This window comes from Hemitrygon akajei, chromosome 31, assembly GCF_048418815.1.
Source record: "Hemitrygon akajei chromosome 31, sHemAka1.3, whole genome shotgun sequence".
NCBI lineage: Eukaryota > Metazoa > Chordata > Chondrichthyes > Myliobatiformes > Dasyatidae > Hemitrygon > Hemitrygon akajei.
The window spans coordinates 4,253,936-4,398,114 of record NC_133154.1 but is presented as its reverse complement, the minus strand read 5'-3'; the positions used below and the strand labels follow the sequence as shown (position 1 = coordinate 4,398,114).

The following is a 144,179-nucleotide window of genomic DNA, read 5'->3' as shown; positions in this document are numbered from 1 at the left end:
AACAAGACCTGACTGACCCTTAATGGAGCAGTCACCCCCAAAAACAAGGATGAGGCACTGGAACACAGGAAGAACCACAGCTCTGTAGGCGGTAAGCACTCCTCGTCACAACACACCTGAAGCTCGGCAACCTCATCCAAATGTAACCACCAAACAGACATCGTAGGGGATGCAGGAATTAGCAACCAGGGTGGTGCAACAGTTCCCCTTGACTTGTGGCACGGAATAAGTTCATGTAATTTAACAGTTGGTAAGTCAAATACAGCCTCTCAACTTCCTCTACAGATCTATAGAAAACAGGTCGCGGGATGATACAGAGCTGGCCAGGACCAAACAGTGAAATAGAACCAGTCGGTACACTGAGAATTCTTTCTGAACTGTTCAAAGTGACCTCAGCTTCATATGTGCAGTCAAAGACCATATCTGGGGATTATGAGACCTTACCAGATTGGTCAGTCATGCTAACTGGAATAGTGTTGAAGAAGCGTGCCGAACACCCGCCCTACTCTGACTAACATTCGGAAGGGGTCCCGCCACCGACACCAGTCCATCTACTCCAATCAACGAGCAGCTCACTGATGGAGTAGCCCTGCAGTACCCGGTGTTCTTGGAGGAGAATTATCTTCGGATTGTAAAAAAAATACGTTTTACTAAGAAAAGAAGCACCTTTGGTTGACCCCTAAGAGGCCACTGTGTTTGTGCACGCTGCCATCTTACCAGAAGGGAATTTCAAGTCAGATCAAGATCCTTCTGTAACCAGAGCAAAGAAAGGCCTTGTTCCCAAGGCCCATCCCTCTGGATGTTCAGCAGTGTGGTCTCCCTCGGGATGAGCTTCCTGGAAACTCAGTGCTCACCACCAGGAAATCCTTCTCTTGATTATACTTTGTTGCAGAGACTTCCTGTTTATATAAAGGATATCAAAAGTTGTCTGCAATCTGTTCTGAACAAATTAGCCAAGTTCCCCCAGCGTCAACAGAAAAAACACATGATTATCATGTTCTACCGACAGTGGTTGAATGGAGCTTTGAGCTCCAATTGTATTGGTTGGGAAAAGCTTCAAAGTGCTAGCTTAATCTGGTGCAATTTTGTGGTTGGTTCAATTTGCTTGATAGTGTGGCTTACACAATTTGAAATTGAAATTGGATCACAATGCTGACTTTATTTTTGCCACTGAACAATCCAGTTTCTAGGCAACACACACAAGATGCCAGAGGGACACACTAAGTCAGGCAGCATCTGTGGAAGGGAGTATGCAGTTAACATTTCGGCCTGCGATCCTTCATCAGGACGGGGTCTGGCCCAAAGCGTTTACTGTATACTCCCCTCTGTGGATGTTGACCGAAATCTCGCGCATGTTACTCAGTATCTTTAGCACCTGCAGAGTCTCTTGTGTTTACAGTTTCTAGGCATGTGTCTTTCTCTAGGTAACCTTCAAGGCTTGAGGGTGAAGATAAAGGAGAGAGTGAAAAGATTATAAAGGACATGAGGGGGCAACCTTTTCACATGGTGGAACAAGCTGGCAGAAGGTGTTGTGAGACATTACAACGTTTACGAGCATTTAGACAGGTGAACGGATAGAAAAGATTTAGAGGACTACAGGCAAATGTGATTAACTCAGGTAAACAACGTGGTTGGCATGGAGGAGTTGGGTCAAAGGACCTGTTATAAACCACTGTTTCTTAAAATTCCTTTTATAAGATGAATTAATGTAAGACTAAAGTTGTATATTAATGATTTGTGCTTGTTACCTAACTCACATATTTTTCACCACATGTTCATACCCACTCACTGGCAGAAAGCGGTATTGCAGCTAAACTAACGGTTTATCACCTTTGTCAATTTTCATTGGCTAGGTATTAGCACATTACCGTGATGTAATTGTGCAATCATTGATTGGTTTGCTTTTTTAAGGAATTTCTTTTCTCTCAATTATAAAAGTGATGGATTTTTCAGAGGTGCCACCTTTTATCTTCAGCTTCTGTCTGTTTTTCGTTAATCTTAGCTTTGTTTCCCATCTCTTTATTTAGTTTACTTAGTATTTGTATGTTTGTTTGCATTTAAAAATAAACAATCATTAAGAATTTAAGATCGCCCTTCATTCTTGGCTCCTGGAAGAACCCCAAGCTACAGATTTAACTGGCCTGTTCCGATGACTCTAAAATGTCGTAAATGAAGATCAAGATAACTGTAGATGCCGGGGGCAGTCAGCAGATGAGACAATAAACACCAGAGATGCAGCAGATGCTGGAGGAACTCAGGAGGTCAGGGAGCATCTATGGAGGGGAATAGACAGTTGATGTTTCAGACCAAGATCCTTCGATTTGGGGTCAATGTTTCAGGTCTGAGATTTAATGTCTCTAGCGATGAAGCACCCAGGCCCTGAGGGGTTAACTAGAAAATTGACCAAGCTGTGCAGAAGTAAATCAGTTCCCACATCAGACTCATATGTAAGACCTGAAACCTTAACTGGCTTTCCTTCCACAGATGCTGCCTGACCTGCTGTGCTCTTCCAGTATTTTCTGTTTTTATTTTACATCCTGATCAGGATCAGAACCCGAATCAGATTCAGGTTTAATTTCACTGGCAAATGCTGTGAAATTTGTTGTCCTTGCAGCAGCAGTACAATACAATACCTGATAACAGAATAACACAGGATTACAGTAAGTAGATAGATAGATAGATAGATACTTTATTCATCCTCATGGGGAAATTCAACATTTTTTTCCAATGTCCCATACACTTGTTGTAGCAAAAACTCATTACATACAATACTTAACTCAGTAATAATATGATATGCATCTAAATCACTAACTCAAAAAGCATTAATAATAGCTTTAAAAAAAAAAGTTCTTAAGTCCTGGCAGTTGAATTGTAAAGCCTAATGGCATTGGGGAGTATTGACCTCTTCATCCTGTCTGAGGAGCATTGCATCGATAGTAACCTGTCGCTGAAACTGCTTCTCTGTCTCTGGATGGTGCTATGTAGAGGATGTTCAGGGTTTTCCATAATTGACCGTAGCCTACTCAGTGCCCTTCGCTCAGCTACCGATGTTAAACTCTCCAGTACTTTGCCCACGACAGAGCCCGCCTTCCTTACCAGCTTATTAAGACGTGAGGCGTCCCTCTTCTTAATGCTTCCTCCCCAACACGCCACCACAAAGAAGAGGGCGCTCTCCACAACTGACCTATAGAACATCTTCAGCATCTCACCACAGACATTGAATGACGCCAACCTTCTTAGGAAGTACAGTCGACTCTGTGCCTTCCTACACAAGGCATCTGTGTTGGCAGTCCAGTATATTAAATAGTATATTAAATAGTTAAATTAAATAAGTAATGAAAAAACAGAAATAAAAAAAGCAGTGAGGTAGAGTTCATGGGTTCAATGTTCATACAGGAATTGGATGGCAGAGGGGAAGAAGCTGTTCCTGAATCGCTGAGTGTGTTCCTTCAGACTTCTGTACCTCCTTCCTGATGGTAACAACGAGGACAAGGCATGTCCTGGGTGATGGGGGTCCTTAGTATGTGATGCACCATCAATAACTCTCTGAGACGTGAGGCGAGATAAAGGCTTTTATTGACTGGAAGAAAGAGCAAGCAGTAATTGACCACCATGCTACATCCTGGAGACTGAGGGCAGGGCTCAGGCCTCAATCGCCTTTATACCGGGGTCTGTGGGAGGAGCCACAGGAGCAGTCAGCAGTGGGTCTGTGGGAGGAGCCACAGGAGCTGTCAGCAGGGGTCAGTGGGAGGAGCCACAGGAGCAGTCAGCAGGGGGTCAGTGGGAGGAGCCACAGGAGCAGTCAGCAGGGGGTCAGTGGGAGGAGCCACAGGAGCAGTCAGCAGGGGGTCAGTGGGAGGAGCCACAGGAGCAGTCAGCAGGGGGTCAGTGGGAGGAGCCACAGGAGCAGTCAGCAGGGGTCTGTGGGAGGAGTCACAGGAGCAGTCAGCAGGGTCTGTGGGAGGAGTCAGCAGGGGTCTGTGGGAGGAGCCACAGGAGCAGTCAGCAGGGGGTCTGTGGGAGGAGCCACAGGAGCAGTCAGCAGGGGTCAGTGGGAGGAGCCACAGGAGCAGTCAGCAGGGGTCTGTGGGAGGAGCCACAGGAGCAGTCAGCAGGGGGTCAGTGGGAGGAGCCACAGGAGCAGTCAGCAGGGGGTCAGTGGGAGGAGCCACAGGAGCAGTCAGCAGGGGGTCAGTGGGAGGAGCCACAGGAGCAGTCAGCAGGGGGTCAGTGGGAGGAGCCACAGGAGCAGTCAGCAGGGGTCTGTGGGAGGAGTCACAGGAGCAGTCAGCAGGGTCTGTGGGAGGAGTCAGCAGGGGTCTGTGGGAGGAGCCACAGGAGCAGTCAGCAGGGGGTCTGTGGGAGGAGCCACAGGAGCAGTCAGCAGGGGTCAGTGGGAGGAGCCACAGGAGCAGTCAGCAGGGGTCTGTGGGAGGAGCCACAGGAGCAGTCAGCAGGGGGTCAGTGGGAGGAGCCACAGGAGCAGTCAGCAGGGGGTCAGTGGGAGGAGCCACAGGAGCAGTCAGCAGGGGGTCAGTGGGAGGAGCCACAGGAGCAGTCAGCAGGGGGTCAGTGGGAGGAGCCACAGGAGCAGTCAGCAGGGGGTCAGTGGGAGGAGCCACAGGAGCAGTCAGCAGGGGGTCAGTGGGAGGAGCCACAGGAGCAGTCAGCAGGGGGTCAGTGGGAGGAGCCACAGGAGCAGTCAGCAGGGGGTCAGTGGGAGGAGCCACAGGAGCAGTCAGCAGGGGTCTGTGGGAGGAGTCACAGGAGCAGTCAGCAGGGGGTCTGTGGGAGGAGCCACAGGAGCAGTCAGCGGGGGGTCTGTGGGAGGAGTCAGCAGGGGGTCTGTGGGAGGAGTCAGCAGGGGGTCTGTGGGAGGAGCCACAGGAGCAGTCAGCGGGGGGTCTGTGGGAGGAGTCAGCAGGGGGTCTGTGGGAGGAGTCAGCAGGGGGTCTGTGGGAGGAGCCACAGGAGCAGTCAGCGGGGGGTCTGTGGGAGGAGTCAGCAGGGGGTCTGTGGGAGGAGCCACAGGAGCAGTCAGCGGGGGGTCTGTGGGAGGAGTCAGCGGGGGGTCTGTGGGAGGAGCCACAGGAGCAGTCAGCGGGGGGTCTGTGGGAGGAGTCAGCAGGGGGTCTGTGGGAGGAGCCACAGGAGCAGTCAGCAGGGGGTCTGTGGGAGGAGCCACAGGAGCAGTCAGCAGGGGTCAGTGGGAGGAGCCACAGGAGCAGTCAGCAGGGGTCTGTGGGAGGAGCCACAGGAGCAGTCAGCAGGGTTCTGTGGGAGGAGCCACAGGAGCTGTCAGCGGGGGTCTGTGGGAGGAGCCACAGGAACAGTCAGCAGGGGTCTGTGGGAGGAGCCACAGGAGCAGTCAGCAGGGGTCAGTGGGAGGAGTCAGCAGGGGTCTGTGGGAGGAGCCACAGGAGCAGTCAGCAGGGGGTCAGTGGGAGGAGCCACAGGAGCAGTGGGTCTGTGGGAGGAGCCACAGGAGCAGTCAGCAAGGGGTCTGTGGGAGGAGCCTCAGGAGCAGTCAGCGGGGGGGTCAGTGGGAGGAGTCAGCAGGGGTCTGTGGGAGGAGCCACAGGAGCAGTCAGCAGGGGTCAGTGGGAGGAGCCACAGGAGCAGTCAGCAGGGGGTCTGTGGGAGGAGCCTCAGGAGCAGTCAGCAGGGGTCAGTGGGAGGAGTCAGCAGGGGTCTGTGGGCGGAGCCACAGGAGCAGTCAGCAGGGGTCTGTGGGAGGAGCCACAGGAGCAGTCAGCAGGGGGTCTGTGGGAGGAGCCACAGGAGCTGTCAGCGGGGGTCAGTGGGAGGAGCCACAGGAGCAGTCAGCAGGGGTCAGTGGGAGGAGCCACAGGAGCAGTCAGCAGGGTCTGTGGGAGGAGCCACAGGAGCAGTCAGCAGGGGGTCTGTGGGAGGAGCCTCAGGAGCAGTCAGCAGGGGTCAGTGGGAGGAGCCACAGGAGCAGTCAGCAGGGGTCAGTGGGAGGAGCCACAGGAGCTGTCAGCAGGGGTCAGTGGGAGGAGCCACAGGAGCTGTCAGCAGGGGTCAGTGGGAGGAGTCACAGGAGCAGTCAGCAGGGGTCAGTGGGAGGAGCCACAGGAGCAGTCAGCAGGGGGTCTGTGGGAGGAGCCACAGGAGCAGTCAGCAGGGGTCTGTGGGAGGAGTCACAGGAGCAGTCAGCAGGGGTCAGTGGGAGGAGCCACAGGAGCAGTCAGCAGGGGTCTGTGGGAGGAGTCACAGGAGCAGTCAGCAGGGGGTCTGTGGGAGGAGTCACAGGAGCAGTCAGCAGGGGTCTGTGGGAGGAGTCAGCAGGGGTCTGTGGGAGGAGCCACAGGAGCAGTCAGCAGGGGGTCTGTGGGAGGAGCCACAGGAGCAGTCAGCAGGGGTCTGTGGGAGGAGCCACAGGAGCAGTCAGCAGGGGGGTCAGTGGGAGGAGCCACAGGAGCAGTCAGCAGGGGTCAGTGGGAGGAGCCACAGGAGCAGTCAGCAGGGGTCTGTGGGAGGAGCCACAGGAGCAGTCAGCAGGGGGTCAGTGGGAGGAGCCACAGGAGCAGTCAGCAGGGGGGTCAGTGGGAGGAGCCACAGGAGCAGTCAGCAGGGGTCAGTGGGAGGAGCCACAGGAGCAGTCAGCAGGGGTCTGTGGGAGGAGCCACAGGAGCAGTCAGCAGGGGGTCAGTGGGAGGAGCCACAGGAGCTGTCAGCAGGGGTCTGTGGGAGGAGCCACAGGAGCAGTCAGCAGGGGTCTGTGGGAGGAGCCACAGGAGCAGTCAGCAGTGGTTCTGTGGGAGGAGCCACAGGAGCAGTCAGCAGGGGGTCTGTGGGAGGGGCCACAGGAGCAGTCAGCGGGGGGTCTGTGGGAGGAGCCACAGGAGCAGTCAGCAGGGGGTCAGTGGGAGGAGCCACAGGAGCTGTCAGCAGGGGTCTGTGGGAGGAGCCACAGGAGCAGTCAGCAGGGGTCTGTGGGAGGAGCCACAGGAGCAGTCAGCAGGGGTCTGTGGGAGGAGCCACAGGAGCTGTCAGCAGGGGTCAGTGGGAGGAGCCACAGTCAGCAGGGGTCTGTGGGAGGAGCCACAGGAGCTGTCAGCAGGGGGTCAGTGGGAGGAGCCACAGGAGCAGTCAGCGGGGGTCAGTGGGAGGAGCCACAGGAGCAGTCAGCAGGGGGTCTGTGGGAGGAGCCACAGGAGCAGTCTGCAGTGGGTCTGTGGGAGGAGCCACAGGAGCAGTCAGCAGGGGGTCTGTGGGAGGAGCCACAGGAGCAGTCAGCAGGGGTCTGTGGGAGGAGCCACAGGAGCAGTCAGCAGGGGTCAGTGGGAGGAGCCACAGGAGCTGTCAGCAGGGGTCTGTGGGAGGAGCCACAGGAGCTGTCAGCAGGGGTCAGTGGGAGGAGCCACAGTCAGCAGGGGTCTGTGGGAGGAGCCACAGGAGCTGTCAGCAGGGGTCTGTGGGAGGAGCCACAGGAGCAGTCAGCAGGGGTCTGTGGGAGGAGCCACAGGAGCAGTCAGCAGGGGGTCTGTGGGAGGAGCCACAGGAGCAGTCAGCAGGGGGTCTGTGGGAGGAGTCACAGGAGCAGTCAGCAGGGGGTCTGTGGGAGGAGCCACAGGAGCAGTCAGCAGGGGTCTGTGGGAGGAGTCACAGGAGCAGTCAGCAGGGGTCAGTGGGAGGAGCCACAGTCAGCAGGGGTCTGTGGGAGGAGCCACAGGAGCTGTCAGCAGGGGTCTGTGGGAGGAGCCACAGGAGCTGTCAGCAGGGGGTCAGTGGGAGGAGCCACAGGAGCAGTCAGCAGGGGGTCAGTGGGAGGAGCCACAGGAGCAGTCAGCAGGGGGTCTGTGGGAGGTGCCACAGGAGCAGTCAGCAGGGGGTCTGTGGGAGGAGTCACAGGAGCAGTCAGCAGGGGGTCTGTGGGAGGAGCCACAGGAGCAGTCAGCAGGGTCTGTGGGAGGAGCCACAGGAGCAGGGGGTCTGTGGGAGGAGCCACAGGAGCAGTCAGCAGGGGTCAGTGGGAGGAGCCACAGGAGCTGTCAGCAGGGTCAGTGGGAGGAGCCACAGGAACTGTCAGCAGGGGGTCTGTGGGAGGAGCCACAGGAGCAGTCAGCAGGGGTCAGTGGGAGGAGCCACAGGAGCAGTCAGCAGGGGTCAGTAAGGAGGAGCCACAGGAGCAGTCAGCAGGGGTCAGTGGGAGGAGCCACAGGAGCAGTCAGCAGGGGTCTGTGGGAGGAGCCACAGGAGCTGTCAGCAGGGGGTCTGTGGGAGGAGCCACAGGAGCAGTCAGCAGGGGGTCTGTGGGAGGAGTCACAGGAGCAGTCAGCAGGGGGTCTGTGGGAGGAGCCACAGGAGCAGTCAGCAGGGTCTGTGGGAGGAGCCACAGGAGCAGGGGGTCTGTGGGAGGAGCCACAGGAGCAGGGGGTCTGTGGGAGGAGCCACAGGAGGAGTCAGCAGGGGTCTGTGGGAGGAGCCACAGGAGCAGTCAGCAGGGGTCAGTGGGAGGAGCCACAGGAGCAGTCAGCAGGGGTCAGTGGGAGGAGCCACAGGAGCAGTCAGCAGGGGTCAGTGGGAGGAGCCACAGGAGCAGTCAGCAGGGGTCTGTGGGAGGAGCCACAGGAGCTGTCAGCAGGGGGTCTGTGGGAGGAGCCACAGGAGCAGTCAGCAGGGGTCAGTGGGAGGAGCCACAGGAGCAGTCAGCAGGGGGTCTGTGGGAGGAGCCACAGGAGCAGTCAGCAGGGGTCAGTGGGAGGAGCCACAGGAGCAGTCAGCAGGGGTCTGTGGGAGGAGCCACAGGAGCTGTCAGCAGGGGGTCTGTGGGAGGAGCCACAGGAGCAGTCAGCAGGGGTCTGTGGGAGGAGCCACAGGAGCAGTGGGTCTGTGGGAGGAGCCACAGGAGCAGTCAGCAGGGGGGCTGTGGGAGGAGCCACAGGAGCAGTCTGTGGGAGGAGTCAGCAGGGGGTCTGTGGGAGGAGCCACAGGAGCAGTGGGTCTGTGGGAGGAGCCACAGGAGCAGTCAGCAGGGGGTCTGTGGGAGGAGCCACAGGAGCAGTCTGTGGGAGGAGTCAGCAGGGGGTCTGTGGGAGGAGCCACAGGAGCAGTCAGCAGGGGGTCTGTGGGAGGAGCCACAGTCAGCAGGGGGTCTGTGGGAGGAGCCACAGGAGCAGTCAGCAGGGGGTCTGTGGGAGGAGCCACAGGAGCAGTCAGCAGGGGGTCTGTGGGAGGAGCCACAGTCAGCAGGGGGTCAGTGGGAGGAGCCACAGGAGCAGTCAGCAGGGGGTCTGTGGGAGGAGCCACAGGAGCAGTCTGTGGGAGGAGTCAGCAGGGGTCTGTGGGAGGAGCCACAGTCAGCAGGGGGTCTGTGGGAGGAGCCACAGGAGCAGTCAGCAGGGGGTCAGTGGGAGGAGCCACAGGAGCAGTCAGCGGGGGGTCAGTGGGAGGAGCCACAGGAGCAGTCAGCAGGGGGTCTGTGGGAGGAGCCACAGGAGCAGTCAGCAGGGGTCAGTGGGAGGAGCCACAGGAGCTGTCAGTGGGGGGTCTGTGGGAGGAGCCACAGGAGCTGTCAGCAGGGGTCAGTGGGAGGAGCCACAGGAGCAGTCAGCAGGGGGTCAGTGGGAGGAGCCACAGGAGCAGTCAGCAGGGGTCTGTGGGAGGAGCCACAGGAGCAGTGGGTCTGTGGGAGGAGCCACAGGAGCAGTCAGCAGGGGGTCAGTGGGAGGAGCCACAGGAGCAGTCAGCAGTGGGTCTGTGGGAGGAGCCACAGGAGCAGTCAGCAGGGGGTCAGTGGGAGGAGCCACAGGAGCAGTGGGTCTGTGGGAGGAGCCACAGGAGCAGTGGGTCTGTGGGAGGAGCCACAGGAGCAGTCAGCAGGGGGTCAGTGGGAGGAGCCACAGGAGCAGTCAGCAGTGGGTCTGTGGGAGGAGCCACAGGAGCAGTCAGCAGGGGTCTGTGGGAGGAGCCACAGGAGCAGTGGGTCTGTGGGAGGAGCCACAGGAGCAGTCAGCAGGGGGGGGGGGTCTGTGGGAGGAGCCACAGGAGCTGTCAGCAGGGGTCTGTGGGAGGAGCCACAGGAGCAGTCAGCAGGGGTCAGTGGGAGGAGCCACAGGAGCTGTCAGCAGGGGTCAGTGGGAGGAGCCACAGGAGCAGTCAGCAGGGGTCAGTGGGAGGAGCCACAGGAGCAGTCAGCAGGGGGTCTGTGGGAGGAGCCACAGGAGCTGTCAGCAGGGGTCAGTGGGAGGAGCCACAGGAGCTGTCAGCAGGGGTCAGTGGGAGGAGCCACAGAAGCTGTCAGCAGGGGGTCAGTGGGAGGAGCCACAGGAGCAGTCAGCAGGGGTCAGTGGGAGGAGCCACAGGAGCAGTCAGCAGGGGGTCTGTGGGAGGAGCCACAGGAGCAGTCAGCAGGGGTCAGTGGGAGGAGCCACAGGAGCAGTCAGCAGGGGGTCTGTGGGAGGAGCCACAGGAGCAGTCAGCAGGGGGTCAGTGGGAGGAGTCACAGGAGCAGTCAGCAGGGGTCTGTGGGAGGAGTCACAGGAGCAGTCAGCAGGGGTCTGTGGGAGGAGCCACAGGAGCAGTCAGCAGGGGGTCTGTGGGAGGAGCCACAGGAGCAGTCAGCAGGGGGTCTGTGGGAGGAGCCACAGGAGCAGTCAGCAGGGGGTCTGTGGGAGGAGCCACAGGAGCAGTCAGCAGGGGTCTGTGGGAGGAGCCACAGGAGCAGTCAGCAGGGGTCAGTGGGAGGAGCCACAGGAGCAGTCAGCAGGGGGTCTGTGGGAGGAGCCACAGGAGCAGTCAGCAGGGGGTCTGTGGGAGGAGCCACAGGAGCAGTCAGCAGGGGTCTGTGGGAGGAGCCACAGGAACAGTCAGCAGGGGGTCTGTGGGAGGAGCCACAGGAGCAGTCAGCAGGGGTCAGTGGGAGGAGCCACAGGAGCAGTCAGCAGGGGGTCAGTGGGAGGAGCCACAGGAGCAGTCAGTGGGGGGGGGGGGCGGCGTGTCCAGACAGGTATATGTAGTTCACCACAGTATGGATGCCTCTTTTTTGCGGCATTGCTCCCTGAAGATACTATGGATACCCTGGAGGTTGGTGCCCACGATAGAGCTGAGTTTACAACTCTCTGCAGCTTAATTCGATCCTGTGCAGTAGCTCCCCCCCCCCCCCGCTCCCCACCATACCAAACGGTGATGCAGTCAGTTAGAATGCTCTTCGTGGTACATCTGTAGAAATCTGCGAGTGTCTCTGGAGACATACCAAATCTCCTCAAACTCCTAATGAGATATAGCTGCTGTTGTGCCTTCTTTGGATCATCAGAGATATTGAGACCCAGGAACTTGAAATTACTCCCACTTTCTGCTTCTGATCCCTCTATGAGGACTGGTGTGTGTTCCCTCCTCTTACCCTTTCTGAAGTCCACATTCGGTTCTTTGGTCTTGTTGACGTTGAGTATGATTGGCAAATCGCAGTGGTTCCAGGTCCTTCCTGAGACTGGAGTGAATTCCAGCTGTAACCAACTTCATCCCCATAGATGTGAGTGCTACTGGATGATAGTCCTGCACTGGAATAATTGTTGCCTTTTTGAAGCCAGTGCTAACTTCCGACTGTAGTAATGAGGGATTAAAAATGTCTTTGAACGCCCCTGTCAGTTGGTTGTCACACAGGTTTTCAGAGTCTTACCAGATATTCCATCAGCCCTGGTGCCTTGAAAGGGTTCACCCTCTTGAAAGACAGCCTGACGTCAGCCTCCGAGACAGAGATCACAGGCTCACAGCTGTAGTTATATTCTCCCATACAAAACGTGCGTAAGGAGGCGTTGAGCTCGTCTGGGAGGGAAGCACTGCTGCCATTCACGACGCTGGGTTTTGCTTGGTAGGAAGTAATCACCTGCCAACCCTGCCAGAGTTGACGTGCATCTGATGTCACCTCCAACCTTGTTCAGATTTGTTCGTTTGATTTGAAATAGCCCTCCACAAGTTGTACCGGCTTTTGTTTTACAGACCTGGGTCGCCAGGCTTCAGTGTCACAGATCTAGCCCTCAGCAGACTACGAACCTCCTGGTTTATCCACAATTGTTGATTTGGTTATGTACAGTACGTTCTCATAGGCACGCACTCATCCTCACAAGTTTTAAAGAAGTCAGTGACAGCTGTGACGTACTCATTCAGACCCGAAGACGAATCCCTGAATATGTTCCAGTTCTCCGATTCAAAGCTGTCCTCCTGCAAATGCTCCTGAACTGTAATCGTCCATATCTTCTTGGTCCTCACTGCCGGTGTTGCAGTCTTCAGTCTCAGGGAGTAGAAGTACAGACAGGTGATCAGACTTTCCAAGGTGTGTCGGTGGGATAGCACGGTAGGTGCCCTGAATGGTGGTGTAACAGTGGTCAGTGTGTCAGTTCCTCGGGTACCACATTGGTAATAATCATTTAGAGACTTTTTCAAGCTGGCCTGGTTAAAATCCCCCAAAATGATGGGAAGGCATCAGGAGGGTCTGTTTCCTGCCTGTTGATTACGTCACTCAGTTCATCTGGAACCTGTTTGACACGGGCCTGAGGTGGGATCTACACCGATACCAAGGTGATGGCTGAAATCTCCCCCGGCAGTTAACACTTGATCGCGAGATGTTCCGGGTCGGGTGAGCAAGACAGAGACAGCACGCCAACATTTCTACACCAAATGAGTTGATCATAAAGCTTACGGCACCTCCTCTGCCTTTGAAAGGCTCAGCAATCCTATCTTGGCGGTGGATTGTGGAACTGTCGGGCTGTATCACAGAGTATGGAATAACGGGGGGTAACCAAGATTCTGTGAAACAAAACAATACAACAGTTTTAAATGTCCCTCTGGTACAGCAGTTTAGCTCTGAGATCTTCGATTTTATTTACCAGAGACAAGAAAGCTGGTATCTGGAGTCAGAATTCACGTTTTCTTAGACTAACTTTTATGTTCCTGATGAAGGGTCTCACCGAAAACATTGACTGTTCATTCCTCTCCATAGATGCTGCCTGACCTGCTGAGTTCCTCCAGCATTTTGTGTGTGTTATCTTAGAATTTCATAGCTGTATCAGCACAACATTGTGGGCCGACGGGCCTGTTCCACGTTCTGTTACTGACAGCATAATAGTTGTTTTGAAAGGAAGAGTTCTGCACTTAGAAGCTGTAGAAGTGAGGCACAACACCGGGAAGATAATCGCGACGTGACATGGAATCTGAGCAATTTAGATGATAGATGATGACAGAGGAATTTTTAATGACTGATGGAGATTGTGTGGGAACGTTGATTCATCCATTGACAGAGAAAAATCATCACTTTTGCGGACAGGATGTTAAACCAGTTTCACGGCCGCGGGCTTGTTTGGATGAAAACAAAGAAAGAAGGCAGGGAAGAAAAGGGAAGAAAAAGTAGCAATCAAGCATTTAGGATTGAAACAGTGTTTGAAGTTGTAGGAAGCCTCAAAACTTGGCAGGAGGCAAGTTAATTCCATTGAATCCACCCCTATGATGTGGGAAAAGAGACTGCCAGATGAAGTGATCTCTCTGGAATTTTCTGTTGTCTTGTGGCAGGTTGGGTCTTGCATCCTTCGTTTCTCAGTATCGCAAAGGGACAGGGATTGGTTTCCATGGAGACTTCTTTCCCCCTTTATGTAAATGGATTTCACAAGCTGGAAAACATCTATTTTTACAGTAAGAAAGATTAATCAGATAATGAGCTTTAGGAGGGTACAACAAAGAGACGTACACAGGGCCTTTGGCCCACTGAGTCAACACTGACATTAAAAACCCATTTACACAATCATCCACTAATCCTTTTCTATTCAAAGATTAAAGATCAGCCTTAATTGTTACATGTACATCAAAACATTGAAACACACGGTGAACTGTGTCATTTGCGTCAGCGATCACCGCAGTGCGAGGATAAACAAGAGCGCCAACGTAGCACGCCCACAACTTACTTAACCCTAACTCCTACAGTACGTCCTTGGACTGTAGGAGGAAACCGGAGCACCCGGAGGAAACCCAAGCGGTCACGGGGAGAACGGACAAACTCCCTACAGACACTGCTGTAAGACTCTCCCACATTCAGGCAGTGCTGTAGAGCAGCCAGAATTTAATTGCCTGTCCCCAATTGCCTCATATATACTGTATATTCTTACTGCAATTCATAATATTTTTTATACCTTGCACTGTACTCCAAGAGGACCACACCCTTGTCCTGGTTTGGAGGCTTGTGTGCCTCAACGACCCGGAGGGCTATGTTGGCTGGAGTCAGGGCTTTATGTTTTGGCTCTTGGTAGGGTTACCCAAGCCAAACAGGTCAAAGGGGAGAGGCCAGACTGAGAGTGGTCCACTGGTCCTCCATGTTCGGGGGTTCAGCTCAGGGCTAACACCCCTGACTGGTAAAACAAAATTGCTATGGAAACAGCAATGAAGAGCCTTTCTACATCTGAGTGCGACGGTGTTCCTGAGTCTCCACCCCGAGACTTGCAACACTGACAGTAGTGAAAACCGAGGGGAAGCTACTGACATGATGAAGGAAGCCCTGAACACCACCAGAGATGGAGGACCTTCATTGCTGCCCGAAACACGAGTGGTGTAATGGCCAGTAAGTGAGTAATTACCAAACTGCTGCCAAAAAAACAACAGATTCCACAACATATAACACCATGAGACATAGGAGCAGAATTAGGCCATTCAGCCCATCGAATCTCCTCCGCCATTTCATCATGGCTGATCCCTGATCCCACTCAACCCTACACACCTGCCCTCTCACTATATCCCTTGATGCCCCGACCAGTCAGGAATCTGTCAACTTCTGCTTTAAATATACCCATGGACTTGGCCACCGCAGTCTGTGGCAGAGCATTCCATAGATTCACCACTCTTTGCTAAAAAAGTTCTTCCTTACTTCTGTTCTAAAAGGTCACCCCTCAGTTTTGAGGATATTCCCTCTAATTCTTGATACCCTCACCAGAGGAAGCATCCTCTCCACATCACCCTCTCTAGTCCTTTCAACATTCGGTAGGTTTCAATGAGATGCCCTCGCATTCTTCTAAATTCCAGTGAGTACAGGCCCAAAGCTGCCAAATGTTCCTCATATGTTAACCCCTTCACTCCTGGAATCATCCTTGTGAACCTCCTCTGGAATCTCTCCCCTGACAATATATCCCTTCTGCGATATGGGGCCCAAAACTGTTGACAATATTCTAAGTGCTGCCTGACTAGTGTCTTATAAAGTTTCAGCATTATCTCCTTGTTTTTATATTCTATTCCCCTTGAGATAAATGCCAACATTACATTTGCCTTCTTTACTACAAACTTAACCTGTAAATTAACCTTCTGGGAGTCTTGCACGAGGATTCTTTGCACCTCTGATGTTTGCACCTTCTCCTATTTAGATAACAGTCCGCACTATTGTTCCTTTTACCACAATGCATTATCATACATTACCCAACACTGTATTCCATCTGCCACTTTTTTGCCCATTCTTCCAATTTGCCCAAGTCCTGCTGCAATTGCATTGCTTCCTCAGCACTACCTACCCCTCCACCTATCTTCATATCATCTGCAAACTCTGCCACACAGCCATCAATTCCTCTATCTAAATCACTGACAAACAATGTGAAAAGTAGTGGTCCCAATACTGACCCCTGAGGAACACCACTAGTCACTGGCAGCCAACCAGAAAAGGCCCCTTTTATTCCCACTCACTGCCTCCTGCCTGTCAGCCATTCCTCTTATCAAATGCCTTCTGAAATTCTAAGTAAGTGACATCCACTACCCCTCCTTTGTCCACCCTGCTTATTAGTTCTTCGAAGAATTCTAATAGACCTGTCAGGTAAGATTCCCTTTACAGAAACCATGCTGACTTTGAGTTATTTTATCATTAGTCTCCAAGTACCCCAAAATCTTGCCTAACTTGCCTATAATTTCCTCTCTTTTGTCTTCCTCCCTTCTTAAAGAGTGAAGTGACATTTGCAAATTTCCAGTCCTCCGGGACCATGCCACAATCAAGTGATTCTGGAAAGATCATGACCAATGCATCCGTTATCTCTTCAGCAACGTCCTTCAGGACTCTGGGATGTAGTCCGTCTGGCCCAGGCGACTTATCCACCTTAAGACCTTTCAGTTTTCCTTTGTAATAGCAATGGCCCTCACTCCTGCTCCCTGACTCTTATAGACCTATGGCATATAACTAGAATCTTCCGCAGTAAAGACTGAAGCAAAGTACTTATTGAGTTCATCTGCCATTTCTTTGTCCCCCATTACTACCTCACCAGCACCATTTTCCAGTGGTCCAATATCAATACTCACCTCCCTTTTACTCCTTATATAATCAAAAAAAGTTAGTATCCCGCTTTATATTATTGGCTAGTTTGTCCTCATATTTCATCTTTTCCCCTCTTGTAGTTTTTTTAGTTGCCTTTTGTTGGATTTTAAAAGCTTTCCAATCATCCAACCTCCCACTCACTTTTGCAACCTTATATGTCCTTTCCTTGGCTTTTAGGTGGTCCTGCCCTTCTCAGCTATGGTTGCCTACCCCTGCTATTTGAGAACTTCTTCTGTGGGACATATCTATCCTGCACCTCGTGAATAACTCCCAGAAACTTCAGCCACCTCTGTTCTGCCGTCATCCCACTCCAATCCAGTAATTCCCTTCATTCCATTATGATACTGATACACGTGGCTTAGCTTCTCCCTCTCAAGTTGCAACATGAATTCAATCATATCATTATTACGGCCTCCTAAGGGTTCCTTTACTTTAAGCTGACTAATTAGATCTGGATTATTACACAACACCCAATCTAAGACAGCCTTTCACCTAGCAGGCTCGAACACAAGCTGCTCTAAAAAGCCACCTCGTAGGCATTCAACAAATTCCCTTTCTTGTGATCCGACACCAAGCTGGTCTTCCCAATGCTCTTGCATATTGAAATCCCCCATTACAATTGTGTCGCTACCCTTATTACATGCCCTTTCTTTGGTATATGGTGACATACAGGTACTTTGATTTTAAATTTACTTTGAACTTCGATATTAAACCTGATTCTGGTAATGGTGCAGATTTTGGTCGTTTGGGTGTTGGTATCCCCGCTGGGGAGGAGGTGCCAAGATTTTGACCCAGCGACAATGACGATACGGTGATAGAGACTCCCCTCGAAGCGTTGACTGTTTATTCCTCTCCATAGATGCTGCCTGACTTGCTGAGTTCCTCCATCATTCTCTGTGTGTTACACCGGGTTTCCGGCACCTGCTCAATCTCTTGTGTCCAAGGCAAGATGGTGTATGGTTTGGAGGGTAACCTGGGGGTGGTGGGTTTGGAGTCTGGGTGCAGGGCGTCCTGAGACGGTACATACTGTGCTGCGAAGTCTATGTCAGTGGTGGAGAGGGTGAACACTTGTGGCTGGGGTGCCTCTCCAGCTGTCATGTCCAGCAACGTGCACAAAATGCTCGAGGAACTCAGCAAGTCAGGCGCAGCATCCATGGGAAACAGTAAACAGCCAACTTTTCAGGCCAGATGAAGGGTCTCGGCCCGAAATGTTGATTGTTTACTTCCCTCACAGATTCGAGAAAGTCTTCAGATGCTGAAAGTCCAACGCAACACACACAAAATGCCGGAGGAACTCAGCAGACCAGGCAGCATCGATGGAAAAGAGTAAGCAGTCAATGTTTCAGGCTGAGACCCTTCTTCGGGACTGAGAAGGATGAGGAGGAGTCAGGAAAAAGAAGGTGGGGGGAGGGGAGGGAGAGGTGCAAGGTGAAAGGTGAAACTGGGCAAGGAGGAGGGGTGAAGTAACGAGCTGGAAAGTTGATTGGAGAAAGAGACAGATGGCTGGAGAAGGGGGAATCCGATAGGAGAGGACAGAAGATCATAGAAGAAAGGGAAGGGGGAGGACCACCAGAAGGAGGTGATGGGCAGCTAAGGAGATAGGGAAACAAGAATGAGCAATGGTGAAGGAGAGGAAGTGGGCAATTACTGGAGGTTCGAGGAATTGATGCTTATGACATCGGGTTGGAGGCTACCCAGACGGAATATAAGGTGTTGCTCCTCTATCCCAAGTTTGGCCTCATCATGGCAGTAGAGGAGGCCATGGACTGACATGTCGGAATGGGAATGGGAAGTAGAATTGAGGTGGGTGGCCACTGGAAATCCCACTTTTTGTGGCAGATGGAGGGAAGATGCTCAGCAAAGCGTTCTCCCAATCTGTGTTGGGTCTCACCGATATACAGGAGGCCACATCAGGAGCAGCAGATGGCCCCAACAGGCTCAGAGGCACCATGTCGCCTCACCTCATGGACGCTGCCTGCCTTCTGGAATTTTGCGAGTGTCGCTCAAGATTCCAGCGTCTCGTGTGCTTGTGGGGCTTCCACGTCCTGGGTGGTGTCGAGCTTCCTGATGCTTTGGAGCCTGCATTCACCTCAGCAAGTGGAGAATTTTCCATCACTCACCTGAACTTGATCCTTGTAGATGGTGGAGAGGCCTAGGAGAGTTAGGTGGTGAGTGACTGGCCTCAGAATTCTTAGCCTCTGACCTGCCCTTGTACACGGCAGCTGCATTTCAGTTTCTGAACTGGACGTAAGATTCCGTGGGGATTAAACAATGGAGCTGAGAAGATGTATCCATGGGGGGGGGGGGGGGGGTTAGTTGAACTAGAGGTCAAAGTTCACAGCACATTTATTATCAAAGTCTGTACGGGCAGCCACAAAGCAAGAAACTCAAAAGAACCCTTAAAAAAGCCAAGGAACACCCAATGTGCAGAGAAAGAGAGGGGAGAAAATTAATTGTGCGTACAATCAAAGCAAGAAGAGAGCATCCAGAATGGAAGTGAGTCCAAAGGAATGAAGGCCAGATCGGATGGAGCAGGCCCACAGCCTCAGCCTCAGTTCACAGAGGGGCATAGTTTTCGAATGAAATGTTATGAGAGAAACAAAGAGGAATTTCTTCTTTCTGAGGATTGTGAATAAAATGTCACTCACTTAAGAGGGTAATGAAGAAATGTCTTACCTCAGAGGACTGAGAATGTTTGGAGTTCAAAACCCCAGAGGGCTATAAAGATGGACTCACTGAACGCACTCAAAGTGGAGAGTGACGAAATGGGAGTCGAGGGGAAAGGAGAAAGAGTGGGAAATGGTGCTGAGAGCAAGATTGGAGCAGCCTTAAAGGCCAATTCTCCTCGTTCTCATACTCTGCCGTGAGGATTTTCTGTCACGGGTTTACCCCGAAGGCCTGAAAATGTTGCTAGTACCCAGTGTGGTTCTGAGGGAATGCAGCTCTGCATTTCCAACAAGACTCTAAGCTGAGATCCATCTACGCTCCTGTGTGGACGCCAAAGATCCTGCAGCTTCTGAGGTGGAGCAGAGGGCTTCTTCACATTTACCCCATGTGGGGATGTGAGGGGTAAGTTCTTTTACTTAGAGAGTGGTGGACGCTTGGAATGTGCTGCCTGGTACAGCGGTAGAGACAAATATATTAGAGGATTTTAAGAGATGTTTGGATAGGCACGTGGATGTAAGGAAGATGGAGGAATACGGACATGGTGTAAGTAGGAGGAATTAGTGTTTGGGTGTTTTTGATTTGATTTTTAGCCGGTTCAGCACAACACTGTGGGCTGAATGACCTGCTCCTGTACAGCTCTATGTTCTATGAATCGTACTAAGCTGGGGACTAAGGTGCGCTCCGTCCGTACTGGGATCTGGTCCTTTCTGATGCATTACAATTCATGTTTATTTATCAGTACTGAACATTCCCTGGGGGCACGTGGGCGTCACCTGGACACACTGCACTCCTACCTAACGCTGAATGATCTATGAGCAGAAATATCTTTACACGTTGCGTACATTGCCCCGAAGCCAAGACTGTTAACCGATTAACTGACATATGATTGTATCAGACATGACAGGGCCTCATTATGGAAAGCTAAGCAACTAAAGAAGATGTGTTTGCCCAGAGTCTTTCACAGTTGGAATTGCTTCGGGTGGTTTATCTAAAGTCTTGCAAGCATTGCCACGTAATCCGTATGAAATTAGTTCGGGATAATGTTTGTCTTCCCTTCCCGGCAAGGGAGGAACGTAATGACAAAACTTTATCCCTGAATTCATCTAGAATTTGCAGGATCTGTAGCACATAGAACAGAGGACAGAGCCTTCTGACTCGATCTTCAGAATCAGGGGTTTAATATCACTGGCATATGTCGTGAAATCTGGTGTCCTTGTTGCAGCAGTACGATAATAGAGGAAAAAACTGTGAATTACAGTAAATATTAAAAAGCTAAATTAAGTAAGTAGTACAAAAATAGATATAAAATAGTGAGGGAGTGTTCATGGGTTCAATGTCCATTCAGAAATCGGATGGCAGAGGGGAAGAAGCCGTTCCTGATTCGCTGAGTGTGCGTCTTTAGGCTTCTGAATCTCCTCCCTGATGGTAGCAATATTCTGGGTGATGGGGGTTGATGGACCTGCTGTTTTGAGGCGTTGCTCCTTGAAGATGTCCTGGATACCACGGAGGCTGGTACCCATGATGGAGTTTACAACTCTCTGCAGCTTACTTTGTTCCTGCGCGGTAGCCCGCCCCCACCCTCCATACCAGGTGGTGATGCAGCCAGTTAGATGCTCTCCAGGGTACATCTAGTGCTTTTGGCGTCATTGCAAATCTCCTCAAACTCCTGATGAAGTATTGCTGCAGTTGTGCCTCCTTTGTAGCTGCACCGACATGTTGGGCCCAGGATAGATCCTCAGAGATGCTGACACGCAGGAACCTGAAACTGCTCACTCTTCCCACTTCTGATCCCTCAATGAGGATGGGTGTGTGTCCCCTCAACTTACCTTTTCTGAAGTCCACAATCAGTTCTTTGATCATAACACACAGAACAGTACAGCACCAGTGCAAAATTCATTAAACCTATGATCTTTCATTGATCTAAACTCTGTAATCCCCTTGACATTGACCACATCCGCCCCTTTCCTGCATATCCATGTGCCTGTCTAAGAGTCTCGGAAATTCTCCTATGCTACCTGCGTCAGTCGCTACTGTGGTGAACTACATATACCTGTCTGGACTGCTTCTGTGGCTCCTCCCGCAGACCCCTGTATAAAGGCGATTGAGGCCTGTGCCCGGCCTCATTCTCCAGGATATAGTGTTGTTCATTCTTCCAGTCAATAAAAGCCGATATCTCGCTTCTTACGTCTCAGAGTGAGTTATTGATGGTGCATCAGCTACCCTGGCAGTGCACACCTGCCCTGTATGATTTTCAGTATGACAACATGCCCCAGACATCTCCTTCGTACTTTCCCCCCTCACTAAATACACACCCTCTAGTACTAGACATTTCAATCCTGGGAAAAAGATGCCGGCTGGATGCTCTATCTACGCCTTGTAGAATTTTATAAGTCTACGTTAACTCTTCCCGCTTGACTAACCTCTCCTTGTTGTATGTGTCTCCAGGCCAGGCACCATCTCAGTAAACCTCCTCTGCACCCTCTCCGAAACCTTCACATCCTTTTTATACAGAGGCAACCCAAATTGAATGCGATACACTGAGAGAGAGAGAGAGGCCCTGTTCTGGACTGACAAACACGCAATGTGCAGAGAGAGAGAGAAAAAAAAACCAAATCGTGCAAACAGTAAAATAGCGTTCAGAATGGAAGTTATATGTGCTACATCAGGGTGCCTTGTGATGTGCTTTGCACCTTGGGCCCGAGAAGAACGCTGTTCTGTTTGGCTGGATAACTAGTAAACTTGATCTTGAAATGATCTATCGTTGTCGATCTGTTGCTGTCTGCACCAGGTGATCTACCCCAGTGCCATCATCAGATCTGGAAAGAAAGCTCTCTATTCCACCTGAGCTGTTTATCGTAAGTCTGATTGCTTAAGAGTAGTTGGAAGAGGAGTGCCAAGTCCTATTACAGCAGGGAGGATCCCACACATCCTGTTTGTTTTGAGAACTGCGCAGTTCCCAGATTTGTACGCAAATGAACCAGAAATGCATCATCAGAGATTCTGCAGATGCTGGAAATCCAGAGCAACACACACACACACACACACACACACACACACACACACACACACACACACACACACACACACACACACACACACACACACACACACACACACACACACACACACACACACACACAAAATGCTGGAGGAACTCAGCAGGTCAGGCGGCATCCACGATAAATGAATGAACAATCGGCGTTTCTGTCCGAGTTCCTGCTTCAGGACTGGAAAGGAAAAATAGAAAGGTGGCGGGAGGGGAAGGTTTCAGCTAGAAGGTGATAGGTGAAGCCAGGTGAGTGGGAAAGGAATCTGATAGGAGAGGAGACTGGGCCATAGGAGAAAGGGCAGGAAGAGAGGCACCAGAGGGAGGTGATAGGCAGGTGAGGAGAAGAGGTAAGAGGTCAGAGTGAGGAATAGATCAAGTCAAGTCAAGTCAACTTTTATTGTCATTTCGACCATAACTGCTGGTACAGTGCATAGTCAAAATGAGACAACGTTTTTCAGGATGAAGAGGGAAGAGGGAAAACTACTGGAAGGAGAAATCGATGCTCATGGCATCGATTGGAGGTTACCCAAATGGAATACGAGGTGTTGTTCCTTCACCCTGAGAGTGACCTCGTTGTGACAGAAGAGGAGGCCACGGGCTGACATGTTGGAATGGGAATGGGGATAGGTTTTAAAATGATATCCGACGACTGGGAAATTCACTTTCAATGAGTGGAGGAGTTATGCTTAACAAAATGGTTCCGCAATTTACCAGGAGTAAATTTCTTCCTATTGTCAATTCAAATATATACGTGACTAAGACGTCTGCACAGTGCTGATCGTGTACTCAAAGGGTGATGCCTCAAAAAGGCAGCATCCATCACCCAGGACATGCCCTCTTCTCATTGCTACCATCAGGGAGGAGGTACAGGATCCTGTAGGTTGCTGGCAGCTCATTCCACACTCTCACCACCCTCTGACAGAAGAAGTTTCCCCTCATGTTCTCCTTAAACTTTTTGCCTTTCACCCTTAACCTGTGACCTCTAGTTGCAGTCCCTCCCAACCTCACATTTTGAATTGTTCTGCTGCTGTGGAACAGCAAGTTTCACATCATTTAATGGAGCGCCAGTAAATCTGGCTCTGACTCTGCCATTAACTTAGTGACTGCTCCTGAGCCGACTTCAGCCACACGAAAGGGAATTGCAAAAACAAGTGTCGAGCTCAATTTCCTGATGGTTGTTAACCAACTGAAAAATGGTCTAATGAGCACCCAATGGGTGTCATTTGCAATTACTACGCAGAAGTGTACAACTTAATTAGGGCCTTTTGGCTCATCGAGTCTGCTCAGCCCTTTCATCATGCCTGATTTATTAACCCTCTCAACCCCATCCTCCTGCCTTCTCCCTGTAAACTTCAATGCCCTGACTAATCAAGAACCTATCAGCCTCCGCTTTAAATATACCCAGAATCAGAATCAGGGTTAATATCACCGACATACGTCGTGAAATCTGTTGTCTTTGCGTCAGCAGTACATTGCAATACAGAGTAATAAATACATAGGAATAACAGATTTTAGTCCTTTTCCTTAGCAAGATTAGGTACCGAAGTGGCCACTGAGTGTATGTCCATGGCCTTCTGCTTTTGTAGACCATTCACTTCAAGGTTTGATGCTCTTCTGCACACCACTGTGGTCAGTGAGCTATTGGCATCTTCTTGTCAGCTTGAACCAGTCTGGCCATTCGCCACTGATGTTTCCCACTAACAAGGCATTTTCACCCACAGGACTGCTACTCCTTTCCAGAGCAATCTTTATTCCTTTTCTTGCCCTCTCCTTTCACTCCTTTCATCGTCAAACCTCTTCCTGCCCTCCGTCCCACACCTGGACTTCCTCTCCTCTTCTCTGGATCTTAAAACCTGCTTTGCCTCCAGCTTCTCCAGTCTAACTTAGACACACAAACTCCGTTTCCCTCTCTGCAGAATCAGCTGGGACATTTCTTAATCTTCTTTCAGATTTCCAACATCTTTGGTCCTCTTCACCCTACCCCCTTGAACACATCAGATCACAGAGAAAAACTTTAGTGAACGTGGGCACGAGCCTCCCCAGAATCGAGGGCAACTTCAAGAGGAGATGCCACATCCATCATCCATCACTAAGTATTTAATATTTAAGTAACATTTGAGTAATCTTGTGTGATTAAACACACACACACACACACACACACACATATATATTCTGTTGGAATTCTTTTGAGAAAATAACAAGCAGGTAGACAAAGGAGAGTCAGTGGATGTTGTATACTTGGATTTTCAGAAAGCCTTTGACAAGATGCCGCACGTGAGGCTGAGCAACAAGATAAGAGCTCATGGTATTACAGGAAAGATACCAGCATGGATAGAAGGTTGGCTGACTGGCAGGAAGCAAAGGTGACCTCTTCTGGTTGGATGCCAGTGACTAGTGGTGTTCCACAGGGGTTGGCGCTCTTTTCGCGTAACAAGTCAACGATCCGGAAGGTGGAATCGATGACTTTGTGGTCAGATTTGTAGATGATACGAAAGTAGGTGGAAGGGCAGATAGTATTGAGGGAACAGGGTGTCTGCAGAAGGACGTAGATAGATTGGGGGAGTGGGCAAAGAAACGGTAGGTGGAATATAATGTGGGGAAGTGTATGGTCATGCACTTTGGTAGAAGGATTAAAGGTGTAGACTATTTTCCAAATGGGGAGAAATGCAAAGGCATTTGGGCGTCCTCATGCACGACTTCCTGAAGGTTAGTTTGCAGGTTTCATTAGTGGTACGGAAGGCAAATGCAATGTTAGCATTCATTTCAAAAGGACTAGAATACAACAACAAGGAAGTAATGCTAAGGCTTTATAAGGCATTGGTCAGACCGCACGGAGTACTATGAGCAAAACTGGGGCCCTTATCAAAGAAAAGATGTGCTGGCATTGGAGAGGGTCCAGGGCAGCTTCACGAGAATGATCCCAGGAATGGAAGGGTTAACATATGAGGAGCCTTTGGTGGCCCTGGGCCTGTACTCTCTGGAGTTTAGGAGAACGAAGGGGGACCTTACTGAAACCTATTGAATATTGAATGGCCTAGATACAGTGAATGTGGAGAGGATTTTTCCTATGGTGGGGGAATCGAAAACCTGAGGACACAGCCTCAGAACAGAATGACATCCATTTAGAACAGAGTTGAGGAGGAATTTCTTTAGCTGAAGAGTAGTGGATCTGTAGAATTCCTTCCCACAGACAGCTGTGGAGGTCAAGTCATTGGGTATATTTAAAGTAGAGGTTGGTAGTTTCTTGATTAGTCAGGGCATCAAAGGTTATGGGGGGGGGGGAAGGTAGGAGAATAGGATTGAGAGGGAAAATAAACAGCCATGATGGAATGGCAGAGTAGATTCGATGGGCCGAGTGGCCTAATTCTGCTCCGATGTCTTCTGAATTTACCCTCAGATGGGCGCTGCAGGCATCTTCTGTCGGCTGGGAATTCACTCCATGGCCGCAGTTCCGATTTGTGAGCTGTCCGTGTTACCAGCAGTCCAGAAGGAACAGACCCTGCTGTAACCTGGCGAGGGCCTGTTCTATGTTACTCAGAGGATATCGGTGTAAAATGCCTCAGTTTGTAACCATCTGCTAGAATGGAGAAAGAAGGCAGGAACTGCATTTATATGGCGTCGTTCCCAAGCTCTCGAGAGTCAAAGCACGAGGGTGTAGCCACCTCTTAAAACAGAAGACCGGAGGAATTAATTCGTGCAGTGCAAGATCCCACAACAGCATTGCCAAGTTCATCTGTGATAGTTAAGAAATGAATACCATAAAAGATTCAAAGTACATTTATGATCAAAGCATGTATAAATCATATGCCCTTGAGAAAGAAATCCGAAAGAACGCAGTTAATAAAAAATAAAAGCTAACACCCAATGTGCATAGAAAGAGAAAAAAAACAAATTATTTAAACAACAGAAGCAAAATGGAAAAGATTCTGAAGATGGAGCTTGAACTGGACACAGAGTCTTTTCTCTTCTTCTTCAGCTGTCCATTGATTTTTGATGATGATTGAAGCCTGGGCAGGTTTGTATGGACGACTGGCAGTCATCCAAGCTGCAAATCTCCCCTCTCCACGCCACCGATGTTGTCCAAGGGAAGGGCATTAGGACCCATACAGCTTTCCTCTTAGGCTTACCCAGCAGTCGTATTATTAACGCACATCAGAAAAAACTTTTTAAAACCCTGACTTTTTGTGCGAGGAAGAACATTTTACTTTGTTGGGTATCCGATAAGGCCCCTGGACTTTTTGGTTGGCGTAAATTAATAATGGAATACATTCCTTTGGACTTTTTGACGTGCATGGTACACTCAAAAACACATAGTTTTCATAAAATATGGCAACCTTTTCTGCAGTATGTTGATGTAAACCTGTAGGCTATACTAATAAGGGCTTTGTATGGGATGTTGTGATGATGTCTGTATTTTGATGGAAGTGTTCTGATTGCTGATATCTGTGAGGGGAAGAAACATGAATGTATCTGGAAATTGAAAGTTTTGTTATGCTGAGCAAAAAAAAAAAATTAAATTAACATATATAACAAATTAACATTAACAACATAAGTGAGCAACAACATTCCAAACCAAATTGAGTCCTTAGATCTGAATCCCTGGAGCTGCCGGAGTAGGCCCAAAGCCTCGGTCTCAGTTCATCTGTTAGCGGGGCAAATCATCCCAAAGCTTGCAGACACGAAGCACAGCAGCCGGGGCAGTCTCACAGCCTCAACGTGAAATTGGCCCGACCCCATCCCCAACACGTTACGCTTTGGCTTTGCAACACACCAGCGCGCCTCATCCCTCCAATCAGCTTCACCATCGTTAACCTCTTCATTGTTCGCGGTAATAGCTTACCACAATTTACCTCAGAAACGGTGTTATTAATTATGTTTTTAGTCGAAGTTATTGCCTTTCGAATTACCAGTAAACTGTCAGTTGCCTTCAGTAACACAATTTCAAACTGGAAAACTCCAGTAATCCACTGTTTGGTTAATGCTGAGTTGGCTCTGAGTGTGGGTGTAGTTTTTTCACAGTAATGCTTGTTTTGCACAGGCCTTTCCTTCCCACTCTTGTACAATTTATGTACGGTTTATTTCTGTGCCTATGATGCTCTGCAACCACATTTTCATCCTGCCTTTGCCTCAACGATAAAGAGGAGCTGTCCGGGGACCAGCACGTAAGTGCCTTCAGAAAGAAAGCACAGCAGCGCCTTTACTTTCTCAGAAGTTTGCGAAGTTTCGGCATCTAAACCATTGACAAACGTCTAGAGACGCGTGGCGGGGAGTATCTCGACTGGTTGCATCACAGCCTGGTCTGGCAACACCAGTGCCAGGACTGGAAAAGCCTACAAAAAGTGGTGGATACAGCCTGGTCCATCGCTGGAAAAACCCTCCCCACCACTGAGCACGTTGTGGTGAACTACACATACCTGTCTGGCCATGCCCCCTGCTGACTGCTCCTGTGGCTCCTCCCACTGACCCCTGCTGACTGCTCCTGTGGCTCCTCCCACAGACCCCTGCTGACTCCTCCCACTGACCCCTGCTGACTGCTCCTGTGGCTCCTCCCACAGACCCACTGCTCCTGTGGCTCCTCCCACAGACCCCCTACTGACTGCTCCTGTGGCCCCTCCCACAGACCCCCTGCTGACTGCTCCTGTGGCTCCTCCCACAGACCCCCTGCTGACTGCTCCTGTGACTCCTCCCACAGACCCCTGCTGACTGCTCCTGTGGCTCCTCCCACAGACCCCTGCTGACTGCTCCTGTGGCTCCTCCCACAGACCCCTGCTGACTGCTCCTGTGACTCCTCCCACAGACCCCCGCTGACTGCTCCTGTGGCTCCTCCCACAGACCCTGCTGACAGCTCCTGTGGCTCCTCCCACTGACCCCCTGCTGACTGCTCCTGTGGCTCCTCCCACTGACCCCTGCTGACTGCTCCTGTGACTCCTCCCACAGACCCCCTGCTGACTGCTCCTGTGGCTCCTCCCACAGACCCCCTGCTGACTGCTCCTGTGGCTCCTCCCACAGACCCCTGCTGACTGCTCCTGTGGCTCCTCCCACTGACCCCTGTCTGACTGCTCCTGTGGCTCCTCCCACTGACCCCTGCTGACTGCTCCTGTGGCTCCTCCCACTGACCCCTGCTGACTGCTCCTGTGGCTCCTCCCACTGACCCCTGCTGACTGCTCCTGTGGCTCCTCCCACTGACCCCCTGCTGACTGCTCCTGTGACTCCGCCCATTGACCCCCTGCTGACTGCTCCTGTGGCTCCTCCCACAGACCCCTGCTGACTGCTCCTGTGGCTCCTCCCACTGACCCCTGCTGACTGCTCCTGTGGCTCCTCCCACAGACCCCTGCTGACTGCTCCTGTGGCTCCTCCCACTGACCCCTGCTGACTGCTCCTGTGGCTCCTCCCACTGACCCCCTGCTGACTGCTCCTGTGGCTCCTCCCACAGACCCCTGCTGACTGCTCCTGTGGCTCCTCCCACAGACCCCTGCTGACTCCTCCCACTGACCCCCTGCTGACTGCTCCTGTGGCTCCTCCCACAGACCCCCTGCTGACTCACTCCTCCCACAGACCCCCTGCTGACTGCTCCTGTGGCTCCTCCCACAGACCCCTGCTGACAGCTCCTGTGGCTCCTCCCACATACCCCTGCTGACAGCTCCTGTGGCTCCTCCCACAGACCCCTGCTGACTGCTCCTGTGGCTCCTCCCACAGACCCCCTGCTGACTGCTCCTGTGGCTCCTCCCACAGACCCCTGCTGACTGCTCCTGTGACTCCTCCCACAGACCCCCTGCTGACTGCTCCTGTGGCTCCTCCCACAGACCCCTGCTGACTGCTCCTGTGGCTCCTCCCACAGACCCCCTGCTGACTGCTCCTGTGGCTCCTCCCACAGACCCCCCTGCTGACTGCTCCTGTGGCTCCTCCCACAGACCCCCTGCTGACTGCTCCTGTGGCTCCTCCCACTGACCCCTGCTGACTGCTCCTGTGGCTCCTCCCACAGACCCCTGCTGACTGCTCCTGTGGCTCCTCCCACAGACCCCCTGCTGACTGCTCCTGTGGCTCCTCCCACTGACCCCCCCTGCTGACTGCTCCTGTGGCTCCTCCCACAGACCCCCTGCTCCTGTGGCTCCTCCCACAGACCCCCTGCTGACTCCTCCCACAGACCCCCTGCTGACTGCTCCTGTGGCTCCTCCCACAGACCCCCTGCTGACTGCTCCTGTGGCTCCTCCCACAGACCCCCTGCTGACTGCTCCTGTGGCTCCTCCCACAGACCCCTGCTGACTGCTCCTGTGGCTCCTCCCACAGACCCCCTGCTGACTGCTCCTGTGGCTCCTCCCACAGACCCCCCGCTGACTGCTCCTGTGACTCCTCCCACAGACCCCTGTGGGATAACTGAGAGAGTTATTGATGGTGCATCACACGTATACGAGAGGCACAGCTGCTAGCAAGCAACACCCATCATCAAAGACCACACTCCCCCGCCATCCTGGCCAAATTCTCTTCTCACTGCTGCCGTTGGGGAGGAGGCCCACACCACCAGGCCTCAGGGACAGTTTTCACCTTCGACCATCAGGCTCCTGGTCTAGTGTGGATAACCTCACTTGCCTCAACTCCCTACTGTTCCCACAACCACTTTCAAAGACTCTACAACTCAGGTTCTCAATTTTATTTATTTTTTGTTTTTACTTTGTATTTTCACAGTTTGCTCATTTTACACGTTGTCTGCCAGTCTTTGTCTGTGTGTAGCTTTTCATTGATTCTGTTGTACTTCTTTTCTACTGTGAATGCCTGCGAGAAAATGGATCTCGGGGTTGTATATGATGACACTTTGATAACAAATTTACTTTGAACTTTGATCTTTGAAACTGGACCTGTCTTGAGAAATACTCGGTATGTGTCTGACCTCAGCTTCCTTGAAACTCCATTTTCCAAACTCCCTTTAGGCCTGGGCAGGCTCACTAGAAAACTTGTTACCACGTCTAAACAAAAAGTGAACTAGGATTCCTCTTCCTCTTTTTGAGCCCTTAGCCCCTAGTGTACAATAGGCCATTGATGACTTCTGTCTGTCTCCACCATCCAAAGTCAACGTTACGGGTGAAGGCAATTGTGTGCACTGTACAGGGGGTTGGCCAATACAGAGAATCAGGACTGTGTATTGTGTATTAATAGATCCCATTATCCGGAAAATCCACCAGCTATCATCAGGATGCTATAACTCCCATCTGTCCAACAATTTCCTTGACCCCCCCCCACCTTAAAATCAGGCTGGAGGTACCTCAGCATTAGGATAAGGACTGTTATGATGGCATCTCCCACCAAGCTGTGAGACTACTAAACCCCCGCCACCAGCCATATTGCATCATGTATGAAGTGCCAGTAGTGTTATACTGTTTACTTTTTAACTTGCGGATGCACCTTATGCTAAATGTCAGTCTTCTAGAATATATTTTCTAACCTGTTAGTTTATTTGTGGTCACATGACTTTTGGGTGGTGGGGTGGAGATACGTCTCTACCAAAAGAGGTGTAAGGTGCTCCTTCCCTCTGCTGACCTGCAGGTCACCCTTGGGCAAGGTGTAGCACCTGCTTAGCCCCCTGAACGGGGCAATGTGAAGCAATGGGAGCTGGTGCAAAGGTTACACAGGTCCTGGTTTTGTGACCACTGACGCCAGGCAGACAATCTCTGAAGAGATAATGGCTGGGGTCACCCATCTTGTAAGGACACTGCCCAGAAGAAGACCATAAGATATAGGAGCAGAATTTGGCCATTTGGCCCATCGAGTCTGCTCTGCCATTTCATCATGGCTGATCCATTATCCCTCTCAGCCCCAATCTCCTGCCTTCTCCTCATATTCCTTCATACACTGACTAATCAAAAATCTATCAAACTCTGCCTTAAGTATACCCAATGACTTGGTCTCCACAGCCGCCCACGCAGCAAATTCCACAAATTCACCACTCTCTGCCTAAAGAGATTGCTGCTCATCTCTGTTCCAAATGGACGTCCCTCTATTCTGAGGCTGTGCGCTTTGGACTAAGGCTTCCCCCACCATAGGAAACATCCGCTCCACATCCACTCTATCCAGACCTTTCAACATGCGATAGGAGAAAGGATTGGCAAACCGCTTCTGCAGAAATATATTCCAAGGAATATCACTCATGTCATACATGTCACATAAAGAACATACAAATGTTACTTTATGTGTTGTGTGTGTGTGTGTGTTATACTGAATGTGTCGTGCACCCTTGTCCGGAGGAATGTTGTTTCATTTGGCGGTATACCTGTGTATGGTTGGATGACAATAGACTTGAACTTAATGTTGTTTTGCTTAACAATAAACAGAATCTACTTTTATACAGCAATGGATTGATTTCACCCGGAATATGCAGCACCCCCTCATAGGGCTCAAACTCCACCCTACCGCTGGAGAACACAAAAGCACTGCACTGTCTGAGGTCCAGCCAGCTATTAAACTTCCCACCCTCCTCTGTCAGATGGATGGCAAAGATCTCCTGGGAAAATAAGAAGCAAAGAAAAACCCACCGAGAAATATCTTGTCGATCGACAACCCCTAACAAACAGTCCGGTGACCCGGTTCGATCCTGATCTCCAGTGCTGTCTTTACGGAGTTTGCAGGCTCTCCCTGCAACCATATGAGTTCTCTCAGGTGCTCCGATCTCCTCTCGCATCCTAAAGGCATGCATTAATTGTCCACTGTAAATTACCAGCTAGTGTCAATGGGTGGTTGATAATTGGCATTAACCTGATGAACCAAAGGACCTGTATTATTCTGTGACTCTTAAGTGCAATTTAATAGTCAATTGCCATTGATGTAATTATTCTATATAGAAATATTTATCCATTGTAAACATTAGGAGTGAAGCCCTTTGAGTATATATATCATCCAAACACCAACTCTTTCCATGTAAATTAGACATCAAACAACGCCTGAAGTAAATATCTCCAGTGTTTGCAGAGACATACATTATATCTCAAAGCGACTGTTGGCTCAAAGCCTCTTCAGTAGGTGACGTCACGGGACAGCAATAGGTTTCCTTGCGAAGGTAACTTCAAGATGAACACTTGGCAGATTTCTCTAAATAAGCAACGGCCACTTACTGAGGAGTTTGGAAGACAGTTGGCAAAGGGATTTGACTAGAAGAAAGTTCATTTAGAATCTTGGCAAAGAGACAGGGTTATCCGTGAAAAGCGTCTCTGGCTATTGAAGATCAATTAAGCCTCCAGTGTAATCCTCCCACCACATCGCTTCCCAATAACACAACAGCACGCCTCTCCCTCCAACTTGCCTCAACAAAACTTATACATTTACAGTATTTACATCATAAATAACGTCTTTTGCAATGAGCCTGCCTTGGAGAGACAGCTATAGTTCCAAAGCAGAATCTTGTTGAGTTATGAAAGTCCTGTTCTTGTTGACCTAGGGTCCTCGAGAAGTGGAGATTTCTTTCTTCAGAAGACACACAAGGTCAGAGGGAGGACACAGCACGCCCACTCCCATTTGAGAAATATTGGACCAAGTAACTTGAAGACCTGCAAAATAAAAAAGAAATTATTATTGTGACCCAAAGAGTCCACTCCATCCATGTGACCAGTTGTTACTATCCCGTACGCCTTTGGAATGTGAGCACCTGAGTCACGGGGAGAACGTGCAAACCCCTAACAGACTGCAGTAGAACCCAGCCCAGGCCACTGGCACTATAATAATGTTACGCTACCTTGGTGAACTCATCTACTCCTCAGCACTGGGAACAATAATAAACCAATAACAACATTAATAATAAGGAACCTGGAGACATGGCACAAGTCCACGATCGACCCTGTCTCTCGCTGATCTCACCGACTAAAGTGCTGAGGAAGATTGAAGTCACTGAGGAGTGAGCGGAAGGTGAGCGGGCGTTCGGCGCCCTCTACCAGCCTATCCCTCGCTGCTGCCGGAGGAAGGTGTCTGTGTGTGACGTTCTACCTCTCCCTCTCTCTCTGCTCCCGAAGGAAAGTCCCATTATTCTTATCGTCTCTCTTTCCCCCGACGCTGTCCAAAGATGCTGCTGGAGTCCTGGGTCTTGGGCAAGGTTTAATTGATGCGGTTTGTGAATTGGACTCCGTAGTTCGCATTATGTTGTATTTCTGGGTTCTATGGCTATTTTGGGGGAACTTGAATTGGGACAGCTTGAAGGTAGTGAACACTGAGCCGAACTGAACGTGCCTGGACTCTTTCGATTTTGCGGTTTATTGTCTGTGAGGTTTTTTTTTGCTCGTATTTTTGTTCCCGTTTACACAATTTATTTTTGATGTGTTTCTTTGAACAGGTTCCATGGTTTCTCTTTGTTTGGTGGCTGTCTGTGAGGAAGACAAATCACAGGGCTGTATACTTCGAAAAGAAATGTACTTGGAGCTTTGAAAACCAATATCCATTTCTTTCCTGACTTCCTCTCATTTCTCCTACCGCTCTGTTCCTCCTACAATCCACAGTGCTGAAGTTTCAAAGCTCAGAGTACGTATACATTATACAACCGTGAGATTTGTCCCCTCACAGGCGGCTACGAAACAGAGAAACCCAAAAGAACTCATTAAAGAAAGACTGTGGAACACCCAATGTGCAGAGAGAAGAAACATCCTCCCCCCCCCCAAAGCCCCTCAAACATCTCCCTTGCTCTTCCTCTTGAACCCTAACCCTTGCACCCTAACCTTCTGGCCAGGCTTTGGTCGGGTGACAGATTTCCGATTGACAATGCTCCTCATGACACCGCAGTGCACTGAACCACTGAACGCATTTGCACGGCCAGTAAAATCCCAATAATCTGCCGCCCTTGGATCCACGGTGCAACTGAGCCAACAGACTTCCCAGACAATTCAATACTATTCCTATTAAGGGTAGGAATATTGAGGATAGGTGGAGCGAGCTGGGGCTTTTCTCTCTGGAGCAAAGGAGAATAAGAGGTGAGGCGAGACCATAAGACATAGGAGCAGAATTAGGCCATTCAGCCCATCAAGTCTGCTCCACCATTCTATCATGACTGATTTATTTTCCCTCTCAACCACAATCTCCTGCCTTCTGCCCATAACCTTTTATGCCCTGACTAATCAAGAATCTATCAACCTCTGCCTTAAATATACGTAATGGCTTGGCCTGCACAGTTGTCTGTGGCAATGAATTCCACAGATTCACCACCCTCTGGCTAAAGAAATTCCTCCTTGTCTCTGTTCTAAAAGGCTGTCCCTCTATTCTGAGGCCGACAGAGGTGTAGAAGATGATAAGCCACGGTAACGTAGTGGTTAGCTATTACAGCTCGGTGTGTTGGAGTTTGGAGTTCAATCCCGGCCCCATCCATAAGGAGACTGTATGCCCTCCACGTGGAATGCTGGGCTTTCTCTGGACTCCGGTTCCGCCCCCCCCCCCACCCCCACAGCCCAAAGACACACTGGGGAGGAGGTTGATTGGACATTGTAAGTTGTCCTGTCATTAAGCTGGGGTTAAATTTGGGGTTACTGGGTGGCGTGGTTCGAAAGGCCGGTAGAACCTGTTCCAATCTCAGATCTGCTGTTGCTGGAAAGTGTGGGTTGCTTAGAGCCTGTTCTATGCTGTAGCTCAACAAACAAAAAAATAAACAAACAAGCAAATAAATAAGAAGCGGCGATAGAGAGGACAGCCAGAGACTTTTACCCAGAGCCCAAATGGCTAATATGGTTGCCATAATTTTACGGTGATTGGAGGAAAGTATGGGGATACATTAAAGGAAGGTTTTTTAGACAGAGAGTGACGTGTGTGTGGAAAGCACTGCTGGGGGGGGGGGGGGGGGGGGCAGATACATAAGGGACATTTAAGGGATTCTTAGAAAGGCACATGGATAAAAGAAAAATGGAGGGCTATGTGGGAGAAAAGGGCTAGATTGATTTTAGAGTAGTTTAGAAGGTTGGTCGAAGGGCCTATACTGTGCTGTGCGGTACTATGATGAATTTTCAGTGAATCCATTGAGTTTAAAGGGAACGGGAAATGTTCTGGACCCCGGCTCCGGTTGCAGGGTGACACAGGTTCCGTACCCCCAGCATTCCAATCCCAATCCGGATCCTGACCCTGGACACACTCCAGACCCCTGTCACCAGTCGGAGCATTGTCTCCGGCCCACAGTCCAGAGCCCTGCTCCTCCCCGTAGTCTCAAATGGAAAGAGAAAGAGCCTAACGGCAGGGTCAAATGACAGCAATCTTTCCCTCAGTGTCAGCAGTGACTTGACTTCAGGAAGGAAGTCGGTACACATGCTCTTGTTTACATCAGTAGAGCTGGGGGTAAGAGCTGAGAGCTTCGAACTCTCTGGAGTGAGTGGCCTGTCCTGGTCCAACTACAGAGACACCACGGCCTAGAAAGCTTACTGACGCCTCTACTTCCTCAGGAGGCATGTCCTCCTTGATCCTCACCAAACTTCCTGCACCACGGACAGAACCCTGGTTGGGTGGGACTACAACGAGAGGGCATGGGTGAAGGGTGAAAGGTGAAACTTCTTCACTCAGAGTGTGGAACGAGCTATCAGCACGAGTGGTGGATGTGATTTTGATTTCAATGTTTAGGAAAAGTTTGGATGGGTACACGGATGGGAAGGGAAAGGAGGGAAAGGATGGTGCAGGGCGATGGGACGAGCCAACTTAAATCATTCAGCATGGACTAGATGGGCCAAAGGGCCCTTTCCTGTGCTGTATTGTTCTATAACTCTATAAGTTGGTATGGCAACTGCTCTGCCCAGGACTACAAGAAACCCTAGGTTGGTAATGTCATAATTTTAAGGTAATTGGAGGAAAGTATAAGGGAATATAGTTGTACCATGGAGAGCATTCTGACAGGCTGCATCACTGTCTGGTATGGGGGGGCGGGGCTACTGCACAGGACCGAAAGAAGCTGCAGAAGGTTGTAAGTCTAGTCAGCTACATCTTGGGCACTAGCCTACAAAGTACCCAGGACATCTTCACTGAGCAGTGTCTCAGAAAGGCAGCGTCCAATATTAAGGACCTCCAGCACCTGGGACATGCCCTGTTCTCATTGCTACCATCAGGAAGGAGGTACAGAAGCCTGAAGGCACACACTCAGCGATTCAGGAACATCTTCTTCCCCTCTGCCATCCGATTTCTAAATGGACATTGAACCCTTGAACACTTTTTCAATACAGTATATATTATTTCTGTTTTTTGCATGATGTTTAATCTATTCAATACACGTATCTGTAAGTTATTTATTTATTATTATCTTAATTTGTTTATTTATTTTTTTCTCTTCTATATTATGTGTTGCATTGAACTACTGTTGCTAAGTTAACAAATTTCACGTCACAAGCCGGTGATAATAAACCTGATTCTGATTCTGATATCAGAGGTGGTTTTTTTTACACAGAGTGGTGGGTGCATGAAACTGCCAGGGATGGTGGTAGAGACAGATACATTAGGGGTATTTAACACTCTCAGATAGGCACAGGGATGAAAGAAAAATGGCAAGGGAAGGCTTAGATTGATTTTAGAGTAGGTTAAAGGGCCAGCAGAATATTGTGGGCAGAAGGGCCTGTACTGTGCTGTAACGTTCTACGTCATATGGTCTAGGTTGTGGACGTAGCCCATTACATCGTGGAAACTAGCTTCTCCTCCATGAACTCTGCCTACCGCAGAGTCAACATAACGAAAGGTCCCATCTATCACGGGCATTACCTCTTCTCCCTCCTTCCCACCAGGCAGCAGGTAGAAAAGCCCGAAAGCACTTATCACCAGGCCCAAGGACAGCTTCTACCCTGCTGTTATAAGACCAATGAACTTTTACAATAAGATTGACTCTTGACCTTGTTGTCTACCCGCGCTGCAGTTTCTCTGTAACTGCAACACCTTACTCTGCATTCTCAAAGTTCAAAGTAAATTTTATTATCAAAGAACACATGTCACGATATACAGCCCTGAGATTCATTTTCCTGTGGGCATACTCAGCAAATCGATAGAATAGTAACTATAACAGGATCAATGAAAGATCAACCAGAAGACAACAAACGGTGCAAATGCAGTTATAAATAAATAGCAATAAATATCGAGAATAAGTAAGATAAAGAATCCTTAAACTGAGATCACTGGTTGTGGGAACATCTCAATGGATGGGTAAGTGAGTGTAGTTATCCCTTTTTGTTCAAGAGCCTGACAGTTGAGGGTAGTAACTGTTCCTGAACCTGGTGGTGCGAGTCCTGAGGCTCCTGTACCTTCTACCTGATGGCAGCAGTGAGAAGAGACCGTGGCCTGGGTGGTAGGGATCTCTGATGATGGACGTTGCTTTCCTACGACAGCGTTTCATGCTCTACATAGAACATAGGAGAGTACAGCACAGGAAAGGCCATTCAGCCCATAATGCTCTGCCGAACCAGCTAAAAAGCAAATCAATAACAGCCAAACACTAATCCTTCCTACCTACATCACGTCCATATCCCTCCATCTTCCTTACATCCATGTGCCTATCTAAACGTCTCTTAAAAGCTTCTAATATATTTGCCTCTACCACACATTCCAGGCATCCACCACTATCTGAGTAAAAACTTACCCCTCACATTCCCCTGGAACCCACCCCCTCTCACCTTTAATGCAAGGCCACTGGTATTAGACATCTCTACCCTAGAAAAAAGTCACTCCCTGTCTCCTCTATCCATGCCTCTCGTAATCTTGTAAACCTCTGTCAGATCTCCCCTCAGCCTCCACTGCTCCAGAGTAAACAACCCAAGTTTGTCCAGCCTCTCGTGATAACACGTGCCCTCAAAACCAGGTAGAAACCTCTTCTGCACCCTCTCCAAAGCCTCCACATCCTTCCTATATTAGGGCGACCACAACTGTACACTATAGTCCAGATGTGGCCCAACCAGAATCTATGAAGCTGCAACATAACCTCACGACTTTTGAACTCAGTGCCTTGACTGATAAAAGCAAGCATTCCATAACCACCGTGTCGACCCGCGTAGCCGCTTTCATGTTCTACTTGTTCCTTTCCCTTTTATACTGTCTCAGTGGACTGACGCGAAGGGATTATCTGTACGGATGGCACACAAAACAAGGAGGACAATAATACCAGCTGCACACTCGAATTGTATTCCGAACCACCGGCTCACGGTCTGGATTAATGAGTGAGCCAGATGCCAGACCGCCAGTGTCTCTGAACAACTGGTTCCCAGATTGTCTGCGTTCTGTTCTAATTTGTTGCTTCTTAGCCTCACATTTGTTGGATCTTGCCTGCTTGTCGGCCGTGCAACTGTGCAAACAAAGTTTTCTCATGTGGTTTCATTTTGAAGCGAGCAAGAGGTTTCCTGAAATCATTACTGCGTGGCACAAGTCCAACCCTCAAGCTCGATCTTGCAGTTTTGAAGCCAGTGGGTTTCAATGGTTCTACGGTAGTGAAACTCCAGCTTTCAGTTTAATTGGTGAGAGTTCCCTTTAACCCTTGAGAATGAAGTTTTCAACAACACACGGTGTGCCGGAGGAACTGTGAGGAATGGATGGCTCAAGGGACTGGAGAAAGAGCTCCTATCTTCCTTCGCTCCAAAACGTCGACCCCCAGCTCGCTGAGAGACGAGGAAGACGACACTTTGGAGTGAAAGAAGATGAGAGGTGACTTGGTAGAAGTGTAGGAGATGATAAGAGGCATAGAACAAGTGATGGGTGTCGGGGTGGAGATACGTCTCTACCAAAGGAGATGTAAGGCGCTCTTTCCCTCCTCTAGCCTGCAGGTCACCCTTGGGCAAGGTGTGGCACCTACTTAGTCTCCGATCAGGGCCATGTGAAACCATGGGAGAAGGTGGTGGATGGTGGTATGAGCAGCTAATGCATATCACAGGTCCTGGTGCTCTGCCATTTTGTCATGGCTAGTCCATTTTTCCTCTCAGCCCCAATCTCCTGCCTTCCCCCCACCCCCCCACCATATCCCTTCACGCCCTGACTAATCAAGAATCTATCTGCCTCTGCCTTAACATGACTTGGCCTCCACAGCGGCCTGTGGCAAAGAATTCTCGAGATTTACCACTGTCTGGCTAAAGAAATTCCTCCTCATCTCCATTCTAAAAGGACGCCTCTCTATTCTAAGGCTGTGTCCTCTGGCCCGACTCCCCCACCAGAGGAGACACCCTCTCAGCATCCACTCTGTCGAGGCCGTTCAACACCCGATAGGTTTCGTTGAGGTCACCCATCTTGTAAAGACACTGCCCAGAAGAGGGCAATGGCAAACCACTTCCGTAGAAAGACTTGCCAAGAACAATCATGGTCATTGACTGCGATTGCCTACGTTGAATGGCACGGCACGTTGTATACCCTCTAAATTGATGATTTAGAAGGTATAGCTATCACCTTTATCCCTGGGTGGCAATAACTAATACCAGAGGACGTGCTTTAAGGTGAATGGAGGAAATTTTAGGGGAGATGTCAGAAGTAGGCTTTTTTACACAGACTCAGAGTCAGATTTAATATCACCAGCATATGTTGTGAAATTTGTTGTAATACATAGCAATAAAAGCTATAAACAGACAAACAGACAGACATACTTTATTGATCCTGAGGGAAACTGGGTTTCATTACAGCCGCACCAAGAATAGTGAAGAAATATAGCAATATAAAACCATAAATAATTAAATAATAATGTTAATCATGCCAAGTGGAAATAAGTCCAGGACCAGCCTATTGGCTCAGGGTGTCTGACACTCCGAGGGAGGAGTTGTAAAGTTTGATGGCCACAGGTAGGAATGACTTCCTATGCCGCTCAGAGTCCCTAACCCTAATCCTAAACACAACAAGAACAAAGGTAAGAGATTCTGCAGATGCTGGAAATCCAGAGCAACTCACACAAGATGCTGGAGGAACTCTGCAGGTCAGGCAGCATCTATGGGGAGGAATAAAGAGCGAATGTTTTAGGCCAAGACTCTTCTTCAGCGCTGAGAAAGAAGGGGGAAGAAGCCAGAATAGAAAGCTGGGAACAGGGGGAGGAGGCTAGCTGGATGGGTGAAGACAGATGGGTGGGAAAGGTTAAGGGCTGGAGAAGAAAGAGCTGACAGGAGAGAAGAGCGGAGTATAGGAGAAAGGGAAGGAGGAGGGGGCCCGGGGAAGTAATAGGTAGGTGAGAAGAAGTAAAAGGTCAGAATGGGTAATAGAGGTTGGGGGGGGGGGGGAGGTTTATTGTTTACTGGAAGGAGAAATCAATATTCATGCCATCAGGTTGGAGCCTACCCAGACAGAATACTAGGTTTTGCTCCTCCCCCATGAGGGTGGCCTCATCTTGGATCGACATGTCGGTATAGGAATGGGAATTGGAATTAAACTGTTTGGCCACCAGGAGGTCCCACTTGTGGAAGTACCGATGGCTGTGGCTGGGATTTCAACTGCAGTAGTCCGGAACAGGAATATTTGATGATTCTCATCGGAATTGCACACAACAGTTGCCATTTAATGGCCTATCCTACCAAAAGGAGCTTGGAAAGCACCGCCAGGGTTGGTGGCAGAGGACAGGCACATGGATGAAAGAAAAATGGAGGCTTATCGGCTGTGTAGGAACGAAGCGTTAGATCAGAAATGGAGAGAGTGGGCAATTTCAAGTCAGTATCTCTGAGGATCTACTCTGGACCCAACATATCGATGCCGCTACAAAGAAGGTTCAACAGTGGCTGTTTTTCATGAGCAGCTTGAGAAGATTTGGTATGTGCCCAAAAACGCTGGAAAATCCCTACAATTATACCATGGAGAGCAGTCTTCCTGGCAGCAACACCGGCTGGCATGGGGGGTGGGAGGGGTTCTACTGCACAGGGTCGAAGTAAGCTGCAGAGAGTTGTAAACTTAGTCCTCTCCACCCATAGGTACTCGCCTCCGTAGAATCCAGGACATCTTCAAGGAGCAATGCCTCAGAAAGATGGCATCCATTATTAAGGACCCCCATCACCCAGGACGTGCCCTCTTCTCGTTGCTACCATCAGGAAGGAGATTCAGAAGCCTAAACACACACACTCAGCAATTCAGGAACAGCTTCTTCCCCTCTGCCATCCAATTTCTTTTTTTAAAAATTTTTTTTATTAGTTTTTCAAAACATTTTACAAATTAAAAACCCCAAATCCCAATGAGGAACATTAATACAGTGCAAAATTAAGCATACAATAACAATATGCTACAAAGGAAGAGAATTTTACAAAAAAGCACCTGAATTAAAGACAAGTAAGCTTAGTATCTTCCCCAAGCCCCACAACACAAGAAAAAACAACAACAACTCCAGACCGACCACAACACAATATAAAGAGTATAGGTCAGGACAGTCAAACTCCCAGACTGTGAATACACTTAGCAACAGAGGATAATAATGCCTACTACCAGAAAAAAAAGGGAGCTGAAAGCAAGGGACCGAAAAGAAGAAGAAGGAAAAAAAAACCCTAGTCAAGAGGAAGGTTATGAAAGTACTCGATAAAAGGTCCCCAGACCTTATGGAACTTTAGATCTGAATTAAGAACTGAATAATGAATTTTTTCGAGGTCCAAGCAGGCCATAATGTCGTTAAGCCATTGCGCATGAGTGGGCGGGGCAGCATCTCTCCATCTAAGGAGGATCAAGCGTCTAGCCAGGAGAGAGGCAAAGGATAATATTCGGCATTTGGTCGGACCCAGACATAAATCTGTCTTGCCTCAAAAACCGAACAGAGCAATTAAGGGGTTTGGTTCTAGGTGCTGATTCAGAATACACGATAACGTAGTGAAGACATCTTTCCAGAATTTGCCATCCAGTTTCTGAATGGACATCGAACCTATGAACACTACCTCTCTACTTTTTTGTTTCTATTTTATACTACTTATTTAATGTATCTATTATATTATATATAGGTGTCCCCTGCTTTCCAAACGTAAATGTTCGCTTTACGCAACTTCGCTTTTACGAAAGACTTACATTAGTACCTGTTTTCGCCAACCGAAAGAGGATTTTCACTTTTACGGAAAAAGGCGCCCGCTTTAAACTTGTGTTTACCCCGAGAAAGACTACAACGACCGTGAAGCCTTGCGCGGGCAGGTGTGTGTGCACCTGTGTATGTGCCGATTTTTTTCTCTACAAATCGGTTCTAGCTCAATCTTTCTGATTCTGGTAAGTGAAATTACACTGTACATACAATATTTCTACTTTATATAGGCTGTATATTTATCATATCATTCCTGCTTTTACTATATGTTCGAGTTACTTTAGGTTTTATGTGCTATTTGGTATGATTTGGTAGGTTATTTTTTGGGTCTGGGAATGCTCAAAAATTTTTCCCATATAAATTAATGGTAGTTGCTTCTTCGCTTTATGCCATTTTGGCTTACAAACGGTTTCATAGGAACACTCTACCTTCGGATAGCGGGGGAAACCTGTATATATACTTACTGCATTCATGTTTTTCTCTCTGTTACCATGTACTGCATTGTGCTGCTGCTGTAAAATTTCGTGACATGTGCCAGTGATACTAAGCTTGATTCTGATTCCGATTGATCTTGGAGTAGACTTACATGGACTGGCACAACTTCATGAGCTGAAAGGTCTGGACTTTGGTACGTTCCATGTTTCTAAAGTGCCCACTGTTCACTTCCCTCCGTGGATCTGTCTGATCTGCTGAGTTCCTCCAGAGTGTTGTGTGTCGTTCCACATTCCAACATCTACTATCACTGGGATGGTGCCATCTTTGGATCCCTTGAGTGCATCTCAAGACTAGAATGAAGATAGACAATCATGGGAGTGTCTTCGCCTGGCGGTTACTTTGGAGGGAACCGCGTTATCCGTAGCCCAAGTTCAAAAGGGACTTGCGATACATGTAGGACCTGCCTGAGGAGAGTCACCCGCACTGCTGCGTTCTGAGGCCGCAGAGGGATATAGTCGGTCAGTTCCATCATCCTCCAAGAGGACCACAACTTTGTCGTGGTTTGGAGGCTGGCATCCCTCGATGACCCGGAGAGCCATGTTGGCTGGAGTCAGGGCTTTATGCTTTGGCTCTTGGTCGGGTCACCCATGCCAAACAGGTCAAAGGGTAGAGGACAGACCAAGAGTGGCCCACCGGTCCACCAGGGTTCAGCTGAGGGTTAACAACCCTGACTGACCAAAGAAAACTGTTACAGAAACAGCAGTGAAGATCCCTTTTGCATCTGAGTACAACAGGATCTGCATGACTGACAGTAAACCGAGAGGAAGCTACTGATATGAGGGAGGAAGCTGTGAACGCGGCCAGAGATGGAGGAACTTCACTGTTGCCCTAAACAAAAGAAGAAGAAGCCCCACCCTGGGCACTGCCCTCCCCACCACTGAGGTCATCAGATTGAAAAGGCAGTACATCAAAAAGACGGCATCCGTCATTAAGGACCCCTCACCATCTGGGACACACACGCAAAGTCCTTCCCCTCCGCCTTCAGATTCCTGGTCGGCCCACGACCCCATGACCACTATCTCACTATTCCGCTTTCAATTTATTTATCAGAATCAGGTTTAATATCACTGGCAGATGTCATGATATGCGTTGTTTTGTGATGGCAGTACATTGTAATACTTGATAATAAAAATGAGAAATTGCAATATGAAGTATATATTGTTTGTCGTTCCTCTCTGAGCATTGTGTGGCACTCCCTGCCGTTTCTTTAGTACTTGTCTGTTCCTTACGAGGCCGAGTTTCCAGCTCGACGCTCAACCCAGCACGGATGGAAAACATGAAAAGGGGTCGGCTGGATTCGAACCCGGGACCTCTTGCTTCAGAGTCCAGTGCAGATGCCACTACGCCACCGGCCAGCTAGAAGTATTTATAATATTAAATTCAATTATAATTAATAAATTAAACTAAACAAGCAGTGCAGAAAGAGAGTAAAAAAATAAGGAGAAGTATGCCGATGCAGTGTTCGTGGGTTCATTGTCCATTCCTAAATCTGACGGTAGAGGTTCCTGAAATGTTGGGTGTGTGTCGTCAGGCTCCTGTACCTTGATGGTAGCAATGAGTAGAATGCATGTTCCCTTCTCATGTCTGTTCACTTATCTATCTACTTATCCATTAATTAATTTCAATGCGCACAAAATGCCGGAGGAACTCAGCAGGTCAGGCAGCATCTATGGAAATGAATAAACAGTCTACAGGACTAATTAAGTAATGTTAACTTTTATCATTTATTTATTACTGTAACAGATCAGTAATCTTTTAAAATAAGTTTTACCACATACGTCTATGATAATAAACTTGATTGTGACTCTGTCCTGAGAGGACGCAGATCGAGAACCAGCGGCTGTAAATATGAGAGCGCCAGGAATGCATTTCCAATGCAGGGTTCAGAAGGAATGCCTTCAGCAGGAAAATGGGGTGAAGGTGGAAGTCTTTCCTGCTGGGAATATCTGAGACTAATGACAGAGCGGGATTCAAGGAAGGTCTAAGAGCGACCACGGGAGAAGGGCATATTGATGGGGTGCGATTTTCAGTGGTGGACGTAGGTCGGTAGATGGCTATTGGTTTACCGTTGTCACGTGCACCAAGATACAGGGAAAAGCTTTGCCTGTATAACACCCCGACAGATCATTTTGTACATAAGCAGAGTGAGGTAATAGAAAAGGGAAAAGACCCAGAGTGCAGAATATAGAGTTACTGTTCAGAGAAAGTGCAGTTCAGGTCACAGAGCCATGGAGCACAGAAACAGGCCATTCAGCCCATCTAGTTCATGCCAAACTGTTCACAATCAGGTTTAATATCATTGGCACATGTTGTGAAATTTGTTAACTTTGTGGCAGCAGTACAATGCAGTACATGATAATATAGACAAAAATCGTTAAGTCCATCAATTACAGCAAGTATATGCATGTATATTAAATAGTTAAATTAAAAATAGTGCAAAAAGAGAAAAAAGTAGTGAGGTAGTATTCATGGGTTCAATGTCCGTTCAGAAATCAGATGGCAGAGGGGAAGAAACTGTTCCTGAATCGCTGAGTGTGTGTCTTCAGGCTTCTGATGGTAACAGTGAGAAGAAGGCATGTCCTGGGTGATGACGATGCTGCCTTTCTGAGGTATGGCTCCTTGAAGATGCCTTGGATACAATGGAGGCTAGTACCCACGATGGAGCTGATTTCACAACTTCCGGTAGCTTCTTTCAATCCTGTGCAGTAGTGCCCCCCCCCCCCCCCCCCCCCATACCAGACAGCCAAATCCTAATGAAATAATGAAACTATTGTTCTGCCTAATCCCATCGATTTGCATCGGGACCATAACACAGTCGCAGAACACCACAGCATTACAACATAGAAATCTGAATATCTCCTCCCATTCCTGAGGCCTACTTTGGAGTATTGTGTGCCGTTTTGGTCACCTATCAAGATGTAACTAAGGTTGAAAGAGTACAGAGAAAATTTACAAAGGTTTTGCCAGGAGTGCAAGACCTGAGTTATGTGGAAAGATTGAATGCTTCATTCCTCAAAACATAGAAGATTGGGAGATTTGATAGAGATGTACAAAATTATGAGCATATAGATAGGGTAACTGCAAGCAGGCTTTTCCCACTGAGCTAGGGTGGGATTACAACCTGAGGTCATAGGTTAAGGGTGAAAGGTGAAAGGTTTAAGGGGAATATGAGGGAAAACTTCTTCACTCAGAGGGTTGTGAGAGTGTGGAACGAGCTGCCAGTGCACATGGTGCATGTGAGCTCGATTTCAATGTTCAAGAGAAGTTTGGATAGGTACATGGGTGGTAGGGGTATGGAGGGCTATGGTCCCGGTGCAGGTCGATGGGAGTAGGCAGTTTAAATGGTTCAGCATGGACTAGATGGGCTGACAGGCCTGTTTCTGCGCCGTACTTTTCTATGACTCTATCCTGTCTTAAGAGGCAATTCTACATCTGTGGAAAGCAGACTCGCTGCAGAACAGGTTCTGAAGCGATGAAAGACCAGCTGAGGCGTCATGGAGTCATCTAGAGAGGATGTAAGTTCATTGTGATTTGGATTATTTTCCCACATTGATGGTCCATTTTCCACACTGATCTCACACTGCTCACTATAGTCATACAACGTAGAATATGAAATCTTGAAAGCACAGCATGGAGTTAGGTCATCAGGCCCAGCGTGTGCGTACAGGCCATTCAGAGCTGCTGACTCGTTTCTCAAGAGGTCCGGGTATGACGTTGACCAACAATGACGCGTACACAGTTCTGGAAGAACTCTGCAGGTCGGGCGGTGTACATGGAGGGAAATGAACAGTCGACGTTTCAAGCTGAGACCCTTCATCCTGCATCTGCAGTCTCCCCTGTGTCTCCCTGACCTCCCGGGCTGTCTATGTGGAGATTGAACGTTCCCCTTCTCAACCTGTGGGTTTCCCCACACAACCCAATGCCTTGTGGTTTGGTAGGTCAGTGGACCACCATGAATTATTCCTGTGTAAGCATGAGAGGAGGATGTTGCTGGGAAGGTACGTGGGGGTGAATGAGGTGAGTGGAATGGGGAGTGATGGGGTTCATCTGTTCAGAGCAGGCATTCATATGATGGGACCAATGGTCTCATCCTGCGTTGTAATAAATTCACTCAGTAGCCACTTTATTAGGTACACCTGTACACCTGCTCGTTAATGCAAATATCTAATCAGCCAATCACGTGGCAGCAACTCAGTGCATAAAAGTGTAATGTTGAGGCTTTATAAGACATGGGTCAGACCGTATGGAGTATTGTGAGCAGTTTTGGGCTAGTTAACTATAAAGAGCTGTGCAGGCATTGGAGAGGATCCAGAGGAGGTTTATGAGTATGATCCCAAGAATGAAAGGGTTAACATATGAGGAGCGTTTGGTGACTGGAGTTTAAAGAATGAGGGGGGATCTCACTGGAACCCATCGAATATTGAAAGGCTATTGAAACATAGAGTGGATGCGGACGGATGTTTTCTATAGTGGGGGAGTCAAGGACCAGAGGACACAGATAGAGTGGATGTGGAGAGGATGTTTCCTATGGTGGGGGAGTCTAGGACCAGAGGACACAGATAGAGTGGATGTGGAGAGGATGTTTCCTATAGTGGGGGAGTCTAGGACCAGAGGACACAGATAGAGTGGATGTGGAGAGGATGTTTCCTATACTGGGGGAGTCTGGGACCAGAGGACACAGATAGAGTGGATGTGGAGAGGATGTTTCCAGTAGTGGGGGAGTCTAGGACCAGAGAACACAGATAGATTGGATGTGGAGAGGATGTTTTCTATAGTGGGGGAGTCAAGGACCAGAGGACACAGATAGAGTGGATGTGGAGAGGATGTTTCCTATGGTGGGGGAGTCTAGGACCAGAGGACACAGATAGAGTGGATGCGGACGGATGTTTTCTATAGTGGGGGAGTCAAGGACTAGAGGGCACCGCCCCAGAATAGATGGACGTCCACTTAGAACAGAAACCCAGAGGAGAGGTCTCTGTTACACAGAGGTGAGAGGACAGGGGCGGAGCAAGAGCTGGCAAGAGACTGGTGGATCTAGGCGAGGAGGGGTGACAGGCAGATGGACGAGGGGAGAGTGGAAACAGTGACTGAGGCTGGGTCACCTGGATCCACCCATCACCTGCCTGCTCTTGCCCTACTGCCTTCCTGCCACCTTTATTTACTGTTCCTACCTGTCCTTCAGTCCACACGAGGGGTCTCGAGCGGAAGCGTCAGCTGTCCATTTCCCTCCATAGACGCTGTTGAGTTCCCCAGCTGCTCCCGATTCCAGCATCTACAGTCTTATGTCAACAATTCTGAAGGCCACTTGCAGCTTCTCTTTTCAAGAAAACTAACCCAACCTGTTTAGCGTTTGGAACCCTGCATTTCAGGTTCTATCATGGCGAATTGTTTTTTGCAAAGGCTTCAGCTCCTTTAAACGTTTTCCCCAAGGTGATCGCGGAAGCTCTGAACTCTGCTCCTGGTGTGCTCTTCGGATAAAAGCTTAGCTAAAACCTTTCTCTACATTTTCACATCTCCCTTCTTGGCGATGAAATCTGATAACTTCATGTGAACCATGATCTACATGAATACCTTTAGAGATTTGCGTACTCACACTCTCAGATCCCTCTGCCACCCAATCTCATTCCAATTGATGAAATACACTCAGTGGTCACTTTATTAAATGCCGCCTGTGCCTAATAAAGTGGCCATGGAGTGTATGTTCATGGTCTTCTGCTTCTGTTGCCTGTCCACTTCAAATCAAGTCAAGTTTATTGTCATTTAACTATATACATGTATACCGCCAAATGAGACAATGTTTTTCCATACTAGGGTGTAGTACTCATCACACACAATAACTTAGGAAAGTAAGAGTTAAATCTACAAATTAATTATGCATAGATAAACAAAATAAAGTGCATAAATTAAATATTGTAGGGTACAGAATAAATTATCTGGTGACACTTTGAATGTGATGTGGTGGGGAGTTCAGAAGCCTAATGGCCTGAGGGAAGAAACTGTTTCCCATCCTGACCGTTCTTGTCTTTATGCATCGGAGTCTCCTGCCTGATGGTAGAAAGTCAAAGAGGATGCTGGATGGATGGGTGGGATCGTTGATAACACTAAGGGCCCTGTGTAAATGATAAAGGGCTCCTGATAAATGTCCCCGATGCATTCAGAGATGCTCTTCTGCACACCGCGGTTGAAACGCGTAGCTTTTTGAGTTGCTGTCACCTTCCTGTCAGCTTGAACCAGTCTGCCCGTTCTCCTCTGATCGCTCTCATATTTGCCCACAGAACTGCTGCTCACTGGATGTTTTTTGTTTCTGGCACCGTTCTCTGTAAACTCCAGAGACTGTTGTGTGTGAAAACCCCAGGTCAGCAATTTCTGAGATACTCAAGCCACCCCATCTGGCACCAACGATCACATTCCTTCCCCATTCTGAACAACTGAACCTCTACCTGCTTCCATGCATTGAGCTGCTGCCATGATTGCCTGATTAGACAATTGAAATAACTAGAAGATGTTCCCAATAAAGTAGCCACCTGGTGTATTTCATTAGGAGTTTTAAAAGATTGGAATGTCACCAAAGATTCTAGGAAATTTCCTCAGAGGTCACCAGATATAACAGTACCTGGTGATCTCCTTTAATCTTTTCTTCTCCCGGTTCCTAGGGATTCTTGGGCATGATTGCACAAACTGGAGAAAGTATCCACAAAGGTTCTGGGCACCTTAAATATCCACACTGGGAGCACAAGAAAGCAATGGGAAATAGCGGAAGGATATTTCTCTCTAACTTCATCTGCGAGTCTGCTGGAGTCGTCTATTGCATCCGGTGCGGCCTCCTCTACATCGGCGAGACCCGATGCAGATTGGGGGACCGCTTCGTCGAGCGCCTCCGCTCCGTCTGTCACAATAGACAGGATCTCCCGGTTGCCACCCACTTCAACTCTCCCTCTCATTCCCATCTAGATATGTCCATACATGGCTTCCTCTACTGCCATGATGAGGCCAAACTCAGGTTGGAGGAGCAACACCTCATCTACCGTCTGGGTAGTCTACAGCCTGGTGGTATGAACATTGAATTCTCCAATTTCCGGTAATTCCCTCCCCCTCCCCCTATCCCAAGTCCCTCTCTGCCTCTCTCCCCTTTCAACTTTCTGCTTCTTTATCTCTACAGTTCTTTCATGCTTATTCCCTCCCCTCCCCCCTTTATCTTTCCTCTGATTGGTTTTCCACCTGGTGCCTCTAGGCCCTACCCCCTCCCCTTTCTCTATTACTGGGCTTCGGCCCTCTCTTCCCCCCCCATTCCTGATGAAGGGTCTCGGCCCGAAACATTGGCTACTCTTTTCTCACGGATGCTGCCTGACCTGCTGAGTTCTTCCAGCGTTGTGTACGTATTCTTTGATCCACAGCATCTGCAGTTGTATTTTTGTGTTTTTCTCTCCCCCCCTCTCTCTCTCTCTCACTCTCTCTCTCTCTCTCACACTCTCCTTGTCTCCGTCTCTGTTTCTGTCTCCCTTATATTCCATCTTAGCACAACACCCCAACCATCCACCGATGGGTCCTGTCGAACACCGCTGACCCCGGGGGTGGAAGGAGCTGGGAGCCCTGCGCAGCGGCTTGACAACTCCCTCAGCGGAAGCAGGTCCTGAACCTTGAGGGTCTGCCCAGAAACAAGTGAAACACCTGCCCAATGTTCACAGTACAAACCAGAGACATTCATTGGCACCTTGAGTTGACGCAGCCACAAAAGGCACAACAGAGATGCAATCAATTTTCATTCTTTCTTTCTATCCCTTCTTTATGATCACCCTCTTGTTCTTCCTTTCATTTTCTTTCTCTCTCCCTTTTTATTCCTTCTTCGTCTCTTTTTTTCTCACATTCTCACACCATGTTCTTCCTCTCTCCCTCTTATCATTCTCCCTCTTCCTCTTTCTTTTGTCTTTTGTTTTTTATTTTCTCTGTCTCGTTCCTTGGTCGTTCTGGCTGCAATCTCAGAGAGTTATACAGGACCAAAACAGGCCCTGCAGCCCATCGAGCTGGTGCTGACCATCAACCACACATCCACAACTATCCCATTTTACTCTCCCTTCATTCCCCATCACCTCCCTTCGTCTCTTAACCCTCTTCCACAAACTAGGGGCAATTTGCAGCTAAGCAATCAACCTGCACGCCTTAGGGGTGTGGGATGAAACGGGGGCATCCCGGGAAAAGCAAGGCATTGGTGAGAACACATCTGGAGTATCATGAGCAGTTCTGGGCCCATTATCTAGGAATGGATGTGCTGGCATTGGAGAGGGTCCAGAGGAGGTTCACAAGAAAGATCCCAGGAATGAAAGGGTTAACGTACGAGGAGCATTTGATGGTTCTGGACCTGTACTCACTGAAATTCGGAAGAAGGGAAGTGAATTTCATTGAAACATATTGAATATTGAAAGAGCTAAATGGAGTTGATGTGGAGAGGGAGTTTAAGGCCTCAGAATGCCAGGACGTCCCTTTAGAACAGAGCTGAGGAGGAATTTCTTTAGCCAGAGGGAGATGAATCTGCGGAATTCATTGCCACAGACAGCTGTGGGGGCCAAGTCATTGGGTATGCTTAAAGAAGCGGCTGATACGCATCAAAGATTACAGGGAGAAGGCAAGACTATGGGATAATAGGTCAGCCATGATGGAATGGCATGGCAGACTTGACGGGCTGAATGGCCTAAAACATGGCCGTAGGGTCACATGGTCACAATGGGGGCACGCAAATTCAGCCGCAAAGTTCAGGATCGAACCAGCACGGTGGCGAAGTTGTTACCTCAGATCTGAAGGGTTTAAATCCTTAATAAATTAACCAGAGTCCCAATCCAATATCTACCCCATACCCAACGGACAACTCGGACATTGCTGATCATGGGATCTTGCTGCATCCTCGATAACAACAGGTAACCCAGAACCAAAGCCAACAAACTCCCCAATGCCATTAGGCTTTACAATTCTACCGCCAGGACTTAAGAACTTTTTAAAAGCTATTATTAATGCTTTTTGAGATAGTGATTTAGATGCATATCATATTTTTTACTGAGTTAAGTATTGTATGTAATTAGTTTTGCTACAACAAGTGTATGGGACATTGGAAAAAAAAGTTGAATTTCCCCATGGGGATGAATAAAGTATCTATCTATCTATCTATCTATCTAAATAATTATAACATTGCTGTCCATGGGATCTTGCTGAGACCTTGTCTGTGCAACACCCGTGGTCAAAGGGATGAGGAAGTTGCTATAGCAACACGGTATTTCACTGCGGTTTAGCCGTTGAGCCTTGGCAGGTAGAAGGGAAGAGCAAGGGTTTGGTTAGGAGAATTGGTGGGGTTAATCTTTCGATTCTGAGTTTCCATCTCCTTGGGAGAGAAGGAGAGAAGGAGAGAGCTTACCTCATCATTCTATGCCCAACCACGCCTTACAGGCTTCAAAGTCCTGCTCGGAGCAGATGGAGTCCCAAGAGGCATCCTCAGAGGAGTAGGTGGAGTTGGGGGAGCCGGTGGCTGAGCCCCCGTCGGTCGAGGGATCCCGGTCCTGCAGGAGCACCTCCAGCTTGCGGATGTAGTCGACGGCGGAGCGCAGTGTGTCCACCTTGCTCATCCGCTTGCCTGCCCCGCACTGCGGCACGTGCCGCCGCAGGTTGCTGAAGCCCAAGTTGACCAGCTTCACCCTGTTCCTCTCCCGCTCGTTGCGCCGCGAGTTTGTGCCCGCCGCCTCGGCGGGTCCCTGGCGCTGTGCCCGCCAACCGTGGGTGCCGGCTCTCCCCTTCCCCCTGCCCGGGGTCGCACGCGGGTGCTCCATGCGGGCCCCCTCCCCGCACGCCACCTCCTCCTCCGCCGCCGACAACACCGCCTCTGCCTGCTCACCGCGCGGCAGCTCCCTGCTGAACGCTTCCTGGATCGAGCTGTTGACTGATTCCACGCCCGCCTTGAGGCTAGTCAGGACCTGCCCAGCCCATTCAACTCTCCTCCTTCTCCTGCTCTCTCCCCGAAGCCTGACAAGCGCAGGTTGATTAATCAGCAACAGTTCTCCCTGCAGGTACAGTCCTTCTGTTAACCCTCGCCCTGCCGCCCCTCTTTGCCTTGCTGCCGACTGCGCGGCTCCCTTTCACTGAGTCGTGACCGCAAGCACGCATTTCACCGCGAGGTTCAACGTAGCCATGATGAAACGTGAAGACAGAAGCGGGTGAATTTATTATGGGGAACAAGGAAATGGCAGATGAGTTGAACAGGTACTTTGGATCTGTCTTCACGAGGGAAGACACAAACAATCTCCCAGATGTAATAGTGGCCAAAGGAACTAGGGTAAAGGATGAACTGAAGGAAATTTATATTAGGCAAGACACGGTGTTGGATAGACTGTTGAGTCTGAAGGCTGATAAGTTCCCGGACCTGATGGTCTGCATCCCAGGGTACTTAAAGAGGTGGCTTTAGAAATCGTGGACGCATTGGTAATCATTTTCCAATGTTCTATAGATTCAGGAATAGTTCCTGCTGACTGGAGGGTGGCTAATGTTGTCCCACTTTTCAAGAAAGGAGGGAGAGAGAAAACAGGGAATTATAGACCGGTTAGCCTGATGTCAGTGGTGGGAAAGATGCTGGAGTCAATTATAAAAGAGGAAATTACGACACATTTGGATAGCAGTAGAAGGATCAGTCTGAGTCAGCATGGATTTATGAAGGGAAAATCATGCTTGACTAATCTTCTGGAGTTTTTTGAGGATGTAACTATGAAAATGGACAAGGGAGAGCCAGTGGATGTAGTGTACCTGGACTTCCAGAAAGCTTTTGATAAAGTCCCACATAGGAGATTAGTGGACAAAATTAGGGCACATGGTATTGGGGGCAGAGTACTGACATGGATTGAAAATTGGCTGGCTGACAGGAAACAGAGTAGTGATTAACGGGTCCCTTTCGGAATGGCAGGCTGTGACCAGTGGGGTACCGCAAGGTTCGGTGCTGGGACCGCAGCTGTTTACAATATACACTAATGATTTAGACCAGTGGTTCCCAACCTTTTTTTGGCCATGCCCCACCTAATCACCTCTAAAATCCTGATGCCCCCTGTGGTGATATATAATTCTTATTATTCAAAAAGTGAACTCCTATTCACCTGGAGGAAGCCTAAAAGACCATTAACTTGGTTTAAACAAGCTTCCAAAGAACATGGCATTCATGAAAGAGAAAAATAAAAGAACCAAAGGACTGTTAAAGTTCTGAGGAAGAAATTACTAAGAAATTGTAAAAAAATGAACATTAAGTGATATTAAAATAATAATAATAAATAAATAAAACAATGCCGATTCGTTTCTACAGCATACAAAGACAGATACACCGTTTAAAAGAGATGACGCAATGTACACACCTTCACACCACCAAGAACCGAAAGCTACTGCAAAAAGCAGCATTGGCGTGACCTCGTACGAGTTTCTTACGCGTTTGGACTCGTTCATTCGTTCCTTCCTACATCAGTCAATTCATTAATTTAATTATGAAAACCATTTGATGGTTGTAATGATGGTGATACACTATATATACAGTACATACGCAATTACACATGTACATACACAAGTATTTTTATGTATGCATACTGTATATACACATATGTATTAACTCGCACACACACTCATACACAGACTTACTAGAAAAAATTCACTGTTAATAACTCATTCTTGAATTACCCCCCTTAAAAATCAAATTACCCCCCTGTGGGGCGTACGCCCCACGTTGGGAACCACTGATTTAGATGAAGGGATTAAAAGTAACATTAGCAAATTTGCTGATGACACAAAGCTGGGTGGCAGTGTGAAATGTCAGGAGGATGTTATGAGAATGCAGGGTGACTTGGACAGGTTGGCTGAGTGGGCAAATGTATGGCAGATGCAGTTTAATGTGGATAAATGTGAGGTTATCCACTTTGGTGGCAAGAACAGGAAGGCAGATTACTATCTAAATGGAGTCAAGTTAGGAAAAGGGGAAGTACAACGAGATCTAGGTGTTCTTGTACATCAGTCAATGAAAGCAAGCATGCAGGTACAGCAGGCAGTGAAGAAAGCTAATGGCATGTTGGCCTTTATAACAAGAGGAATTGAGTATAGGAGTAAAGAGGTCCTTCTGCAGCTGTACAGGGCCCTGGTGAGACCCCACTTGAAGTATTGTGTGCAGTTTTGGTCTCCAAATTTGAGGAAGGACATTCTTGCTATTGAGGGAGTGCAGCGTAGGTTCACAAGGTTAATTCCCGGAATGGCGGGACTGTCATATGTTGAAAGATTGGAGCGACTGGTCTTGTATACACTGGAATTTAGAAGAATGAGAGGGGATCTGATTGAAACATATAAGATTATTAAGGGATTGGACACACTGGAGGCAGGAAGCATGTTCCCGCTGATGGGTGAGTCCAGAACTAGAGGCCACAGTTTAAGAATAAGGGGTAGGCCATTTAGAACAGAGATGCGGAAAAACCTTTTCACCCAGAGAGTGGTGGATATGTGGAATGCTCTGCCCCAGAAGGCAGTGGAGGCCAAGTCTCTGGATGCATTCAAGAGAGAGTTAGATAGAGCTCTTATAGATAGCGGGGTCAAGGGGTATGGGGAGAGGGCAGGAACGGGGTACTGATTGTGTATGATCAGCCATGATCACAGTGAATGGCGGTGCTGGCTAGAAGGACCGAATGGCCTACTCCTGCACCTACTGTCTATTGTCTATTGTCTATTATTGAAATGCGTCTGAACCTGACTCTCACGAGCAGCAGTAGATGGGTCAGTTCAATCCACACTCTGCACACAAGCAATTGTTCAACTATTGTCACATGCAGAGGCAAAATATTTGTTTTGTATTCTGTTTGCACAGACCACATCAAGACACTGAGGTAGTACAAGGGGAAATCGGTAACAGAATGTAGAATATAGGGTCTCAGCCTGAAACGTCGACCGTTTACTCTTTTCCACAGATGCTGCCTGGCCTTCTGTTCCTCCAGTGTGTGTTGGTTGGAGGGAATGTAAAATTTAGTAAGACCATAAGACCATTAGATATAGGAGCAGAAGTAGACCATTTGGCCCATCGAGTCTGCTCCGCTATTCAGTCATGGGTTGATCCAATTCTTCCAGTCATCCCCACTCCCCTGCTTTCTCCCCACACCCTTTGATGTCCTGGCTGATCAACAACCTATCTATCTGCAAGAACCTATCTAATAGTGTTACAATTACAGTTACTGAGAGCATGCAGTGCAGATAGGTGATAAGGTTTGAGGATCATGGCGAGGTAAATTCTGAGAAGGATTATCTTTAATGTACAAGAATCCATTCAAGACCTCCAAGAGGACCACTGCCTCGTTGTAGGGTTTGGAGGTTTGCGTGCCTCAATGACCCAGAGAGCCATGTTGGCTGGAGTCAGGGCTTTATGCTTTGGCTCTTGGTAGGGTCACCCATGCCAAACAGGTCAAAGGGCAGAGGCCAGACTAAGAGTGGTCCGCCGGTCCTCCAGATACGGGGATTCTGTTCAGGGCTAACGACCCTGACTGGTCAAACAAAACCGTTATGGAAGCAGTGATGGTATTCCTGAGTCTCCACCCGGGACTTGCGTGACTGACAGTAGTGAAAACTGAGAGACTGACGTGATGAAAGAAGCTCTGAACTCCGCCAGAGAGGGAGGACCTTTTTGGGTGTCCTAAACGTTGGTGGCATAATGGTCAGTAGGTCCATTCAGAGGTGTGTAACAGTGACACAGAAGCTGCCCTAGAACTTGGTGATACACATAGTCAAGCTTTCGTGTTTCTATATGGTGGGAGGGGGGAAGCAGAGGGAATGTCCGGGTTGGAAAATGGCTGCTTTGCCGGGGTAGTGAGAAGTTCGTGGAGGGGAGACTGGTTTCCGTGACGTGCTGAGCTGTTCCCAAAACACTCTGCAATTTCTTACAGTCTTGGGCAGAGCCACTGCCATACTCTGTGATGGATCTGGGGAGACACAAGAGGTCCTGTAGAAGCTGGATAGGCTGTTTTATATGCTGAGTGGTGAGGACCTGCGATATCTCCCCAGCTTTCTGTGGAAGTGTGGTGTGAACGTGAAATGAGCTGTTGTGCACGTGGTGACGAGTCAGAATCAGGTTTAATATCACCGGCGTGTGTTGTGAAATTTGCAGCAGCCGTACGATGCAATAGACAATAAAACTGAATTACAGTGAGTATATACAGTATACATTAATAGATAAATAAAATAAATTAAACAAAAATAGAAATAAAGAAGTAGTGAAGTAGTGTTCGTGGGTTCAATGTCCATTCAGAAATTGGATGGCAGAGGGGAAGAAGCTGTTCCTGAAATATTGAGTGTGGGTCTCAGGCTCCTGTACCTTCTCCTTAAGGTAGCAATGAGAAGAGGGCATGTCCTGGGTGATGGGGCTCCTTGAAGATGTCTTGGGTACCACAGAGGCTATATTTTTTATTTATTAATTTACAGATGTGGATTTCACCAGCTAAGCCTGCATTTATAGGCCAGATGGCAGGATTCCCCCCTCCCAAAAGGACATTACGACAATCGACATGGTTTCGTGTTAGTCAGGCATTTTTTTATCTTGAATTCAAATTCACCCACCTGCCATGGTGGGATTTGAACTCTCGTCCCCAGCATATAACCGTCTCTCTGGATTACTGACCCAATGGTGATTACCATGACGCCACATCTCCCTAGTACCCATGATGGAGCTGGGTGACCGAGTTTACAACTCTCTGCAGCCTATTTCGATCCTGTGTAGTAGCCGCCACTACGCTCCCCCCCCACCCCGTACCAGACGGTGATGCAGCCAGTTAGAATGCTCTCCGTGTCACATCTGTAGGAATTTGTGAGTGCCTTTGGTGTCAGACCAAATCTCCTCAAACCCCTAATGAAATATAGCTATAGTCATGCATCAAAATGTTGAGCCCAGGTTAGATCCTCAGAGATATTGAGACCCAGGAACATGAAATTGCTCACTCTCTCCGCTTCCGATCCCTCTATGAGGACTGGTGTGTGCTCCCCCGTCTTACCCTTTCCGAAGTCCATAATCAGTTCTTTGGTCTTACTCACATTGAGTGCAAGACTGTTGCTGTGACACCACTCAACCAGCTGATATATCTTGATCCTGTACGCCCTCTCGTCACCATCTGAGATTCTGCCAACAATAGTCGTGTCATCAGCAAACTTACGGACAGCATTTGAGCTGCGCTTGGCCACACAGTCGTGGGTGGATGCAAGTTCAATTGTAACAAATGAAAATCAAAGAAACCACAAATGCTGGCAACCTGCTACTCTCTCCGCAGACGCTGTATGACCTGCTGAACGTTTCTTTTAGTTGAGCATCAAAGCAGACTTATTTTTATATACTTTATTTAGTTAAAGATACAGTGCAAAATAGATCCTTCCTATCCAACGAGCTGCCCTGCCCAGCCCAGTTCCAGGGTTTATTATCACTGATGTATGTCGAGAAATTTGTTATATGTGGCAGTGGTACAGTGGAAGATATAAAGAAAGTGACTATAAAATTTTTTTTTAAATTATTCAAAAAGAGAGGTTCAGGATGAAGCTACATTGAGTGCATGTCTTCAGGCTCCTGTACCTCCTCCCTAATAGTAGCATTATATGCAAACGTTCAAGATCCTGAGGGCATAACGCAGGGTAGATGTCAAGGTGTTTCCACAAGTGGGAGAGACTTGCAATTATAAGATTAAGAGGTATTAATATAAACTAAAATGCATGGGAGCTTCTTCTTGCAAAGAATGAGGGATCTCTGGAATTCTTCATCCCATGGCAGGGTAGAGCACGACTTTGCCCACCAACCCAATTTTAGGTGTCTCCCTCCCCCTCTGTCCCTTTTCTCCCTCCCCCGATCTACTCCAGACCTCTTACGCTCTGCACCCAGCCACCACCGCCCTGTTTCTTTCCCCTCCTCCATTACTATCTGCCCCTCACCCACAAACTCCTCCCACTGGGTCACCTACTCTTCGCAGCTGCCCACTATCCCTCTAAGCCAGGGGTCCCCAACCTTTTTTATACCATGGAGAGCAGTATCACTAAGCAAAGAGTGCGTGGAGCAGATCCTTCAAAACTTTTCTAGCCACCTAAAGGAAAATGGAGGACTACGTGGGGAAAAACAGTCGGATTAATCTTGAATTGGCACAACATCATGGTTTGATGTCACAGTCAAAGTAAATTTATTTTCAAAGTTCATATTACTTACTTACTCCCTGAAAACCCACTGGCATTTTGGGCAGCAACGAAGGTCCTCCTTCTCTGTCTGTATCGAAGGATTCTTCGTTGTTATTCCTGTAACAGTTTTGTTTGACCAGTCAGCTGAACCATCGAACCTGGAGGACCAGTGAATCCCTCTCAGTCTGGCCTCTACCCTTTGACCTGTCATGGCATGTCTACCAAGAGCCAAAGCACAAAGCCCTGACTCCAGCCAACATAGATCTCCGAGTCATTGCCTCCAAACCTTACGACAAGGTTGTGGTCCGCTTGGAGGAAAGTACCTATCTGACACCATATACTATTTCGAGATGCATCTTCTTGCTGGCGTTTACAAGAAAATAAAGGAATACAATAGAATTAATGAAAAACTATACATAAACAAAGACTGACATCAACCAATGTGCAAAAGAAGATAAAATCGTGCAAATAATTAAAAATAAATAATATTGAGAACATGACCTGTAGAGTACTTGAAAGGAGTCTATAGGCTGTGGAATCAGATCAGAGTTGAGGTGAGTGAAGTTATTGACTCCCAGTTCAGGAGCCTGATGGTTGAGGGGTAATAACTGCTCCTGAACCTCCTGCCCCCACGGTAGCATGTTCTATGTACCTGCCTAAATGTTTCTGAAATACGGTTATTGTACCCACATCTACAGCTTCCCCAACAGCTCATTCTATATACCCGTCACCCTCCGTGTGAAAAAATTGCCCCTAAGGACCCTTTAGATCTCTTCCCCTCACCTTAAACTTGACTGAGATTTCTGAGGAGGTGACAAAGCTGATGATTGGAAGAAAAGGTGAGGACATTGAGGAACTGTGTAGTTTAATAAGGCATTTGACAAGGTCCTTTGTTGTAGAAACATAGAAACATAGAAAATAGGTGCAGGAATAGGCCATTCGGCCCTTCGAGCCTGCACCGCCATTCAGTATGATCATGGCTGATCATCCAACTCAGAACCCTGTACCTGCTTTCTCTCCATACCCCCTGATCCCTTTAGCCACAAGGGCCATATCTAACTTCCTCTTAGATATAGCCAATGAACCGGCCTCAACTATTTCCTGTAGCAGAGAATTCCACAGATTCACCACTCTCTGTGTGAAGAAGTTTTTCCTCATCTCGGTCCTAAAAGGCTTCCCCTTTATCCTTAAACTGTGACCCCTCGTTCTGGACTTCCCCAACATCAGAAACAATCTTCCTGCATCTAGCCTGTCCAATCCCTTTAGAATTTTATACATTTCAATAAGATCCCCCCTCAATCTTCTAAATTCCAGTGAGTATAAGCCTAGTCGATCCAGTCTTTCTTCATATGAAAGTCCTGCCATCCCAGGAATCAATCTGGTGAACCTTCTCTGCACTCCCTCTATGGCAAGAATGTCTTTCCTCAGATTAGGGGACCAAAACTGCACACAATATTCTAGGTGCGGTCTCACCAAGGCCTTGTACAACTGCAGTAGAACCTCCCTGCTCCTGTACTCAAATCCTTTTGCTATGAATGTCAACATACCATTTGCCTTTGTCACCGCCTGCTGTACCTGCATGCCCACCTTCAATGACTGGTGTACAATGACACCCAGGTCTCGTTACATCTCCCCTTTTCCTAATCGGCCACCGTTCAGATAATAATCTGTTTTCCTGTTCTTGCAACCAAAGTGGATAACCTCACATTTATCCACATTAAATTGCATCTGCCATGAATTTGCCCACTCACCTGACCTATCCAAGTCACCCTGCATCCTCTTAGCATCCTCCTCACAGCTAACACCGCCGCCCAGCTTCGTGTCATACGACTCACCCAGAAGATTAAGGTGTTTGGGGTCCACAGTGACTTGGCTGAATGGATTCAAAATCCAACCTCCCTTATTTGGATCCTTGCTGCACTTCCCTTTCCTCACGGTTTCCATCGCCAAAAGCTCATTTGTTGGTTCCACCTACCCACTCCCAGCCTCTGTCACCAGTCTCATTCTCCCCACATCCGTTTGTCCATCACCCTTCCTCCAGCGGAACCACACATCGGGAGCGATTCGCGTAACGCTTTAGCAACGCCAGCAACCCGGGTTCAATTCCACCGCTGTCTGTAAGAAGTCTGAATGTTCTCCCCTTGACTGCCACCTCTGGTTTCCCCCCTCGTTCAAAAGACGTGCAGGTTAGGAGGTTAGTTGGTCACATGGGTGTAATTGGACGCCACCGGCTTGTTGAGCTGGAAGGACCTGTTACCATGCTGTATCTCTAAACAGTTAAATCGCTTGCCATCTCTGACACCACCCCTTCCCCCTACCTCTTTCTGCTGGCTGACTCCCCTCTATCTTGTCTATCTAGAGAACAAAGGGTCCCAAAATATCACCCCGGACGAGTTATTTCTCAGAATATTTTTGTTTATGATAGACAGCTTGGAAGTGAACACAAATATAATTCCGGACTACTTGTATCATGTAGGAATTTGGAGAAATAAGAGATTAAATTTTACTGAATATAATTAACTTTTATTGAATATAATGCATTTAATTGCATAACGTTGCTGACGCTTTGCAATAGTTCAACTAAGTTAAAAATGTTTTGTTGATGACTTTTGTTTGTGCTCAGTGACTGAGGCTTCTCGTTTAAGTGTCCAACAATAATCACCCGGCATTGATGGATTCCAGTTGCCCTGATAACATTTCTCCGTGACCCCAATGTCCCAGTGAAACCTTTCACCATGCTCGCCACTGACAGTGCCAAGATTTGCAGGGAAGAAGTCTAAATGGGAATGCAGAAAATGAATCTCTAGTGACATGTTGCACTTCATGGTTTTGTATGCTTGAAGCGTGTTGTCATAGTTGCATGTAGTTTGGTGCTCTGTAGTTGCCAAGAAAATTTTCAGCAACATGCCCTTGTACGATTTTCTCCATTCTCACTAGAAGTTCTTCGAATTGCCTGTCATTGGTGACCTGTTTGGTTAACAAAAATGCCTTTGTTAATCTTGTCATCAGTTACTCCGACTTGAATTATGAATTGAGATAAATATAAAAGATTTTAAAAGATGGTGCATGATAGGGAAATTTCGTGATGGGTCTCATGATCAGCAGGCCAAAGCCCGTCAGGGACACCCGAAAGGATTCAGGGAGCTATATCAGTGGCATTTGTCCATTTCGCTGGCGTGCTGGGCTCTCACTGGACACACTCATCCTGGTCAAGGCCCGGGCTCACCGCTCAGACACACGGACTGAGGCACGACGAAGCGAAGCTGACACCTGGTGGTCGGCAGAGGGAGTGCGGCAGCGTTGCTGCAAGCCGAGCCTTCGCAATCGTACATCAAAGGTTTTAAGTAAACATTATCAAAGTAAATATACATCACCATATACTACCCTGAGATTTATTTTCTTGGAGGCATTCGCAGTAGGACAAAGAAATGCAACAGAATTAATGGAAAACTACACCAAGACTGACAAGCTACCAATGTGCAATGTGTGGGCTTGTTATCATGTTGGATCTCTAACAGAAAGAAAGACCAACCTTTGTAGGAAAAGCTGCCTCTCAGGTTAAGTCATAGAGTTACACAGCAAGGAACCAGGCCCTTCGGCCCAACTTGTCTCTGCTGACCAAGATTTCTCTCCAAGCTAGTACAGTATTTGGCGCACGCCCCTCTAAACCATTTCAGAATCAGAATCAGGTTTATTATCACCGGCATGTGATGTGAAATTTGTTAACTTAGCGGCAGCAGTTCAATGCAATACATAATCTAGAAGAGAAAAAAAATAAAAATAAAATAATAATAAATAAGTAACTCAATTACGTTTATTGAATAGAATAAAAAAGCGTGCAAAAACAGAAATACCATACATTTTTTAAAAAGTGAGGTAGTGTCCAAAGATTCAATGTCTGTCTTGGAATCGGATGGCAGAGGGGAAGAAGCTGTTCCTGAATCGTTGAGTGTGTGCCTTCAGGCTCCTGTACCTCCTTCCTGATGGTAGCAGTGAGAAAAGGGCATGTCCTGGGTGCTGGAGGTCCTTAATAATGGACGCTGACTTTCTCAGACACCATTCCTTGAAGATGTCTTGGGTATTTTGTAGGTTAGTACCCAAGATGGAGCTGAGTAGATTTACAACCTTCTGAAGCTTCTTTCAGTCCTGTGCAGTACCCCCTCCATACCAGACAGTGATGCAGTCTGTCAGAAAGCTTTCCACGGTACAACTACAGAAGTTTTTGAGTGTATTTGTTGACACGCCAAATCACTTAAAACTCCTAATAAAGTATAGCCGCTGTCTTTCCTTCTTTATAACTACATCAGTATTTTGGGACCAGGTTAGATCCTCAGAGATCTTGACACCCAGGAACTTGAAGCTGCTCACTCTCTCCATTTCTGATCCCTCTATGAGGATTGATGTGTGTCCCTTCGTCTTACCCTTCCTGAAGTCCACAATCAGCTCTTTCGTCTTACTGACGAGTGCCAGGTTGTTGCTGTGGCACCATTCCACTAGTTGGCATATCTCACTCCTGTACGCCCTCTCGTCACCACCTGAGATTCTACCAACAATGGTTGTATTGTCAGCAAATTTGTAACTGATACTTGAGCTATGCCTAGCTACACAGTCAAGTGTATAGAGAGAGTAGAGCAGTGGGCTAAGCACACACCCCTGAGGTGCACCAGTGTTGATTGTCAGCGAGGAGGATATGTTATCACCAATCTGCACAGATCTATGTATGATGTTTAAAAACATCCCAGTTGTACTCACCTTTACAGTTTCCTCTGGCATGTCGTTCCAGAGGGGTTAACATAACACTATTGCAGTGTCTTCGTGGAAGTAGGTACAGGGGTAAGTTTTTTACGCAAGGGTGGTGAGTGTGTGGAATGGGCTGTTGGCGACGGTGGTGGAGGCAGATACGATAGGGTCTTTTAAGAGACTCCTGGACAGGTACATGGAGCTCAGAAAAACAGAGGGCTCTGGGTAACCCTGGGTAATTTCTAAGATAAGGACATGTACGTCACAGTTTGTATTGTGCAGTAGGTTTTCCATGTTTCTATGTGTCAGCTGACCCAGCTTCAGTAAGGAGTTCCCACCACTGTCAGTAAGGCGTTGTACGTCTTCCCCGTGACTGCATGGGTTTCCTCCCACCCACAGCTCCAGTTTCCACCCACATTCCGAAGACGTACCAGTCAGAAGGTTAATTGGTTAATTGGAGTAACTGGGCAACGCGGAATCTCTGGTCTGGAAGGGCCTGTTCCCGTGTCTATTTCTAAATCGGATATCCAGGATCCTCTCTGTGAAAAAGTTGCCCTTCAGATCCACTTTCAAATCTTTCCCATCGCACCTTCTTTATGTCCACAACCACTGGCTCTGCTGTGGGGTCTTCACGGCCTCGCAGGCGGGCAGCGCAGCACGTTCGGCAATCGCGCTCGTGAATAGGCACGTTCCCGCTAATTACTGTCTTATTATGGTGGTAAATCCCTCCTTTTCATTTTAGTCCCGTCGACGCTCGACCAAAAGCGCAGCAACATTTACGCTCCCTGCTTACCCTTGTCCTTGCCCAGGAAAGAGGACTATCGTTCTGATTGAAAGGAGCGGCGTTCGTTCAGTTTTTAGATATTGCATTCAGCTGCAGTTTTCAGATTCAGATTCAGTTTATGGTCATTTAGAAACCACAAATGCAATGCAGTTAAAAAATGAGACAAGGTTCCTCCAGAATGATATCACAAAAGCGTATGATGAAACAGACTACACTAGTTAAAGTTTTGGCTTTAACTTACAGTTTGAGAGATTTAGTTAACAGCCCCGTCGTTAGTTACTGCCTGTTAAACAGCTGGCATTTAGGGCAGTAATAAAGAACAGCCCTGTTGGCCTCATGTTTATTTCTTTCCTTTCCCTTTAAGTTTAGCAACAGTTCTCATTAAGGTCAATGAACAGTCAACCCGCTTCAGTACCTGCCTCTCTCTCTCCGCTCTTGGGCCATATCCAAATGCTCTGACAACAAGAGTTGGGAATTCACCCTTATATAGTGCTGCCAGCTGTCAACAACGCCGTCAAAATCTGACGTATGAACGATTGTCTTTGATAGTTAACACTGTCCATTGCAGGGAGAGATTCATGGAAGTAGGACCTTCAGCCCATCTACTCTGTGCTGACCCTCAACCACCCACTTCATTCTCCCCCGCACTCTTGTCAATTCGCCCCTGGATTCTGCCACTCATCCACTGACTCAGAGAGCTTCCCTGCTGAATGACTCTTTCATCAGTTCCCTTACAGTTAGTTCCCAGTCACTGGGAGATTGGTTCGTATCTGTTCCCCACCATGGTCTGGGTCAGTCCTAGTGAAATCATCCTGTCTAAGGGCGAATGTGGAAGGTAGCAAGTTTTGCAGATGATACCAAGGTTGGTGGAGTTGTGGATGGTGTAGAAGGTTGGCAAAGAATACATAATGATATAGATTAGTTGCGGATATGGGCAAAGAAATGGCAGATGCAGTTTAACCCAGTATTGTACCTTGGAAGGGCAATTGCAAAGAGACAATACACTATTAACTGCAAGATCCTTAACAGTGTTGCTGAGCAGAGAGATCTTGGGATCCAAGTTCATATCTCCTGGAAAGTGGCTACACAGGTCAATAGGGTGGTTAAGATCCCTTATGGAATGCTTGCTCTTATTAGTTGAGGCTTTGGGTTCAAAAGTCAAGAGGTTCTGTTGCAACTATATAGAACTTTGGTTAGGCCCCATCTGGAGCCTTGCGTACAGTTCTGGTGAGGATGTGGAGGCTCTGGAGAGGGTGCAGAAGAGGTTTACCAGGATGCTGCCTGGTTCAGAGGGCCTGTGCTGTCACTGGAGGCTGGACAGATTTCTCTGGAGCAGCAGAGGCTGAGGGGAGATCTGATAGAGGTTTATAAGATTATGAGAGGCAGAGATGGAGAGGACAGACTATCGGTTTCCCAGGGTAGAGATGTCTAATACCAGAGGGTAGGTTCAAGGGGGATGTGAGGGGTAAGTTTTTTACTCAGAGTGGTGGATGCCCGGAATGCACTGCCTGGTATGGTGGTGGAGGCAAATACATTAGAGGTTTGTAAGAGATGTTTAGATAGGCACATGAGGAAGATGGAGGGATTTGAACATTGTGTAGGAAGGGGAGATTAGTTTTTGGGTACTCTTGATTTAGCAAGTTTGGTACAACATTGTGGGCCGAAGGGCCTGTTCTTGCACTGTACTCTTCTACGCTCTTTGCTCTATGTCCCACGCTGGAATGAAATAAATCCCAGTGTGAATAAATTCTCAACCCAGAGAGGGGTGGGAATGTGGGGCCTCCTCCCACAGGAGAAGGAAAGGGGACTGCTGGAACAAGATGGGAAGTGGCTCGTGTGGAGCAGATATCCTGGAACAGATGGGCTGAATGGCTTGTTGAGGGGGGGGCATCCAAGGTAGATCCTGTGCCAGTTGCCAGCAGTGACGTCTGATCACAGCCAGCGTCCCCTCCTCTGTGTGAATGCACATGCGTGCCATCTGCACGTGTACATAAGCACACAGACACACCGTATATACATGTAATACCCACATAGTCAAACACGTGCATACGTGTGCCTGCACACACACACACACACACACACACATACACTAATATGCGTACCTTACACATATGCATTAACAGACGTATAGACTCACAAACCCGTGCACATGCTATGCATAGACTGAAACACATATATACACACATGTAAACAGACATACACATAAGATACATGATATACTGTATACATGAACACGGGGGCTCAGAATGTACCAGCAGCAAAGTTGTACTTACTGACTGACTGCCCGTTGCCATCACTGGTACTTCGGACAGCATCGAAGGTCCTCCCCCTCTGTCTGTCCCTGACCACCCTATGGTCAAGGTCTTGATGGTGTTCAAGTCTTCCTTCATTGTGTCAGTAGCTTCCTCTTGGTTTACTGTCAGTCATGCGAGTCCCAGGTGGAGACTCAGGAATACGTTCACACTCCGATGGAGAAGGATTCTTCATTGCTGTTTCCGTAACAGTTTTGTTTTACCAGTCAGGGTTGTTACCCCTGAGCTGAACCCCCGAACCCAGAGGACTGGTGGACCACCATTAGCCTGGCCTCTACTCTTCGACCTGTTTGGCAAAGGTGACCCTACCAAGAGCCAAAGCACAACATCCTGACCCCAGCCAACATATCTCCCTGGGTCGCTGAGGCACACAAGCCTCCAACTCATGACTAAGTGGTGGTCCTCTTGGAAGAGCAAAGTTGTGGGACATCTTTGTTAACCCCTAGTTAGACTGCATCTGGAACACTGAGGTCCAGTTGTAGACATGCTGTAGGACAGACTCAATTGGCAGTGTAGATGAGGCAGAGAAGGTTCACTATCATGGTGGACTGTTTGAGTTACGAGGCGAGACTGGAGAAGCGGACTTCGCTTTCCTGGCAGTAGAAGGAGGAGGGTTGGACTTGAAGCTAGCAGCCATCTCCAACGTGACAGAAACACCAACGGAAGGTCCAAAAACCTTGTCCCTGGGAGAAGGAGGAGAATGTGGCTTACACCTGGGGTAAGGTGAAAGACTGGCCCAGGACAGAGGAGCTGCTGTTGGTGGTCTTTGCCCCAGTAGGGGCGAGGGGCTTCAGTATAGGTAGGGTAGATTGTAGGAAACTTTAAGAAGTAGAATGTGAGAAGGTATCTAAGGATGAACCTTTTCATCCAGAGGGCAGTTTGAATCTGGAACACACAGCCAAGGGGGCAGTGGAAGTGCATTTAGGAAGTGACTGAAAGAACATTTGAACTGTTCTTGCGCCCCTCCCCCAAATAAAAATTCTTAATCTGGCTTCTCCCCCCTTTCCTTTCTAATCCTGACGAAGGGCCTCGGCCAGAAAGGTCGTCTGTTTATTCACCTCCATAGATGCTGACTGACCTCCTGAGTGTGTTGCGCTGGATTCCCAGCGTCTCCCGTGTTCAAGGCGTGATAGGGTGTGACTCTGATAAGCAGGCAGCAAAAGCACAAAAATGCCTGTATATGTGCGAAAAGGCAAATGCACGCACACGCACACGCACGCGCACGCGCACGCACACGCACACGCACACACACACACACACACACACACACACACACACACACACACACACACACACACACACACACACACACACACACACACACACACACACACACACACAGAGGAACAAAGTCCTCTAGTTAAGCTTTGATAACCCTGGCTGCAGTCACCAGCCGGGTCACTCTGGGCTGGCTGCCGTAGGAATTTTCAATCGTCCGTGCCTACTCCAGGATCCTGCTCCGCAATGGGAAGGTGTCACACACTCAGCTCCGCAGGGGACTGCCAAGACTCTCCCCTCACAAGGATGAACCCTTTCCAGGTAATATTAGAGCATTCCATGTAATCTCTCGGCACCACGTCGACAATGCACTGATCTCTATGTCTTTCAACCTTTACAACAAAAATATCCTCACGCCTCCTCATCCCACAGCTTTTCTGAATCAGAATCAGGTTTGATTTCACTGACATCTGTTGTGAGATTTGTGGTTTTGCAGCAACAGTACAGTGCATTCATAAAAAATGCTATAAATTACTGTAATATATGTATATTTAAATTGAATTAAATTAAATTAGTGGGAAAAAAAAGAGAGAAGTAGTAGTGAGGGTTGGTGGGTTCATGGACTGATTCATTGCCTGTTCAGAAACCTGATGGCAGAGGGGAAGAAGCTGTTCCTGAATAGTTGAGTGTTTGCCTTCAGGCTCCTGCGCCTCCGGATGGTAGCCGAGAGAAGAGGGCACGTCCTGGGTGATGGGGGTCTGTACTGATGGATGCTGCCTTCTTGATGCATTGCCTTTCGAAGATGTCCTCGATGTGGGGGAGGCTAGTGCCCACGACAGGGCTGCCTGAGTTTCATCCCAAGTGTATCGCAAAGTTTATCAGATCTTATAGCACGAAGGAGGCCATCTGGCTCGTCCTGTCCACTCTGGCTCATTGAAGGTTCTGTATGATTCCTCCGAGACTTCCTCAATTCCCTGCAAACTGCAAGCAATCTGTTTCCACTGCCATTACAGGTACGACAATATCATGTCAAAACTTAGCTCTCTCTCCTCCTCACCCTCTCTCTCTCTCTCTCTCTCTCTCTCTCTCTCTCTCTCTCTCTCTCTCTATGGGTTTCTTGTCAACGGCCAACAAATTGCAAGATTTGTGCAGAGAAAGACCTCGGCCTCAGCCCGAAACATCAGCTATTTATTCCCATCCATAAGCGCTGCCTGATTTGCCTAGCCCTTCCAGCACGTTTTAAATTTTATTTAGAAATACAGTGTGCTAACAGGCTAACGAGCCCCTGGCACCCAATTACACCCACGTGTTTAAAAGTACTGTTATTGTACCCAGCTGTACAGCTTCCCCGGCCGCTCTTTCTATACACCTACCACCCTCTGTGTGAAAAAGTTGCCGCCTTTAAATCTTTCACCTTAAACTTGACTGAGCTTTTTGAGGAGGTGACGATGGATGATGACTGAAAGAAAAGGTGGGGATGTTGAGGAACTGTGAAGTTTAATAAGGTGTTTGACACGGTCCCTTGTGGTAGACTCGTCCAGAAGATTAAGACACTCGGAATGTGGGAGGAAACCAGAGCACACAGCGGAAACCTACACCGCACAGTAAGAATGTACTAAATCCGAACAGATGGCGATGGAAATTGAAATTGATGGAAATTGTGTTTGCACAGGGGGCAAAGAAAGTTAATCTTTCAGGATTTGTAATTTGCTGGGATAGCTCGGAAGTTTGGTATATTTTGGCATTGGACATTTTGGGCTGGACGTTTGGGAGTTGGTATTTTGAGGTTTATAGTAATTTTGCATTGGACATTTTGGAGTTTGGTATTTTGAGGTTTATAGTAATTTTGCATTGGACATTTTGGGCTGGACGTTTGGGAGTTTGGTATTTTGAGGTTTATAGTAATTTTGCATTGGACATTTTGGGCTGGACGTTTGGGAGTTGGTATTTTGAGGTTTATAGTAATTTTGCATTGGACATTTTGGGCTGAGATGTTTGGGATTTGGTATTTTGAGGTTTATAATACTTTTGCATTGGACATTTTGGGCTGAGACGTTTGGGAGTTTGGTATTTTGAGGTTTATAGTAATTTTGCATTGGACATTTTGGGCTGGACGTTTGGGAGTTTGGTATTTTGAGGTTTATAGTAATTTTGCATTGGACATTTTGGGCTGGACGTTTGGGAGTTTGGTATTTTGAGGTTTATAGTAATTTTGCATTGGACATTTTGGGCTGAGATGTTTGGGAGTTGGTATTTTGAGGTTTATAATACTTTTGCATTGGATATTTTGCATTGGGTAGTTTCTTTCCTTCAGCCTTGATCTTGGGTTGAGATTGATGAGATTGAAGGACGCTGAGAATTGACCTGTTGAATTGCTTGATCACGATAACCCTCCAATACCGCTGCTTCTCACCTTTCCAGTATGAGGATCTTGACGTTCAGGTGAAATGGAAGGAATGCATCGGGCAAATAAGAAGGTGGAAACTGGAAATTGAAACAGACAAAATGTCTTTAAATTTCCACAAATGCACTCAGAGACCACTTCATTTTCTATCTCCTGTACCTAATAAAGTGGCTGCTGAGTGTATGTTTGCTGTTTTCCGTTGCTTTGTCATCCACTTCAAGATTCAACATGTGTGTTCAGAGATGCTCTTCTGCACACCACTGTTGTAACACATAGTTATTAGAGTTACTGTTGCCTTCCTGTCAGCTTGAACCAGTCTGGCCATTCTCCTCTGACCTCTCTCATTGACCCCATAGAAACTGCTGCTCACTGGGTGTTTTTGGCTTTTTGCACTATTCTCTGTAAACTCTAGAGACTGTTGTGCATGAAAATCTCAGAATTTCAGCAGTTTCAGAGATACTCAAACCACCCCATCTGGCACCAGCAATCATCCCATGGTCAAAGTCACTTAGATCACATCTCTTCCCCATTCTGATATTTGGTCTGAACAACAAATGAACCTCTTGACCCTGTCTGCATGCTTTTACGCATTGTGTAGCTGCCACATGATTGGCTGACTTGCATCAGCGAGCAGGTATACAGGTGTACTTAATAAATTCGCCTCTGAGTGTGTATCTCACGGCAGGCAATTAATTTCTCTGATGTGTGGTCATGGCTGTAAAATAGGTATCTCCTGCACATTCCATTTGATATCCCCTTCACTGTCTTATGAAATCTCTCCCTTCTTAGGCAGTCTCTCAAGACTGAGAATCACTTGGTCCCATTTCAGTCCTGTGCGTTGGCTGGTGAGGCCAATGTGGCACCAGGGGCCTGATTGGCAGGAGATGCCTGACGGGACAAGCCAGTGGGTAGTTTGGGAGCTGGTGCACCCTGTCAGGCCTGCACATGCAGCCTCCTCCCCGTCTTCACCCTGCTAACAGGAGTCACCACCACTCATTTCCAACTCATCACCTGCAGCCTATTTAAACCCAGCTCTCATCCACACTCCCTTGTTCACTCATCAAACCAACCAGCCTCAACCCATTGCTCCTGGCCTTCAGTTACCTTGTTGCCTGTTGTGTTTCGTATCTGTGCTCTCCTGTTTTGCATCCCCTCGTGGCTCGTTATTTTATGGTCCATTATTCAAGTTATCGCTCATTGCTGAGTTGTTTCCATTGCTCTGCTTCTGGGTCGAGCCTCCTCTACACTTCCTGACCCATCCTCTCCACAGCTCATTCTGGGATCTTGTGTGTTTCCAACATACAGTCTCAGGACCACCTTCCTAATAAACATCCTAGTTCCCAATTTTTAACTATCACAGTGTGCCCTGGCAATATCGGAGGAAAGACAGACTCTGGTGTAGAGATGGTGATGAGCATTTATTCATAATAATTCCAACAGAACATCGGTGGTTCAGCTGAGCAACACTGTGAGATGTAACATTCTCAAAACTAGGACCCTGCGATTAGCGCTAATCAGGCGTCCACTTAAACAATACAAGTAAAACGGAATCCCTGAGTCTATCGAAATAAACTTAACAAGTTTAAACAGGAGGGACCAGGAGAGCACATCACAAAGAGCGAGTTGCAAGAGAAAAACACAAGGAACTCTAAGTGATTAATGACTCTCGTTAAGCAACAATTAACCCATTCTGGTGTTCTAAAAACCAGAGCTCAATGCTCTCTGGCGCCCCACACAGGCCTGAGGAACTCATTACAATAGCTTTCTCTTTTGTTGACCTATCTGACTGGAGGCCCTGGTAGAACCATAAAGAGGGCCTTTTCTGGTTGGCTGTCGGCGACTAGTGGTCGGTATTGGGACCAATTCTTTCCACTTTATATGTCAATAATTAGGATGATGGAATTGATGGCTTTGTGGCCAGGATTGTGGGTGGAGGGGCAGGTAGTGTTGAGGGGCATGTAGTGCTGAGGAAGCAGGGAGTTTGCAGAAGGACTTGGACAGTTTAGGAGAATGGGCAAAGAAGAGGCAGATAGAGTACAGTGTCAGGAAGTGTATTGTCCTGCACTTTGGTGGAAGGAGTAAAGGCATGGACCATTTGCTAAACAGACCAAATTCAGAAAGGCAGGATCAGAATTAGGTTTGTAATATCACTGGCACGTGTCGTGAAATTTGTGGTTTTGCAGCAGCAATACAATGCAATATATAACAGAAAAACTGCAAAAACTACAAACTACAATAAGAGATATATATATATATATAAATAAGAAATGCAAAAAGAGCAAAGAATTGTAAGATAGTATTCAGAAATCAAGTGGCAGAGAGGAAGAAGCTGTTTCTGAATTGGTGAGCGTGTCTCTTCAGGCTTCTGTATCTCCTCCCTGATGGTAGCAATGAGAAGAGGACATGTCCTGGGTGGTGAGGTTTCTTAATTCCTTTTTGAGGCATTGCTGTTTGAAGGCGCCCTCGATGCTGGGGAGGCTAGTCCCCTTGATGGAGCTGAGTTTACAACCTTCTGCAGCTTTTTCCGACCCTGTGCAGTGGCCTCTCCGTACTATTCTTGGTTTGTTGCGGGAATAAATATTAAACAGTATTTAACAAGTAACCCCACCCCCACCATCACCCCTCACCCCTTCACCCTGCATATTGACTTCGTGGAGCCTTTTACACCATGTTGAGGGAGAAGGAGTCTTCATTTAATACCTCACCTGAATGATCAGAGAGAAAATGAGAGAGAAGGGAACAGAGAGAGAGAGAGAAACAGAGAGAGTAACGGAAAGCGGGACAGAGAGACAGAGACAGAGAGAGTTAAAGAGCGAGGCAGGGGGAGATAAATAAAGAGAGACAGAAAGAGAGATAGGCAGCGAGACAGAGAGAGAGAGAGAGCGAAGGGGGAGAAAGCTGGAGAATGGGCCATGATCAAGTGGTGGAGCAAACTCAATGGGCCGAATGGCATTACTCTGTTCCTATGTCTTATGGAGCAAACTCAATGGGCCGAATGGCATTACCCTGTTCCTATGTCTTATGGAGCTTGGGACTTCTAGTGGTGGATCAAGCACAGGGGACAGTGTTAGGGTTTTAAAGGGATCGGAGATTTTAGAATTAGGTTTGAGATATAGTTGCTGGTACAAAGACACGTTTTAAAAGCCAAAGCAATGGAAGATTGAAAAGAATGGGGATTGGTGGGCTGGTAAACCAAGAATGCCATGTTCAACTGGAAGTAATTCTCCAATCTCCGTTCCTAGGCATCCAGTTCCATGAAGCCATTGTGCATCTTGTTGGTTCTCACTGCGTGCTTGAGGGCTTCGAACTCACGGACGGCGGAGACCCTGTGCGGGGGTGACCTGGTGGATACTCTGCAGTTCATCTGTGCGGACAGAGGCTTTTACTTTGGTGAGAACCCTTCCCCTCCCTCCCTTTGTCTTTACCTACCCCAAGTTCTTTGAATAACCGGTCACTGATGACCTGTTTGATTTGTGGAGCAACAAAAAATGCCCTCCTTAATCTTGGCATCAGTTGTTCTGACTTGATGTATGAATTGAGATAACAGATGTAGGCAAGTACAAGAACAAGCCTTGTGATAGGGGGAATTTCATGGTGATTTTCATGATCAGCAGCCCAAAATCCATAAGATACACATAAAAGTATCCAGGAAGCAAAATCTTTGTTGTCCAGTACTATTGAAGTAGAGTTCCACTCTAGTGGGGACGGGGAGGGGAATCACACGAGTTCCTATTGGTTTTATAGAACTCAATGGGACACTCCCTAACAGATTGACTATAGAAGGAAGAACGAAAGGCACTGCATGGTTTATTCTTGTCATTTTTTTTTTACTTTGCATAAAGTTTATTTTGATAAATAAAAGGATGCAGAATACTAGGAGAAACAGTCCTCTTTGTCCTCTTAGCCTCACATCGCTTCCCTGCAAGTCAAAACATTTCTCTTCACTAAACACAAGAGATTCTGCAGGTGCTAGAAACCCAGAGCAACACAAGCAGGGACTCAGCAGGTCGGGCAGCGTCTGTGGAGAGGGAAGAAAGAGTTGACGTTTCAGGCCATGATCCTTTTTCAGGATTGGAAAGGAAGACATCAGAGTATAAAGGTGGGAGAAGGGGAAGGAGTTTAGTTGGACGGGTGATAGGTGATTTGTGGCTGAGCTAACGGGTCAGGGTGAGTACATGCTTGAAGATTCGGGGGGCAGCAGAGATCATAGAGGGGTAGGGTCTCACTGAGCATCTGTCAAAGAGAAGATCTAAACTTCTCCAGGGTAGGCATCCTTCGAAGAGACTTTGCAGTGGAGCACATTCTGCAGACACTGGAAATCCAAAGCAACACACACACAAAATGCTGGAGGAACTCAGCATTTGTGGAGAGGAATGAGGAATCGATATTTTGGGCCGAGACCGTTTATCAGGACTGGAACAGAAGCCAGAATAAGAAGGTGAGGAGTACGGCATGGATAGGTGAAGCCAGGCGAGGGAGAAGGTGGGGGGTGTGGGGAGGAAAGATGAAGTGAGAAGCTGGGAGGTGATTGGTGGAAAAGGAAAAGGGCTGAAGAAGAAGGAATCTGATAGGAGATGAGAGTGGACCACGGGAGAAAGGGCACCAGGAGGAAGCGATGGGCAGATGAGGAGAAGAGGCCAGAGTGGGGAATGGAGAAGGAGGGAAATAGGAGGGGTTAAAATGGGAGAAATCGATGTTCTGACATATTGGAGGCTATCCAGACAGAATATGAGGTGTTGCCCCTCCAACCAGAGGGTGGCCTCATTGAGGCAGTAGAGGAGGCGATGGATCAGCATGTTGGAATGGGAATGGGGAATGAATTTAAATGATTGGCTGCCAGGAAATCTTTGCAGATAGAGCAAAGATGTTCAACCCTGGAAGTTCACCAACCTGAAATGGAAGTTGTTTATCTCTCACAGCAGATGCTGCCCGGCCTGCTGAGTGTTCTCTGTTTTTATTTCGGCTCTCCAGCATGTGCAGTATTTTGCTTTATATTTTATCTTGCTTGGTAGCTTTGCATGCCATCATTATACCGGCTTGCAGAGAAGAATGTTCATGTACGGCTCGTTTATGGAACATCCTGATCCCTCCGTCAAATAATGACTGAGTGTACGGCACGTTCCTGGTCTTCTGCCACTGTAGCCCACATTGTTCTGATGTGTTGTGTATTCAGAGATGCTCTGCTGCACACCACTGTTGTAACGTGTGGTTATTTGAGTTACTGTCGCCTTCCTGTCAGCTTGAACCAGTCTGGCCATTCTCCTCTGACCTGTTTCATCAAAACAAGGTGTTTTTGCCCACAGAACTGCCCCTCACTGGATTTTTTTTTGTTTTTCACACCATTCTCTGTAAATTTTAGAGACAGTTGTGTGTGAAAATCCCAGGAGATCAGCAGTTTCTGAGATACTCAAACCACCCCATCTGGCACCAACAATCATTCCATAGTCCAAGTCACTTAGATCACATTTCTTTCCCATTTTGATTTTGGTTTGAACAACTGAACCTCTCGACCATGCCTGCATGCTTTTATGCATCGAGTCGCTGCCACCTGATTGGTTGATTAGACATTTGCATTAATGAGCAGGTGCACAGGTGGGAGTGCCGACTGGGTGTATTTAACCTGCTGTCGATTCAAGAGGGCTTCGTGTACATTTGACCATGTAGGGTACCATGAGGGTGTCATGGTAATGTAGTGATTAGCACAACGCTATTACAGCTTGGGCCAATGGAGATTGGAGTTCAATTCCAGAGTCCTCTGGAGGAAAGTTCATTGGGTTTCCTCTGGGTGCTCTGGTTTCCTCCCACAGTCCAAAGGTATACTGGTTAGTAGGTTAATTGGTCATTGTAAATTGCCCCGTGATTAGGCTAGGGTTAAATAGGTGGGTTGTTGGGAGGCACTCTAAGGGCCTGTTTCATGCCAGATCTCTAAATTTAAAAAATATAAGAGGACTAAAGTTCAAGGCAAGAGTCAGAAGTTTTAAAGGAAATTTGTGAGGTAAGTTTTCTTTAACAGAGAGGGTTGTTAATATTTGGAAATCACTGCCAGAGGACGAAGTGGAATTATCTACAATCACAATGTTTAAGAGGTATTTAGGCAGACATTTGAAAAGGAATTGTGTAGAAAGATAAATATACCCATTGATTTGAGAGCTGTGGAGACCGAGTCATTGGATAAATTGAAAGTGGAGGTTGATAGGTTCTTGATTAGTAAGGGCTTCAAAGGTTATGGAAGAGAAAAAGCAGCAGTGTGTTAACGACGGGATCAATTGATAAATATTGAGCTGTGTCTCTGGGGAGAGCTCCCTTTCTTTGGGTCATATTTACATTTGTTGGGTGATATTTACACACGGTGTGGCAGGGAGGTGGGAGTGTTGACTGGGTGTATCTAACCTGATGTCAGTTCAAGAGGGCATGTTTGCCTGGCTTTGCTCATGGCCAACAGGTCCTGAAGCTTCATGGAAAGCTAGACAATAGATTAATTAAAGTATTCGCAATGTTTTGGAAAAACCTCCATTCAGTATTTCATCTGCTCGCTGTCTGAGTGCCAGCTGCAAATATGACATATCAGGGGAAATCTTGGTGGCCCTCTATCTTTTAAAAGCGAATTTCTCTAAATTGCCCAACGCACACAAAGTACCAGTGGAACTCGACCACATTCAGATTCAGATTCAGCCGATGTTTCACACATAGTGGGAAACATAGAAACATAGAATATAGGTGCAGGAATAGGCCATTCAGCCCTTCGAGCCTGCACCACCATTCAGTATGATCATGGCTGATCATCCAACTCAGAACCCTGTACCTGCTTTCTCTCCATACCCCCTGATCCCTTTAGCCACAAGGGCCATATCTAACTCCCTCTTAAATATAGCCAATGAACCGGCCTCAACTGTTTCCTGTGGCAGAGAATTCCACAGATTCACCACTCTCTGTGTGAAGAAGTTTTTCCTCATCTCGGTCCTAAAAGGCTTCCCCTTTATCCTTAAACTGTGACCCCTCGTTCTGGACTTCCCCAACATCAGAAACAATCTTCCTGCATCTAGCCTGTCCAATCCCTTTAGAATTTTATATGTTTCAATAAGATCCCCCCTCAATCTTCTAAATTCCAGCGAGTATAAGCCTAGTCGATCCAGTCTTTCTTCATCTGAAAGTCCTGCCATCCCAGGAATCAATCTGGTGAACCTTCTTTGTACTCCCTTTATGGCAAGAATACCTTTCCTCAGATTAGGGGACCAAAACAGCACACAATACTCTAGGTGCGGTCTCACCAAGGCCTTGTACAACTGCAGTAGAACCTCCCTGCTCCTGTACTCAAATCCTTTTGCTATGAATGCCAACATACCATTTGCCTTTGTCACCACCTGCTGTACCTGCAGGCCCACCTTCAATGACTGGTGTACAATGACACCCAGGTCTCGTTGCATCTCCCCTTTTCCTAATCGGCCACCGTTCAGATAATAATCTGTTTTCCTGTTCTTGCAACCAAAGTGAAAGTCAGGTAGCATCAATGGAAGGGAATAAACAGTCGCTACTTTGGCCAAGACCCTTCATCGGGACTGGAGAAGAAAGAGGGCAGGGACCAGGGTAACAAGGTTGGGGGAGAGAGGACAGAGTACTAGCTGGTAGGTGATAGGTGAGACCAGGTGAGGGGGAAGATATTCTTTCCTTTCCAGACCTGGTGAAGGGTCTCAGGCCGAAACATTGATTGCTTATGTCCCTCCATAGACGCTCCCTGACTTGCTGAGCTCTCAGAATCAGAATCAGGTTTATTATCACCGGCATGTGACGTGAAATTTGTTAACTTACAGCAGCAGTTCAATGCAACACATAATCCAGCAGAGAGAAAGAGAAATAATAAATAAAACAAAACATAATAAACAAACAAGTAAATCAATTACATATATTGAATAGATTATTTAAAATGTGCAAAAACAGGAATACTATATATTAAAAAAGTGAGATAGTGTCCAAAGCTTCAATGTCCATTTAGGAATCGGATGGCAGAGGGGAAGAGGCTGTTCCTGAATCACTGGGTGTGTGCCTTCAGGCTTCTGTACCTCCTTCCCAATGGTGACAGTGAGAAAAGGGTATGCCCTGGGTGCTGGAGATTTTTAATAATGGACGCTACCTTTCTGAGACACAGCTTCCTAAAGATGTCCTGGGTACTTTGTAGGCTAGTACCCAAGATGGAGCTGACTAGATTTACAACCTTCTGCAGCTTCTTTTGGTCCTGGGTAGTAGCCCCTCCATACCAGACAGTGATACAGCCTGTCAGAATGCTCTCCACAGTACAACTACAGAAGTTTTTGAGCGTATTTGTTGACATGCCAAATCACTTCAAACTCCTAATAAAGTATAGTTGACATTATTCGGGCAGTGGGCGAATCAGCCCTTGTCACTTGAGATTCAGTGCCCCATTACCCTGCCACTTTGATCTGGCCCACGCCTTCATTAACCAGGTCCAACACTTGCCTTTGTTGGATCTTTATCCTCCTTCCACAAGTCATCGGGTTGGTGGGGGTGTGGCCAGGGTTAATCGGGGTGTGCCCACATGGAGTAGGTTTGAGGGTATGAATGGCAGATTCATCTCTAGGGCTGGGAGCGGTAAGGTGGAGTTTTGTGTGTTGAGGTTTGAGGTGCTATGGCGGATAGGGTAGTGTAGTGGAGCCAGTTTAATCTGGCCCATGCATTTTGTGTGTGTTGCTTAAGATTTACAGCATCTGCAGGATCTCTTGTGATTATAAATCCCCCTCCTTCTCCCATGGCCGTTACACTTTATTCTCCACTGTTATGTTTTACCTTGTTCTACCTCGATGCACCGTGTAATGATCTGATCTGTTTGAACAGTGTGGTCCTGCCGAAACGTCAACTGTTTATTCCTTTCCATAGATGTTGCCTGTCCTGTCGAGCTTTATTTTTAATTTTATTTAGAGAACAGGCCCTACTGGCATAAAGCCAGGCCTCCCAGCAACCCACCGATTTAACTCTAGCCTATTCACAGGACAATTTACAGTGACCTACCAACCGTTACGTCTTTGGACTGGAATAAACAAGAGTTTGATGTTTCCTTTGGAGGGGGAGTCTAAGACCAGAGGACAAAGACTCCGAATAGAGGGATGTCTATTACAACAGAGATGAGGAGGAATTTCTTTAGCCGGGGGTGGTGAATCTGTGGAATTCTTTGCCAGAGGCAGCTGTGGTGGCCAAGTCTTTATGGATATTTAAGGTAGAAGTTGATAGATTCTTGATTAGTCAGGGTGTGAAAGGATACGGGAGGGGGAGAAGGCAGGAGATTGGGGCTGAGAGGGAAAATGGATCAGCCATGATGAAATGGCAGAGAAGACTTGATGGGCCAAACGGCCTCATTCGGCTCCTATATCTTGTGGTCTTATGATCTTATAGTCCACTGGAAGAAACCTACGCGGTCGTGAGGAGAAAATACAAACTCCTTACCAACGGCGCTTGAATTGAACTCCAAACTGTGGCGATCCGGCATCACGCTAACCGCTACACTACCATTCCTCCAGCACTTCGTGTGCTTTGCAAGACAAGCTTTTCACTCTAGCTTGATGCAACGCTGAGCACCTGAGTTATAAGGAAAAATTGGATAGCTTAGGACTTTGTCCCTTGGAGCGTAGAAGATTGAGGGGAGGTTTGATAGAGGTATATAAAATTATAAGGGGTAATTATAGGGTAAATGCACGCAGGCTTTTCCCCCCTGAGGTTGGGTGGGTCTACCATCAGAGGGCATGGGTTAAGGGTGAAAGGTGAAAAGTTTAAGGGGAACATGAGGGGAAACTGGTTCACACAGTACTTTTCTATGACTCTGTGACTCTACGTGTGAAAATAATAAATGGCATGATATTTACTCGGCTCTGCACAAGAACTGAGGCTGAGGTTGTGGCCTGCACTGGCTGCTCTGGGTTTGAGTCTATGGAATTACTTTCATTCTGAATGCTATTTGCTTACTTTTATTGTTTGAATGATTTGGGTGTTTGATGGTATGCGTTTTTATGGGTTTCTTTGTTTTGTGGCTGCCTGTAAGGAGACAAATTTCAAGGTTTTATAATATATAAGACCATAAGACATAGGAGCAGAATTAGGCCATTCGGCCCATTGCGGCAACTCCACCGTTCCATCATGGCTGATCACGGATTCCACTCAACCCCATACACCTGCCTTCTCACCACATCCTTCGAAGCCCTGACCGATCAGGAAACGATTAACTTCTGCCTTTAATGGCCCCCCACTGCAGTCTGTGGCAGAGCATTCCACAGATTCACCACTCTCTGGCTAAAAAAAAATCCTCCTTATCTCTGTTCTAAAGGGTCGTCCCTCAATTTTGAGGCTGTGCTCTCTAGTTCTGGTATACTCCCACCAGAGGAAACATCCTCTCCCCGTCCACCTTATCTAGTCCTTTCAAAATTTGGTAGGTTTCAATGAGATTCCCCCACCCGCATTCTTCTAAATTCCAGTGAGTAAAGGCTGCCAAACGCTCCTCATATGTTAACCCCTTTACTCCTGGATTCATCCTCGTGACCCTCCTCTGGTCTCGCTCCAATAACCTCACACCTTTTCTGAGATATGGGGCCCAAAACAGTTGACAATATCACAAGTGTGGCCTGACTAATGTCTTATAAAGGCTCAGCATTATCTCCTTGCTTTTATATGCTTTTCCCCTTGAAATAAATGCCAACATTGCATTTGCCTTTTTTACCTCAGACTCAACCTGTAAATTAACCTTCTGGGAGTCCTGCACAAGAACTCCCAAGTCCCTCTGCACCTCTGATGTTTGAATCTTTTTCCCTTTTATATAACAGTCCACACTATTGTTCCTTTTACCAAAATGCATTATCATACATTTACCAACACTGTATTCCATCTGCCACTTTTTTGCCCATTCTTCATTCTTCCTGCTGCAATCACATTGCTTCCTCAGCACTACCTACCCCCATATCTATCTTCATATCATCTGCAAACTTTGCCACACAGCGATCAATTCCATTATCTAAATCATTGACAAACAATGTGAAAAATAGCGGTCCCAATACTGACCCCTGAGTCACCAGTAGCCAACCAGAAAAAGCCTCTTTTATTCCCACTCGCTGCCTCCTGCCTGTCAGCCATTCTCCTCTCCATGCCAGATTCTTTCCTGTAACGCCATGGGATTTTATCTTGTTAAGCAGCCCCATGTGTGGCACCTTATCAAATGCCTTCTGAAAATCCAAGCAAATGACATCCACTGCCTCTCCTTTGTCCACCCTGCTTGTTACTTCTTTGAAGAACTCTAACAGATTTGTCAGGCAAGATTTCCCTTTGCAGAAACAAGCTGACTTTGACTTACTTTATCATTAGTCTCCAAACCCCATCATTACTACCACTCCACTTTCCCAGCCACTGAGGTCGGACTAACCGGCTGATAATTTCCTTCCTTTTGGCTTTTCCCTTCTTAAAAAATGTACTTTGAACTTTGAACCCAAGATATCGGAACAGAATCAGGCCATTCGTGGCATTCAATCATGCCTGATTTATTATCTCTCTAAGCTGCGTGGAGAGGGGGTCCCGGCTTGCTTGCTCTCCGTACCGTACTGCCCTGGTTTGCGTACCAGTTTGTGTGTCATGTAGACAGCTGGGACGCAACACACATGGTCAACCCCAGTCGAAGGAGGACCCGAACAGCCACACCTTAAAATCTCTCTCCCTTTAAAATCAGTTATCCTGACTCAACGTCATCATTATATTGATGTATTTCTCATGATCAATCACTGGCAATTTAATTTCCTTTTATCCAAATTTCCACACACGGCACACACTCAACGATTCAGGAACAGCTTCTTCCCCTCTGCGGTCTGATCTCTGAATGGACATTGAACACACGAACACTACCTCACTACTTTTTTATTTCTATTTTTGCACTAATTTAATTTAACTATTTTATATATATAATACTTACTGTAATTCACAGTTTTTTCAATTATGATGTATCGTACTGCTGCTGCAAAGACAACAAATTTCACAATATATACTGGTGATATTAAACTTGATTCTGATCCTAAATAATTCTGAATTCTGATACCAATAATCCAGTCTTTTGAGCCAAGTTGGAAAAAAAAACACATTTTTGAATCTTGAACTGCTGTGTATACAAAGACTTCAGTAATGATGAAGCAAAGGGATACTGTGTGGAATGCTAAGTGTGGGGGAAGAGCGGGTGTGGGATAATAATAGACTTTCAAAGAGCTAGTACAGGAATGATGAGCTGAATGGCTCACATTCTGTGGTATTCTAAGATTCTGGAAATGAAAAAAATTCTCATTTGGCCTATTTGTTTATATTGATTAAATAGATCATGTTACAGGCTCTAGGTCTGTGCTGGATTAGAATACATGCAGAGTAAAGCTGCCACTACACTTAAACTCTAAACACTCCCAGGACAGGGCTGGTGTTAGATCCAGAGTGAAGCTCCCTTTACACTGTCCCCTTGCACAGAGAGAGCAGGGCCTGTGTTAGATACAGAGTGAAGCTCCCTTTACACTGTCCCCTTGCACAGAGAGAGCAGGGCCTGTGTTAGATACAGAGTGAAGCTCCCTTTACACTGTCCCCTTGCACACAGAGAGCAGGGCCTGTGTTAGATCCAGAGTGAAGCTCCCTTTACACTGTCCCCTTGCACAGAGAGAGCAGGGCCTGTGTTAGATACAGAGTGAAGCTCCCTTTACACTGTCCCCTTGCACAGAGAGAGCAGGGCCTGTGTTAGATACAGAGTGAAGCTCCCTTTACACTGTCCCCTTGCACACAGAGAGCAGGGCCTGTGTTAGATCCAGAGTGAAGCTCCCTTTACACTGTCCCCTTGCACACAGAGAGCAGGGCCTGTGTTAGATACAGAGTGAAGCTCCCTTTACACTGTCCCCTTGCACAGAGAGAGCAGGGCCTGTGTTAGATACAGAGTGAAGCTCCCTTTACACTGTCCCCTTGCACACAGAGAGCAGGGCCTGTGTTAGATCCAGAGTGAAGCTCCCTTTACACTGTCCCCTTGCACACAGAGAGCAGGGCCTGTGTTAGATACAGAGTGAAGCTCCCTTTACACTGTCCCCTTGCACACAGAGAGCAGGGCCTGTGTTAGATCCAGAGTGAAGCTCCCTTTACACTGTCCCCTTGCACACAGAGAGCAGGGCCTGTGTTAGATCCAGAGTGAAGCTCCCTTTACACTGTCCCCTTGCACAGAGAGAGCAGGGCCTGTGTTAGATCCAGAGTGAAGCTCCTTTTACACTGTCCCCTTGCACACAGAGAGCAGGGCCTGTGTTAGATACAGAGTGAAGCTCCCTTTACACTGTCCCCTTGCACAGAGAGAGCAGGGCCTGTGTTAGATCCAGAGTGAAGCTCCCTTTACACTGTCCCCATGCACAGAGAGAGCAGGGCCTGTGTTAGATACAGAGTGAAGCTCCCTTTACACTGTCCCCTTGCACAGAGAGAGCAGGGCCTGTGTTAGATCCAGAGTGAAGCTCCCTTTACACTGTCCCCTTGCACAGAGAGAGCAGGGCCTGTGCTAGATACAGAGTGAAGCTCCCTTTACACTGTCCCCTTGCACAGCGAGAGCAGGGCCTGTGTTAGATCCAGAGTGAAGCTCCCTTGACACTGTCCCCTTGCACAATGTGGTGAACTACATATACCTGTCTGGACTGCTCCTGTGGCTCCTCCCACAGACCCCTGTATAAAGGCGATTGAGGCCTGAGCCCGGCCTCATTCTCCAGGATGTAGTGTTGTTCATTCTTCCAGTCAATAAAAGCCGATACCTCGTCTCTTACGTCTCAGAGTGAGTTATTGATGGTGCATCACACAGAGAGAGCAGGGCCTGTGTTAGGTACAGAGTGAAGCTCCCTTTACACTGTCCCCTTGCACAGAGAGAGCAGGGCCTGTGTTAGATACAGAGTGAAGCTCCCTTTACACTGTCCCCTTGCACAGAGAGAGCAGGGCCTGTGTTAGATACAGAGTGAAGCTCCCTTTACACTGTCCCCTTGCACAGAGAGAGCAGGGCCTGTGTTAGATACAGAGTGAAGCTCCCTTTACACTGTCCCCTTGCACAGAGAGAGCAGGGCCTGTGTTAGATACAGAGTGAAGCTCCCTTTACACTGTCCCCTTGCACAGAGAGAGCAGGGCCTGTGTTAGATACAGAGTGAAGCTCCCTTTACACTGTCCCCTTGCACAGAGAGAGCAGGGCCTGTGTTAGATCCAGAGTGAAGCTCCCTTTACACTGTCCCCTTGCACAGAGAGAGCAGGGCCTGTGTTAGATACAGAGTGAAGCTCCCTTTACACTGTCTCCTTGCACAGAGAGAGCAGGGCCTGTGTTAGATCCAGAGTGAAGCTCCTTTTACACTGTCCCCTTGCACACAGAGAGCAGGGCCTGTGTTAGATCCAGAGTGAAGCTCCCTTTACACTGTCCCCTTGCACAGAGAGAGCAGGGCCTGTGTTAGATCCAGAGTGAAGCTCCTTTTACACTGTCCCCTTGCACAGAGAGAGCAGGGCCCGTGTTAGATCCAGAGTGAAGCTCCCTTTACACTGTCCCCTTGCACAGAGAGAGCAGGGCTTGTGTTAGATCCAGAGTGAAGCTCCCTTTACACTGTCCCCTTGCACAGAGAGAGCAGGGCCTGTGTTAGATCCAGAGTGAAGCTCCTTTTACACTGTCCCCTTGCACAGAGAGAGCAGGGCCTGTGTTAGATCCAGAGTGAAGCTCCCTTTACACTGTTGCCTTGCACACAGAGAGAGCAGGGCCTGTGTTAGATACAGAGTGAAGCTCCCTTTACACTGTCCCCTTGCACACAGAGAGCAGGGCCTGTGTTAGATCCAGAGTGAAGCTTCCTTTACACTGTCCCCTTGCACAGAGAGAGCAGGGCCTGTGTTAGATCCAGAGTGAAGCTCCCTTTACACTGTCCCCTTGCACAGAGAGAGCAGGGCCTGTGTTAGATCCAGAGTGAAGCTCCTTTTACACTGTCCCCTTGCACAGAGAGAGCAGGGCCTGTGTTAGATCCAGATTGAAGCTCCCTTTACACTGTTGCCTTGCACACAGAGAGAGCAGGGCCTGTGTTAGATACAGATTGAAGCTCCCTTTACACTGTCCCCTTGCACACAGAGAGCAGGGCCTGTGTTAGATACAGAGTGAAGCTTCCTTTACACTGTCCCCTTGCACACAGAGAGCAGGGCCTGTGTTAGATCCAGAGTGAAGCTCCCTTTACACTGTCCCCTTGCACAGAGAGAGCAGGGCCTGTGTTAGATCCAGAGTGAAGCTCCCTTTACACTGTCCCCTTGCACACAGAGAGAGCAGGGCCTGTGTTAGATCCAGAGTGAAGCTCCCTTTACACTGTCCCCTTGCACAGAGAGAACAGGGCCTGTGTTAGATCCAGAGTGAAGCTCCCTTTACACTGTCCCCTTGCACACAGAGAGCAGGGCCTGTGTTAGATCCAGAGTGAAGCTCCTTCTACACTGTCCCCTTGCACACAGAGAGCAGGGCCTGTGTTAGATCCAGAGTGAAGCTCCCTTTACACTGTCCCCTTGCACAGAGAGAGCAGGGCCTGTGTTAGATACAGAGTGAAGCTCCCTTTACACTGTCCCCTTGCACAGAGAGAGCAGGGCCTGTGTTAGATCCAGAGTGAAGCTCCCTTTACACTGTCCCCTTGCACAGAGAGAGCAGGGCCTGTGTTAGATCCAGAGTGAAGCTCCCTTTACACTGTCCCCTTGCACAGAGAGAGCAGGGCCTGTGTTAGATCCAGAGTGAAGCTCCTTTTACACTGTCCCCTTGCACAGAGAGAGCAGGGCCTGTGTTAGATCCAGAGTGAAGCTCCCTTTACACTGTCCCCTTGCACAATGTGGTGAACTACATATACCTGTCTGGACTGCTTCTGTGGCTCCTCCCACAGACCCCTGTATAAAGGCGATTGAGGCCTGAGCCCGGCCTCATTCTCCAGGATGTAGTGTTGTTCATTCTTCCAGTCAATAAAAGCCGATACCTCGCCTCTTACATCTCAGAGTGAGTTATTGATGGTGCATCACACAGAGATAGCAGGGCCTGTGTTAGATACAGAGTGAAGCTCCCTTTACACTGTCCCCTTGCACAGAGAGAGCAGGGCCTGTGTTAGATACAGAGTGAAGCTCCCTTTACACTGTCCCCTTGCACAGAGAGAGCAGGGCCTGTGTTAGATACAGAGTGAAGCTCCCTTTACACTGTCCCCTTGCACAGAAAGAGCAGGGCCTGTGTTAGATCCAGAGTGAAGCTCCCTTTACACTGTCCCCTTGCACACAGAGAGAGCAGGGCCTGTGTTAGATCCAGAGTGAAGCTCCCTTTACACTGTCCCCTTGCACAGAGAGAGCAGGGCCTGTGTTAGATACAGAGTGAAGCTAGTAAACTCAAGAGATTCTGCAGATGCTAGAAATCCAGAGCAACACACACATAAAATGCTGGAAGAGCTCAATAGGTCAGGCAGCATCTGTGGAAGGGAATAATCCCTCCATAGATGCAGCATGATCTGCTCAGTTTCTCTAGCATTCTGTGTCTGTGGCCCCCTTTACACTGTCCCATCGAGTGAACCCATTGAGATTTCTCAAGGCTGGGGGTGAGGAAGGCTATCATGGCTTGCAGTAGGATCTGGACCTGCTGGAAAAATAGGCTGAAAAATGGCAGATGGAATTTAATGCAGACAGTTGCAAGGTCTTGCACTTTGGTAGGACCAACCAGGGTAGGACTTACAGACAGACAGACAGAATCAGACATACTTTATTGATCCCGAGGGAATTTGGGTTTCGTTACAGTCGCACCAACCAAGAACAGTGTAGAAATAATGCTTTTTGAGATAGTGATTTAGATGCATATCATATTTTTTACTGAGTTAAGTATTGTATGTAATTAGTTTTGCTACAACAAGTGTATGGGACATTGGAAAAAAAGTTGAATTTCCCCATGGGGATGAATAAAGTATCTATCTATCTATCTATATAAAACCATAAATTATTAAATAATAATGAGTACATTATTCCACGTGGAAATGAGTCCAGGACCAGCCTATTGGCTCAGGGTGTCTGACACCCCGAGGGAGGAGTTGTAAAGTTTGATGGCCACAGGCAGGAATGACTTCCTATGACGCTCAGTGTTGCATCTCGGTGGAATGAGTCTCTGGCTGAATGTACTCCTGTGCCTAACCAGTACATTATGGAGTGGATGGGAGACATTGTCCAAGATGGCACGCAACTTGGACAGCATCCGCTTTTCAGACACCACCGTCAGAGAGTCCAGTTCCACCCCCACAACATCACTGACCTTACGAATGAGTTTGTTGATTCTGTTGGTGTCAGCTACCCTCAGCCTGCTGCCCCAGCACACAACAGCAAACATGATAGCACTGGCCACCACAGACTCGTAGAACATCCTCAGCATCGTCCGGCAGTTGTTAAAGGACCTGAGTCTCCTCAGGAAATAGAGACGGCTCTGACCCTTCTTGTAGACATCCTCAGTGTTCTTTGACCGGTCCAGTTTATCGTCAGTTTATTACACAGATTATGGAAGGGCATTGAGGACTGTGGTAGAACAGAGGGATCTCGGAATACAGATCCGTAATTCATTGAAAGTGTCACAGGTAGAGTGGGCCATTTTTGGCATTTTTGGTGCTTTTGGCACGTTGGCCTCCATAAATCAATGTATTGAGAACAGGAGATGGGATGTTATGTTGAAGTTGTATGAGAAATTGGTGAGGCCGAATTTGGAGTATTGTGTGTGTTTTTGGCACCTACCTACAGGAAAGACGTAAATAAGGTTGAAAGAGTTCGGAGGAAATTTACGAGGACGTTGATGCGTCTGGCTGACCTGAGTTACATGGAAAGATCGAATAGGTTAGGAATTTATTCCTTGGAATGTAGAAGATTGAAAGGAGATTTGATAGAGGTGTACAAAATTACGAGGGGCATAGATAGGGTAAATGCAAGTCGGCTTTTTCAGCTGAGCTTGGATGGGACTACAATGGGTTAAGGGTGAAAGTTGAAAGTTTTAAGCAGAACATGAGGGGAAAGTTCTTCGCTCAGAGGGTCATGAGCTGCCAGTGCAAGTGGTGCAGGCGAGCTCGATGTCAACGTTTAAGAGAAGTTTGGATAGGTACATGGGTGGTAGGGGCATGGAGGGGGTTGTGGTCCCAGTGCAGATCGATAGGAGTAGACAGCTTAAATGGATTGGCATTGACTAGATGGGCCAAAGGGCCTGATTCTGTGCTATACTTTTCTATGACTCTATACCTCAGAGAACAGAGCCAGGCACCAGGGATCTTATTTATTATTATCACCGATATATTACATGAAATTTGTTGCTTTGCTGCAGTGATACTGAAATATACTGTAAGTGATGGGAAGTATACGCAAGGCGGGGAGGCCGCGTGTCCTGCCACGTATTTCTCTGCTGTTTAACGCCTCTGATTTCCAGTCAGCAAGATGGGCCGCCGGAGCCGGCAGAACCGAGGGATTGTGGAGGAGTGCTGCTTCCGTAGCTGTGACCTCCTGATCCTGGAGACCTACTGCGCCAGCCCGCAAGACGCCGCGCACACGACGCCGCCCAGCGCACCGCACCGCCCGCTGCTGCCTCGGGTAAGGCTCCTCCGGCGTCTGTGGAGACGTCTCCCCCCTCGTCGGCACCGACCTAGAACGGGTGAGATCCATCCGCCAAGAGCTGGATTTCCCAGTGGCCAAGCCATTCCGATTCCTGTCCGCGTTCCTGTTCTGACATGTCGATCCACGGCCCCCTCTTGTGCCACCATGAGGCCACCCTCAGGGTCGAGGAGCGACACCTTATATTCCGTCTAACCTGATGGCATAAGATATCGATTTCTCCTTCCGGTGAACAAATCTCCCCCCCTCCCCACTTCTATTCCCCACTCGGACCTTTCACTTCCTCTGTCCTGCCAATTACTTTCTGCTGGATTCCCTCCTCCTTCCCTCTCTCCTCTGGTCCACTCTCCTCTCCTATCAGATTCCCCCTTCTCTGGCCCTGGACCTTTCCCACCCACCTGGCTTCACCTCACTTTCCAGCCATCCATCTTCCCACATTTTTATTCTGGCATCTTCCCCCTTTCTTCTCAGTCCTGAAGAAGGGTCTCAGCCCAAAACAGCGTCTGTTGTCTCTTCTCTGTAGATGCTGCCTGACCTGCTTAGTTCCTCCAGCATTTTGTGTGTGTTGCTCTGCATTTCCGGCATCTGCAGACTTTCTTGTGTGTATAATATTTACTGCCCGTAACTAACTATGCTTGAGAAGACAATGGTGGACAACTTTTCCACACATAATTAAGTCACAGGAGCAGGATTAGACCATTCGGCCCATCGAGTCTGTTCTGTCATTCCATCGTGGCTGATTTATTATCTCTCTCAACCCCATCTCCTGCCTCCTCCCTGTAACCTTTGACGCCCTTACCAATCAGGATCCCATTAACCTCTGCTTCAAATATACTCAATGACTTGGTCTCCCCAGTGTCTGTGGCAATGAATTCCTTAGATTCACCACCCTTTGGCTAAACAAAGTTCCTACTAACCAACGCACACAAAATGCTAGAGGAACTCAGCAGCCAGGCAGCATCCATGGAAAAGAGTAATCAGTCGACATTTTGGGCCAACACCATTCATCGGGACTAGAATGGGGGAGGAGAAGTCAGAGTACACTCGATGGGCCAAATGGCCTAATTGTGGTCCTATGTATTATGGGTGGCAGAATGGAGATACGTCTCTACCGAAGGAGGTGTAAGGCGCTCCTTCCCCGCCTGTAGGTCACCCTTGGGCAAGGTCTAGCACCTGCTTTGCCATTTCCCCCCCGATCAGGGTCACATGAAGCCACGGGAGCAGGTGGTGGATGGTCGCATGAGCAGACGGTGCAGATCACAAGTCCTGGTTACGCGACCACTGACACCAGGCAGACAATCTTTGAAAGGTATTGATAATGGCTGGGGTCACCCATCTTGTAAAGACACTGCCCAGAAGAAGGCAATGGCAAACCACTTCTGTAGAAAAATTTGCCAAGAGCAATCATAGTCATGGGAAGACCAACATTATATGACACGACACTTAATGAACTAGCGTATATCTTCTATACGTAGAGTGATTGCATATCTATAAAGTGACACTAGGCTGTACATAAGGTGAGTTTGTGCTCATCAGCCTTACTGTTTTGGAGTCTGGTGGTCCTGGCCTGGATGGTGTTTATGTCACACATCCTGAAGGGCAACCTCAATGCCCAGTCTCTATAATTAACAGTGTGTCCACTCTGTTTCTTCCCTTGTCAAACAGATCGTGGGGAAGCGGTCTCTCGATGTTGAACAGGAGAATTCACCAGGTCTCGGAAGACAGCCAGAGAACCGCTGGAGCTACGCCAGTCTCGTTCCCGGAGCCAAGCACAGCGCCCGCGGTGCCCAGCGAGGGGGGAAGGCGCGGCGCCCCCAGTACTCACCCCAGCGCTGGACGCGGTCGAGCAGGGCGCTGCACCCTTGGCGCGGTGACCTGCTCTCCCCCCTCCGACAGACGAAGCCATTCTGAACTGAACAGTGGGGGCTGGAGCAGATGGAGGCTACCCTGGAGGAGGACACTGCAGTGTGGCCCATCCAAAAGGCTGCTTGCCCCGAGAGAATCAATGTGAGGGACAGTTGGAAACATCGCATTGACAGGGGACAACTGTGGAGAACACCTCCCTCTGCTCCACAAACAAACCCTTGAGTTCCCGGCGTTCAGGGAGTTGGCTGTTTTAACTGATGGTGTAGGGTGGAGGGAGTGACTGAAGGCCCCTCTGCCTTCTGCCCTTGCCTTCGTTTGGTCTGACTGCTTGGGGGGCATTCATATACAGTATGCAGGTCAGTTGGGGCAAAAGCCATGGGATGGGCAGAAGCAGTGATGAAATCCTCCCTCCCCCCCACTCCTGTGACCAAACCCATCACACATCAGTTCATAGTTTATTTATTTATTGAAATGCAGAACAGGCCCAGCAACCCCTCTCCTCACCCCCACCACCCCAATCACAGGACAGTTCACAGTGACCAAATCATCTACTAGCCGGTACGTCTTTGGACGGTGGGAGGAAACCGGAGCACCCGGAGGAAACCCACGCACTCCACAGGGAGGACGTACAGACCCCTCACAGGCGACATCGGACTTGAACTCTGAACCCTGACACCCTCAGCTGTGATAGCGCCGCGCTGCCACGGCGCCCTTCTGGCGGATAGTCTCGCCCGTGCGCCCCAGCCTCGCCCGCGTCCTCTGGTCCCAGCCCCGGCAAACCCGACCCTCTCACTGAACACGTGTGTGTAACACGAGACCAGCCTACAAAGTCTAGCAGATCCTAGACTCCTCCCTCCAAATGAACAGTGAATCCTGGAGTTCGAGGGTGTGTGCCTGGCTGTTGGTCTCATTTCTGTAACCAATCTATGAAGGGCACATTGTTTTTATAAAATGGGAAAGATGATCTTAACCTGAGATTTTCCTGAAGCATTTCTGCTTGCCTCTTCCGAGGCAAAACCACCGAGTTTAGACACAGCCACCAACTTGACTTATATATAACACACCTTGTGTATCGCAGACTTATTTATAATATTACTTCAAAGTAGATTTATTATCAAAGTACAATATATGTCACCATATACAACCATAGGATTCATTTGCTTGCGGGCATACCCAGTAATATCCAATAACTATAATAGAATCAATGAAAAATGCACGCAACAGGGCACCAACCAAAAGACAACAAACCGTGCAAATACAAAAATAAATATTAGTAGTAGTAATAATAATAAATAAACAGTAAGTATCAAGGTATGAGATGAAGAGTCCTTGAAAGCGAGTCTATAGGTTGTGGGATGAGTGAAGTTATCCCCTCTGGTTTAAGAGCCTGGTGGTTGGGATTCCTGAACCTGATGGTACTTATGGATAATATACTGTATCTTGTGTATAACGTCTTATTTATGACATGTGTATAATGTGCCTTCTGCACCATGTCTTGTATACAATATGCTCTCTGTATATAAAACGCTCTGCATGTAAAAGATTCTGTGTATAATGTGCCCAGTAAATGATACTGTATACAGCACAAACACCTCAAAGAACACACCTGCCAAATATACAGCACATCACATTTAATATACAATCCGTGGCCTCATTACTCTGCACCTCCTGTACCTAATAAAGTGGCCACCGAGTGTATGTTCATGGCCTTCTGCTTCTGTAGCCCACCAACTTCAAGGCTGAACGTGTTGTGCATTCAGAGATGCTCTTCTCTGTTGTAACTCATGGTCATTTGAGTTACTATCGCCTTCGTGTCAACTTGAACCAGTCTGGACATTCTCCTCTGACCTCTCTCACTAACAAAAGTTATTCCGCCCACAAAATTCCCACCCACTGGATGTTTTTTTGTTTCCCACACCGTTCTCTGTAAACTCTAGAGACTGTTGTGTGTAAAAATCTCAGATCAGCAGTTTCTGAGATACTCAAACCACCCCATCTGGCACCAACAATCATTCCATGATCCACAGTCACTTCTATCACATTTCTTTCCCATTCTGACGTTTGGTCTCAACAACGGAACCTCTTGACCATGTCTGCATGCTTTTATACATTGAGTTGCTGCCACACGATTGGCTGATTAGATATTTGCATTAACGAGCTGATGTACCGGTGGACCTAATAACGTGGCCACTGAGTTAATATTACATTCAATATATAATGCACATCTCACACCTCCTTTGCATCTGAGACTGAATGTATAACGGAATTAATTCCCCGTATACTGATCCATCATAGGGTACATTCATGGCTTGTTTAATAACACGTTCTTCCATCGCAGTGCCACCACACATTCTCCACCTTCCACACCTAGCTGCGTCTTAGGCTAGGAGTGTAGGGGAATGAGGGGTGAATTTTTGGAAATGTATAAGATCATAAGGGCCATATACAGGGCAGACTCAATGGGCCAAATGGCCTTACTCTGCTCCTTTGTCTTTTCATCTGAAATGCACACAAGACAGAAGGGTCTTAGTCCGAAACATCGACTGTTTATTTCACCCCCTTAAATGCTGCCTGGCTTTCTGAGTTCCTCCAGCATTTTGTGTCTGTTCCGCAAGGTTTTCAGCATCTGCAGAATCGCATGTGTTTATGAATTGTAAAACTGTGTGTACTTCAGTCAGAACGCTCTTGAGCCTGCTATCCCCCAAAGAAAACCAATACAATGTACCCAGACTCTCCTCACAGACATGATTCTTCATCTCACAAGGCAACTAGTAAATCTCTCTTGAGGGTAATTCTAAGATTCAAAGTACATTTATTATCAAAGAATGTATGCAGTACACAACCCTGAGATTTGCCATCCCACAGACAGCCACAAAACAAAGAGAACCATGAAACCTGTTTGAAAAATCAATGTGCAAAAACCAAAATAAATCATACAAACAGCAAAAAGAAAATATATGAAAAGCACAGAATTGAAAGAGTTCAGGCATATTCGATTCTGCTCATTTCTAGTTCAATCTCATGCTGTGTCGTTCGGAATCTACAGGCTGCTCTGATCAAAATCGCACAAAATAGCAACAAAACAGAAAGCAGAATCCACTGTCACAAAACATCTAATTTCATTTGTCAGCAATAATAAACCTGATTCCGATTCTAAAGATGGTCCAGACCAAGTTCCAGCACAGATGAACCCCGAGATCATGGCAATATTAGGGTCTAAAGTAATAAAAATCAAGACATCCTCTCTCATCAAAGCAACTTTAATAGCACTTTTAATGCATAAGTCAGCTCAAAGCACTTCACAAGACCATGTAAAGGACGAGGTTCTACAAAAAGCTTTAAAGGAAGGGAGATATATAGAGATACTCAGAGATTTCAAAGTTCAAAGTAGGTTTATTAACAAAGTACATATATATCACCATATACAACCCTGAGATTAATTTTCTTGTGGGTGTACTCAATAAATCCAGAATGGAATAATAACTATAACAGAGTCAATGAAATGGCACACCAACTTGAGCATTCAGCCAATGTGCAGAAGACTACAAATTGCACAAGTACAAAATAATAAATAAAGGATACATAGATAAACAGTCAAATAAATAAATAAATATTTAATTGGGAGCTAAAATATCAAGGAGAGTAGGGGGATATGGTGGTAGTGAGTGAGAAAATCGAAGGATTCGATTATGAGGATCAGAATGTGAAACTCAGGGCATTGGGAGTAATGTAGGTCAGGTAGAGTGAGTAATTAATTGTAAATATTTTGATATTCAGAAAGGGTAAGATGAGGGAACACACACCAGTCTTCATAGGGGGAGAAGTGGAAAGAGTGAGCAATTTCAAGTTCCTGGGTGTTATTATCTCTGAGGACTTAACCTGGTCCTGAGATATCAATGCATCTACAAAGAAGACACGGCAGCAAATATACTTCATTGAGGGTTTGAGGAGATTTGGTTGGTCACCAAAGACACTCGCAGATTTCTCCAGATGTACCGTAGAGAGCATTCTAACTGTCTGGTTGAGGGGTGTGGCTTCAGCGAAGAGGTACAGGAGCCTGAAGTCACACACTCAACAATTCAGGAACAGCTTCTTCCCCTCTACCATCCAATTTCTGGAGGAATATTGAACCCATGAACACTTCCACACTACTTTTTATTTTTATTTTTCAAGATTCAAGGTGCATCTATCACCAAACAATGTATAAATTATACAACCTTGAGATTTGTCTGCTTACAGGCAGCCACAGAGCAAGAATTCCAATGAACTCAATTATAAAAAAGAGGGACTATAACAATTGCGCAGAGGCAGAGGAAAAGCACGCACGCACGCACTCACACACTCACACACACACACACTCACACACACACACGCACGCACGCACACACACACGCACACACAGACACACACACACACTCACACACACACGCACGCACACACACACACGCACGCACGCACACACACACTCACACTCACACGCACACACACGCACGCACACACACACTCACACGCACACACACACACACTTCATGCAAACAATAGAACCAAACGACAGTTTGCACTACTTGTTTAATTTGTCTATTTTATATACTGACTGTAACTCACAGTTTTTTCTAATATTATGTATTGCATTGTACTGCTGCCACAAAGACAACAAATTTCACACCACTTAAGCCTGATTCTGATTTCGATATGACGAATACCGAATGTTCTCTTGACGGCATTTCCCAATTTTAATTTTCTAATTGCATCGTTGCCAGGGTAGTTTGTTCAAACACTTGACTTGTTTTCATTTTTTTCCTCTCTGTGGCGTACGTTCAATTGGCTTCCTGTAGAATGAACCAGTTTACTTGGAACCTGGACCCATGAAAACATAGGGAACCTTGTCCAAGCACGCAGCAGTAACTGGCTCAGGCAATACGCTTTAATTTGTGGAACTGGCACGTTAATTTGGAACTCTTATTGGAAGAGTTAGTACAAGTTAGAGTCAGAGAATCATACAGCCCAGAAACAGGCCCTTCAGCCCGACCCATCCATGCCAACCAAGATGCTATCCTCTACTAATTCTGCTGACCCACATTGGCTCATGTTCCTAAAGCTTCCCTATCCATTTACCTGTCCAACTGTTATTTAAATATTGATTTGTACCTCCCTCAACCCAATCATCGAGTATATTTAAAGCAGAGCTTGATGGGTACTGCCCGGAAGAAGATGGCGCCAGTGAACAATGCTCCAAAGGCGATGTCCTCAAGTTGGGTCACGAAGCAATTTCTTTCACTTCTCCTTTTTATTTCAGATATGGTTCTGCTGCTGTTAGAGCTGGTTATCTACATTCTGACGGTGTGATTTTGGACCGATCAGGCGATTGGGCGCTTTGGTCTCTTTGAGAGTGTTCCACAAGGCTAAAAACAAAGCATGGAGGCCGGGAAGCCTGGAGATGCGGCACGAGCCACGATTGACTCCGTCTCTCGCTGACTGAAGCACTGAGGAAGATTGAAATCATCGAGGCGAGTGTGGAGGGCGAGCGAATGTTCAGTGCTGCCTAGTGGCCTCTCGCTCCCCGCTACTGGAGAAGGTGTCTGCGTTCACTCTCTCTTGCACGTTACTCCCGAGAGAAGGTCTTTGTGTTCGAGTGATCTCTGCCTCTGTCCCTCGATGCCATCAGCGGACGGTGCTGTGGGAAGGTCTAATCAACCCAATTGTAGATTTGGACTCTAATTCAGTTTTTATGGACTGCTCTAGTTCTAGTTCGGGTTACTCTTTTCTCATTACTACTTTCTGGGCGATTCTTAAATCAAGATGGCCTGTAGATACTGAATATGCCCTTTGTGTTGACGTTCGCATCATTTTTTTTGTGTGTATGGGGTGGGGAGAAGGGGTTTGATGTTTTTTCTTTGTTTTGTGGCTGTCTGTGGGGTACTCTCTGGGATACTTCGATAAGAAATGCACTTTGAACGTTAGAAAGTGCATCAAAGATTATTGGGAGAAGGCAGGAGAATGGGGTTGGGGGGGGGGGGGAGAGTATATCAGCCACGATCGATTGGCAGAGCAGACCAATTCTCATTGAGGCACGCAAGCCTCCAAACCCGACGATAGGTTTGTGATCCTCTTGGAGGGCCAGAAGAGATGGTTGACCGTAGCACAGAGCAGCAGAATTGGTCGGCGACGTCAGCGAGGAACCAGTCATCCTACGGGCTGCATCGCAAACGTCCCAGTCTTCCAGGCTGAACCTGGAGGTATTGAGACGCCAAGCCACGCGTCAAGTCTGAGAACGAGAACCCGCTGCTGGTGGAGAAACGTAGGTAGAGCCACCGTCATCTGAAGATGTCTTTGATGGTGGGAATGGTGGTACCCATGATGGAGCTGGACGTGTCTACAATAGTTTGCAATCTCATGCATTAGAGCCTGTACACCTGTCTTACAAAGTTCTACAGAGATTTGTAAGAGTCTTTGGTAACATCACAAATCTCCTGAAAGCCCGACAAAGTAGAGCTTCTGGCATGTCTCCTTTGTGATTGCATTAGCGTTTGGGGCCAGGGCATTCAATGATTGAGAGCACAGAGGGAAACGCTGTCTTTATTTTTCTTTATTCACCTTTCATGACCTAGATATTGCTAACAAGACCAACACTCATTGCACATCCTTACTTGAACGTGAGAGGGCAGGTAGTGGGCAACCTCGAATGCCTGAATCCAGTACCCCACAGAACCGTTTGGAGAGAAGCAAGATAGGAGGTAACTTGATAGGGAGGTATAAGATTATTAGAGGAGAGGACAGAGTGGACAGCAAAGATGCCAATAGCCAATACCAGAGGACATGCTTTTAAGGTAAGTGGAGGAATATTTAGGGGGAGATTTTGAGGTAGGTTTTTGCACATAGAGGTTGGTAAGAACCTGGAAGACATTGCCAGGTGCTGGTGATAGAAACGGGTATGTCAGGGACAACTTGCCGGCCCTCAGGATAGCAGTAGGCACCCCACACATTCAAACTCGCAAAATGTTATCCCTTAAACAATCAGTCAGAGGGTGGAGAATCTGGGGGATTTGCGGAGACCAGGTTAATGAGTATCTATAAAGTGCAGGTTGAAGGGTTCTTGATTAACAGGGGCGTCAAAGGGGAGAAGGCCAGATAATGGGATTGGGAGGGGTAATAAATCAGTCGTGATTGAATGGTTGAGCAAACTCAAATGGCCTAATTCAGCTCTCAGGTTTTATGACTTTATGGTCTTATCAGCACAGGGAATGTGTTCCAGATACAATAGGTGCCACAGATTCTTTCCTTGGCTGCTGCATCTTCCCCTTCAAAGCCTGTGACTTCAACCACCAGGAAAGTTAAGGACATGTGTATGACTTCAGTGACCTTGTCCAACGTGCACTAGTCTGACCCTGGAAATATATCATCATTCCTTCATGTTGCCAAAGTTATTTTGTTTCAATATGAAAATGAATGTTATTCATAATAAAAAGATATTTACAAGAATAAACTGTGCAATGCTGTTTCATTCTTACATTGACGGACAATGCTCTGTTATGCTGCAGAAGTTTGCTCTAGTCGAGAGAGAGAGAGAGTAACAATGGACAACAATGATTTTGCTTCCTGAATACTCTTGTGTGTATCTTATGGATTTTGGGCTGCTGATCATGAAAATCACCATGATATGTCCCTATCATGTCTCATTTTTCTGAAATCACCTATATTTGTTATCTGAACAAATGGTGTCTGAAAAGAGGATGCTGTCCAAGTTGCATGCCATCTTGGACAATGTCTCCCATCCACTCCATAATGTACTGGTTAGACACAGGAGTACATTCAGCCAGAGACTCATTCCACCAAGATGTAACACTGAGCGTCATAGGAAGTCATTCCTGCCTGTGGCCATCAAACTTTACAACTCCTCCCTAGGAGTGTCAGACACCCTGAGCCAATAGGCTGGACCTGGACTTATTTCCACTTGGCATGATTAACTTATTATTATTTAATTATTTATGGTTTTATATTGCTATATTTCTTCACTATTCTTGGTTGGTGCGACTGTAACGAAACCTAATTTCTCTCGGGATCAATAAAGTATGTCTGTCTGTCTGTCTGTCTGTATTTCAATTCATAATTCAAGTCAGACTAACTGATGCCAAGTTTAAGGAAGGCATTTTTGTTGGTCCACAAATCAATCAGGTCATCAACGACAGGGAATTTGAAGAACTTCTAGTAGACTGAAGAAAATCACTTGGAAGGCATTCAAGGATGTTGAAAATTTTCTTGGCAACTACAGAGCACCAAACTACGTGCAGCCCGTTGACAACATGCTTCAAGCATACGAAATGCAACATGTCATTAAAGACTCTGCATTCCTATTTAGACCTCTTTCCTGCAAATCTTGGCACTGTCAGAGCCGAGCCTGGTGAAACACTTAAGCGAGAAGCCTCAGACACTGAGTACAAATGAAAATCATCAACAAAACATTTTTATCTTAGTTGAACTATTGCAAAGCACCATTATGCAATTAAATGCATTATAGTCAGTAAGAGTTAATTTCTTGTTTCTCCAAATTTCTACATGATACACGTAGTCTGAAAAATGATATTTGTGTTCACTTCAAGTGGTCCATCACGAACAAAAACAAGTTTTAAAGAAACAACACTTCCGAAAAGATATGTTGTCCAGAGTGTTTAACTTCTAATCATCGCTGAAGCAGATGATCAGTTTGTTGTCATTTGTGGACAATAAACATGCAAAATACAACAAACTGTGCAAATACTAAAAAGAAAAAAACCCAAACAAAATAATAAATAATATTGGGCATCTGTTAGTCTCGCGACCTGCTCATATTCTATACCCTCACAGTATGGTCCGGGTCAATTTTGACCTGGCCCAAGAACCCCCTCATAGCAAGTGTCTATACCAAATTTTGAACCATATATATATTCAGAATGTATAAATAGCCTATCTGACATTAATAAATGGGTGAATAATCCTTAATTAATGTTTCAGAGATCTAAAATCCATTTCAATAGATACGAGTCAAATTTAACCCCCGAACAGCCTCAATGTAAAAAACTCTGTAGCACCTGTACAAAAGTATAAAATTTTTAAATATTTTTGCGCATCTTGGATCAGTTTAGGAAAAGTCATCAAATTTTGGCTTAAAAATGGCATTTAGGGTGTTTTTACTGCTGTGAAATGTCAAAACAGGTCAAATTTGACCCGAACAGTATGTAATTACTATTATTTAATTATTTATGGCTTTATACTGCTATATTTCTACACTGTTCTTGGTTGGCACGGCTGTAACGAAACCCAATTTCCCTCGGGATCAATAAAGTATGTCTGTCTGTCTGTCAGGGCAGGGGCTGAGCACACGGCCTTGTGGAGCACCTGGGCTGATGGAGATCGTGAAGGAGATGTTGCTGCCAATCCGAACAGACAATCAGAAGAAGAACTACATTTTTATCAACTTTATTTAGGATCAAGGAGCAACCTTATTCACTGTATACATTTACGTGTATTAGGAAATTCCTGTGCAGCACACACAAAATGCTGGAGGAACTCAGCAGGCCAGGCAGCGTCTATGGAAAAGAGTAAACAGTCGACGTTTCAGGACTGGAAGGGAAGAGGAGAAGTCAGAGTAAGAAGGAGGGGGAGGAGGGGAGGAAGGAGTACAAGGTGGTAGGTGATAGGTGAAACTGGGAGCGGGGAGGGGGAGGTAAAGAGCTGGGAAGTTGATTGGTGAAAGAGATAAAGGGCTGGAGGAGGGGAATCTGATAGGAGAGGGTATCAGATGGTAGACAGGGAAGGGGGAGGAGCACCAGAGGGGGTATTGGGCAGGTAAGGAGATAAGGTGAGAGAGGGAAATGGGAATGGCAAAGGAGAGGAGGGTAGCAATTATCAGAAGTTCGAGGAATCGATGTTCATATCATCAGGTTGGAGGCTACCCAGACGAAATATGAGGTGTTGCTCCTCCAACCTGAGTGTGGCCTCATCCTGGCAGTAGAGGAGGCCATGTCGGAATGGGAATGTGAAGTAGAATTGAAATGGGCGGCCACTGGTAGATCCCTCTTTTTGTGGCAGATGGAGTGAAGGTGGTTGGCAAAGCGGTCTCCCAATCTGTGTCGGCCGTCGCCGATATACAGGAGGCCACACCGGGAGCAACAGATACCCCAGCAGACTCACAGGTGAAGTGTCGGCTCACCTCCAATGGCCGTTTGGGGGTGGGGGGCTGAATGGTAGTGAGGGGGGAGGTGTGGCACTTGTTCCACTTGCGAGGATAGGTACCAGGAGGGAGATCAGTGGGGACGGATGAGTGTGTTGCTTTGGCACGAAGGGTCTCGGCCTGAAACGTTGACTCTTTGCATAGATACTGCCCAACCTGCTGAGTTCCTCCTGCATTGTGTGTGTGGGGAGGGGGGATAGGGGGCTTTGGATTCCCAGCGTCTGCAGAATCTCTCGTGTTAGGAAATCCCTGTCTTGTGTTTGTGCACCTGTCACCAGAGAAACAAACAAGTCCGACAATTATATACAGAATAAAGAACTTCATAAAAAATAAAGTTGGGAGTACAGATGTAGAATAAAATGAGCACAAATGCAGAAAAAGCAGCATGTATTCACAGTGTAAGTGTGTTATAAAGATTTCCCAGGTGGTCTGCATCGATCTTTTGGACATCGTCGGGAGGAGTAGATATGCAATCAAATAAACACTGAAGGAACAAACTCCATCTTTTGGTTTATTTTAGATAAAAATAACTCTACAAACAATTTGGAAATCGTTATCCTCGTACTTACAGCAATAACCCTGGCGTATATCTTTCAAGGACCTTGCCCAGATTCAGAAGGTCTCAGCTAGCCTGAAGCTCGCCTCTTCCAGCATCAGCTCCCCGTGATGCTTTGCCATCCCTCTCAGTAGCTTAGTAGCGCGACGCTCTTACGAACAAGAGAAAATCTGCAACACAAGCAACACACACAAAGTGCCGGAGGATCTCAGCAGGCCAGGAGGCGTCTGTGGAAAAGAGTCCAGTCAATGCTTCGGGCTGAGACCCTTCATCAGGACTGCTGAGATCCTCCAGGAGTTTGGAAGTGTTGCGACACTATTACGGCTCAGAGTGTTACGGAATTATGAGTTCAATCCCAGCGTCCTCTGTAGAGCGTTTGCACTTTCTCCCTGCCAACCGCACGTGTTTCCCCCAGACGCTCTGGTTTTCTCCCACAGTCCAAAGACGTACCAGCTGGTAGGTTAATCGGTCATCGTAAATTGTTCCGTGATTAGGTTAGTGGTGAAAAAAATAGGCGAGTCCCCTACATACAGGAAAAATGGAAATAAGGTTGAAAGAATGCAGAGACGATTTAGGAGGATGTTGCCGGGTCTGGTGGACCTGAGTTATAAGGAAAGATTGAACAGGTTAGGAGTTTATTCCTTGGAATGTAGAAGATTGAGGGGAGATTTGATCAAAGTATACAATATTATGAAGGGTATAGATAGGGTAAATGCAAGCAGGCTTTTTCCACGGAGGTCAGGCTGCATCTACGGAAATAAATTTATACTTTGGGACTGAGACCCTTCTTCGGGACTGGACAGAAAGGGGGAAGATGTGGGGGTAATAAGGTGGGGGGGGGAGGGGAGGGAGGCTAGATGGAAGGTGATGGGTGAAGCCAGGTGGGAAAGGGCTGGAGAAAAAGGAATCCGATCGGAGAGGAGAGTGGACCATGGGAGAAAGGGAAGGAGGAGGGGCACCAGTGAGAGGCGATAGGCCGGTGAGGAGAAGAGGTGAGAGGCCAGAGTGGGAAGACAGAAGGGGGGGGGGGGGGGTAGGGGAAAAATTACCAGAAGGAGAAATCGATGCACTTGCCATCAGGTTGGAGGCTACCTAGACGGTAATTGAGTTGTTGCTCTTCCACCCTGAGGGTGGCCCCTGATATTCTGTCTGGGTAACCTCCAACCTGATGGCATGAATATCAATTTCTCCTTCCAGTAAACAAATTTCACCCTCCCCCACCTTTCTCTATTCCCCACTCTGTCCTTTTACTTCTTCTCACCTGCCTTTCGGTCCCTTCCTCCTTCCCTTTCTCCCACGGCCCACCCTCCTCTCCTTTCAGATTCCTTCTTCTCCAGCTCTTGACCTTCCCCACCCACCTGGTTTCACCCATCACCTTCCAGCCAGCCTCCTTCCCTCCCCCCACCACCGTGTTATTTTAGCGTCTTCCCCCTTCCTTCTCAATCCTGATGAAGGGTCTCGGCCCAAAACATTGACTGCTTATTCAGTTCCGTTGATGCTGCCAGACCTGCTGAGTTCCTCCAGCATTTTTGGTGTGTTGCTTTGGATTTCCAGCATCTGCAGACTTCCTCGTGTTAGAAATTCAATTTTGTCCTTTTTTACTGCGTTAAACACATTATAAATTGTCCCCACGCACAACCAGATCCCCTTAACAAAAAACACGTTAAGAATAGTACAGCACAAGGGGTGAGTGGTCCCACTTCACTGTGAGGTATGGTCAAAGGTCAGAGTGCAATTCTGACCTGGATTATATAAAATCAGTGAAAAGGTTTCTACCTATGAAGCATTATAAACCAGGGTTGGCAGAGAGGACAACTTTTGATGTGCCATTAACAATGTCAATGTGATGCAATCTTATTTTAGAAGTGAGTCTTCAATATATTTGATCCAATATCCGTGGGCTGGAGAGAACGTGTACAATGCACAAGCAACCCGGAGTGGTCTTTCTGCTGCTCTAGCCCCTGTACTTCAGGGTTTGACGTGTTGTGCGTTCAGAGATGCTCTTCTGCATTCCGCTGCTGTAACGTCAGAGGCAATGCCTCCACTCATCACGATCTGAATCAGGCCACACGTCCCTTGCTCGCTCTTCCAATCTCAGGGCCGAGTCGTCCAGCCGATTCCAAGCGTTCATCACCTGCTGAGTAGAGAAATCGCTCAGTGTTTCGGCTCTAAGTGGCTGACCCCCGTACTCTGGGGCGATGACCTGGTGCGCCTAACTCCTCAACCAGGGAGACATCCTCTCTGCATCCAGCCTGTTGGATAAGCCATTGAGTTGTACAACATGCAGACAGACCCTCTCAGCTCGCCCGGTTTGCCTGCATTCGCCCCATTATTCCTCTGAGCCAAAGCTTCTCAATCTGTTGGAAGCCATGGAGCCTTACCATTAACCGAGGGGGTCTGTGGACCCCAGGTTGGGAACCCCTGCTCCAAGCCTTTCCTAAGCACGTAACAGCCTAAACGTCTTTTAATGACTGTAATTATACCCACCTTTTAAAGATTCAAAGTACATTTGTTATCAAAGTACAGTATAGCTAGAGTGCCTAAGATTTTTGCACAGTAAGTTTATGTAGTACACAAAAAACCACCTTTCATGACGTATGTGAGCGATGATAAACCTGATTCTGATGTGGGTCTCCATTGTGGACTGAGAGCGGGAAGGGGGCAGGCAGAGGGGAATCATGGTTGGGAAAAGGGGAAGGGAGAGGAGAAGGAGTAGGAAGCACCAGAGTGACATTCTGTAATGAACAATAAACCGATTGTTTGGTGTCTCGGGGCTGGGAGTCTTTGCACCACCCTCAATCCCCCCCTCCCCGCCCCTGGCACTCCTTCTTTGCCACCCCCACTGCAGCGCTCCACCCTCGCCATTCCCAGCATCCCTTGCTCCCGCCGGACTTACAAACTCGCTCTCCACTCCATGCTGACAAATGTGCAAAAGCTGTAGAAATGAGCCCGTGACTTTTGAGCAGCTCCGGATGTGTACAGTACACAACCCTGAGACTCATCACCCTCCCACAGGCATCCACGAAACAAAGAAACTGCGTGGAACCCTTTCAAAGAAAACATCAAGCACCCAGCACACCTGGAAAAGAATAACCCGACCAAATGACACACAGAATGTTAAACCTCAAACTGCGAAACAGTCGAGGAGTGTTCAGTCTAGTCCAGTGCCGTATTATTTGTTGGCCGCAGGCTGCAGAGGCGTACTGCGTTGAAGCACTCCCACCAAATCTTGCAAAAATAGTGAAAGAAAGAGTAACCTTCTTTTAGAATAACCTCCTCGTTCCATATATTCACCATCCTACGTGAAGAAGTTATCCCTCAGATCTCTTTACTTCCCTTCTCTCACTTGTCCTCTGGTTTTAGACTTACTGACTTACCGTCCGTTCTGCCGCTGGTGCTTGGGGCAGCAATGAAGGTCCTCCATCTCTGTCTGTCCTTGGCCATCTCCTCTATTGTGCCCTAGGGTCCTCATTCCTGCCTCTACTCTACGGCACCAAGTTGTCTTTGGTCTCCCACATTTCCACCTTCCTTCAGGAGTCCAGTGAAGTGTTGTCTTGAAGATGGAGTTGGCCTCACCTCTCATCACGTCCCCAATCCGTCTCCAATGTTTCCTCCTGATGATTGTGGCCGTGGCAGTGGTGACACTGAAGGAGTAGGGCGTGGTTGGAGATCTTTCTGATACGAAAATACGAAGGATCTTACCGGAAGCTCGTGGTGTCGAATGACGACAGCTCGGCAAGGTCGTTCTCTGTCATGTGCCCGCGTTCTGTGTTTTCGACACCCACATACAGTGTGGTGAGGCCTGTGGGTTTCCTCCAGCACAGCCTTAGGTTGTGTTGGTTGTTAACATAAATGATGCATTTCACCGTATGTTTCGATGATAGCTAAATGAGTCTGAAAAGGGATATCTATACCACTCAAGATTTTAGATCATCCCTCAACCTCCTACGCTACAGGAAGAAAAGTGCCAGCCTATTTAGCCCCTCCTTAGAACTCAAACCCTCCAGTCCTGGTAAAATCCTCGTCAATCTTCTCTGCACCATTTCCATCTCAATGACATCCTTCCTAACGGTGGCTGACGAGAACACAGCACAGTACTGCCAGCAGTGCGCGCAATATTTCCAACTTTGAAAGTTTCAGAGGGATCTCTTCCCATTTTTCTAAACTCTGAAGAGTATAGGTCTAATCTACTCAATCTCTCCCCAGTCGCCATCCCTGGAACCAGAAGCATCAGCACACTCTCCTATGGCAGTTATGTCCTCTTCAGAAACAGATTTAATATCACTGATGTATGTCATGAAATTTGTTGGTTTGTGGCAGCAGCTCAGTGAAATACATAAAAAAAAACTATAATTTTCAGTGAGAAATATATATAAAAATTTCAATTAAAATAGAGAGCCAATATAGCAAGGTAGTGTTCATGGGTTCATTGTCCATTCAGAAATCTGATGGCGGAAGGGAAGAAGCTGTTCTTGAAACATCGAGAGTGTGTCTTCAGGCTCCTGTACCTCCTCCCTGATGGTAGCAATGAGAAGAGGGCAGGTCCTGGGTGATGGGGGTCCTTAATGATGGATGCCACCTTTTTGAGGCATCACCTTGTAAAGATGCCCTTACTGCTGGGGAGGCTAGTGCCCAGGATGGAGCCGGCTAAGTCTGCGACCCTCTGCAGCATTTTCTGACCCTATACAGTGGCCCTTCCATACCAAACAGTCACACACCCAGTTAGAATATCTATAGAAATTTGCTAAAGTCTTTGCTGACAGATCAAATCTCCTCAAACTCCCAATGAAATATACTTGCTGTCGTGCCTTCTTCATAACTGCATCAATATGGCATTCATTTCTAGAGGAATAGAGTACAGGAGCAGGGACGTGATGTTGTGGCTCTATAAGGCACTGGTAAGACCTCACTTGGAATACTGTGTGCAGTTTTGGGCTCCTTATTTAAGAAAGGATGTGCTGATGTTGGAGAGGGTTCAGAGAAGATTCACCAGAATGATTCCGGGAATGAGAGGGTTAACATATGAGGAACGTTTGACCGCTCTTGGACTGTACTCCTTGGAGCTTAGAAGAATGAGGGGGGACCTCATAGAAACACTTTGAATGTTGAAAGGCATGGTCAGAGTGGATGTGGCAAAGTTGTTTCCCATGGTGGGGGAGTCTAGTACGAGAGGACATGACTTGAGGATTTCAGGGCACCCATACAGAACAGAGATGCGAAAAAAATTTTTTAGCCAGAGGGTGGTGAATCTATGGAATTTGTTGCCACGGGTGGCAGTGGAGGCTAAGTCATTGGGTGTATTTATGGCAGAGATTGATAGGTATCTGAGTAGTCAGGGCATCAAAGGTTATGGTGAGAAGGCAGGGGAATGGGACTAAAGGGGAGATTGGATCAGTTCATGATGAAATGGCGGAGCAGACTCGATGGGCCGAATGGCCGACTTCTGCTCCTTTGTCTTATTGTCTAACAATATGTTGGGCCCAGGATAAATCTTCAGAGATGTTGACACCCAGGAATCGAACCTGCTCGCCCTTACCTCCACTGACCCCTCGACAGCAGAGGCTCTCTTGAATTTGTATTTATTTATGTAAAAAGACCAAAAACCATACACAATGTCCCAGGTATGATCTCACCAAGCTCATGTGTACTTCCAGTAGGATGTCCTCAAATCTTCTTCAGGCAATTCTCCGTTCTTGCTCCAGATGCATTTGTCCGTAGTCACTTGCTCAAAGTTGAAAGTGAAAATCATTTTCAGAGTACCTACATGCCCCCACACACAAAGCTGAGATTCATTTTCCTGCGGGCATACTCAGCAAATCTATAGAACAGTAACGGTAAACAGGATCAACGAAAGAGCAAGAACATTGAAGACAACAAACTGTGCAAATGTAAATATAAGTAAATAGCAACAAATAGTGAGGGCATGAAATAAGAAGATAAAGAGTCCTTAAAGTGAGATCATTGGTTGTGGGAACATCTCAATGGATGGGCCAGTGAGTGTTGTTATCTCTTTTTGTTCAAGAGCCTGATGCTTGAGGGGTAGTAACTGTTCCTGAACCTGGTGGTGTGAGTCCTGAGGCTCCTGTACCTTCTACCTGATGGCAGCAGTGAGAAGAGAGCATGGCCTGGGTGTTGAGGATCTCTGATGATGGACAACGCTTTCCTACAACAGCATTTCATGTAGATGTGCTCAATGGTTAGGAGGACTTTACCCGTGATGGACTGGTGTATTGGACTCACAGATCACTTTGACATAAGCTTCTTTCAAACTCTTTCTCTGCCCTCTTGGTCTCTTCTGTTGACTTCTGCAGTTGGGTGAAATGGCTCAAAGTTCTGTTACTGGACTGGTTAGCCGAGAGTCACTGGATTAGTTAACATAGAGTTACTAGACTGGTTAATCCAGAATTACTGGACTAATGAGACAGTGACTTGAGAACTTTGTCAAAATATCAAAGTTATATTGAAAATAAATGCTTCACTGACACCAGCTTACCTGCTGTCAAGGACATATGTATATACAGAAAGGGCAGTAAGAATATCACCCACCCTGCTCAAGGAGTGTTTGTCCCTCTCCCATCAGGAACTTTGCTAGAGTCTTAGCGTTCACGCCAAGACCACCAGACTCAAGAAAGAGGTACTTTCTCCAAGCAGTAAGGCAGATCAACACCTCCACCCACGAACCCACCCCTTCACACCCAAACCACCACTACTTCTTCATTTTGTGTCGGTCACCTTATGTACAGACACTCCTGTGCCTAGTGTCCCTTTATGGATGTACGTTCAGTCTATGCATTCAGACCTATAGACAGATAGGTAGATACCTTACTGACCCCAAAGGAAATTACTGTGTCACAGCAGCATTACAAGTGCACAGTTATGGATATTAGAAGAGATGAAAGAATAAGATATAAGTCACCAGAAACAGTCTAACGGGGGGGGGGGGGGGGTCATCACTTCCCCGGCTATAGGTTGACTCATTACAGAGCCTAACGGCCGAGGGTAAGAATGACCTCATATATCGCTCTTTGGAGCAGCTCAGTTGTCTTAGTCTATTACTAAAAGTTCTCCTCTGTTCAGCCAAGGTGGCATTCAGAGGGTGAGGAACTTTTTCACCCAGAGAGTGGTGGATATGTGGAATGCTCTGCCCCAGAAGGCAGTGGGGGCCAAGTTCTGGATGCATTCAAGAGAGTTAGATAGAGCTCTTATAGACAGCGGGGTCAAGGGATATGGGGAGAGGGCAGGAACGGGGTACTGATTGTGTATGATCAGCTATGATCACAGTGAATGGTGGTGCTGGCTAGAAGGGCCAAATGGCCTACTCCTGCACCTATTGTCTATTGTCCAGAATTGCCGGGGTTTTCTGTAGGGTCCTTTGTTCTACCACAGCCTCCAGTGTGTCCATTTTGTCTCCTGTAACAGAGCCAGCTTTTCTAATCAGTTTACTGAGCCTGTTGGCATCACCCGGTGCCCCAGCACACCACCTCATAGAAGATTGTACTGGCGACAACAGACTGGTAGAAGATGAGAAGGAGAGGCCTGCATACTCCAAATGAGCTCTGGTCCCATAAATATATATTTATTTTATATTTATTACATTAAAAATATTGTTGGTTCTTTATCTTTTGTGTTTTTTTTGTGCTACATCGGATCCAGGGAACAATTATTTTATCCTCCTTTATGATTATGTACTGGAAATGACAATTAAAAAGTCTTGAATCTTGAATGACAAGCACACTACAGATGCCTGCACTATCTTTAGTTGCAATATGGCTTAGTAATGGAAGGAGATCTACTGTCCTTGCTCCAGGTTGATGTGTGACTCGAGACTCCACACTGACACCATTTAGCTCTTCATCTCTCCATTCAATTGCGTTGAGCAGCTGGTGAAGTAAAGACCATTTCTCCTTCTGTTAGCCAACATGAGACACCCATTGTGGTGAGAGAAATGCCCCACACAACAATTTGTATTTATATTGTATAGGGATACCTCTAAAATGACTACAACCTTGTCGGTTTTGGCCCAAAACATGGACTGTTTGCTCTTCTCCTAGATCAGGGGTGTCAAACTCATTTTAGGTCACAGGCCGGATTGAGCAAAATGCAGCTTCATGCGGGCCGGATCAGTCGGACGCGTGCGAACGCAGCTTTCGTTGCCTCCGTTTTTTCAGCCTGCTCTCATGCGTCTCAGTCTCTGCTATAGCTACAAAGTGTTTCACTTTACAAATTCCGTTTCTTATGAAGAAGACTGGCGAGCAAGACTGCCGAATAAACACTAAAAACCCTGAAAACCTGGTACCTGAATAAACTCAGCATTAGTCATATCATACGCCATAGACGCTTCGATTACTGGGGCCAGCTTTAATAGTAATTAGATATTATCTCGCGGGCCAAAGATAATTCCACCGCGGGCCGGATTTGGCCCGCGGGCCTTGAGTTTGACATATATGTCCTAGATGCTGCCTGGCCTGCTGAGTTCCTCCAGCATTTTGTATGTGTTGCTCGGATTTCCAGTATCTGCAGATTTTCTTTCGTTTGTGACCACAAACTTTTCGTTGGGTTTGAAGGTTTGCGTGCCTCGATGACCCGGAGAGCTATGTTGGCTGGAGTCAGGGCTTTATGTTTTGGCTCTTGGTGGGGTCACCCATGCCAAACAGGTCAAAGGGTAGAGGCCAGACTAAGAGTGATCCTCTGGTCCTCCAGGTTCGGGGGGTTCAGCTCAGGGTTAACACCCCCGACTGGCAAAACAAAACTGTTACAGAAACAGCAATGAAGAATCCTTCTACATTGGAATGTGACGGTATTCCCGAGTCTCCGCCCGGGACTGGCAGCACACCGAAAGGGAGCTACTGACACGATGAAGGAAGCTGTGAATGCTGTCGGAAATAGAACATAGAATAGTACAGCACAGTACAGGCCCTTCGGCCCACAATGTTGTGCCGACCCTCAAACCCTGCCTCCCCTATAACCCCCCACCTTAAATTCCTCCATATACCTGTCTAGTAGTCTCTTAAACTTCACTAGCGTATCTGCCTCCACCACTGACTCAGGTAGTGCATTCTGCGCACCAACTACTCTCTGAGTGAAAAACCTTCCTCTAATATCCCCCTTGAACTTCCCTCCCCTTACCTTAAAGCCATGTCCTCTTGTACTGAGCAGTGGTGCCCTGAGGAAGAGGCACTGGCTGTCCACTCTGTCTATTCCTCTTAATATCTTGTACACCTCTATCATGTCTCCTCTCATCCTCCTTCTCTCCAAAGAGTAAAGCCCTAGCTCCCTTAATCTCTGATCATAATCCATACTCTCTAAACCAGGCAGCATCGTGGTAAATCTCCTCTGTACCCTTTCCAATGCTTCCACATCCTTCCTATAGTGAGGCAACCGGAAATGGACACAGTACTCCAAGTGTGGCCTAACCAGAGTTTTATAGATGGAGGATCTTCGTTGCTGCCCAGAATACCAGCGGCATAATGAGCAAAAAAAAAGGTTGTAAAGCTTTTCAATTCCCACCACTGTCTTTAAAGAGTTAGTATGCTCTGCCCACGACCACATGAGTTTCCTCCGGGTGCTCCGGTTTCCACCCACATTCCAAAGATGTATCGGTTGGGATTAGTGAACCGTGGGCTTGCAATGTTGGTGCCAGATGCAAGGAGATAGAAATGACGTGTCTCACTCTATGTTTCGATGTACATGTGACATTATGTCAGGCAATCCTTAACCTCTGGGATTCTCGACCTCACAGAAGTGTGGATGCTGGACCGTTATTTAAGAGGCTGACTTCTGGAGAAACAAGGGTTACGGAGGAAAGTTGAGAAAGAATGTCAGATCAAGTTGATGTTCTTGTTGAGGTTTTGTTAGTTTTTTTTCGTGCAAGGAGAGGGGAATTTAGGGGCCGATTTTCTTGTTGTGTTTCATGTGGGGGGAGTGGGGGGGGGGGTTGATGATCGTGTTGTCGATATTTTTTTGTGCGCGGTGGAGGGGATAGCTTTGCTGTTTCTCCCTGAACTGAGTTTCATGTTTTTTTTCTTTGTTTCATGACTATCTGGAGAAGACAAACCTCAGAGTTGTGTACTGCATACATACTTTGATAATAAATCAACTTTGACCCTCTTTTACAGACACACGGGAGGGTCCCAGTACAACCTGCTGGGCCCCGAAGGCCTGGATAGAGTGGGCTAACCTTTCCCTTAGCAGGGGAATCTAGGATGCGTGGGCACAATCTCAGAACAAAGAGATGTCCCTCTAGAACCGAGATGAGGAGGAATTTCTTCACCCAGAGGGTGCTGAATCTGTGAAATTCATTAACATAGAGACTGTGGGGGGTCAAGTCATTTCACATATTTAAGGCAGAAATTGATGAGCTCGAGATTAGTTAAGGACTAAGGGGAGAATGGGTTGAGTAGAAAGATCTGCCATCTTTGATTGATGGAGCAATGCAGAGACAATGCTGGAGGAACTCAGCAGGTCAGGCAGCATCTACGGTGAGGAATAAAGAGCCAACGCTTCGGCTCGAGACCCTTCATCAGGTCTGAATGTCGGAGCAGACCCGAGGGCTGAGTCGTCTATATCCATGGTCCTAAACATAAAGGATTTGTTAACAAGAATGAGAATTTAAAAACGGATACCTTGTTTAACCTGCAGAAGCAGGGTGTGTGTGTGTGAGAGGGGGTTGAATGGTTAGAACAGATTAATTATTCACTTGTATAACCTTGATCCTCTGGTACAAGTTGCCGATGGGAAATTCATGGGATAAAGAGCTAGTGCTGGTTCACAAGATTTTGCCGACTTGTCGGAGTGAAGTCTCGAGCTTTGCTAATAAAGGTGTTCCCCCACCCCTGCTCTGCTTCCTCTTATCTTGAGGGGTCTTATTTCTCCACGCTGAGCACACACACCGCATGTTAATGTTTAACCTTCTTCACTGTCCCGAGATAAGCCGGTAGGAGTGGTTTGTCATGCTCTCAAAGTCTGCTTATTCAGTGATTCCGATGCGACTCTTTGGAAAGGCCACACAAGCATAGCCATGGACACGTGTGCCCATGCGTGCTGGCAGCTTGTGGGCTTCTCTACGCACCAGCACGTGTGTATGTATGAATGTGAGTGTGAATGAGCGTGAACAGTGACTGTACAGACTGGTGTGTGTGTGATTGCATGCGTCTATACCTCTGTGACAGTATAGATTCTGTGTGCGCTTGTTTGTGCATGTGTGCTTGATTGTGCCTGTGTGTAATTGTGTGTGTGCCTGTGGGTGGGTGATAGTATGCATGTGTGATTGTGTTTGTGTGTGCGGTTGTGCGTGTGAGTGTGTTTGTGTGTGTGAATGTGCGCGGGGTGTGTGATTCTGCGTGTGATTGTGTTTGTGTGTGTGCGTGCAGTTGTGCATGTGTGAATGTGTGTGTGTGTGTGCGTGCGTGCAGTTGTGCGTGTGTGAATGTGTGTGTGCGGTTGTGCGTGTGAGATCGTGTTTGTGTGTGTGGTTGTGCGTGTGTGATTGTGTTTGTGTGTGTGAATGTGTGTGTGTCTGTGGGTGTGTGCAGTTGTGCATGTGTGATTGTGTTTGTGTGTGTGTGTGTGTGTGTGTGTGTGTGTGTGTAGATATGAGTGTAAACTTGCAATTAATATGGCCTATACATGTACTGCACGTTGCAGTTTCTATATGTGCTTTGTTTGTTCACATGTGTGCAAGGGCCTCTGTGTATATGCATTTCATAGTCTACGCTTATTTTTCTCCCTTTCCTTTTCCCTCTCTCTCTCTTCCCCCTCTTTCTCTCTACCCCTCCCTCCACATCTCAGCATCCAAGCCCCCGATAAGTGGCGACACAATAACATAGCGGTTAGCATGACCTAATGACAGTTTGGGGCGGAGTTCAGAGTTCAATTCCAACGTCATACGTAAGGAGTCAGTACATCCTCCCCGTGGAATGCGTAGGTTTCCGGATGTTCCGGTTTCCTCCCACAGTCCAAAACATACTGGTTGCTAGGTTCAAAGTTCAAAGCTCTAAGTAAATTTATTATCAAAGTACATGTATGTCACCATATAAATGTACCTGTAAAGAAAGCACAACAGCACCTCTGCTTCCTCAGGAGTCTACAGATACTTGGCAGGACTTCAAAAACTTTGACAAACTTCTGAAGGTGGTGGAGAGTGTACTGACTGACCGCATCATGGCCTGGTATAGGAACACCAATGTCTGTGAACAGAAAAACCCACAACAGGTAGTGGATTCGGCCCAGCGCATCACGGGTAAAGCCCTCCCAACCACTGAGCAGGTCTAAATGAAACACTATTGTAAAAGTCCACCATCAGAGATCACCACACCCAGGCTGTGCTCTTTTCTCGCTGCTGCCATCAGGGAGAAGGTACAAGAGCCTCAGGACTCACACCACCAGGTTCAAGAACAGTTACTACCCCTCAACCATCAGGCTCTTGAACAAAAGGGGATAACTACACTCACTTACCCATCATTGAGATGTTCCCACAACCAATGATCTCAGTTTAAGGACTCTATCTCATGTTCTCGTTATTTATTGTTATTTATTTATATTTGCATTTGCACAGTTTGTTGTCTTCTGCACTCTGGTTGATCTTTCATTGATCCTGTTATAGTTACTAGTCAGATTTCCCAAGCCTGCCCACAGGAAAAGGAATCTCGGGGCTGTATATGGTGATGTGTATGTACTCTGATGTTAAAATTAACTTTAAACTTTCGACCATCAAGCTGCTGCCATATATCACTGATGATTATTTGAGCTAATCCGGTTCACAGATCTGATTCGGGGCGGGTTGTTGGTCAACCTTGCCCATTCTGGACCAGTGACCCCTGTTTCCATCCAAGGGGTCAGTGTGGACATAGTGGAGGACTACAAATACCTGGGGATACAAATGGACAATAAACTGAACTGGTCAAAGAACACTGAGGCTGTCTACAAGAAGGGTCAGAGCCGTCTCTATTTCCTGAGGAGACTGAGGTCCTTTAACATCTGCCGGACGATGCTGAGGATGTTCTACGAGGCTGTGGTGGCCAGTGCTATCATGTTTGCTGTTGTGTGCTGGGGCAGCAGGCTGACGGTAGCAGACACCAACAGAATCAACAAACTCATTCGTAAGGTCAGTGATGTTGTGGGGGTGGAACTGGACTCTCTGACGGTGGTGTCTGAAAAGAGGATGCTGTCCAAGTTGCATGCCATCTTGGACAATGTCTCCCATCCACTCCATAATGTACTGGTTAGGCACAGGAGTACATTCAGCCAGAGACTCATTCCACCGAGATGCAACACTGAGCGTCATACGAAGTCATTCCTACCTGAGGCCATCAAACCTTACAACTCCTCCCTTGGAGTGTCAGACACCCTGAGCCAATAGGCTGGTCCTGGACTTATTTCCACTTGGCATGATTAACTTATTATTATTATTTAATTATTTATGGTTTTATATTGCTATATTTCTTCACTATTCTTGGTTGGTGTGACTGTAACGAAACCCAATTTCCCTCGGGATCAATAAAGGACGTCTGTCTGTCTGTGATGAGTGGCTCATTGAAATCGGTTGACCAATTGACTGTTCTCATAAATACCCAGGAAATCCTCTCAGCTCAAGGGCAATTGGGAAATGGGGGGCCAGCTGTGAATCCACGCAGCAGTGCTTGCCCTTGGCCGCGGGTCTCCCGGGAGAAACGAGGTCTCTGTCAGTGGGCTGGGAATGGGAGTCAGTTCAGGCCCAGAGGAGAGAAGGTGGAGGATCTGGTACAGCAGCAAAAACAAGGAGTAGGGACCTGCCTCCTGCGAGGTCCCCACCCCCTCAATTCCAAATAAACTCAGTCTTAATTCAAACCCATTTCATCTTATAACCATATAACAATCACAGCACGGAAACAGGCCATTCCGGCCCTCCTAGTCCGAGCCGAACTCTTAATCTCACCTAGTCCCACCTACCCGCACTCAGCCCATAACCCTCCACTCCTTTTCTGTCCATATACCTATCCAATTTTACCTTAAATGACACAACTGAACTGGCCTCTACTACTTCTACAGGAAGCTCATTCCACACAGCTATCACTCTCTGAGTAAAGAAATACCCCCTCGTGTTTCCCTTAAACTTTTGTCCCCTAACTCTCAAATCATGTCCTCTCGTTTGAATCTCCCCTACTCTCAATGGAAACAGCCTATTCACGTCAACTCTGTCTATCCCTCTCAAAATTTTAAATACCTCGATCAAATCCCCCCTCAACCTTCTACGCTCTAATGAATAGAGACCTAACTTGTTCAACCTTTCTCTGTAACTTAAGTGCTGAAACCCAGGTAACATCCAAGTAAATCGTCTCTGCACTCTCTCTAATTTATTGATATCTTTCCTATAATTCGGTGACCAGAACTGTACACAATATTCCAAATTTGGCCTTACCAATGCCTTGTACAATTTTAACATTACATCCCAACTTCTGTACTCAATGCTCTGATTTATAAAGGCCAGCGTTCCAAAAGCCTTCTTCACCACCCTATCTACATGAGACTCCACCTTCAGGGAACTATGCACTGTTATTCCTAGATCTCTCTGTTCCACTGCATTCCTCAATGCCCTACCATTTACCCTGTATGTTCTATTTGGATTATTCCTGCCAAAATGTAGAACCTCACACTTCTCAGCATTAAACTCCATCTGCCAACGTTCAGCCCATTCTTCTAACCGGCATAAATCTCCCTGCAAGCTTTGAAAACCCACCTCATTATCCACAACACCTCCTACCTCCTTACTAATCCAATTTACCACCCCATCATCCAGATCATTTATGTACATTACAAACAACATTGGGCCCAAAACAGATCCCTGAGGCACCCCGCTAGTCACCGGCCTCCATCCTGATAAACAATTATCCACCACTACTCTCTGGCATCTCCCATCTAGCCACTGTTGAATCCATTTTATTACTCCAGCATTAATACCTAACGACTGAACCTTCTTAATTAACCTTCCATGTGGAACTTTGTCAAAGGCCTTGCTGAAGTCCATATAGACTACATCCACTGCCTTACCCTCATCAACATTCCTCGTAACTACTTCAAAAAATTCAATAAGGTTTGTCAAACATGACCTTCCACGCACAAATCCATGCTGGCTACTCCTAATCAGATCCTGTCTATCCAGATAATTATAAATACTATCTCTAAGAATACTTTCCATTAATTTACCCACCACTAATGTCAAACTGACAGGTCTATAATTGCCAGGCTTACTTCTAGAACCCTTTTTAAACAATGGAACCACATGAGCAATACACCAATCCTCCAGCACAATCTCCATTTCTAATGACATCTGAAAGATCTCCGTCAGAGCTCCTGCTATCTCTACACAAACTTCCCTCAAGGTCCTGGGGAATATCCTGTCAGGACCTGGAGATTTATCCACTTTTAAATTTCTTAAAAGTGCCAGTACTTCCACCTCTTTAATTGTCATAGGTTCCATAACTTCCTTACTTGTTTCCCACACCTTACACAATTCAATATCCTTCTCCTTAGTGAATACCGAAGAGAAGAAATCATTCAAAATCTCTCCCATCTCCCTCGGCTCCACACATAGCTGACCACCCTGATTCTCTAAGGGACCAATTTTATCCCTCACTATCCTCTTGCTTTTAGTATAACTGTAGAAGCCTTTCGGATTTACTTCCACCTTATTTGCCAAACCAAACTCGTAACTTCTTTTAGCTTTTCTAATCTCTTTCTTAAGATTCCTTTTACATTCTTTATATTCCTCGAGCAATTCCTTTACTCCATGCTGCCTATATCTATTGTAGACATCCCTTTTTTTGAACCAAGTTTCTAATATCCCTTGAAAACCATGGCGCTTTCAAACCTTTAACCTTTCCTTTCAACCGAACAGGAACATAAAGATTCTGTACCCTCATAATTTCACCCTTAAATGACCTCAATTTCTCTATTACATCCTTCCCATAAAACAACTTGACCCAATCCACTCTCTCTAAATCCCTGCGCATCTCCTCAAAGTTAACCTTTCTCCAATCAAAAATCTCAACTCTAGGTCCAGTCCTGTCCTTCTCCATAATTATAGTGAAGCTAATGCTATTGTGATCACTGGACCCGAAGTGCTCCCCAACACATACATCTGTCAGCTGACCTATCGCATTCCCTAACAGGAGATCCAACACTGCCCCATCTCTAGTCTGTACTTCTATGTATTGTTGCAAAAAACTATCCTGCACACATTTCACAAACTCTAAACCATCCAGCCCTTTTACAGAATGAGCTTCCCAATCTATGTGTGGAAAATAAAAATCTCCCACAATCACCACCTTGTGTTTACTACAAATATCTGCTATCTCCTTACACATTTGCTCTTCCAACTCACGCTCCCCATTAGGTGGCCTATAATACACTCCTATCAGTGTTACTACACCTTTCCCATTCCTCAATTCCACCCAAATAGCCTCCCTAGAGGAGCTCTCTAATCTATCCTTCCAAAGCACCGCCATAAGATTTTCTCGGACAAGCAATGCAACACCTCCTCCTCTGGCACCTCCTACTCTATCACACCTGAAGCAACTAAATCCAGGAATATTTAGTTGCCAATCACACCCTTCCTGCAACCATGTTTCACTAATAGCTACAACATCATAATTCCAGGTATCAATCCACGCTTTAAGCTCATCCACCTTTCTTACAATGCTCCTAGCATTAAAATAGATACATTTAAGATACTCTCCACCTCCTCCTCTCTTTTCATCCCTAACAATGCATTCAAATTTATTATCCTTTTCTTTCTTCTCCCCTACATCTTCGGGCTGAGCGCATCCCTTCTCCATCACCTGCCTTTCCTCCCTCACACACTGTCTACTTACTTGCTGTACTGGTGAACTAACCTCCTCTCCCATAGTTTCCTCAAATTGATTCCCGCCCCCCCATCTTACTAGTTTAAAGTCTGCCCTGTAGCCCTAGCAAACCTCCCCGCTAGGATATTGGTCCCCCCAGGATTCAAGTGTAACCCGTCCCTCTTGAACAGGTCACGCCTGCCCCAGAAGAGGTCCCAATGATCCAGAAACTTGAATCCCTGCCACCTGCTCCAATCCCTCAGCCACACATTCATCCTCCACCTAATTCCATTCCTACTCTCACTGTCGCGTGGCACAGGCAGTAATCCCGAGATTACTACCTTTACGGTCCTTCTTCTTAACTGCCTTCCTAACTCCCTATACTCTCGTTTCAGGACCTCTTCCCCTTTCCTACCTATGTCATTGGTACCTACATGTACCACGACCTCTGGCTCCTCACCCTCCCACTTCTGGATATCTTGGATGCGATCAGAAACGTCCCGGACCCTGGCACCAGGGAGGCAAACTACCATCCGGGACTCCCGATCACCTCCACAGAACCGCCTGTCTGAACCCCTGACTATCGAGTCCCCTATTACTATGGTCCTCTTTCTTCTATCCCTACCCTTCTGAGCTACAGGGCCATCCTCTGTGCCGGAGGCCCGGCCACTGTCACTTCCTCCAGGTAGGCTGTCCCCCCCAACAGTACTCAAACATGAGTACTTATTGTCAAGGGGTACAGCCACTGGGGTACTCTCTAGTACCTGCCTCTTCCCCTTCCTGACCGTGACCCACCTATCTGCCTCCCGTGGCCCCGGAGTGACCACCTGCCTGTAACTCCTCTCTATCACCTCCTCACTCTCCCTGACCAGGCGAAGGTCATCGAGCTGCAGCTCCAGTTCCCTAATTCGGTCCCTCAGGAGCTGCAGTTCGGCGCACCTGGCGCAGATGTGGACGTCCGGGAGGCTCGGAGACTCCAGAATCTCCCACATCCGACACCGAGAACAAGAAGCTGCCCTCACACTCATACTTCCCGAATAACTGAAAATAACAAGGAGAACTAAAAGATAAGCCTACTGTGCCCTCTTCTGCCTAAGCCCTCTGAGCCCAAGTCCTACACTCTGCTCCCGGCTCACTCCGCTGCCCGCTGCTTAAGGCTGCGTTCCTTTTATATCTTCCCTCCTTCCCAGGCCTCCTTCACGCGCCTGCGCAGTCCCGCCTCTCAGAACTCCGATCTGAGAAGCAATTTGAGAATGGCCGCCGCCGCACTTCCTCTCAAAGCCTCGCTGTCCTCTTCCCAATCCTTGTTGGAATTACTCTGGAATTCACTGAATCCAGGATTGGAGGAACGAGTCAGAATTTTCAAACTGAAATGGCCTTTTGAGGGAGAATACTGTACGATAAGGAGAGAGGAGCAAGGGATTGCTCAAATGGAAAGCAGCATAGATTCAATGGACTGAATGGCCTCTTCTCATGCCTTAACAGTTCTACCATGCTAAGAAACCTTTCTGCATTATTTCCTATGCAGAGGGCATGCTGACATCTGCTTCCTACACCCAGTCCTTGAGTTACTGTGGGAGCCATGACCCTACCCAATGGGTCAGTGACGGAGACAATCCCAGTCCACTCTTGACCAGTAAAGTTTCACGACACTGATGCATTTCTCAGTGCAGTTCCGCCTCTGTGTTCACCCCTCTCTCTCGGCGATGCTGAGCCAGCCCCGGCTTCTGTGCTGCGCCACACAAATCACCCGCGGCCTGATTTTATTTCGCGATACAGGGTGGGTTTGGCCCTCCCGTCCCATCGAGCCTCACATCACCCCAGCAACCCCACAAACCTGATTAACCCTAACCTAATCGCGGGATGGTTTACAACGACCAATTGGACTGTTGGAGCACCCACACGTTCCACAGAGACTCCTTACAGAGGACGCCAGGATTGAACTCTGCACTCCAGAATGCCCCAAGCATTGCGCCAACCGCTACACCATGTTAACTTGTGGACTGGTTCCGTCTTTATCTATAACGAGGTCAAACTGATGGAACGATGGCCCTTCCCCTCCACCCACAGCCTGACAGAATATCCAATATGCCCCCTCTGCTGGCATTTAGACCCAGCCAGCAGGAAGGAATGGCGAGTGAGGAGCCTGTGAGAGGTGCTCTTCCCCTGCATCCTCAGAAGAGCAGGTGAGCTCGAGAGTGACTGCGGTTTATCGTCGAGATAATGGACACTTCAGCCACTGTGTACCGGTGGTGGGGGTGTTTCAGGGAGGGGCAGGAGCAGATCGATTTCCCACCTGAACTCGGCGTCCACACGGACGATGGTGTGAGCGAGTGTACGGACGCAGAGGTCGGAGATGACATGTCTGGCCGTTCCGCGGGCTGCCACGGCTCTCCAGCTGGTTTCAGAGGACTGGGACGTCCACCAGAGGCTCGCGAAGACATCTCATGAACTGAATCAACACCTGGAGCTAGGTTCCCATCCTTTCCTGATGCCATTAACCGAGGGGTCTCGGACCCCAGGCTGGGAACCCCTTGAGACTCACTTTTAAGAACTCTACCACTCGCGTTCTCAATATTTATGGTTATTTATTTATTATTACATTTTCTTTTTTTATTTGCAGAGTTTATTGGCTTCTGCACACCGGTTGTCCGTCCTGTTGGGGGCGCTCTTTCATTGATTCCATTGTGTTTCTTGGGTCTGCTGTGAATGCCCACAGGGAAATGAATCTCAGGGCTGTAAGTGGTGGCACACACGTACTTTGAGAATACGTTCACTCTGAACTTTGTCGCTTCTTTTGTATGCATTTTATATTGTGACTAGTAATACGGCTGCAGAAAGGGAGGACGTTGTAGAGGGGTTGAATACTGAATTGCTTTGGGTTTTTGTCAGAAACAGGAAGGAAGCAGTCATTCCATTGAGAGTATTTTTTTCACCCTTCCCAATAATGACAGGGACACTGAGGAACAGATTGGGAGGCAAATTTCAGAAAGGGGCAAAAATAACAGGGCTGTTGTCATGGGGGACTTCAACTTTACTCATATTGGTTGGCAGCGCCTTGATGCAAAAGGTTTAAATGGGGCGGAATTTGTTAGGTGTGTCCAGAAAGGATTCCTGTCTAGTACGTGGACAGGCCGACTAGAGCAGAGGCCACACAGGATCTGGCACTAGGTCAGCTGTTCGATCCCTCAGTGGGCGAGCACTTTGGGGGCCACAACTCCCTCAGCCTTGGAGAGGGGTAGCAGATATCATGGGAAAGTATTTCACTAGGGGATGGGGTTTTGATAGTGCAGGAACTGTGCAGCATAAAATGGGATGGAAATTCAGGGAAATGCACAACAAACGTGGAGGTTGTTTAGCGAGCACTTGCTGGGAATTCTGGATAGGTTTGTCCCAACGAGGCAGGGGAAGGATGGTAGGGTGAAGGAGCCACGGTTGACAGGAGATGTGGAACATCTAGTCAAGGGGAAGAAAGCAGCTTTCTTGGGGTTTAGGAAGCAAGGATCAGACGGGGCTGTAGAAAGTTTTAAGGTAGTTGGGAAGAGTCTGAAGAATGGACCTAGGAGAGCTAGAAGGGAGCGTGGAAAGGCCTTGGTGGATGGGATTAAAGGAAACCCGAAGGTGTTCTATGTGTGTGAAGAACAGGAAGATGACGAGAGTGAGGGTAGGCCGGAACAGGGAAAAAGGAAACGTGTACATTCCCCTATCATCTCTGGGAGGGAAGTCACATGCTTCTTCAGAAGCTATCATGAAGGGGACCAGGATGGCAATACTTGGTTGTTGGTAGGTAGGGATAATACCTGACTTTCAAGAGCACTTGTGAGTTATGTTCCGGCTGGACTTAGTGCTTAAACTGCTGGAGAACAGTGCGGAAAGATCAGGTGCTGTTTTCTCCCGGTAAGGATTAGTTTTTAGTTCCAAGTGCTCCTGTCACGTTTTGTCACCCTGTAACCTTATCCTTCAATCTCTCTGAATTATGGAGGACAGCACGTGTATAAATGTCTCTCTCCAGCAGACTTCATCATGACTCCAGTATTTCTACTATTTTTTAAAAGTTTCTTAATCGTACATATGATTTTTTTTGTGTTCTATCGCTGAGCAGCAGCGAACCGTCTGATTGGACTATCAGAGTTCTCTTTGGGAACTTGACCAGCATTTCTGATCTGGCTGTTGTTCACGATCACACTTAATAAAAATGTGCCTGGAGTCAGAGGTGGTAGGGAAGGTCCTTAATGAACATGTCGCTTGAGAATTCACCAGTAGGCGGGACCTTGACATTTGTGGGGGCAACGTAAAACAGGGCAATATGCTGGAACAAGACGTTACTAAAGAGGATGTGCTGGAATTTTTCAAATGAAAAATATTATGAACATAGATAAGTCCCTGGGGCCAGATGGGAGGTAACCTAGGTTACTACGGGAGGCAAGGGAAGAGATTACTGCACCTTTGTGATGAACTCCACATCCTCATGGGCCACAGGCCTAGTATAAGACACTTGGAGGGTTGCAAATGTTATTCCTTTGTTCAGGAAAGGGAGCAGGCATAATCCTGGGAATTATAGACCAGTGAGTCTTACTTCAGTCATACAGCACAGAAATAGGCCCTTCGGTCCATCTAGTCCATGCTGAATTATTATTCTGTCCAGCACCATTGACTAGGACTTGGACCGTAGCCCCTCATACCCCTTCCCTATGCAGTTATCCAAACTTTGAAATCACACCCACTTCCACTGGCAGCTTGTTCCACACCCTCAGGCTCCCATTAAACATTTCACCTTTCACCCTTAACATATGACCTTTAGTTCTAGTTACCCAACCTTTACCCAACCTGCTTACATTTACCTTATCCACACCCCTCATAATTTTGTACCCCTCTATCAAATCTCCCCTCATTCTCCTACGCTCCAAGGAATAAAGTCCTAACTTAATTCAACCTTTCCCTATAACTCAGGTCTTCAAGTCCCAGCAACAACTTTGTAAATTTTCCTATGCGCTCTTTCAATTTTATTGATATCCTATAGGTGACCATAACTGCACACAGTACTCCAATTTTGATCTCACCAACATCTTATACAACTTCAGCATAACATCCTAGCTCCTGGTACTTAAAACTTTGAGTTTTGAAGGCCAATGTGTCAAAAGCTTCCTTCATGACTCTATCTCCCTGTGACGCTACTTTCAAGGAATTATGGACTTCGTGTCTCCTAATGGAATTATGCTACTCCCAGATCCCTTTGTTCTACCACTCTCCTCAGTGTCCTACCCTGGTTTTTCTTCCCAAAGTGCAACACCTCACACTTGCCTGCTTAAATTCCATCTGCCAATTTTCCATTTGGTCCAGATCCTACTGCAAACTTCGAAAGTTCCTTGCAGTCCAATCTTTGTGTCATCCACAATTTGCTGATCCCAGTTCACTACATTATTATCCAGATCATTGAATTAGATGAAAAGCAACAATGGACCCATAACCGATCCCTGTGGCACCCCACTAGTGACAGGACTTGGTCAGAGGACAACGTAGTTTGACAGCCTCTTCTTCACTGAGCGGAATATGGTGAAAAACCACTAGGTGGCAGAGTTGTCCACGAATCAGGAGGGCATGTAATTGCGGAGCAGCACCACCAGGTGGGAGTGTTGTCCACGTATGACTACTCAGCCCACTGAGCCTGCTTTGATATTCCATCATGGCTGATTTAATTTCCCCACACAACCCATCCTCTTTTCGCCCCTTAACATTTGAGGTTCTGATGAATCAAGATCCTATCATCCTTTGACTTAAATATACCTAATGACTGACTCTCTATAACTGTCTGTGGCAATGAATTCCAGATACACCACCTTCTGGCTAAAGAAATTCCTTCTCATCTCTGGTCCTAGACTCCTTTGCTACAGGAAACATGCAGTGGTCCCAACACTAACCCTTGCAGAACATCACTAGTTACTAACAGCCAACAAGAAAGGCCCAGTTTTATTTCCAGGACGGTGTATCTGGTAGGGCACTGAAAATCTGTGCCAATCAACTGGGAGGAATGTTCAAGGGCACCTTTCAGAATCAGAATCAGGTTTATTATCAGCAGCATGTGACGTGAAATTTGTTCAACACAATACATAATCTAGCAGAGAGAAAAAATAATAAACAAACAAGTAATATCAATGACGTATATTGGATAGATTAAAAATGTGCAAAAACAGAAATACTGTATATTAAAAAAAGTGAGCTAGTGTCCAAAGATTCAATGTCCATTTAGGAATCAGATGGCAGATGGGAAAAAGCTGTTTCTAAATCTCTGAGTGTGTGCCTTCAGGCTTCTGTACTTCCTACCAATTTCCCTCGGGATCAATAAAGTATGTCTGTCAGGGCATGCGCTGGGTGCTGGAGGTCTTTAATAATGGACGCTGCCTTTCTGAGACACCGCCTCCTTGAAGATGTCCTGGCTAGTGCCCAAGATGGAGCTGGCTAGATTTACAACCTCTTGCAGCTTCTTTCGATCCTGTGCAGTAGCCCCTCCATACCAGCCCCTTCAATCTCTCACTACTGCAGGCATAACTTCCCACCTGCTTCAAAAGAGCAACAATCACATCAGTGCCCACGAAGAGCACCGATACACTGACGTCGACTGTGATGAAGGACTTTGAGAGGTTGGTCATAGCTGGAATTAACTCCCGCCTCAGCAAGGAATGGGAACTGCTGCAGATTGCTGTCACTTCAGATGCAATCTCACTGGCTCTCCACTTGGCCTTGGATCATCTGGACACCAGGCTGCTGTTCATACCCTCGGTTCCAATCAACAAGCTCCAAAACCTGGTCCTCTGAACCTCCCCCGCAACTGGATCCTGGAATTCCTCATCGGGGGAACACAGATCGGAAATAACATCTCCTCCTCACTGACTAGTGCACCTCAAAGATGCGTGCTTAGCCCACTGCTCTACTCTCTCTACGCCCAGAATGCGGCTCAGCAGAGCTCAAACATCATCTTTAATAGACACAACTATCGTTAGGTGACGAGGAGGAGTACAGGAGTGAGGTAGATCAGCTGGTTGAGAGGTGTTGCAGCAACTGCATTGCTCTCGATGTCAGTCAGACCAAGGAATTGACTGTGGACTTTGGGAAGTTGAGGAAACACACATCAGTCCTCATAGAAGGATCAGTGGTGGAAAGGGGGAGCAGTTTCAAGTTCTTGTGTATCAACATCTCTTAAGATCTGTGATGAGACCCAACATATTGATGCGATTATGAAGAAGGAACATGGAGAAGGCGTTTGAGGAGACTTGGCGTGTCACCAAAGCCTCTGGCAAATGTGTACAGATGGACTCTGATTTGTTACAGCTGGTGGGGAGCCTCCATTGCACTGGATCATACCAGGCTGCAGTCAACTCCAACATGGTCACAACCGTCCCCACCACTGATCTCATCTTCTAGAGGCAGTATCTTAAGGTAACGGCAGCATCCATCACTACAGACCCTCAACACCACATCTCCGCTTCTCATTGCTAATGCGAGGACGCACGTTTAGTGATTCAGGTCCCCTCTGCCACCAGATTGCTGAATGGACGACGAACCCACGAACACTTCCTCCTTATTCCTCTAGCATACAATTTACTTATTCTGCAATTTACAATAATTTAACATCTTTGCTGCAAAGCAACAAATTTCACAACACAAGATGCTGATGATAACTCTGACCCTATTGCACTCTTCGCCTCCTGCCAATCAGCAATCTTCTATCCATGCTAGCGTCTTTCCTGTAATCCCAGGGGCTCTTACCTTGTCCAGCAGCCTCTTGTGTGCCACCTTGCCAAAGACCTTCTGAAAATCCAAACCACTGACTCCTTTGTCAACGAGATGGGTGTGTTGAGTCGATGTGGTTTGGTTGTTACTCTCCTCAAAGAATTCCAAGAGATCTGTCAGGCATCACATTTCCCTGAAGGAAACCATACTGACTACTGTCCCTCCAAGGGCCCCCAAACCACATCCTTAATACTCAACTACAAAATCTTCCCAACCACTGAGGTCAGGCTAACTGGCCTGTAATTTCCTTACTTTTGCCTCTTCTCCCTCCCTCCGAGAGAGTGGAGTGACATTTGCAGATTTTCAGTCCCCCAGAACCGTGCCAAAACCTAGAGTCACAAAAGATCAAAGTTTGTTAAGTAAATTTTATTATCAAAGTAAGTGTATGTCAGCATACACCACCCTGAGATTCATTTTCCTGCGGGCATTCACAGTAGAATAAAGAAAAGCAGTAGAATCAGTGAAAAATTACACACAGACACTGACAAACAACTGAAGTGCCGTATGTTGTAACGTTTCATTACTAGTGTCTCCACAATCTCTCCAGTCACCTCTTTCAGAACCCTGGGGTGTAGTTCCGGGTGACTTATCCACCTTCAGATCGTTCAGCTTCCCAACTACACTCACTTCTCCCCCGACGCTTGAACTCCTGGTGTAAATGGGAGAGACAGAGATGGGAGGGAGGAGGCGTGGAGAAGGTAGGAGTGTAGGAGAAAGAGGGGGTAATGGCAAAAGGCAGGAGTGTAGGGACAGAGGGGTTACAGAGATGGCTGTGGTGATTGGATGGGGCTGGTCACGGACAGATTGGGGCCTGGAGAGTGAGTGGTTCAGCACAGGGACTGACAGAGGGGTTTTATCCAACTGACCCTTGGTCCAGTCCTCCCACAACACTCAGACACCAAATGTGAGGCCCTCCACCTAGAACCCAATGGGAGACCCTCCACCCAACTCCCACCGGGAGACCCTTCCTCAAAGATGTCCCTAGAGCTACTGGAGACCACAGACACGTATTTCCTCTTCAATGCCTCCTTTCTCCCCTCTCAGTTCTTCCTCTGTCTGGACAACACTCATCGACGGTTCCTGCCACCCCACCCACAGCCTCCATTTGAACAGCAGGTTGTCTCTTTGCTTCCTGAGGCTCAGATACTGAGGAGATCTGCCCAGTGACCCTGGAAGAGAGAGGGGTCACGAGTCAGTGAGCAGAAGAGTGAACTACAGGTGACGTGGCAGAGTGGACAGTCGGCTCCGTCACTTCCCTCCACCCTCCACATATCCCTCCACCCTCCATCACATCCCTCCACATATCCCTCCACCCTCCATCACTTCCCTCCACCCTCCATCACATCCCTCCACCCTCCATCACTTCCCTCCACCCTCCACATATCCCTCCACCCTCCATCACTTCCCTCCACACATCCCTCCACCCTCCATCACTTCCCTCCACCCTCCATCACTTCCCTCCATCACTTCCCTCCACCCTCCATCACTTCCCTCCACCCTCCATCACTTCCCTCCACACACCCCTCCACCCTCCATCACTTCCCTCCACCACATATCCCTCCACCCTCCATCACTTCCCTCCACCCTCCATCACTTCCCTCCATCCTCCATCACTTCCCTCCACACATCCCTCCACCCTCCATCACTTCCCTCCACCCTCCACATATCCCTCCACCCTCCATCACTTCCCTCCACCCTCCATCACTTCCCTCCACCTTCCATCACATCCCTCCACATACCCTCCACCCTCCATCACATCCCTCCACCCTCCATCACTTCCCTCCACCCTCCATCACTTCCCTCCACATACCCTCCACCCTCCACATATCCTCCACCCTCCATCACATCCCTCCACACCACTCTCCACATCCCTCCACACTTCCCTCCACCCTCCACACATCCCTCCACCCTCCACACCATCCTACACACATCCCTCCACCCTCCACATCACCCTCCCCACACCCCTCCACCACACATCCCTCCCCACTGTCCAGAGTGGGGTCAGTCAGCCCCAACATCAAGGACATCTTTAAGAAATGGCATCCATCACTAAGGACCCTCAGCATCCAGGACACGCTCTCCTCTCACTACTCTACCATCGGGAGGCAGTTACAGGAGCCTGAAGATCTACTGGCGGGAGGAGGGTGGAGGGAGTTTGGTATGTCCGAGGAAGGGGCTGGTGCTCAAGATCTCTGACAGTGCCGAGGGAGGAAATGATCCGAGGGAGAGTGGGTGACTCACACCCCGAGGAGGGAGGGAACAGAGCTACAGGCACCTCGTCCCCCTCCACCTCCTCCCTCAACTCCAACCTCCCCTTCCCCTCAGTCTCATCCTCCCCCTCCGTCCCCTCATCTCCCACTCACCTGCTGAGGGGCGTCCGAGGGGCAGACGGCTCCTCCACCTTTGCGCGATTCACTCATGTGCCGCATCAGGTTCCCCCAAAGAAAGGACCGACCACAGCTGAGATCAAAGGGCAGAGGTTAGAGGGCAGACAAGTGACCGGGGGGGGAGGCGGACAGACGGCGGGGTGGATGCCTACCCTGGACACACCCCTTCGAGGGGCAGCAGCTGCTCAGGGTCTCCCTGCAGGAATCTCTGAGCCAGGCAGATGATGTGGGATCGTGCTGTGCACCAGGGGTGGCAACACGACACCAGCACTCCGTCCTCCTGTTGGGGGGGGGGGGGGGGGTGTGGGGAGCGACAGAAACCGGGATCAGTTGGATTCAGGGACCTCCTGCTCAGCCCAACAAGCAACTGCCCAACGACACAGTCCCAGAGATGCCCATCGACACCCACACGGTGACGTTCCAACAGCAACACCATCCCACACAAACACCCTAACACCCACACAGCACCCCAAACACCAACACGGCACCCAAACACCACCCCACACAAACACCCTAACACCCACACAGCACGGCACCCAAACACCATCCCACACAGCACCCCAAACACCATCCCACACAAACACCCTAACACCCACACAGCACCCCAAACACCATCCCACACAGCACCCAAACACCGACACGGCACCCAAACACCATCCCACACGGCACCCAAACACCATCCCACACGGCACCCAAACACCATCCCACACAAACACCCTAACACCCACACAGCACCCCAAACACCATCCCACACAGCACCCAAACACCGACACGGCACCCAAACACCATCCCACACGGCACCCAAACACCGACACGGCACCCAAACACCGACACGGCACCCAAACACCATCCCACACGGCACCCAAACACCATCCCACACGGCACCCAAACACCATCCCACACGGCACCCAAACACCATCCCACACGGCACCCGAACACCATCCCACACAGCACCCAAACACCACCCCACACAGCACCCAAACACCGACACAGCACCCAAACACCACCCCACACAGCACCCGAACACCGACACGGCACCCAAACCGACACGGCACCCTAACACCCACACAGCACCCCAAACACCATCCCACACAGCACCCAAACACCGACACGGCACCCAAACACCATCCCACACGGCACCCGAACACCGACACGGCACCCTAACACCGACACGGCACCCTAACACCGACACGGCACCCTAACACCGACACGGCACCCAAACACCATCCCACACGGCACCCGAACACCGACACGACACCCAAACACCCACACGGCTCCCAAACACCATCCCACACGGCACCCAAACACCGACACGGCACCCAAACACCGACACGGCACCCAAACACCGACACGGCACCCTAACACCGACACGGCACCCAAACACCGACACGGCACCCAAACACCATCCCACACAGCACCCAAACACCGACACGGCACCCGAACACCGACACGGCACCCGAACACCGACACGGCACCCGAACACCGACACGGCACCCGAACACCGACACGGCACCCTAACACCATCCCACACAGCACCCAAACACCCACACGGCACCCAAACACCATCCCACACAGCACCCGAACACCGACACGGCACCCGAACACCGACACGGCACCCGAACACCGACACGGCACCCGAACACCGACACGGCACCCAAACACCATCCCACACGGCACCCAAACACCGACACGGCACCCAAACACCATCCCACACGGCACCCAAACACCCACACGGCACCCGAACACCGACACGGCACCCGAACACCGACACGGCACCCGAACACCGACACGGCACCCGAACACCGACACGGCACCCGAACACCGACACGGCACCCAAACACCATCCCACACGGCACCCAAACACCGACACGGCACCCAAATACCGACACGGCACCCAAACACCATCCCACACGGCACCCAAACACCATCCCACACGGCACCCAAACACCATCCCACACGGCACCCAAACACCGACACGGCACCCAAACACCATCCCACACGGCACCCAAACACCATCCCACACGGCACCCAAACACCATCCCACACGGCACCCAAACACCGACACGGCACCCGAACACCAACCCACACAGCACCCAAACACCACCCCACACAGCACCCAAACACCGACACAGCACCCAAACACCATCCCACACAGCACCCAAACACCATCCCACACAGCACCCAAACACCATCCCACACAGCACCCAAACACCGACACGGCACCCGAACACCATCCCACACGGCACCCAAACACCCACACGGCACCCAAACACCATCCCACACAGCACCCAAACACCGACACGGCACCCGAACACCGACACGGCACCCGAACACCATCCCACACAGCACCCAAACACCATCCCACACAGCACCCAAACACCGACACGGCACCCGAACACCATCCCACACGGCACCCAAACACCCACACGGCACCCAAACACCATCCCACACAGCACCCGAACACCGACACGGCACCCGAACACCGACACGGCACCCGAACACCGACACGGCACCCGAACACCATCCCACACGGCACCCGAACACCATCCCACACGGCACCCGAACACCATCCCACACGGCACCCGAACACCATCCCACACGGCACCCGAACACCATCCCACACGGCACCCGAACACCATCCCACACAGCACCCAAACACCATCCCACACAGCACCCAAACACCATCCCACACAGCACCCAAACACCACCCCACACAGCACCCAAACACCGACACAGCACCCAAACACCATCCCACACGGCACCCAAACACCATCCCACACGGCACCCAAACACCATCCCACACGGCACCCAAACACCATCCGACACGGCACCCAAACACCGACACGGCACCCAAACACCGACACGGCACCCAAACACCGACACGGCACCCTAACACCGACACGGCACCCAAACACCGACACGGCACCCAAACACCGACACGGCACCCGAACACCATCCCACACGGCACCCGAACACCATCCCACACGGCACCCGAACACCATCCCACACGGCACCCGAACACCATCCCACACGGCACCCGAACACCATCCCACACGGCACCCGAACACCATCCCACACGGCACCCGAACACCATCCCACACGGCACCCGAACACCGACACGGCACCCAAACACCATCCCACACAGCACCCAAACACCGACACGGCACCCAAACACCATCCCACACGGCACCCAAACACCATCCCACACGGCACCCGAACACCCACACGGCACCCGAACACCGACACGGCACCCGAACACCGACACGGCACCCGAACACCGACACGGCACCCGAACACCGACACGGCACCCGAAAACCGACACGGCACCCGAACACCGACACGGCACCCGAACACCGACACGGCACCCGAACACCGACACGGCACCCGAACACCGACACGGCACCCGAACACCGACACGGCACCCGAACACCATCCCACACGGCACCCAAACACCGACACGGCACCCAAACACCATCCCACACGGCACCCAAACACCATCCCACACGGCACCCAAACACCATCCCACACGGCCCCAAACACCGACACGGCACCCAAACACCATCCCACACGGCACCCAAACACCATCCCACACGGCACCCAAACACCATCCCACACGGCACCCAAACACCGACACGGCACCCAAACACCATCCCACACGGCACCCAAACACCATCCCACACGGCACCCAAACACCATCCCACACGGCACCCAAACACCATCCCACACGGCACCCAAACACCGACACGGCACCCAAACACCATCCCACATGGCACCCAAACACCATCCCACACGGCACCCAAACACCATCCCACACGGCACCCAAACACTGACACGGCACCCGAACACCATCCCACACAGCACCCAAACACCACCCCACACAGCACCCAAACACCGACACAGCACCCAAACACCATCCCACACAGCACCCAAACACCATCCCACACAGCACCCAAACACCATCCCACACAGCACCCAAACACCGACACGGCACCCGAACACCATCCCACACGGCACCCAAACACCCACACGGCACCCAAACACCATCCCACACAGCACCCAAACACCGTCACGGCACCCGAACACCGACACGGCACCCGAACACCATCCCACACAGCACCCAAACACCATCCCACACAGCACCCAAACACCATCCCACACAGCACCCAAACACCGACACGGCACCCGAACACCATCCCACACGGCACCCAAACACCCACACGGCACCCGAACACCATCCCACACAGCACCCGAACACCGACACGGCACCCGAACACCGACACGGCACCCGAACACCGACACGGCACCCGAACACCATCCCACACGGCACCCGAACACCATCCCACACGGCACCCGAACACCATCCCACACGGCACCCGAACACCATCCCACACGGCACCCGAACACCATCCCACACGGCACCCGAACACCATCCCACACGGCACCCGAACACCATCCCACACAGCACCCAAACACCACCCCACACAGCACCCAAACACCGACACAGCACCCAAACACCATCCCACACAGCACCCAAACACCATCCCACACAGCACCCAAACACCATCCCACACAGCACCCAAACACCATCCCACACGGCACCCGAACACCGACACGGCACCCGAACACCATCCCACACGGCACCCGAACACCATCCGACACGGCACCCGAACACCATCCGACACGGCACCCGAACACCGACACGGCACCCGAACACCGACACGGCACCCGAACACCATCCCACACGGCACCCGAACACCACCCCACACGGCACCCAAACACCGACACGGCACCCAAACACCATCCCACACGGCACCCAAACACCGACACGGCACCCTAACACCGACACGGCACCCTAACACCATCCCGCACGGCACCCGAACACCATCCCGCACGGCACCCGAACACCATCCCGCACGGCACCCGAACACCATCCCGCACGGCACCCGAACACCATCCCGCACGGCACCCGAACACCATCCCGCACGGCACCCGAACACCATCCCACACGGCACCCGAACACCATCCCACACGGCACCCGAACACCGACACGGCACCCAAACACCGACACGGCACCCAAACACCGACACGGCACCCAAACACCGACACGGCACCCAAACACCATCCCACACGGCACCCAAACACCGACACGGCACCCAAACACCGACACGGCTCCCAAACACCATCCCACACGGCACCCAAACACCGACACGGCACCCAAACACCATCCCACACGGCACCCGAACACCGACACGGCACCCGAACACCGACACGGCACCCGAACACCGACACGGCACCCGAACACCGACACGGCACCCGAACACCGACACGGCACCCGAACACCGACACAGCACCCGAACACCGACACAGCACCCGAACACCGACACAGCACCCGAACACCATCCCACACGGCACCCGAACACCATCCCACACAGCACCCAAACACCGACACGGCACCCAAACACCATCCCACACGGCACCCAAACACCGACACGGCACCCTAACACCGACACGGCACCCTAACACCGACACGGCACCCGAACACCGACACGGCACCCGAACACCGACACGGCACCCGAACACCGACACGGCACCCAAACACCACCCCACACGGCACCCAAACACCACCCCACACGGCACCCAAACACCACCCCACACAGCACCCAAACACCGACACGGCACCCGAACACCCACACGGCACCCAAACACCACCCCACACAGCACCCAAACACCGACACAGCACCCGAACACCGACACAGCACCCGAACACCGACACAGCACCCGAACACCGACACAGCACCCGAACACCGACACAGCACCCGAACACCATCCCACACGGCACCCAAACACCGACACGGCACCCAAACACCATCCCACACGGCACCCAAACACCGACACGGCACCCAAACACCATCCCACACGGCACCCAAACACTGACACGGCACCCAAACACTGACACGGCACCCAAACACCGACACGGCACCCAAACACCATCCCACACGGCACCCAAACACCGACACGGCACCCAAACACCGACACGGCACCCAAACACCGACACGGCACCCAAACACCATCCCACACGGCACCCAAACACCATCCCACACGGCACCCAAACACCATCCCACACGGCACCCAAACACCATCCCACACGGCACCCAAACACCATCCCACACGGCACCCAAACACCCACACAGCACCCTAACACCGACATCAACATTACACCAGGTGAACACTCACAGTGCAATTCTGCAAGACCCACACAAAAATACACACCCCTCCCAATGACAACCCATTGATGGCTTCCCACATAACACCCCCCACACGGACAAACACACCCAACGATCGGGGGTCACTCACCGTCAGTGGCTTGCCACAGACGCTGCACTCTCCTCCGGTCCCCATCCGCGTCTCTGTCTCTGTCTTCGTCTCGCTCCCCTCTTCGGCCGGCCCGCCACCCACCTCTCCAAAGGCCAGGGCCACGTGAGGCGGGGGCGCGCTGTCCGGGGGCCACTCCTGCCGATACTGCTGGAGGATCCAGCGGAGGGTGAGGGGGAAGCGCCCCCAGCGCGGGCAGCGGAGCAGCGCCCACAGCAGCCGGAGGTGGAAGGGGTAACTGCCCTCGCCCCGGCCGCGGCCCCTCACCCCCGCCAGCTGCCGGCATCTGGACGGGTGCTGCCAGGACCACTCGAACTGGGGAGGTCACAGATCAGGGGTCAGAGGTCAGGGAGCGGCAAGGTCGGGTTGAGTGGCATTCGAGGTGAAAGGATGAGGGGGAGAGGAAAGGGTTGGATCCTTGGGGAGGGGGTGGCAGCGGGGTGGATCAGCAGGGGAGGGGAATCAGCCGCGGGGTCACACGCCTCTACCCCCTCTCCTATTGACTCGCATCTTGTGTCCCCCCCCCACTCCCCTTCTCTCCATTTTTCTCTCCTTCCTCACTCCCCTCAACACCCTTGTCACACTCTCTCTCCCCCTTTCCTATCTATATTCTCTCCATTCTTCTCTCCCTTCCCTCTCTACCCCCCCCGCTGCCTCGCTCTCCCTCCCGCTCCACACTCCCTCCGTTCCTCCAACACTCCTACTCTCCCCCACTCACCTTCAGTGCGGCCACTGCCGAGGGAAATCCGTGGACAATCAAAACCATATCCCTGAGGGAGAGGAAATGAGTCAGAGCCAGAAGGAGATCATTCGGCCCCTCTCCGCCCTTCCCTCCCCCAACCAGACGCAGGCTGATTTCCACTCCCCAGTACCAGCAAATCCACGGACCCCTGGAACAAACTCAGTGATAGTCCAGGGGGAGAATCCCAAGGACTCACCACTTCCTCGAGGTGAAATACCCCCCATCCCCCGATCTCCGGACCTGCCTTCTTCCCAGTCCGAGGCCCCTGGGCGGAGGCAGTGACTCCTCAGCCAGGGGAGGTGGGGAAATCTCCATCTATTCTCCACTTCCCACCAGCTGCCCCCCATGAGAATATTCTGTTCCTTTTCAAAGAGATGCCACAGAGCACAGCCCCGTCTGATCGGCCTCCCCCTCTCTCCCCACCACACGTTCAAGTGAGTCGGGCCTGTGCCCCCCCTCACCCCTTCCACTGCCACAGGGGAAAACCCTGCCCCCCCACACCCCTTGTCAGATTTATCCCATGGGAGGAAAGGCAGAATACACAATGCTCCATGGGCTATAGCTCCCCAGGGCTCCCGACAGACGGAACAAGACTAGATTACTCCCGTAATAATCCCTCCCCCTTCCCCTCCCACAATAACCCCCCAATAAACTCCCCTCCTATAATAAACCCCCTTCCGCAATAATCTCCCCCAATAAACCATACCTCTGGCAATAAACTCCCCTCAATAAACCCTCTCTCACAATATACAACCCCCATAATAAACACCCCTTCCCCCAATGCACACTCCCACAAAAAAATCCCCCTCCCACAAAATTCACAATCTCCTTCGAAAAAAGTACCAATCACCCTCCTGAACCCAGGGCATTGATTGCAAAGAGAGCTGTGACCCACTTCCAGGGATCTGTTATTCTGTATATAAACCGCCTGAACCCCTAGATTAGATCCCAGTCTGTGACCCACTCCCAGGGATCTGTTATTCTGTATATAAACCCCCTGAACCCCTAGATTAGATCCCAGTCTGTGACCCACTCCCAGGGATCTGTTATTCTGTATATAAACCCCCTGAACCCCTAGATTAGATCCCAGTCTGTGACCCACTCCCAGGGATCTGTTATTCTGTATATAAACCCCCTGAACCTCTAGATTAGATCCCAGTCTGTGACCCATTCCCAGGGATCTGTTATTCTGTATATAAACCCCCTGAACCCCTAGATTAGATCCCAGTCTGTGACCTACTCCCAGGGATCTGTTATTCTGTATATAAACCCCACTGAATCCCTGGATTAGATCCCAGTCTGTGACCCACTCCCAGGGATCTGTTATTCTGTATATAAACCCCACTGAACCCCTGGATTAGATCCCAGTCTGTGACCCACTCCCAGGGATCTGTTATTCTGTATATAAACCCCACTGAACCCCTGGATTAGATCCCAGCCTGTGACCCACTCCCAGGGATCTGTTATTCTGTATATAAACCCCACTGAATCCCTGGATTAGATCCCAGCCTGTGACCCACTCCCAGGGATCTGTTATTCTGTATATAAACCCCACTGAACCCCTGGATTAGATCCCAGCCTGTAACCCGCTCCGGGGTAGCTGACAGAGATATTATTAATGATCTTTCAAGCATCACTACATTCTGGAGTGGTTCCTGTGGACTGGAAAATTGCTAAATCCCATTCCACTACTTACGGGGAGGCAGAAGAAAGGAAACTATAGGCCATTTATCCTGACTTCAGTGGTTGGGAAGATGTTGGAGTCCATTAAAGATGAGGCTTAGAGGCACCTGAGAAAATAGGCCAATGTCTGCATGGTTTCCTTAGAGAGAAATCTTGCCTGCAAATCTACTGGAATTCTTTAAGGAAACAACAAGCATGATAGACAAAGGAGAGTCAGTGGAAGATGTGCTCTTGGATTTTCACAAGGCCTTCGGCAAGGTACCCCACACGAGGCTGGATAAACCCAGGGTATTACAGGAAGGACACAAACACTGGCTGGTTGGCAGGAGGCAAGGATTGGGAACAAAAGGAGCCTTCTCAGGCTGGCTCCAATGATTAGTGATGTTCCACTTCTGTTCACATTATATTTCAACATTTCAATGACAGAACTGATAGCCTTGAAACCAAGCTTGCAGATGATACTGAAATAGGTGGAGGGGCAGGACTGTTGAGAAAGCAGGTAGCCTGCAGAAGGACTTAGACTGGGAGAATGAGACAATGGCAGATGGAATATAGTGTAGGGAAGTGTATGGTCTTGCACGTTGGTAGAAGCAATAAAGGTGTAGGCTATTGGCTGGGTTGAGTTGTTCTTTGATCTTGGAATCCATTTGCAAACGTTTAATGACCATGTGAGAAGACATTGTCAGCGTGCTGGTGATTGTGTCCTCTGAACGCTTGGCCTTTACGTACTTTTCAATCAGCTGATTGGTTGTCATTACGGAAACCGCGACGTGGGGAAGAAATCTCGTCACTGATTGGCTGGGTGGCGAACTCCGTGCGTTGCGGTCTGGAATTTTGCCCGCATCGGCTCATAAATAGGTTCCTTTATAGAATCGTTCGTGGAAAACCAAGGGGAATGCCAAGCGTTCGGGGAGCACAATCACACCGACGATGTCTCCTCACGTGGTGATGAAACGTTTGCAGGTAAATTGCCATCGGAGAACAGCTCAAACCAAGCACCGACCACACCTCACGCACTATTTCCAACGTAGACTATTTTCTAAAGAGGGAGAAAGTTCAAAAATCAGGTTGAGTCGCTGGTGAGGAAGGCAAATACAATGTTAGCATTCATTTCAAGAGGACGAGAATATAAAAGGAAGGATGTAACACAAAGCTTTACAAGGCATTGGTCGGACTGCTTTTGGGGCATTGTGAGCAGTTTTAGGCCCCTTGTCCAAGATGAGCTGGTATAGGAGACGATTCACAAGAGTGATCCCATGAATGAAAGGGTTAATATATAAAGAGTGTCTGATGACTCTAGGCCTCAAATTGCTGGAGTTTAGAAGAATGAGGAGGAAATCTCATTGAAATTGGTCGAACATTGAAAGTAACACACACAAAATGCTGGAGGAACTCAGCAGGTCAGGCCTGAATAAACAGTTAAGGTTTTGGGCCGAGAACCATCAATCCTGAAGAAGGGTCTTGGCCTGAAACGTTGGTGGATTGTTACAGATAACTGTGGTGGCTAATTCATTGAGTATATTTAAAGCGGAGGTTGATAGGTTCTTGATTAGTCAGGATGTCAAGAATTATGGGGAGAGGGCAGGAGAATGGGGTTGAGAGGGATAATAAATCAGCCATGATGGAATAACAGCAGACTCAATGCGCCGAAAGGCCTGATCTGCTCCAATCTCTTATGGGTCTGTTATTATGTGCATAAATCACTGAAGCCCTGGATTAGTTCCCAGCCTGCAACTCATTCCCAGAGACCTGTTTTCCTAAATATAAACTCCAAACCCCTGGATTATCTAATCTACATTGTGTGTTCTACATTGAGACCCCCTGGGTTTGACCAGAGGCTCGCACGATCATCAGCCAGCAGGGAGGGTAATGCTCACCAGGGTCCCCTGCCACTGGTGCGCCAGGCTCCTCCACAACGCTTGCCCGCGTTGTGCTGTCTGACCCTCCTCTGTGGGTTCACTGTGAATCCAATGTAGACACGGCCCTGGAACTTGGGGTTTCTGCACAGCAGAAGGTAGACGCCATAGAAATGGCCGCGTTCGCCCACCATCGTTCCTGCGGGAGAGGACAGAGAGTGGTGGGAAATGGGGAATCAGAGAGGGGTAGAGGGCTCCGAGAGACAGGGAGGTGGGGGTGGGGGGGGGCGTCAGAGAGATAAGACAGACATCGTAGAAATGTCCACCTTCGCGTAACACTGTTCCCGAGGGAGAGGACAGAGAGTGCTGACTGGGAGTGGTGGGTAGTGGGGTATCAGAGAGGGGTGTGGGACACAGAGGGATGGGGAGGTGGGGGTTAGAGTGAAGGAACGTCTATGCTCACTCACAGCGTTCTTGAGGACAGAGAGTGCCGACTGAGGGTCAGTGGAGGACAGGGGTTCTGAGAGACAGCGGGATGGGGGGGGGGGGGGGAAAGAGTTGAGACACACAGGGAGGGGATTCAGACAGATCTGGAGACGAAGAAAACGACTGCCCTCCCCCAAAATTGCTCCTGTGCAAGAGGGTGCGAGTGTGGACTGACAGCAGGTGGGGGGGGGGGGGGGGGGTGTTCCACACGGATGGGGAGAGGCAAGGGAGGGATCAGAGAGATCGGTCACAGGAAGAGAGAGAGCCTCACAGGCAAAAGAAACAGAAATGCGAAGGGCGTAGGGCGGGGTGATGGAGACAGGGAGGGATTAGGGGGGTGATGGGGTTAGGGAGGGGATGATGGAGATGGGGAGAGGTATAGGGGAGTGAGGGGTATAGAGGAGTGAGGGGTGATAGATACAGGGAGGGGTATAGCAGAGTGAGGGGTGATAGAGACGGGGAGGGGTATAGCAGAGTGAGGGGTGATAGAGACAGGGAGGGGTATAGCAGAGTGAGGGGTGATAGAGACGGGGAGAGGTATAGGGGAGTGAGGGGTGATAGAGACGGGGAGGGGTATAGGGGAGTGAGGGGTGATAGAGGGGGAGGGGTATAGGGGAGTGAGGGGTGATAGGACAGGGAGAGGTATAGGGGAGTGAGGGGTGATAGATTGGGGAGAGGTATAGGGGAGTGAGGGATGATAGATCGGGGAGAGGTATAGGGGAGTGAGGGGTGATAGATCGGGGAGAGGTATAGGGGAGTGAGGGGTGATAGATCGGGGAGAGGTATAGGGGAGTGAGGGGTGATAGATCGGGGAGAGGTATAGGGGAGTGAGGGGTGATAGGACGGGGAGAGGTATAGGGGAGTGAGGGGTGATAGAGATGGGGAGGGGTATAGGGGAGTGAGGGGTGATAGATCGGGGAGAGGTATAGGGGAGTGAGGGGTGATAGATCGGGGAGAGGTATAGGGGAGTGAAGGGTGATAGGACGGGGAGAGGTATAGGGGAGTGAGGGGTGATAGATCGGGGAGAGGTATAGGGGAGTGAGGGGTGATAGATCGGGGAGAGGTATAGGGGAGTGAGGGGTGATAGGACGGGGAGAGGTATAGGGGAGTGAGGGGTGATAGAGATGGGGAGGGGTATAGGGGAGTGAGGGGTGATAGATCGGGGAGAGGTATAGGGGAGTGAGGGGTGATAGATCGGGGAGAGGTATAGGGGAGTGAAGGGTGATAGGACGGGGAGAGGTATAGGGGAGTGAGGGGTGATAGAGATGGGGAGGGGTATAGGGGAGTGAGGGGTGATAGATCGGGGAGAGGTATAGGGGAGTGAGGGGTGATAGATCGGGGAGAGGTATAGGGGAGTGAAGGGTGATAGATCGGGGAGAGGTATAGGGGAGTGAGGGGTGATAGATCGGGGAGAGGTATAGGGGAGTGAGGGGTGATAGGACGGGGAGAGGTATAGGGGAGTGAGGGGTGATAGAGATGGGGAGGGGTATAGGGGAGTGAGGGGTGATAGATCGGGGAGAGGTATAGGGGAGTGAGGGGTGATAGATCGGGGAGAGGTATAGGGGAGTGAAGGGTGATAGGACGGGGAGAGGTATAGGGGAGTGAGGGGTGATAGAGATGGGGAGGGGTATAGGGGAGTGAGGGGTGATAGAGACAGGGAGGGGTATAGGGGAGTGAGGGGTGATAGAGACAGGGAGGGGTATAGGGGAGTGAGGGGTGATAGAGACAGGGAGGGGTATAGGGGAGTGAGGGGTGATAGAGACGGGGAGGGGTATAGGGGAGTGAGGGGTGATAGAGACAGGGAGGGGTATAGGGGAGTGAGGGGTGATAGAGACAGGGAGGGGTATAGGGGAGTGAGGGGTGATAGAGACAGGGAGGGGTATAGGGGAGTGAGGGGTGATAGAGACGGGGAGGGGTATAGGGGAGTGAGGGGTGATAGAGACAGGGAGGGGTATAGGGGAGTGAGGGGTGATAGAGACAGGGAGGGGTATAGGGGAGTGAGGGGTGATAGAGACGGGGAGGGGTATAGGGGAGTGAGGGGTGATAGAGACGGGGAGGGGTATAGGGGAGTGAGGGGTGATAGAGACGGGGAGGGGTATGTGGGAGTGAGGGGTGATAGAGACGGGGAGGGGTATAGGGGAGTGAGGGGTGATAGGATGGGGAGAGGTATAGGGGAGTGAGGGGTGATAGAGACAGGGAGAGGTATAGGGGAGTGAAGGGTGATAGGACGGGGAGGGGTATGTGGGAGTGAGGGGTGATAGAGATGGGGAGGGGTATAGGGGAGTGAGGGGTGATAGAGACAGGGAGGGGTATAGGGGAGTGAGGGGTGATAGAGACAGGGAGGGGTATAGGGGAGTGAGGGGTGATAGAGACGGGGAGGGGTATAGGGGAGTGAGGGGTGATAGAGACGGGGAGGGGTATAGGGGAGTGAGGGGTGATAGAGACAGGGAGGGGTATAGGGGAGTGAGGGGTGATAGAGACAGGGAGGGGTATAGGGGAGTGAGGGGTGATAGAGACAGGGAGGGGTATAGGGGAGTGAGGGGTGATAGAGACGGGGAGGGGTATAGGGGAGTGAGGGGTGATAGAGACAGGGAGGGGTATAGGGGAGTGAGGGGTGATAGAGACAGGGAGGGGTATAGGGGAGTGAGGGGTGATAGAGACGGGGAGGGGTATAGGGGAGTGAGGGGTGATAGAGACGGGGAGGGGTATAGGGGAGTGAGGGGTGATAGAGACGGGGAGGGGTATGTGGGAGTGAGGGGTGATAGAGACGGGGAGGGGTATAGGGGAGTGAGGGGTGATAGGATGGGGAGAGGTATAGGGGAGTGAGGGGTGATAGAGACAGGGAGGGGTATAGGGGAGTGAGGGGTGATAGAGACGGGGAGGGGTATGTGGGAGTGAGGGGTGATAGAGACAGGGAGGGGTATAGGGGAGTGAGGGGTGATAGAGACGGGGAGGGGTATAGGGGAGTGAGGGGTGATAGAGATGGGGAGGGGTATAGGGGAGTGAGGGGTGATAGAGACGGGGAGGGGTATGTGGGAGTGAGGGGTGATAGAGACGGGAAGGGGTAACAGGAATTTGGGGTGGAGGACTGGGGAATCGGTGGATGAAGTTACTGGGAAAACCAGGCAGATTGCGCTGCACTCTGGGGCTTTGGGTTTGTGGACGGTTAGAAATTTCTCCCCCTCTTCACTAGCCTCACCTCGAATACAAACCTAAGCCTTTGCAAAATGCCGAATGCAGCGGAGGCCACCCCCTTCTCACACCGGCGGCCGCTCCGCGCCGACAGCCCGGATGCAAACCCGCCTTTTCCGTTTAATGAGTAGTCGAGGCCGTGGCCCCTTTAAGGAAAAGCCGGTAGCTCCGGGTTGCTTCCGCCCCTCCCCTCTCCCAATGGCTACCTACGCGTAAAGCCGCGCCTCCATTGGCTGTGCTGCGCTGTCGATCATGCTGAGGGTCAGCGGGCGGAAGGAATGTCCTTTTCCGCCCCGCAGACAGCAGTGAGATGTTTCTAAAAGTGGCTCATTTTGCTGGGAAATTTGCTGAATTTTCATCACTGCCGCAGAATTCAGAACTGCAGTGGAATTGAAATATTGCAAAGTTTTCTCCTATGTTTTGAACATTTATTTTGATTAAAACATGAACTGGGGGCAATGGGTTTTAATGGAATCAGCCCATAACCCTCCATTCCTTTCCTGTTCATATACCTGTCCAATTTTACTTTAAGTGACAATACCGAACCTGCCTCTACCACTTCTACTGGACTCTCGTTCCACACAGCTACCACTCTCTGAGTAAAGAAATTCCCCCTCGTGTTACCCCTAAACTTTTGCCCCCAACTCTCAACTCATGTCCTCTTGTTTGAATCTCCCCTACTCTCAATAGAAAAAGCCTATCCACGTCAACTCTATCTATCCCCCTCATAATTTTAAATACCTCTATCAAGTCACCCCTCAACCTTATTCGCTCCAAAGAATAAAGACCTAACTTGTTCAACCTTTCTCTGTAACTTAGGTAACATCCTTGTAAACCTTCTCCGCCCTCTTTCAACCTTATTAATATCCTTCCTGTAATTTGGTGACCAAAAACTGTACACAAAACTCCAAATTCGGCCTCACCAATGCTTTATACAACTTCACCATAACATTCCAACTCTTATACTCAATACTTTGATTTATAGGCCAATGTACCAAAAGCTCTCTTTACTACTCTATCTACCTGTGACGCCACTTTTAGGGAATTTTGTATCTGTATTCTCAGATCCCCCTGTTTTACTGCACTCCTCAGTGCCCTACCATTTACCTTGTATGTTCTACCTTGGTTTTTCCTTCCAAAGTGCAATACCTCACACTTGTCTGTATTAAACTCCATCTGCCATTTTTCAGCCCATTTTTCCAGCTGGTCTAGATCCCTCTGCAAGCTTTGAAAACCTTCCTCACTGTCCACTACACCTCCAATCTTTGTATCATCAGCAAATTTGCTGATTCAATTTACCACGTTATCATCCAGATCATTAATATAGATGACAAATAACAATGGACTCAGCACTGATCCCTGTGGCACACCACTAGTCACAGGTCTCCACTCAGAGTAGCAATCCTCCACTATCACTCTCTGGCTTCTCCCACTGAGCCAGTGTCTAATTCAATTTACTACCTCACCATGTATACCTAGCAACTGAATCTTCCTAACTAACCTCCCATAGGTTAGGACTTTATTCCCTGGAGCATAG

General features: G+C 48.6%; 3 protein-coding genes across 6 annotated transcripts; 1 reads left to right on the top strand and 2 right to left on the bottom strand.

Moving 5' to 3' along the window:
• Window positions 1-29,640: 29,640 nt before the first annotated feature.
• On the bottom strand, window positions 29,641-57,087 carry LOC140718993 (achaete-scute homolog 2-like). Its single transcript, XM_073033303.1, has 3 exons — window positions 57,071-57,087; window positions 51,818-52,419; window positions 29,641-32,539 (listed from the first exon to the last, which is right to left on the bottom strand). The coding sequence occupies exons 1-2, from the start codon at window positions 57,085-57,087 to the stop codon at window positions 51,822-51,824; spliced, it is 615 nt and encodes a 204-aa protein (XP_072889404.1). The 3' UTR covers window positions 29,641-32,539; window positions 51,818-51,821.
• A 10,720-nt stretch (window positions 57,088-67,807) lies between these two features.
• Window positions 67,808-92,205, top strand: LOC140719427 (insulin-like growth factor). Of its 3 annotated transcripts, none has more exons than XM_073034083.1 (4): window positions 67,808-67,974; window positions 73,300-73,447; window positions 88,509-88,669; window positions 90,356-92,205. In XM_073034083.1, exons 1-4 carry the CDS (start codon window positions 67,900-67,902, stop codon window positions 90,599-90,601), a joined length of 630 nt encoding a protein of 209 aa, XP_072890184.1. In that variant the 5' UTR covers window positions 67,808-67,899; the 3' UTR covers window positions 90,602-92,205. The 3 variants fall into 3 exon arrangements, with proteins under 3 accessions (XP_072890184.1, XP_072890186.1, XP_072890185.1); XM_073034085.1 differs by lacking the exon at window positions 67,808-67,974 and adding an exon at window positions 68,245-68,666; XM_073034084.1 differs by lacking the exon at window positions 67,808-67,974 and adding an exon at window positions 69,167-69,257.
• Window positions 92,206-126,275: 34,070 nt separating this feature from the next.
• On the bottom strand, window positions 126,276-142,770 carry slx1b (SLX1 homolog B, structure-specific endonuclease subunit). 2 transcript variants are annotated; one of them, XM_073033966.1, is made up of 7 exons: window positions 142,663-142,770; window positions 138,986-139,163; window positions 135,402-135,453; window positions 134,666-134,998; window positions 128,464-128,591; window positions 128,288-128,384; window positions 126,276-127,093 (listed from the first exon to the last, which is right to left on the bottom strand). In XM_073033966.1, the coding sequence occupies exons 2-7, from the start codon at window positions 139,156-139,158 to the stop codon at window positions 127,064-127,066; spliced, it is 813 nt and encodes a 270-aa protein (XP_072890067.1). In that variant the 5' UTR covers window positions 139,159-139,163; window positions 142,663-142,770; the 3' UTR covers window positions 126,276-127,063. The 2 variants fall into 2 exon arrangements, with proteins under 2 accessions (XP_072890067.1, XP_072890065.1); XM_073033964.1 differs by having other exon boundaries at window positions 142,650-142,761.
• Window positions 142,771-144,179: the final 1,409 nt, after the last annotated feature.

What these genes read in the sequence shown, in the direction of transcription:
- slx1b (XM_073033966.1), bottom strand. Translation starts at nt 139,158, where the DNA reads ATGGTGGGCGAACGCGGCCATTTCTATGGCGTCTACCTTCTGCTGTGC. An exon ending in ACCAGTGGCAGGGGACCCTG is followed by an intron (nt 135,454 to 138,985) that starts GTGAGCATTACC and finishes CCTCTCCCTCAG; the next exon opens with GGATATGGTTTTGATTGTCC. An exon ending in CCTCGGACGCCCCTCAGCAG is followed by an intron (nt 127,094 to 128,287) that starts GTGAGTGGGAGA and finishes TCTCTCTTCCAG; the next exon opens with GGTCACTGGGCAGATCTCCT.
- LOC140719427 (XM_073034083.1), top strand. Translation starts at nt 67,900, where the DNA reads ATGGGAAGGTGTCACACACTCAGCTCCGCAGGGGACTGCCAAGACTCT. An exon ending in GGACAGAGGCTTTTACTTTG is followed by an intron (nt 73,448 to 88,508) that starts GTGAGAACCCTT and finishes TCTGATTTCCAG; the next exon opens with TCAGCAAGATGGGCCGCCGG. An exon ending in ACCGCCCGCTGCTGCCTCGG is followed by an intron (nt 88,670 to 90,355) that starts GTAAGGCTCCTC and finishes CTTGTCAAACAG; the next exon opens with ATCGTGGGGAAGCGGTCTCT.